Source organism: Megascapheus bottae, chromosome 20 (assembly GCF_031878675.1).
Source record: "Megascapheus bottae isolate mThoBot1 chromosome 20, mThoBot2.hap1, whole genome shotgun sequence".
Classification (NCBI taxonomy): Eukaryota; Metazoa; Chordata; class Mammalia; order Rodentia; family Geomyidae; genus Megascapheus; species Megascapheus bottae.
The window spans coordinates 20,857,055-20,988,072 of NC_143528.1; the positions used below are offsets into that span (position 1 = coordinate 20,857,055).

At 39.7% G+C, this 131,018-nt stretch overlaps 2 protein-coding genes and 1 pseudogene across 3 annotated transcripts; 2 read left to right on the top strand and 1 right to left on the bottom strand.

Moving 5' to 3' along the window:
- Nucleotides 1-62,042: 62,042 nt before the first annotated feature.
- Trappc11 (trafficking protein particle complex subunit 11) lies at nucleotides 62,043-108,326 on the bottom strand. 2 transcript variants are annotated; one of them, XM_090354146.1, is made up of 30 exons: nucleotides 108,180-108,326; nucleotides 105,662-105,887; nucleotides 103,214-103,383; nucleotides 101,596-101,666; nucleotides 99,761-99,875; nucleotides 97,929-98,028; nucleotides 96,271-96,344; nucleotides 94,485-94,581; nucleotides 92,309-92,442; nucleotides 91,698-91,845; nucleotides 89,132-89,225; nucleotides 87,909-87,988; nucleotides 87,734-87,812; nucleotides 87,598-87,652; nucleotides 86,276-86,421; nucleotides 85,802-85,863; nucleotides 85,411-85,543; nucleotides 84,432-84,562; nucleotides 80,442-80,597; nucleotides 78,985-79,172; nucleotides 78,738-78,886; nucleotides 77,749-77,870; nucleotides 77,117-77,236; nucleotides 74,818-74,883; nucleotides 74,568-74,724; nucleotides 70,564-70,675; nucleotides 68,656-68,747; nucleotides 66,429-66,562; nucleotides 64,241-64,408; nucleotides 62,043-62,263 (listed from the first exon to the last, which is right to left on the bottom strand). In XM_090354146.1, the coding sequence occupies exons 2-30, from the start codon at nucleotides 105,863-105,865 to the stop codon at nucleotides 62,219-62,221; spliced, it is 3,402 nt and encodes a 1,133-aa protein (XP_090210272.1). In that variant the 5' UTR covers nucleotides 105,866-105,887; nucleotides 108,180-108,326; the 3' UTR covers nucleotides 62,043-62,218. The 2 variants fall into 2 exon arrangements, with proteins under 2 accessions (XP_090210272.1, XP_090210273.1); XM_090354147.1 differs by lacking the exons at nucleotides 103,214-103,383; nucleotides 108,180-108,326 and having other exon boundaries at nucleotides 105,662-105,779.
- On the top strand, nucleotides 95,206-95,304 carry LOC150049277 (U6 spliceosomal RNA; annotated as a pseudogene).
- Nucleotides 108,327-108,558: 232 nt separating the features above from the next.
- On the top strand, nucleotides 108,559-120,867 carry Rwdd4 (RWD domain containing 4). Its single transcript, XM_090354148.1, has 7 exons — nucleotides 108,559-108,757; nucleotides 110,350-110,430; nucleotides 112,511-112,620; nucleotides 112,700-112,847; nucleotides 113,878-113,995; nucleotides 116,250-116,299; nucleotides 119,046-120,867. The coding sequence occupies exons 1-7, from the start codon at nucleotides 108,734-108,736 to the stop codon at nucleotides 119,076-119,078; spliced, it is 564 nt and encodes a 187-aa protein (XP_090210274.1). The 5' UTR covers nucleotides 108,559-108,733; the 3' UTR covers nucleotides 119,079-120,867.
- The last annotated feature ends 10,151 nt before the right edge of the window (nucleotides 120,868-131,018 follow it).

Consider the following 131,018-nt stretch of genomic DNA (forward strand, 5'->3'; position numbering starts at 1 on the left):
TTTCACTAGAGTTCCACAAGCTCTGTGCCTCCAAGTAGCTGCAATTACAGGCATGAGGCACCATGCCTGTTCATATATATTGCCAAGATGCAATATGCATCTTTTTTGTCAGTGTACATTATCATTAGAGAGAGATCCATTAAGGAATCAAACTTATTTCACCCTAATCTTCCCCAATGTTTAAAAAAATCACAATTTTTTAAATTACCACAAGCAACCGACTAGTACTAACTATACTAATGGATCTCCATGGATAAATCCACACAAAATAGAGACTGTACAAGAAAACTTAAGCTGAAGTTTGTACACTCCGTCTTCAAAGGAATCACAACCTAAAGAGAGGGACATGTTCTAAACGGCTTGCAGACATGAGCAAGCAGAACAGCGATGCCAGTCATGCCTCTAGTATAGTTGCCTATACTAGCGCGAATCACTTTCTAGTGTTAGGAGTTGAGAAGCCAGCATCTTAATTGAAATGCCCCGATGATCCTTCTGCATGCGAGCAAAGTGGATCCCATGTTCTCCCTCCATCCCTGGAAAATGACGCATATTCACAGTATGACAGAGGCCTGCCTTCATTCATCAGAGTTCACATGTTCAGCACTCTGAGTGCAGAGCCAGGGGTTAGAGGAACACATTTACACGCTCTCCTTAAAAGCAGAAGCATTTCTGAGTAGATCCCACTGTTCCTAAGCAGACTGGCCAGTACAGATTCACATTCTAACAAAGGCCAGCGAGGTATGTGAAGGCACTAACTCATAGCCAACTCTTCCTGAGAAATCCATTTTTATAACAATATCAATAGCAAGAAGAACAGGTCTTTTAAAATATAACACTTTATCCAGGAAATGGAAATCCAGAGATCTTTTTTCTTTATTGCTGTTTTTATTTCCTTTTATGGTGGGCACAGAAAAAAAAAAAGAATGTGATGAGAAGAAACCTTCATTCTCTTTTCTATATTTATTTTCCCTGCCTCTGGTGGTATGAGGTTTAAACTTAGGGTGTTGTACTTACCAGGCAGACACCCTACCATTTGAGCCACACCCCAGATGCCACATGGTAGAGTGTCTGACCAGGCATTGTACAACTCTTTATACCAAGAGCTGGCCTTGCAAGTCCCCCAGGCCCAGGGTGCCCTCCACAGATTCTAAGCACTACTGCCTGTTTGGTTTTGCTTGCCCAGCAGAAGTGGCATACAGTTTTAAGAGGGTCCAACTCAGACTCAGGTCAAATTGCTAGGTTGAAATAAAGATTATTTGCTCCTGCAAGGCTACCCTCTGAACCATCTCCTCTTCTACAGAGATAGCATTACCATTAACTCCTCATGGGCGTATGAAACAATGTATATAAAGTGCATAGAATAATTCCCCAGCCAAAATAAAAGATAAAAGTACCTCCTTCCTCCTTTCCCTCTTCCACCTCTCCCCTCCTGAAGTAGGGATAGCAGATATCTAAGAAAATATGGATGCATATTGACATAAAGATTGTCAACTAGAGGGTTCCTTTTCAGGACCAGAGGAAGTGTTGCAGATACAGGTAAAAATACAAGCAAGATCCAAGCGTCTCTACCACTACCTGGAAGCAGGCATGGGTTCTTCTGCAGAAGCGCTTCAGGGGCTACTATCAAAGACTTTCCTCAAACAAATTTGTTTTTTTTTCCTAAACAAATTAATAACCAACCTCCAAGAAAAAGAAATCAACCTAGACAAATTATTCTGACCACAAAGTTTCCAGTAACAACAATACACACACACACACACACACACACACACACACACACACACACAAAATTACTCAAGAACCCTAAGGTTCTGCAAGGTTCTATATTAACTGCAAAGTTGGCAGGCTTTCCAAGGCTAGAGATCATCACAGGGTGACCAAAACAGAATGAACCAGGGAAGAAATGACCCATCATGGGAGCCCGGAGGGAAAGATGTGATTATCTTGGAGGGGGGGAGATTTGAGGAGCTAGATAAATGTTGAAGATAAAGATCTAGGACACTCATTACCTGGCATGGAACTGTAACCCCTATGGACTTCACTTTTACAATATTTTTTTAATCTAGGACAGGTGTGATCATAACCCAAGGTAAAAGGAACAAGAAGATTTTTCTGGAAGTATGGCAGTCGATACTGAACTGCATCACCCTTTCATTCCTACAGCAGAGCCAGTAAGTATCTGGTTTGTTCAGAAAGCAACACAAAAGAAAAAAGCCAGTGAATGGTCCAGAATAGACATTCACACCCCCCACTTCCCACCTCCATTTCATCCCTCCTCTCCCTTCCCTCCCTCCCTCTCCCTCTCTTTTTCTCCCCCTCCCTCCCTCACTCCCCCTCTCCCCTATTTTCCCCCCTCCCCGTGTGTGTGAGCCTTTCGCTGGTTATTGTGAAAAAGAACTTTTCTGCCTGAGCTGGTCCTTAGATCACAGCCTCCTGAGTGGATAGGATTATAGGCATGAGTCGCAGGCCACTGGCCCCCAGCTGAACCCACATTTTTACTCAGCTTGGGGCTACAATACAGGGTAATAACTCTATAGAGATGGTGTGCATCGCGTTAGAAGTCACCTAGACTTGATTTCCATTCTGTGGAATGATGTAAACAGATGCTACGTGTTACACGTAAGTGTGTTACACAATGGACTTGAGCATCCATGGACTGAGCTCCACAAGCGATCTGAGAACCCATCCCACGTGGATTTCTAAATCTCCTCCTGGCCTTGGTGACATGGGGCTAAGAGAATGCAGCATTCTCAGTCCTGAGCCATGGACCCTGTCAAAAAGGATGATGGAACTTGCAAGAAAGAGACCTGACTTGGGACCAGACTCCTCAAGTCGTCCTGCAACCTCATATAGCCACAGCTCCAGGACTGACATTCTCTGCTGTTACTTCTTCTTCCTCCTCTAATACCTTAAGCTTGCATAGTTCAGCTCCCAACCCTCTACCCCCACCCTTCCCCTCACTCCTGCCTCTCTCCTCTCTAGCCCTGGGACCTTCCCTTTCCTTTTTTTCTTCCAATCCTGGGGCTTGAATTCAGGGTCCAGGCACTGTACCTGGGCTGCTCAAGGCTAGCATTTGAGGAATCGAACCCAGGGCTTCATAAATGCTAGGCAAGCACTCTACCACTAAGCCATATTCCCAATCCCAACTCCCTCTGCTTCAAAAGCATCTTGGATCTCACCTGCCCACCCACCTCCCCAAGCTCAGCCATACTCCCCTGCAGGCCTGCAGCGGAAGCAGGAAGTACTGAGGAACTGAGCAGGTCTGACTGCATAAAGCCTGATTGCCACCACTGAAGGGTGTCCAAGACCAAATGCAAACCAGGGCCAGGGGTGGAAGTGGCATGATACTCTGAGGCAGGCATTCCGGCAGCTCTGGCTGGTAGAGGGGCTTAAGAAATCTGCAGGTCTTTCCCACGAGGACAAGGCATCCTAAAGCGGTAACAGCCAAGGTCTGTATGATTGCCATTTCCAAAATGGCAGCAATGGTCATGTCTTTCCTGCAAACACAGTCCTCCCTCTTTTTTCAGCAGGAAGATGTCACAAAGCCATCTTGGATTCCTGAAGGCAACCTCCAGGGTACTTCCAAGCATGGTGGGGAGACTGGTACAGGGTGTGGGGCAAGCAGGGCTCTCTGAGTTATTTTCCTTTGAAGAGTGTGTGCTAGGGCCTTTTGTCCTGGACACAGAAACAGATCTTTTGTTTCTATAAGGAGGGACTCTCAGGGTGGGGGTTTGGCTCAAAAACCCTTTACTCAGAACCACGTGTGGTAGCTCACAGCTCTAGCCCTACCCACTGGGGAGAGGGGCTGTGATTGGGAGGATTATGATTTGAGGCTAACCTAGGCAGAAAAGCTGAGTATACCCTAAGCCACAGAGGAGGCTGAAACTGGATCTCAGTTCCAGTAAGAAAGTCTAGAAGATTCCATGCTCAGAAAGCTGGATGCAGTGGCATGTGCTTATAATCCCACCTGCCATGTGCCTGGGCAGGAAAGGAGGCCTTCTGTTAAAATAAGCAAAAAAAACCCAGGGCTAGAGACATGGTTCATGTGGGTGCTAGAGCACCACCCTAACAAGTACAAGGCCTTGAACTCAAACCAAAGTCTTGCCCCCCTTCCCCAAAAAAGTAACTAAAACCACAAAAATTGAGTGGCAAGTGCAAGGCCCCAAGTCCAAACTCCAGTACTGCAAAATTAATTAATGAATGAATTAAAAGCTCTTGACATTAAAACCTTCTTAAAAATACAGATATAGATATTACTATAAGTCATTATCCATCAATACATTCATAGTTTGTACCTTATCTAAGGGCTAAGCTCTTTCACTCAGCACAAGATACACAAACACCCTTTCCATTTTGTGCACCCATCTAAAAGAACCTAACTTTAGCCAGTAAATTCACTTCCTGATGAAATCTCTTCCTCAAATTCTAAATAACCCCACAAAGAAACAAGTACGTGCTCAAGACCATAATTAAGCTAGAAAGCAATGAAATCTATAACTCTTCTCAAAACCTCTCAGTTATTATTAGGCAAGACCTACAATCTCAGCAGTTCACTCCCAGGGCTTTATTATATTTAAACAGACACACCTTTGCTTAAAGTATCATTGAGCCAGAGTGAGGTAATTCATAAAAAATGTTTTTATGACTAGCTGGAGGTTCATAAAACCTTAAATTTATCGTTCACTTTTAGATTTAATCTCAAGATTCTGAGAGGTGAACTTTCTTCAGAATGAAGTCCATGTCTAAAAAGTTTTTGGATTTTCAGCAGGTCTCCTCCAACCCAGTGTTCTACACTCATTAGATAGTCATTCTTTCTTGATGCAGAATACAAGCATGCAAGTCCCCACTGGATCTGGCCTTGGCGGGCTTTCTTTTCTATTCTTTCAGCATACCACACTCACTTTCATCTTCTACTCTGCCATTGTTAGCTAATGCCTGGCTCATCCTTCAAATGATAGCACAGCTTAGTTTTCAAAACACCAGTCCTATCAGCTTGATGTTATAAACTAGGTAGTTGATCCTGGAGAAATAATATTTACTTTCTTAATCTGTTTCATTACTATAACAGAATACCTTAGACAGAGTAATTTACAAAGTAAAGAAGCTTGTTTGGCTCATGCTTTTGGACAGTGGGAAGTAGCACAGCTGTACAGGCATGGTGGGGAGCTGTCATAACACAGCAGAAGCTGGAAGGGTAAGTGGAAGCAAAAGCAAAGGGCTGATATTTGGCCCTCAGGCTCACTTTGTGACAACCTGCCTACAGGAAGTCAATACAGTCCTAACAGAAAGTCCCACGAAAAAGACATCATTCCCCCTTTCTTATCTAGTCACTTCTTAAACATCTCATCTCCTACAATAACAGCAGTGGCAGTCAAATTTCAGTGAGAGTTTCAGAGGGGACAAACCATCCTCAAAGCACAGACAGTACTTGTCTTCTTGGTCTTCAATGGATAAAATAATGATACTTAGATATTGTAGGTATATTAAAGATCAGCTAATAAAAGTAAAGCACTTAAAATCGTAATCAATGATTGTCAGCTATCATTTCTTCCTCTTCCCCCCTCCAACTCCTTCCCTGTCTCTCATTTTGTGCCAGTACCAGGGCTCAAACTCAGCCTTGCACTCTTGCTCATGGCTGGTAGACTACTACTTGAACCCTACCTCCAGTCTGGCTTTCTTTTGTCAGTTGTGGGGCTTGAACTCAGGGCCTGGGCACCATCACTAAGCTGTTTTTGCTCAAAGCTTATGGCTAATACCACTTTGAGTGAGAGTCCACTTCTGATTTTATGGTGGTTAGTTGGAAATAAGAGTTTCATAGACTTCCTACCTGGGCTGGCTTTGAACCACAGTCCTCAGATCTCAGCCTCCTGAGTAGCTAGGTTTTCAGGGATAAGCCGCCGAGGCCCAGCCAGTCAGGCATTTTTCTGGTTAACTGGAGATTAAAGTCTCGTGGATTTCCTGTCCAAGCTGGCTTCCAACTGAGATTCTCCAGGTCTCCTAAGAAACTAGGATTTCAGGAGTACTCTCATCCCTCTACTCGCTGTGAATTTTCTTTTCTTTTTCCGGTTCTGGGGCTAGAACTCTGGGCCTGGTCACTGTTCCTGAGCCTCTTTGTACTATCAATTGAGCTCCAATGCCATTTCCACTTCCTCCCTACTGAATTTTTATGTCCCACAGTTATCTCACTTTATTTTATTTATTTATTTTTTTAATGTGCCAGTCCTTGGGCTTGAACTCAGGGCCTGGGCACCGTCCTTGAGCTTCTTTTTGCTTAAGGCTAGCATTCTACCACTTGAGCCACAACGCCACCTCTGGCTTTTTCTGTTTATGTGGTACTGAGGAATTGAACCCAGGGCTTCATGCATGCAAGGCAACACACACTACCACTAGGCCACGCTCCCGGGCCCCTCACTTCTTTCTTTAGTTTTCCTCATGCATGTGGCCCAACTAAAATGGAACCTCCAAAATGGCTGTGTCTTCTCTCCGCTTTAGTACCTAGATAATGCCTAGAAAATGTACATGTTCTAGTTGCTAAAAGTTTTAAGGCAATCATTAAGCAATTCAAACTACTAATCTAAAAATATTTAATTTTAAGTTGAGGGAAACAAACTATACTTTTTTGTATATAAATGGTTTTGTAGTATATAATTCTGACTTGAAATTTCTCTTCTTTGAAAACCATCTTGAAAGAATGGGGGTGTGGTTCAAGTGATGGGGCACCTGTTTAGTGCATGAGTTCAAACCCCAAATCTCTCAAAAAAGAAAAAAAATTGAAGCAAATTAAAGTTTGATGCCTAAATATTATCAAAAATTTTCTGATATAAAGCACAAGTTCCATGTTACAGTCTAAAAAGCATAGTTAAGTCTAAAATAATACATTTAATCCTATTTGAATATCCAAGAACCAAAGAGAAAAGGTATAGTCATTGATGGAGAAGAACAGAGACAGTAACCCACAATTCCTAAGACATGAAGACAGCGTGTATAGGATTTGATTTTCTAGGATTTGCACATCAAATGTACTGCACAAGTTTACAACATCACTTTTTTCGTGTATACACATACGCATTCCCTCTGAAGGAGTCTTACAAACTACAAGTGTCACCATTTGTTCCGTATGGCCACCGCGAGTTATTTCTAAGAAAGAACATGAAGATCCTTGCAGACGACTTCTATGCAGTGGGCTTAAATATGCCAACTCAAAACTACTTACTTCACTTTGAGTTGTGTTGATTCCTTGTAAATGGTATAATCACCAGCTTACCTCAAGTTTATGGTGAGTTAAAGCCCTACCTTTCAGAATTAAAAGCTTCCCAAATGCTAACATTCTTCAACACAAATATTTCAAGTTACCAAATAAAATACTGACTCATGAGCTCACGTCAACTGTATCAAAAGGCAGCTAGAAGCTGTGTACAGACAGCCATGCACACTGTAATCCTAGCTACTCAGTAGGTGGAGATTTGAGGATGGCATTTTGAAGATAGCCTGGACAGCAAAGTCTATGAGACTCACATCGCCAATAAACTACCAAAAAAGCTGGAAGTGGAGCTGTGTCTCAAGTGCAGAGGGGTAACCTTGACCAAAAGAAACTCATGGACAGCACCTAGGTCCTGAGACCAGCTTAAGTCCCAAGACCAAAAAGGGGAGGGGAGGGAAAAGGAAGGAAGGAAGGAAGGAAGGAAGGAAGGAAGGAAGGAAGGAAGGAAGGAGCATATTTTTTTTTCTTTCTCTGATCTCCTAGGTAGTCCTTCTCCAGACCCAGCCAGGGGAATGGAAATCAGAGAAAGAGCCAGTCCTCTCCACAGGGAGAACCAGAGAAGAGGTTCCCCCCTCCCCCCACCTCGCTACTCTCCACAGTGGGATCTAAGACACCATCTAGAAAATGAGCCATTTCATAAATAATGGTTATATACCACAAGAATAACAAAACATGAGCCTGCACTTGACCGACAGGTTATAAAAGATGCCTGTTAATAACCTATTTCAAGTTCAGCAAGTGGGCATGGTGTATTTTGTATTGCTCATTGGTGTGGCTACTTCTCTGGCTGATTCACATCTATGAAATAATAAGCTACAATCACAGAATGACAAAATTATCTGATGATGTACTTAATGGATAAAGACTGGTGAATCCACAGAAAGAAATGTAATGTTATTGACAGTGATTGCTTCCTGCTTTCATATATAAATTAGTTAAGATTCCAGGCATTCCTATAACAATGTCAGTGACTCTCTTTTCAGAATAGGGTTTCAGCTAGGTTTCTCTTGTACAGCCCTTTGTGGATTTTTTTTTTAATTTTTGCTGAACTTGTCATCACTAACATTGTCACTCTGAACTCAGAATATGAGGCTGCAAGCCTGTCATGAATAGATCTCAAGAGCTTGGTGTTTCCAAGCCCAACAAAAAATCTGGCAGAAAAACAGGAGCAGATCCACTGAAGACACTGAAATTCTACGAGAGAATTTTTTAGTTAAAATCTTGCAAACAATTCAGCATTGTACCTGCATTAGTGAAGCAAAACTGGGATCCCAGCAGAGATTTTTCATCCCCTAAGGCAGTTCAAAAGAAAGTTATCACTTGTATATTAGCAGGAAAAGAGCAGGTTCACCCCTGGGCTTTCACCTGGTGGCTCCCTTTTATGGTTTCCTATAGTGACACTAAGCTAGGGGCTAAGCCCCTTGAGTGGGAACAGTAACCCTAGCAGGCTCCTGTCACAAGCACTCAGTTTTGAGTCAGTTCTGGCCACCAACCCAGGTCAGGGCAACAGTCAATCAACTACAGCAGCCTAGAACCTTTAAAAAGTGCTAAAATATTTCTCATAGGTCAATATGAGTGACCACTAACCCTATATGCTTATAAATTCTGCTGGAATGCAATGTGTGTGAGGGGGTGACTGTGTGGCTGTGTATATAATGCAATTGAAATACTCATGTCCGAGATTTCAGAATAGCAGAGACAGGAGATGAATTATGAAGTTATACAATGAATTCAACATACTACTTTTAAATTCTATTCTATTCTCCATGTGTGAAATTACCCAACATTAAAAGCAAAAAATTAAATTTGAAGTCAGGTTTCACGAGAACTATTAAAATACTGCAGAAAAATCTATACCGTGAATAAACATAGTTATATTTTTTTCCAACATGTGCAAGTCCTGCAGAACAAAAGCAAATCAAGTCCCAGAGGCATTTAAAAGCGGCCCCTTTACTAAAACAGCTTAATTACAGGGACTCAATCTGAGGAGGAGGAGGGAGGGAAGAGCAGGGAGAGGGAAGGGGGAAAGAGAGGGGAAGAGAGAGACTCTTCTGAGATGATACACACGTTACAAAATCAACTCCATGCAACTACTGCTATCTTTCTGTCTACTCAAGAAAAACTTGGTAAGATCTCTGCTTTGCAAAACGGACAAAACACAACCAAACTTAAAGGGGGTGGGGGAGGCCATGCACAGAACCAAGTTAGAGGGTAAAAAGCTAATCCTTCTTAGGACGCATCATAGCAACAGCCACGCAGGGTAACGAAAAAGACAAAAAAAAAAAAAAAAAGACAGCTTTACAGTCTTTCAGAGTGTGAACTTTTGACCTCCTTCCCAAAATGTCACGAAAGAATTTCTGAGCCCTGGAACTGGAAAAGAATGCATTCTTCCTGGGAACCGTCTCACAAAGCATTACTATTTACTATATTCGCTTTCAGCCACCGGGCTCAAAACCAAACAGCATATTCTAAAAAGCGATGCAAACTAGATTAAGAAGAAAAACGAAAGTTAAGTAGTTCAATTTACAAAAAAAAAAAAAGCAAGTCAAGGCAACACTGGGAACGCGGCAGCAAAAATCACCTCTCGGGCTTCCTGCCTCTTCTTTTTCTTTTTCAATACCAGAATACCAGACTCTTCCCCGCCCCCCCCTCCAGGCCCCCCGGGGGCGCCATCCTGGGAGAGGACACCCCGGGAACTCCGGGGATCCGCACCTGAGCTGTCGACTGCCGGTGCTACTACCTGCATCCGCCCTCTCCGTCTCCGCAGAGATCGAGCTCGCTCCAGAGGCCTCGGGGAGGTGCAGAAATGGTCAGACTCACACCAGGACCGGGCCCCGGATCCCCGGACCCCCTAAGCCCCCAAAGTCGCCGCTGCCGCCGCGCTCCGCCGAGCTCCCGCGCCCTCGCCGCCGCCCCACCGCGCCGCCTACCTGGCCAGCCACAGGCACCGCCCCGCTGGGGCGCGACCTCCGCTCGGAGCCTCCGCGGGCCGGCCGGGGAGGCGGGTGGGGAGAGGCGCAGCGCCCTCTTCTAGGTGCCAGGAAGCGCCCCACTCCCGCGCTCTCGTCCCGCGCGCGGCCCGGGCGCCCGCGTGGAGCCGGGTCTGCGTGCGGGTCCCGGGCCACCCGCCACGATCGCGTGCCGGGGACGGGACGGGGACCGGGACGGACGCCCAGCGCGGCAGCCGCACTCACTCACCCAGGCAGCGGATGTGGAAGCCCGAGGGGGGCCGCAGCGCCCGGCGCGTCCAGCCCTCGCGCAGCGCCTCCAGGTGCTCCTCCTTGCCCTGGATCAGCAGGACCTGCTCGTCGATCCAGCCCAGGAAGAAGGTCTCGGCCACCGCCGCCGTCACCTTCTTGTTCCAGAAATGCTGCATGTTCTCCGCTTTGAAGTCGGCGAAGATCTCGTAGCCGATGTGGTGTCGGGCGAGCTGCCGGGGCTGAGCCGGCGCCACGGGCTGGGCAGCCCGAGGTCTTTCCCGCTCCGCGCCCTCGGCGGGGCCCAGGACGATGGCCAGAGAGTGAGGCGCGATCTGCAAAAACTTCTCCATCTCTCCCGGAGCCCGCCGCTCCGACTCCGATCACGGAGCCCGGGGAACGGCCGCGGGAACGAGGCTGCTGCGGGACAAATGGGAGGGGGGGCGTCAGTGTCCCCCACCCCCGGGTGCTACAGTCCGCGCCCCTCTCCGCCCCCCCCCCTCCGCGACCCCGGCTGCTTCGACGCCCTGCGCGGTCCCCGGGTCGCAGCCCGTGGGTGGGCGCGGCGAGCGCCGAGCGGGGTCGGGACAGGGATGCGGGCACCGCCCGGGCCCCAAGTGTGGCGCGCGTTACCTGCAGCTCCGGGCCACCCTCCGGCCACCGTTCATTTTCCAGCGGCGGCACCCTCGGCTCCCCGGGCACCCGGCCGCCCCGCCGGGGGCGGAGACCCGGAGGAGGGTGCCCAAGGGGCGGGTCGTGCGCACCGAGCCCACCCGGGGAATCCCCGAGGCTGGACCCGGCCCGGGAATCCCGACAAGTCGGGGGCAGGAAGTGGTAAAGGTGGCGTGGATGGGGCCGGGCCGGTGGGTGCCGGCGGCGGGGCTCGGCGCACGGCGGGGCGGCGGGGGTGCGGTGGGGGAAGCGCGGCGACGCCCGGGAGGCTCCGAGCCCGGGCGCGAGAGTCGCTCCGCCCCCCGCTCCGCTCCGCCCCGCCCCACCTCCCGCCTTCCCCGGGAACAAGTGGATGCCCTGACTGGTAAGAGCACCTTCGCCAGTGGCTTTAAAATTAAAACAACAAAACTTAGTCAACCACGAGAAATTGTCATCAGCCCCTCCTCCCGGTCGTTTGCGGAATTCTCTTTCTTCCTGGGGGAAAAAAAAAGTGTTAATTAACACGGTCCTCGGCTTATAAAGAGGTAACAGACTTATTAACCAGGAAGGTAATGATTACACTTTTAAAAAAAAACCTTGAACACTTGTTTGTTAAACTTGTCATTTAAAATATGATGTAAAAATCAACGTGAATAAATTCTGTAATAAAAAAAATCTTTTTCCTAGAGCCGTGCCAGGCGTGCAATCCTTAGCAACTCAGAAGGCTGAGATCTGAGGATATCAGTCCAAAGCCAACCCCTGGGAAGAAAGTCTGTGAAATTCTTATGTCAAATTTACCGTGGAAAAGCTGGCAGTGGAACTGCAGTTCAAACGGCAGAGCTCTAGAGTTAAAGGGGAAAAAAAAAAAGTTCAAGGACAGCACCACCCAAGCTCTGAGTTCAAGTCCTGCCACCAATGTTAAAATAAATAAATAAATGTTTAGGCTTGTTTCTATTTAAAGTTCTGCTTTGACTTTTCTTTTTAATCTAAAAGGATTTACAGTGGTATCCAAGTAGGTGATTGTCCTAAAGAAGCTGAGTCTTGTGGACTTTCCTGCCCAGGCTGGTTTCGAATCTGAATCGAGATCCTCAGATCTCAGCCTCCTGAGTAGCTAGGATTACAGGCGTGAACCACAGGTGACCAGCTGACTTTTTTGGTTTTTAATTTCTAACAAATTCTTCGGTGCTGTCTCCGTTGGTCCTAGAACGCACTTTGAAAAATTCTAAAGTAGAAAAAAAAAATGTTGCCCTGCATTGTCTTTGTAGAGTAGAAGGAATAACTGACTGAATACTTGTGATTTTAATATCATGAGAAAGTCACTCAAGGTAGATCAGCAAGGTTAGTTTATCATCTTACTGGAGGGTGAACTTGAACCACAGCTTCTCTACCTGTAAAAAGAGTTATTCAGTCCTGCTCTGCCCCTTATCACTAGGCCTTGGGAAGAACAAAGCAAGGACATGGACATGAAGTCATCTGGGATTGTTAAATTTGCATTTATCATAAAGCCGTTATTGCCAGTCAGAGGTCTTAGAAAGGCCAGGCCTGGGCTTGACATGAGGAAAGCAGCTCCTCATTACTTCCCAGGCACCACTGTGTGGTGAGACCTGTTATTTTCTTGCCTGGTTTTTCCCACTTTGCTGGAAGTCTCAATTTGGTATTTGTTGAAATGCCACATCCTTCACCTCCTTTCTCTGTGCCTGAACTTCAAGGAAGAGAGGAAGCATTGCTGGATGAAAAGTAAAAGAAAGATGTTACACTGGTGACTTGCTAGTTTACCATGTGTAATGAACCTTTGGAGAAATGTTGGGTCTATATAAATAGCACACATTACTCCTCATGCTTTTCCCCATTAGCTGTAGTGGTCATTGATTCTAGCCTGATTTGATTATTACAATGCTCCTAAGTTCTAATATTCAAATGTCATTAACCCTCTTGTACTTGACATTCTACTATGAAGAAGAGCATTCTATGTTTACCACCTGTATCAGGAGAGAGAATGCATTTCCACTTTATTCAACTGATTGCAATCCTTAACTAGCATTTATTTTAATGTTCATATGATCCAAACACCAGCCAGTAGAACCTTCAGAGATGGCTATTTTTTCTCTCCTTTTGAATGCATTCTATCATTTGCTGAATACTTTATTACTTTCGCTTACTCTTTCTAGCACCTCAAGATGTACCAGACTTATTTTGTTCCAACTAGAGAATCAACCATTTTCCCAATAAATGGTATTTAGAAATCAACATCCGGGTACTAGGTGTGCTTACTGCAACTGAGAAGACATTCGTTTTTCATAAGTTTACTTATTTATAGGCATCATCCTACCTTCAAGATACTGAATGCCTGCCCTCTCCACATTTAAAATATAAATGTCCTCAATCGCTTTTTCTATGAATATTAGACAGTTTTAAAAAGTGGCTTCCAAGCCCGATCAATCTACTCATCAAATAGGTGAGGGGACATAGGTGACCTCTCTGAATCTCAAGTGTCTAATCTCTGAAATGGAGGATTGTTATAAGAAGCAAAACAGTAAGTGTAGAAGTGCCTAACACCTGGCAGGCATCTAATAAAATCATTTCTTCCCTCAATACATGGCACATGCGCACACACATAGACACATGTTCTGCTTCTCCTGGAGCCCAACATACAATAGAATTGCAATATTTAAGGATCCTCCCCCACTGAATAAACAACTACTGCTCTAATTAGTGGTTTTCAATTCTGCTGTTTCTGTTGCTAGTAGCAAAAATGTCCTGTTTGGTTTTTGGAAAAGCATATAATCCTAAGAATAAAGAGACATTAAAGGTCGCCTGGACAAATTATTCTCCTAATAACTGAATCCCTTCTATCAAGGTGTGTGTGTGTGTGTGTGTGTGTGTGTGTGTGTGTGTGTGTGTGTGTGTGTGTGTGTGTGTGTGTGTGTGCTGGATACTGGGGCTGTCCATTAGCCCCTCAAAGCTGAATCTCTGCAACTTGAGCCTCTATTTCTGGCTTTTTGGTAACTGAAGATTAAAATCTCACAAACTTACCTGACTGGATTTGCTTCAAACCTCAGTTCTCAGATCTCAGCCTCCCTGGGAGCTAGGATTACAGGCATGAGCTCCTGGTTCCCTGATTGGATGGCTTCTGTAATGAACTCTTATAATCCAGCCCTTTCATATCTACATGAGTACTTCTAAACTCATGCAGTAGCCACGGAAGCTATAGCCTCAGCTGTTTAGGGTCTCCTGCTCTGCTTCTCTTTGCTCATAAAGATCCTCAGCTGCTCTTTTTGTCATTGTCCAAACTTATCTCCCAATCTTCCCCAAATTTCCATGTACTAAAAGCAAAAGGTCGCCAAACATACCCTTTTCATTTCCTATCAATGTTTCCTTTCCTTTTTTTTTTTTTTTGTTATGTGGCTTGAACTCTAGGCACTGTCCTTGAGCATTTCAGCTCAAGGACACTCAGCACTACCACTTGAGCCACAACACCATTTCCAGTGAATTGGAGATAAGAGTCTCATGGACTACAGTGCCTGGGCTGGCTTTGAACCTCAGTCCTCATATTTCAGCCTCCTGAGTAGCTAGGATTACAGGCATGAGCCACCACCAGCTTATCAATGTCTCTTAAATAGAAGTAGTTAAACTACCATATGAACAAGCAACCATTTGCAAATGTGACACTTATTTTACCTAGGAAGATATTACAATATTACCTCTAACCTATACCACGTATCTGAATTACTTTCCCAAAAGAAAGAACCCTTCTCAGAATACTCAGAGGACAGTATTTTTAAATAGCTACTTCTTGAAAGGTGACTTGGAACTGTAAAAAAAAAAAATAGTTCTTCTGCATCCCCTCTACCTCAAAGGATCTTAAAGCCAAGTTTTAATCAAAACTAGGGCTGGAAGTTTCCCTCTTTTATCCCTGGCTCTGCAGAGAGTAAGCTTGTTTTCCAAACATATGGCTTAAAACCCAAAATGTCTGGACAAGTTTTACCCACATATTCTTTCCACAACCAGATCCAGGGATCACTCTGGTCCTGAGACAGCAATTCCTCCTGATAATATCAGTGGGCTGAAATTCCTTGCTCTCCTCTTAGAATAGTAGGTATTATTACTATGTCCATTCATTCATAGATTTAAAAAAATAAACTAATGCATCAGAACGAAAGTAATTTGTTTTGTATTCCCAATAGAAAAGTATAGAACTAGAGTCTCTATCTGGGCAGTTTACTGTAGTTTATCCTTTTTTTTTTGCCAGTCCTCTGGCTTGAACTGAGGGCCTGAGCACTTTCCTGGGGTGTTCTCAAGACTAGAGCTCCACCACTTGAGCCACAACACCACTTCCTGCTTTTTCTAAGTATGTGGTACTGAGAAATCAAACCCAGTCTTCGTGTATGCTAGGCAAACACTCTACCACCAGGCCAGACCCCCAGCCCTAAAGTTCATCCTTCACGTGCTGTGTTTATCTATCTAGCTAGAGTTGTCTCAAAGGGTATTTCAACTATTTTTCTTGAACAAATATATATATATATATTATCTCTTATGTTAGTATTAGTTATCTCTTACTGTGTAACAAGTTACAATAAAACTTAGCAGTAAGTTGCTATTGTTGTGTTGTTGTTGTTGTTGCTGTTGTTGTTGTGTGTGTGTGTGTGTGCTGATCCTGAGGCTTGAATTCAGGACCTAGGCACTCTTCCTGAGTGCTGAAGGCTACTACTCTATCACTTTGAGCCACGGCACCATTTCTGATAACAGCTTAAAACAACAGATACTTGTCGTCTCAGCTGTTGGTTAGGGGTCCAGTCACAGCCCACTGGATGCTGCAGATCAAGGTGTCCTAAAGCTGTAATCAAGCCACGGCTGTGATTTTACCTAAGAGATCAACTGGATCTCCCCCTAGCCATTTACATGGTTGCTGGTAGGATTTGGTTCTTAAGGATTGTTGGACTGAGGTTGTTGGTTCCTTATTGTCTGGACATCCACCCTTCCTTGAATGATGAATTTCTTCCTAAGGTAGCTGTCAACTACAAGTTAGTTTCCTTTATATCACCCTAGACAGAAATCCACTTGAATTGAAACTTGGAAATAACATTTCAACACTTCTGCTGCAACAAAAGAAAAAAAGTGCAATATTCTGATGGTTATACTAAAAGTGATCCGGGCGCAGTGGCTCACGCCTGTAATCCTAGTTACTCAGGAGGCTGAGATCTGAGGATCAAGGGCACAAAAGGACCTGAGATTCTTACCTCCAATTAACCTCTAGAAAATGGGAAGTGGTGCTTGACTCAAGGGTAGGGTGGTAGCCTTGAGCTGAAGAGTTCAGGGACAGCACCTAGGCCAAGTTCAAGCCCCACGACCCACTAAAAAATAAAATAAAATAGTAACAAGAGAACAACTTGTAAGATAAATGTTCTCTAGATACATATTGCAAGCACTTCACACTCACACACATACATACACACATACACACACACACATACACACAATTGTTCTTTCTTTCAAACATACAGGACATACAATTAGAACTCTTAATTCAGATTTAAAAATACCTCTTTAATATAGGCCACTTCCAAATTCTTGGGTATCTATCAAAGCATTCTTTTTCTTTTTCCACCATGGGGCTTGAACTCTGGGACTGAGCCACAGCCCCACAGCTATCAAAGCATTCTTAACGGTCTAGCAAATATTGCTTCTGCTATATGTTTGATAATTAAATAACCTGTTTGGATGATTTTCCCAAAACAGAAGACACTATTAGTTTGAAGAATACTTTATTGGTTCTTCATACTATCATCATCTGCATGATTACTGGCCTCATTATTGTGCTTTAATGATCATTCCTGGTGATGTAAATTTTTTGGATGTAAATTTATTTCCATGAAGTTTTATCAGAAGATAGATATAATGACAATAACATTTAGAGATAAGTAACTCTGTATGTTTTCACGTTCAGTAAGCCCCAGTTCCCAGTTGTCCTGTAGAATTCTGCATCTATGCACTCAATTATTCTTGTTCATGTCAGCTCACAAAAATTGCCCCCTGAATATAGATTCTTTTTTTCCTGTCTTCTCTTGTTTCTGCCTCCCCCAACATCTCCAGTCTGTGCTAACTCCCAATCTCCAGCTGCTAAAATAGCAGGGAGCCAGGACAGAGATAAATTGAGCATTCCTTCAAATGCTGTTATAAAGACAAAATAAACACCAGTCAGGGAAAGGGGCTTAGGGGAAGCAATAACTACAGAAACAACTTGAAGGGTAATTATAGCATGTCAAACAGGTGAAAAGGAAAAACAGGGAGGACTTAGACTACATAGAATGACAAGGGAAGGCTTCCAAGAAGATGGGGCCAGTTAGTCCAGCCCAAGGTTAAAAAAGAGCCCAACTTAATTAAGACATCCGTGTTCACACTGTTCAGCTAATGGGAAATACTGGGACTGTCCTTGTAGCTCCTTCAGAGGAGCATTTACCTATATCATCACAAAGGAATGGGAAAACATGGCTTGGAAAGGAACTATTTCCTCCTCTAGGATCAGTATCTAAGACACTTTCTTATTGACCCTACCAGTGCTGAGATTTCCTGGTTACGTTCCAATAGAAAGTATTTAACACTTCTCAAGTGCCTCATTCTTACAAAATTTATGGTCCCCATTAAAATAGTTGATTCTTTTCCTACCTCATATCAAATCCAACCCAAATTTCATGCTAGCTCATTTTTATTTGAATAAAAAATTTCTTCAGGTGAGAGTCTAAACACAATCATGGAGATATTATGTAACAACTGAAGCTATCTGATCAGAAAGAAATATATTACACTATCATCCTCAGTAGATAAACATGAATAAAAGATCTCTCTATATTCAAGGGGCACTGGAATAGGGTAATGATAGAATCCAATGTTATTTAAATTTATATTGTAGAGGATAGATAATAGTTCAATCATAATCAAATATTTATTGATTCATTATTTGTCCACTGTGTGTGAGGTATTCTTTGGGAAGTGGATTATATTTGTTACAATCATTTTTAATAATTTCTCTGCATTGGGCCATAAAATGAAAGTTTTGCTGACTGTGTTATAGTGGTAACTATTATCTTCTTTTTATGTACAGAGTTGCCTGGAAAATTCATGTTTCATCTCCAAACTCCATCATGATACTTTCACAGAATCATGATTCTCCTACTTTCTCTTTCTTACTTTATGCCTTTGTAATTACTGTTTGATCTGACAGAAATCCAGTGCAATAAATTTCAAGCAATCAAAAACTAAATAAATAAATAAAATAAATAAATAAATAAATAAAAAATTTCTTCACTCAAAAACGAATTAGTCAAGTGTTCTACTATGCTCACATCCACAGTGTTAGTGTGTGTACCTTAAGCTTTAATTCATAGTGACCAGAACTTATAAAATCTTGCTCCCATTTCTCAACAATTACCTACTAGCAACTACTATATTTTAAGCAGTGTGCTGAGTGTTATAATGGCACAAGTAAATAAACATAGCATGGCAGTTTGAGGCTAAAGTTTACAGCTCATAAGAGAAGATAGACAAAAAACATCCACGGAATGAGATGATGGCTATTGCTGTAATGATAGATGGATGTCTACACTGCAGAGGAAAAAGAGGAGGGAAGCTTGGCAGGCATTACACATCTGGAATCCAGCTACTCTAGAGGACATGAGGATTTCAAGTTTGAGTTCAAGGCAAGTCCAAAGTTAGTGAGTCCCTATCACAAACAAAAAGGCAGAATTATGTTCTAGTGAAGAACAAAACACTGTGTTCAATTTCTAATACAAAACAGGAGGAAAGGAAGAAAGGAAGAAAGGAAGGAAGGAAGGAAAGAAAGAAGAAGGGAGAAAGGAGAGATAAAAAAGGGTAGGAAGAGAAAAATGGAAATAAAAGACAGCACTAGTTCATTATATATCTGTGGTATATGTTAGGAGTGCGAGAGAACATGTCATATTGTAGGTAATATTGGGCAAACATTTTGAAGATAAGTATTTATTGTAAGGCCTTATTGATGATGTTGATGTATTAGACATAGCTTTTTCCAACTTAAGGGTCTTGATCTTCCTCTTGATGGTTACCATTAGAAAACATGTCATAAAGTCAGGCATGTAAAGCTCACACCTATAATCCTAGCTACTCAGAAAGCTGAGATATGAGGATCGTGGTTCAGAGCAAGCCCAGGCACTGAAGAATGTGAGACTCTTATCTCCAATTAATCACTAGAAAACCAGAAATGGGGTTGTGGCTCCAGGGGTAGGGTAATTGCCTGAGCTAAAGAGCTCAGGGACAGCACCCACACCCAGAGTTCAAGCCCCATGACCCAGAAAAAGAAAAAAGAAAAAAAAAGAAAACATATCATAAGAAAATGGATGTTAGCATTAGATCTTCACTTGGGCATTGATTTCTTTTTAATTGGGTAAACTTGAAGATCCTCTAGTAGGAATTTTACCCTCATTTCTTTGCATATTGATAGACTTCATTCAGTAAGAAAGGAGTGGCTGATGGTGACTTTGGCAGGATTTGTACATTTCATAGGTGGGCCTTAGTGCTGTGCCCTTCATACGGAAAAGAAGTGATCACCTACCACTGTAATAAATACATAACAGTGTCATTACTTCCTGTGTAGAAGGACATAGGTGATATCACATTGCTACTTAGGATGAGAGAACAATACTTAATATCAGTAACAGAGCCACATGGCAAAACACAATTTTTATACAGTGTCTCCTAGTCACTGTAATAGCAGCAGTTCATTATCTGTCCTTTTTTTAAAAGTGTAATTGTCCAAGTTCCATCCTTGATTGTGTCTTCTCACAAATAAGAATTGAATAGTCAGTGTCTGAGGTCCCCAACAGGGGAAATTATAACCTGCCAGGACCTCACCATCTGCCCCAAAGCACATATTCTCCAATAAACGAGAATTCCCTCCTCTGAGAGAACTACAGATGGCAGATTTCCTAAGGAAAGGGGTAGCTAAAAATAGAGTTTTAGTGTCTATGGTTAATCAGAATAACTATTATCTGAAAAATACAGATAGCAAAACATTTAAAAGGCAGAAATATAGCTATTCATAAGAGAAAGTATGATGATCTAATTCATGTTGATTTACTACAAAGCATAGCCTCAAGATCATTTATATTCAACATTGAACAATAAAAGGCACTACAATATTGTGCTTGTTTTATATTTAGTGACAATAGATATGACTAACCAAAGACTTTAGAAGACTGTATGTACAGATTTGAGTTTTCCTGGTGTTTCAAGATGAAGTCATGTCTATGCAATATATTCTAAATGGAAATGTATATGTCCTCACTTAAAAATAGACATTGACGAGGACTCAATACTTGCATACCCAATGCTATGGACATGGTATTGGAAATATAAACATAACTACATAGACATAAAAACCTATGACTCTATAGACATAATTGTTTTATTCCATAAATTAATATGTATCTATGATATACAAACCCTTAGCCTAATTTTGATTATGTTCTAAAAACTAAGTGCCAGTGATTGTATACAGAAATTCCCTTCTTGAACACTTGTTTGTTAAACATGTCATTTGAAATATGATGTAAAAACTAATGTTAATAAATTCTTTAATAAAAAATAGACATTGTTTTCTTTTGTTTTTGTGCCAGTCCTGGGGCTCAAACTCAGGGCCTGAGCATTAAGTTGCTCAAAATTAGCACACCACCACTTGAGCCAAATCACCTTTTTGGTAGTTAATTAGAGATATGAGTCACAGACTTTCTTGCATAGGCTGGGTTTGAATTGTGATCCTCAGAGCTCGGCCTACGAAGTAGCTAGGATTACAGGTGTGAGCCATGGACACCAAGCTAGATAGACTTTTACTTATGATGTATTCATAATTTGTTTATGTTATTAATTGGCATTGTCTTGCTAATCAGAAGTGGAAAAAAATGGCACGTCAATACAACTGTGTACCCATCTGTGGCTATGCTGAAAGTAAACAGTTGCCATCCTAGAATTATTACCAGTGTAAATAATAAACTAAGCGTATATTCATCCAATCAAAACCACCTGCTAACTTAGTAATTACAATCTCCATGTGATAGGCTAGAAATGATCCACCCTAAAATCACAACTACCGGTGCATATATTACATTATATGGAAAAAAAATCTTTGAAGGTGTAATTAAAGTCATTAATCAGTTGGCCTTAAGATAGATTATCCTGGATTACTTGAATGGATCCAGTGTAATCACATATTCTTACATGGACAGCCTTCTTCTAGAAGAAGTATGAAAGATTTCAAGAAAGAGAAGGGTTTGATGCACCATTGCTAGCTCCAACATGTGAAGCCTGTGTTCAAGATCAGAGAGGGGATGTTGATGGTGGTTCAGTGGACAGGCGGCAAAGAAATGGAACCTCTATCCTTCAACTGAGAGCTGTGGCATCTGAATGTGTCCATGGGACCTCTATGTGATGGAACTAAGAGTGAGAAAAGAAAGGGAACACTGGACTGAGAGTAATGGGTTGCCTTTCAGTGTTCTTGGCAAAATTTTAAGACATAAAATAATTCCAAATTGCAATATGAACTTCCAAGGTTTATAACAATACATTTATCAGAATGGAAAGATAAACTGTACAAGTCATGATGTTAATGAGCACAGAGATATACATAGAGATATGCAAGCCCAGATATGAGTGCCAAGCTCCATGGACAACTGAATTTTTTAAATGAAAATGTCATCAAAATACGGTAAGAAAAAAGTCATATTTTCAACAAATGGTGCTGGTATAATTGGTATTTGCAAGCAAAATTACTTTACAATATATACGATGATGAATTCAAAATTGATCAGAGACCCAACCAGAAGAGCTAAAATCTTTTTCAAAAAATCTTAGAAAAATTAACAGTAAATCACCACAATTTCAGTGAGGTAGCGATTTCTTAGATGCAGCCCCATCAAAGAACCTACAATCAAAGAACAACTGATCTCAAAACTGAAAATTAAAAACTTTAGCATGTCAAGACACAATAAGCCAAACATGATATATGCTTGTAATCCCAACACTTAAGAAATTTGAGTAAGTAGAATCACAAATTCAAAGCTAGCCTGGCTCATATACCAAATCATACACTACCCACATATTATCTTCATACTAAAACCCTGACTCCAAAAAAAAAAAAGGAAAGGAAAGAATAGAGACAGCATCAAGAAGTAAAAATACCGCCAACAAATTGGAAAATAATATTTTAATCATCTACCTGATAAGATACTTACATCCAACTTTTGTCCTTAGAAAAAAAAAAAACCCTCTGGCCAGGAATTTGGCCTAGTGGTAAAAGTGCTTGCCCAGCATGCATGAAGACCCAGATTCGATTCCTCGGTACCACATACATAGCAAAAAGCTGGAAGTGGTGCTGTGGCTCAAGTGGTAGAGTTCTAGCCTTGAGAAAGTCCAAGGACAGTGCTCAGGCCCAGGACTGGCAAAAAAAAAAAAACTCAAAAATCAATAGCTAAAGGACAAGTAGCTTCATTATGAAATTGGCATAGGACAAGAGCAGACATTTCACTGATATCACATATACCAATCATATACACGAAAATATGTTCCTCTCCACACTCAGAGAGATGACAACTAAAATCACAATGAGGTATCTTCACACACCGAGATACATCTATGAGAATTACCAAGATAATAATCAAATGAGAAGACAGAAAATGCTCACAAGAATGCAGGGGAACCCAATCCTATCCCAGTGCTGGTGGGGTGGTAAAATGGACAGTCACTCCAGGGAGAGTCTTCTACGGTTATGTTTTATAAAACACATTTTAGCAGTTGTATTTAAAACTAAGTATGGAATTACATAAAGAAGATAGTCTACTTTGGTATTTACTTTGGAGAAATGAAACTCTCTTCCCACATGGAAGCATGTAGAAGTTATTTGTTGCCTGTCCTGGGGCTTGAACTCCAGGCCTGAATGCTGCCCCGGGGCACTCTACCACTTGAGCCACAGCTCCCCTTCTGACTTTTTGGTGGTTAATTGGAGATAAGGGTCTCACAGATTTCCCTGCTTAGGCTGGGCTTAGAATTGTGATTCTCAGATCTCAGCTTAAGATTACCAGCGTGAGCCACCAGTACCTGACTTAGATGTTTTATTCACTCAGTCAAAACCTAGAAATAGTTCACCTATCTTTTTAATTCGCTAGCTCTTCAATGAGTGAATGGTTATGAAATAACATGTAACCCTTCTACGTCTCAATAAAGGTAACTGAACTATTGGTACCTAAAACAGCTTGGATAAATTTCAAAGTATTATGATGAGTGACAAAGTCTCCAACAGTTTCTTCTGATTCTTCTTATATACTATTCTTGAAATGATGAAGTTCTAAAACTGAAAAGCAGATTTACCAGAGGGTATAAACAGTGAGTGCAAATGGAAAGAATGGGAGAGTATAGATTTCTAGTTGTAAAAGACACCAAGAGAGATCAGTGTTTACCTACTGCTGATGGGGGGTGACTGTTGAGAGGGGAGAGGTTCTGTTTTAGGGTCAGGCTCTAAAGTTAGATTTTGATGATGATTGTGCAACTCTGTAAACCTAAGTCTTTGGATTGTATACTTAAAGGAGGTAAATATTATACTTTGTAAATATACAGCTGTGTAAAATGAAGATAAAATGGAGACTATACAGTACGTATGCTGAACAGTTGTTGGCATGGTTAAAAGCTGCTGATGATCTAGACAAGTGCCATGTGGCTCTCTGTATGCATTGTGACTAGAGAGACCTATGCACTGTATCATGCTCACAAAGGAACTGAGCATTGAGAAGCAGGTGAATGGCTTGAGGGGTAGGCCAGAGAGAGTGGAGAAAATGCATAAGGGTTTTAACAGATTTTGTGATGGGGCTTCTATGCCTTGCTACTGAGAAATGCTCAGGGTTATCTATTGCTCAGAGTTAAGCCAGTCACTACCAACTCACAGTATCAACTCACAATATAAATGATGATATATTACAATTAATTTACTTCCACATTGTTCCAATTATTATCTTGAATCCTCTTCAAAACCAGTTCTCCAAAACGTCGAAACGTAATGGCCACTGGGATGGTATTGAAGGTGGGACCTTTTAAGAGATGACTGAGATCAGAGACTCCTCCTCAATGAATGAGAGTAGATGTTCTCATGGAAGGACCTGGAGAAAATTCATCCCTTTGTCCTGCCCTTCTCAATGTTCCTTCTCTCCATCACATGCAGCATTCATGGCACCATCTTGGAAGTAGAGATTGGACCTTCATCCAACAATGAAGTAGATAGTGACTTAGCATTTCACTTCCACCCTCCAGACATGTGGCAAGTCAATTTTTGTTGCTTATGAATTACCCATGTCATATTGAATTATTTTCCTATGGTAAGACATCACAGTCTGGGACATCCAAAAAAAAAAACAGACTACTGTACTCTAATTCTAACTTACCTTCTTCAAAGGATTTGCAAACCAATGTGTTACTTTTGTCACAGCTAGAACTGATATTTTCTATGAAAATTCATTTTCTCTGTTGGTGCAGTGTTCTCCTTCCAATTCCTAGAATTCAGTCCCAGAGATTGGTAGCTCATTTTGTAAATCATTGATCCTGCAAAGTCTATCCTAATTGATCACACAGGCAAAATTCAGGAATGATACATTGAAAATTTTAAACAAAAAAAAAATAAAACCCTCAAATTTAGTTGATCATACTATTTGTATAGTTCAGCATATATGGCCAAAAAGTTCGGAATATAAGCAATTATAATCAGTGGTTTCCAAATTCCTATACTGATATTGCAACATGGTACAAGCAGAGAAAAAAAATCACAGCTGAAAAAAAAAATGATCTAAGCATGAACAGTCTAAGCATTGTATTTCCAGGAAGGAAAAATGCCACCGTGTTTTCTTCATGCATTAGTTAAGAGCTGAGTCTCCTTTCATAAAACTCTGCTCACTGGCTACAGGATCTAATTGATTACCACCTGGATTTGATGAGTCAGGCTCTAAATATTAAAATGTCCCCAACGACATACATCAGTTGCTCAGATAATCTATGTAGGAACCATTTACTCTGATTGCTAGTCTTTTTTTGAGGGACAGAAGGATGTCTCTGTCCTGAGAAGAAAGTTAGAGAAGTCTGAAAACAGCATCAAATCTGGGGAGATGTGATCAGTCCCCAAAGCTGTCTCCTCTCAGCTTCCTTTGTCCTGTTCTCCACCATGCAGAACTGACATGGACTTGGCTTGCTTGCCCTATTACTTCCTGTTGGATCTTCCTGATGGGAGAAACTGAAAAGCTGGGGGGCGGAGGGGTGACTAGAAGGCTAGAACAGATGCAGAATTTACACTCCTAGCAATTCACGGCCAGGTGCCCAGATGGGAGAAGTTGTATTCTTCTACCTAAGAGTGAGCAATAAATGAGTGGCTGCCTCTGCCTTAGGAGGCTTCACTGCCCCGCGTGAGTTTCTCTTAGCCCTGCCCACTCTTTTCTAAATATGTCCTTTTATGAAACTTCCTTCTGTGGCCTGTTTTGTGTGTGCCAACTGTTGCCTGCCAAGACCTCAGTGGAGAGCAGGGGATCATCCATGAGTAACTGAGGAGCATTGTTAAAGGGTTTAACACGTTGTTTTATCCTGCTCCATTTGCTTTTTTTTTTAATATTTGAAACTACTTGGTTATTAAATACACTCCAAACAATAAGCATTCTTTAAAAAGGATAGAGTACTTGCCTACCCAATGTAAGTTCCTGAGTTCAAGCATCAGTACTAAATAAATAAATAAATAAATAAATAAACCAAAGCAAAGAGAAAAAAACCCAGGAAACAAATAAAGCTACTCTAAATTTGAAAAGTAATCAGGTTCAGGCATGGTGAAAAGGCAGGATTTCAATCCAATTCCTTTATCTAACAATGAGTAGTTATTGTTGCTATAGTTCGCCTTAACCAAGAGCCCTCCATTAGCACTCCCTAAACAAATGTTCAGTAAGAGTCCAGCTGGTTTTTAGGTAGGTTGGAAATGGTAGTGTACAGTAGGTGAAAGGCATGTGACCCAGAGGCCTGAAATTACAAGAAAAATTAAAAGTAATAGTATATCCTGCCTTAATTGTGTGGAAGCTATGAGTTGTTTTTCCAGCACACACACATACACACACACACACACACACACACACACACACACACACACACACACACACACACATTTTTTTAAAGAAAGAGAGAAGACTGAAGGAGCCAAAGAAAGGTTCCATGATGAAAAGAGGCACTTGCTAGTGACACTCAAGCTTCAAACCCGGTCCCCGAGTGGATGGTGTGAGTGGGGGAAAGCCTTCGGGGAAAGTCATGTGGTCATGAAGAGAAAACCCTCGCAAATGGAGGCCTTGGAGAGACAGTCACCTCTGAGGCCATTTGAAGACATAACTAACAAACAGCGATCTACAAAGGAAGAAGGAGACTTCAGCAAACACAGAATCTACCAGCCAAGAACAGTGAAAAATAAAATGAGAGCGCTTACCAGCTACCCCACCCGTGGTATTTTGTTATTGCAACTCATACAAAAGGAGTCACGGAGTCCTGAGGGGCAGGGGTCACAGGATGGAAACGGAGAGGTCTCTCTCATGAACACATTACAGAACGTAGGAACATGGTTTGTAGGTAAGTAGACGAGATGAGCTCATACTGTGGGGGAACAGGCACCCCATCAAGCATCTTTATGATCTATAGAATCACCCACTTGCCTACCAGCACCTGGCAATTTACAGGTGTTAGATAATGTGCTCTGAATGAAACAGAAGCCAGGAATTACACAGGAAGGTCTATGATGGAGCCAGGTAAAAGAATGTGGAACTGATTTTAAAATCCAGAGCTAATTCTTCCAGGAAACTGAATGGTGTTCTGTGTCTCCAACACAGTTTTTAGGATACACAATTTCCACAAGACAGAGAGAAACAGGCACATGTCATTATGAAAAAGGAACTAGTGACGGGTGGGGGGTGGGGGGAGGGTAATGGGGACCAAGACATGTGAAAGGGTATCAATGTATGTGAATTAATGCACCTTCTATCTGGCAAATATCATGTAACCCTTTTATTAATTACAATAAAAATTTTAAAAAAAGAAAGAAAGAAAAAGGAACTAGCTTTCAGGAGAGGTCTACTGGATTATACACAAGCCTACTCCTGTAGCTGACCCATCCAAAACAAAAGTTATCAAAGCCTCAAGACTGTTTCTTATAGGAATGAGCAGAAACAACTTGCTATTTGGGTGCAAGAAATTACCAAGACATTCCCTTCATATGAATTTCCCTTTGCAAGAAGAGATTGGTTATTTTTATAGTTGAAAGATCTTGATTTATTACAGAAATATTCTACCTTTTTTATCAGAGCAACTGGATGCACAAATTATTGACAATAGCATGGTTATACGCTGTACTGGTCAGTTTTGCATCACCAAAATGAAATAATGAACACAGGCTATTTGTGAAGTAAAGAAAGGTTGATTGGGGGCTCATCAATCTCAAGATTCCAGACCAACATGTGGTGACTCTATTTCTTTAGGCCTCTGGCAAGGGTGACACACTGTGGTAGGTATGAGTTAGATTGAGTGTTTACACTTCATGCCAGGAAACAGAATAAGAGAAAAGACAAGATCCTATAGCTCAGACACAATTATCAAATTATCAAATTATCTAGTTGAAGGAACAAAAATTAAGTAATCTGAACATTTTAAATAATGCTATTTGTTAGAAAAAGCATTTCTCACACAGTGTAGCTGGGTGCTGTGGCTCACATCTGTAATCCTAGCTACTCAAGAGGCTGAGAGCTGAAGTTCAAGATGCAGAGTCAGCTCAGGCAGCCAAGTCTGTGAGACTCTTATCTTCAGTTAACCACTTAAAAATCTGGAAGTGGTGCTGTGGCTCAAAGTGGCAGAGCGCTAGCCTTGAGCAAAAGAATTCAGGGACGGTACCCAGGCCCTGAGTTCAAGCTCTAAGACAACCTCCCATCCGCCCCCCAAAAGAGAGAGAACTGTCACTTTGGTTTCTTTGACTTGCTTATTTTATTTTTCTAGCCACCATGACACCAGAAGTATAACCCCCGATGATCTAAGGGCATCTCACTAGATGCAACCTCCTCAAGGTCCTTGACACCTCCCAACACCACCACTCTTGGATCCACACCATTAAGGGACAATTATACAACCAGAGCAACTCACCTGTCCATGGTGTGATCACTGTAATGTCGAACATGGAATTTAAATCAAAATTCATGGTTTCTACGCCTTCCCATCTACTTTGTACGCAGTTTCCATTACAGAGCATGTGCATCTAGAAAACCTCTGTTATAACACATTTGCCACTTGATACATTTGCCAAACCACCAGGATAAGTTCTGAGTTACTCAAAGATGGAGTGAGAATCTGAAACTTGGTGGCATGCTCACTTTTCCAGATCCTACAAGTTCTCACCGGCATTTCTTTGCCCCCAGGAAATTGGAACAGGAGCCTTGAGGGTGCCCCTTCCTATTATGTTTATTGCCTGGGCACCTGTCTGACACAGGCTCCTTGTCAGTCAAAGGCCTAATTACAAGTCCCTGACATAGCAATTTTATACAGTGCTCCTTTAAAACATGAGCGAACAAGCGGCAGATCTTGTGTATTGTAAATAGTTTCCCCCTTAAGCACACAATCCTCACCCACTTAAGGATTCAAACATGGAAAATTGCTTTGTGTCTTTATGTGCTATTTAAAGCATGAAGAACATGCAATTCATAGTTTAGTCGACAGCACAAGAACAAACCAATTTTCAGACCTTGAATTTCAGCTGAAAGCTGGACTTGAATCTATTGTTCAGTCTGCCACAACCCTGTTGAATTTCAAGACTTGTTTATGAAATAACTTTCATTCTGCAGGCCTTAGACTCTTTCCCTGTGCTTAGTTGTGGACAATCTGGCTGCTCGGATGGCCCAATACAAGCAAGCCTGTTACTTCATTCTAGTTGCCCAGTTGATGGCAGTTCCACCCACAAATCCCTCCAACCTCACCACTGACTCCCCACTTTCTCCAGTTTCCACTTTTTCTTTATGTTCTACATTCTTCATTTAGTGTTTCCTTAATGAAAATACTGTCTTTCCAACATTCATGTAGGGATTATGAATGTAGCTCCAAAATTAGACTGAAGAAGGTATTACCAGATCAAATCTAGCATTAGAAATGTTGAATGAGTTTTTCCAAATCAAGTCAGTCTTTCATGTGTCACAGCTACAATCCACACACACACACACACACACACACACACACACACACACACACACACACACACCCATGCAATGTACAAAACAATGTAGAACAGATATTATCCTCATTCCAGGAGCCTATGACTTCATTAAAGAGAGCAAATAGACAATAGCCCAAACATTTAAAACAGGTCTGTGGCTTAGTAAATATTTTCTTAAACATTGGGGTATATAAGAAATGACACTTATTTTCCTTTAACTCATTTATTTTATGTTTCTAGCCACCATGACATCACCATTACCAATGTATCAGAGTGGTACAAACAAAATCCCAGTCATCTCTTACCAGAGGATGTATGGAGGGTTTTTGGTGGAGATGGGAAGATGGATAAGCCAAAGTTTGAAAAGAAACAACAAGAAAAAAAATCCCCAGGCCACCATTGCCCCCTGTTTACATAGATATCACCTAAGCATGCATTGTCCTGCCTGGCCTTGGACTTCATAAAGGTCAGCACAAAGATGAGTCTCTTTTAATTGACTTACTCTTTCAAGTTTTGAGTGTGAGCACAGTGTACCTGGGTGGGACAACAGATGGGCAGAATTTGTCACACTCATAAGCCTGAATTTGTTCCTTTGGCACAAAATAAAAATGAATATACCTGATTCGGGTATATTTATTGGGTAACCCTTGGCCAATACTAAAAGGACATTAGTGAAAACTTCTAGAAACTTGAGACTAGGTGTGGCTCAGTGGTAGAGGCTTTGTCCAACATGCAAGAGACCCTTGGATATATATATCCCCAGCATCACAGCTTTTCTAAAAATCTAAACCTCTTCTTTGATGGCCTGGAAGAAACTTGTTCAGGCTATGTGCAGAATTTCTCATCACTGCTGTTTCCTGGGTAGTGCTGTGGCTAAGCCATATTCTTCTCTGGAATCCAGTCTTTCCATTTATTTCTTATACTTGCCTTCCATGCTTACTAGGGCACAAGGCTCACTCAATTGTTTGTTTGGAAAATCCCCACAGTCTCTGTCCCCAAGACTGGGTCATTACTTCTGCAAATATCCCCTTGGGCAACCTTCCAACCTACTTAAAAGCTTTGTCTTAACTGTACTGGTCTGTTTCCTCTCTATCTCAATACTTGCCAGATTCTCCCACTTGCCTCTCACTTTTGGAAAACAAGCACGAAAATGAAAGCAGACAAACCCCGCTATGCTTTATTTCATGTGGATTTAAAACTTAGCTATATTAAGTGAAAACTCAAATCTTTTAAATGTCTGCTTTCTTAACCAATATTATTCATTGCATCTTTATGGTGGCAGGGCTTGAGCTTAAGCAGTACTTAGATTATCAAAAGCTTTCATTCATGGAGACTTCTGTGATCCTGAGGAGAAATTAATAAGCAAGCCAGAAATCAAAACCAAGAGTAGACAGGGTCATCACAGAATAATTCCTTGGATGGGAATAGAAGCAGGAGATACCCAACCCTGTTGGAAAGATGAGAAGCCTGGAGCCTAGGGAGGGGTGGGGAATAGAAAGGGACACAGGTCTGTGTTTTCTAACATTATAGCTGAGGAGAGAGAACAGGAAAGGTGGCTGCTGACCACAATATGTCACTGATTTCCAGGACACTTTCTTCCAGATGTGTCAGATTCTACATGAGAAAAACAACTTCTCATGTTTCTTCAGCTCTCTGGAAACACTCAGCCTTCCAGTGGCCCCATGGTGTCATTGTCTATCTTCCCCTGTTCTCCTCATTCCTTAAGACGAGATGGAATGACACTGTATGACTATGTCAAAGCAACTTAAACAAGTTAAAAAAATTGGATTTTTTTTTCTAATGTTGGGGAAACAACATCATGGCTAATACGATTTGCTGCCCAGTGAAAAGAACTGAGTCTAAGATCTCAGATGTCTTGAGGCACCTCTCTTTTCAGGGCATCTTTCCAAGTCTAGGCAACTTCGTGCCATTCCTTCCTCTAGTAGAGAAACTTGTTCAAAATGGATAGTTAAAAGAGAAGGGAGAATGGGTACAGAAATGGAGAGACAAAGGGTGACCGAATACAGCAGTGGTCCTCACCAGACACGATGTTGAAAATGAACTATACAACTTGCAGGTGGGGCTGGGAGAGAAAAACAGAGAAAGGGAAGGGAGGGATGACCATTGTCCACAGAGAAATGCACTCGTTACTTGACTTTGTATGTCCGGAGGCTCAGGAGGCTGAGATCTGAGGATCAAGGTTCAAAGCCAGCCAGGGCACTACAAAGCTGTGAGGCTCCAATCTCGAGTTAATCACTAGGAAATGGGCAGTGAGGCTGTGGCTCAAGGGTGGGTGATAGCCTTGAGCTGAAGAGCTCAGGGACTGTACCCAGGCCCAGAGTTCAAGCTCCATGACTCCCCTCCTGAAAAAAAAGGGTTGTGGTAGTAGCCAGAAGTGGTCAGAAAGTTGTCTGGTCATTATCTCAGGATTGGTCAAGCAAGGTCATTTATGATAAGAAAGTCATAGTTGTTTGTCTCATGCCTATAACTCTAGCTATTCAGGAAGCTGAGATCTGAGGATTCCATTCCAAGCCAGCCTAGGCAGAAAAGTCTGTAAAACTCCACCTCTAATAAACTAATTAAAATGACAGATAAACAATTCTAGGCAAAAAGAGCAATGCTGGTGGTATTACAATACCAGACTTCAAACTCTACTATAGAGCCATAATAACAAAAACAGCATGGAATTGGCACAAAAATAGACCAGAAGATCAATGGTACAGAATAGAAGATCCAGAAATAGAACCACATACGCATAGTCAACTTATTTTTGATGAAGATATACAGTTGGAACAAACACAGCCTATTCAATTATTGGTGCTGGCAAAACTGGACAGCCACATGCAGAAAACTAAAAATTGATCCCAGCCTATCACAATACACAGCATTAACTCAAAACGGATCAAAGACCTCAGTATCAGACCTGAAACCTTGAAACTGCTACATGATAGAGTAGAAGAGGCACTGGAACTCATAGGCACAGGCAAAAACTTCCTGAACAGAGTCCCAGGGTCACAACAGATTGGAGAGAGACTCAACAAGTAGGGACTACCTAAAAATAGATAGTTTCTGCACAAATAAAAGCATAGCTACTAAAGTAGAAAGACAGCCAACCAACTGGGATTATTTACCCAATAATATTATTTACTAATAATACATCAGACAAATGTTTAATATCCAGTATCTATAGGGAACTCAAGAAACTAACCCCCACCCCCAAACCCAACAAACCAATCACTAAATGGGCAAGGGAACTAAAGAGAGACTTATCCAAAGAAGAGGTTAAAATGGGGAAAAAAAATATGAGAAAATGCTCATCACCCATGGTCATAAAGGAAATGCAAATAAAAACAACCCTAAGATACCACCTTACTCCAACAAGAATGGCCAAGATTTTGAGCTCAGACAATGACAGATACTGGGGTGGTTGTGGAGAAACAAGGACCCTACTGCACTGCTGGTGGGAATGTTAACTAGTTCAGCCACTCTGGAAGAACTGAAAATAGACCTTCCCTACAATCCAGCCATACCATTCCTGGGCATCTACCCTGAGCATCATAACCCAGGATATGATAAGGACACCTGCTCGGCTATGTTCATCTCTGCACTATTCACAATAGCCAAGCAATGGAAACAATCAATCCAGATGCCCTACTGCAGATGAATGGATACAGAAAATTATATATATATATATATATATATATATATATATATATAATGGAATTCTACATAGCCAACAGACAAGATAAAACAATGGGATTTGCTGGGAAGTGGATGAAACTAGAGTGAATCATGCTGAGTGAGTAAGTCAAGACCACAGGAACAAAAGGTGCATGGTATCCTTAATATGTGGATATTAGATCCAAACAGTGCAAGAGTGATGACTCAATATTTGGGTACTCAAGGTTATGGAAATGGTTTTGGAAATATAAACATAACTACATAGACATAATCCCTTCTTGAATACTTGTTTGTTAAACATGACGTTTGAAATATGATGTAAAAAAATCAATGTTATTAAAATATTTTTAAGAAAATGACAGATAAACAAACTGGAGGCCTGTCTCAAATAGTACAGAGCCAGCCATGAACAATCCGTCAAGCCAGGTAAGAGTATAAAACCCTGAGTTCAAACTTTGGAACTTTCAGAGAAGAAGAAAGAGAAGGAAGGTAAGAAGTATGAAAGAGGGAGAGGAAGAGGAGGAGGAGAAAAAAAATGCTGTTGCAAAATATTGTCCCAGGATGTTATTGATTATCTCTGTCCAGGTAATCTATTGATCAGAACCTGAGGAGACTATAGAGAGAATGGCTCCAAGCTAAACAGATATAGAATGGAAACAGGATTACCAAGATTTCCCTTGCCTTTAATTATATTTCGGATTGTTGCAGACCTGAGTGAGGAGTCAGTGCTTTTCATCAAAAGTAGTTTTGAAGTACTTGTTATGCTCTCTTGGGTTGGGATACACCCTAAACTTACGATGAGTGTGAACGGTGATCTCAGCCTTTTCTCCCTCCTACCTCCCTCCTAGTTTCCCCCTGACCCACCCAAGCTGGACCCTATCATTTCCAAGGATGCTGCTTTCTTGGCCTTTTCTGCAGGTGAATTTAAAGCAAGTGGAATCAAAGCAGTAATGGATGCAGATATTCTAACATAAGGACCTGCCTGTTTTGTTTTTAAAGTTTCGTGCACATTTATTTATTTATTTTTCCAGTCCTGGGCTTGAGCTCAGGGCCTGAGCACTGTCCTTGGATTTTCTCAAGGCTAGAGCTCTACCACTTGAGCCTCAGCACCACTTCCGGCTTTTTTCTATGTACTTGGTACCGAGGAATCGAACCCGGGTCTTTGTGCATGCTAGGCAAGCACTTTAACCACTAGGCCAAACTCCTGGCCTGGATGCAGATATTCTGAAAACAGAAACTGTTTTTGGTTGGTTTGGTTTTTGCTTTGTGTACTTCATTTTTTGGGGGGGAGGGTTGTTTTCTTGCTTTTTTGATCCTCTTTGAAATAAAACAAATTTATTCATCTCCTCATTACATTAAGATGCATTTTATAAGCTGAACCACTTCAATGATGGTTTAAAATGTGTTTTCTAATGCTCACATTGCTTTCAAAAAAATGTTATCAGGATGGTGAGGGGAGGGGTGGAGGGAAGCTTTGTAAATGCATATTTCAGTCTAAAAATATAAATACTTTCCTTTAGGAAGTGGCCGCTCCCTTTCCTTCACATATTTGAGGAAATACTGCAGATCTACCCGTAATGATGTTAAAAAAAAAAAAAAAAAAAAGGAAATTCAACCAACACTCACAAAACAAAGCTCCTCCTAACATGCTTCTGGGAGTCCATAACAGTGAATGTCAAAGTACTGTGAGGTGGGCGGGGTCTCCACTCCAAGTCAGCCACTACCTTCCGTTTTCTTTGGGTTGAATGCTAAATAAACCTAAAGGAAAGTCAACAAAGAACCTTTTCATTCTGGAGTGCACAAAAACTCACAGGATTTAGGCCTGAGGTTTCCAGCCCCCTTCTACCTTCCATTCAGGCTGAATGAACTCCAGGAATTTGCCTAATAATCCCATGGAATGATCCTTCAAAGCAAATCTAAACTTGAACACCACCTGGCCAGCTTCAGAGATGACCCCTCTGTTTTCCAGCTCTCCCTTGCCCTGACTTGTCTGGATCATGTGATTACCAGGAGATCAGCACATAAGTGAATCCTTAGAGAGGGCTCGGGCTGGCTTTACAAAAGTAGATAAAGGCATTTTAGAAAAAAAGAACTCTCTGATGTGGTGATGCCTAGGTCCAGAGGCTGATGCTAGAATTTCTTGGCTATAGAATCAAGAGCAATACTCAACTGTCTGCCTTCCTTGCTTCATCTGTAATATTGAGAGGAGGGCTGAGGAGATGTCTCAGAGGGCTGTTATTAAAATACATATATATATAAATATATACACACAAATACACATTTATGAGCTGAGTGCCGGTTGCTCACACCTGTAATCCTAGCTAGTCAGGAGGCTGAGATCTGTGGGTTGCAGTTCAAAGCCAGTCCAGGCTCTAAAGTCTGTGAGACTCTTATCTCCCCGATTTCTGTCTTCTAGCCTCACACTTACCCAGGAGGTGGGACTATGAACCAAAGAGACAGATTATATTCATTTCTAATCACCTCAGGAGATGGAAATCCAATAGACCAGAGTGGGAGGAACACAGTGAGGAGTTAGACTAAACTTATTTCTATAAAAACGTCATGGTCTACTCAATAGTTGCATACCCAATGCTATGGACATGGTACGGGAAATATAAACACAACTACATAGACATAGAAACTTATGACTCTAGTGAAGTAAGCCAGACTCAAAGGAACTTAGGCTCAATGGTTTCCCTCATTCGTCATAATCAGTAGAAACCTTGGGCTCTACTAGCAGAGATCTGCAATAGAGCAAAATCTTGATACATAAGGCCATATAATGTGAAGCTAATTGAAAGGACCTCCAGGATATTGAAACAAAAGCCATATAACGAATGATTGTTGTCCTTAATGTACTATGTTGTCTCTCATCTCCTTTGCTGTCCCTTGGTTATTTCATATTGGTATAGTATCTCACTTTGTTATCTGATATATTGAATTTATTTGTATTTGGATATTTGAAATTTGATAGAGAAGCGGGGAAAACCAAGACGGGTGGGGGGTGTGGGGGGGGAGGGAAATGGGTACCAAGACATGTGAAAGGGTATCAATGTATGTGAATTAATGCACCTTCTATCTGGCAAATATCATGTAACCCTTTTACTAATTACAATAAAAAATATGGAAAGAAAAAAAAAAGAAACTTATGACTCTATAGACATAAAATTTTATTACATGTGTATCTATGACATACAAACCCTTAACCTAATTTTGATTATGTTCTAATATCTAAGTGCCAGTGATTGTATATAGAGATTCCCTTCTTGAATACTTGTTTGTTAAACACGTCATTTGAACTATGATGTAAAAATCAATGTTAATAAATTCTTTAATAAAATATAAAAAATAAATAAAAATGTCATGTCCACATTGCATAATATCATTGGAAACAGAAGCACATGATTGTGTTAGATCTCATGGGCAACCGATGCCTGTAATCCTAGCTATGAGGGAAGGTGAGATCTGATTGCAGCTGAAAGCCAGAATAGACCCCCCAAAACTCCATGAGACTCATCTCCAATTAACACCAAAAAAGCTGGCAGTGGAACTGTGGCTCAAGTGGCAGAGTGCTAAACCTTGAGCACAGAAGCTCAGGGACAGTGCTCAGGTCCTGAGTACAAGCCCCAGGACTGACACCAAAATCTATCCATCAATCGATAAAAATAAATAAGAATGAATGAGTGAAGAGGAATTGGTTATTTTCTTTCTTCCTTCCTTGCTTGCTTTCTTTCTTTGTTTCCTTCCTTCCTTCTTTTTTTTTTAAAGTTGGTCATTGCAATCCAAACCATTCCTTAGGATAGGATGTGGTTGGCAAAGTCACCCAGAGACAGAGGGAAAAGATGGAGAAGTATAAGCTGCCCCCCACTCAGGCCTTAAATAAATGTCTCTCTCCCACCCACTCTAGTACTTCTAGCATGCTTTCTGCTCTTTCCGGTAGAGGTTCTCTTGATGGTGCTTGTCGCCTGGTTCTCCCTCATGAAATACTAGGCAGGAAGGATAAATAACACCTAGGGATTTTCCTCACTTTCTGAATCTAATTTTTGCACCAGCCCACCTTGCGCTCCCTCACCTCTCTCCCCAACCTTCCTAGGCAACCTCAGCCCAGCTCCTCCCAGGAGCTCAGGCCTTCTCACCAAGTACACCTGGCTGCATGTTTCTTCGCTACTTAGCCACTTCTGTACTGAACACTCTTCAGAACAGCTAAGCCCCAGGGTCCTGTCTGTTGGGAACAGTCATGCTACACATAGCCTGGCTACCACAAACCATGGCTGTCTTTGCTCCAAGATTTTCCTGTTAGATAATGGAGAGAAAAGCTTTAAGACGTGGCAAACAATTTAGCCCAATGGTTCCTCCTTCCCTTTTCCCCTCTCTTCTTATATCCCTCTTTCCCCTTCCCTTACTCCACTTCCCCCCTCCTTTTTTTGTTTCCTTCCTGTTTTTGTATGTGTTTTTTTTTTTATTTTGGCCTTCCTCAGAATTCAAGGTTTTTACTTACCCAGTTTGAACCACAGAAGTGATGAGGAGGTGAGAGAGAGGCTGAGCTCCCCAGGGTCTGGAGCAGTTAGTCAGGCTGCTGGCTGCTCTGCCTTGCGTGACAGGCTGCTCTGGGTACGCCTGATCAAATCCAGGGCAGAGTCGCTCACTCTCCACTTGTAAACTATGCATTTCCAAGCTGATGTCGCTTTCAGCTAGCTTCAGCCTTCATCCCAGCTCTGGCCAGCATCAAGTGCGGGCCCCAGCCAGCCTCGCCCTCGCACTTCTGTCTCCCACAGAGAAGGGAAAGCTGCTCTCAGCCACACAACACAGACTCAGCTGGCAGAGAGAATGTTTATCACATCAAATGAGAAACATGGAAAGCACTCACCAGGATTCTCCACTAACCCTCCAGAAAAAGTTTTGCTTAGATCTGATGCTTACTAAATGCATGCAAAGGAGGCAGGTCTTGCCTAATTTGTTCCTAAACCTCAGTTTCTTAGGATGATTTGTTTTTTTTGTTGATCATGGGGCTTGAACTCTGGGTCTGGGCACTGTCCCTGAGCTCTTCAGCCCAAGGCTACTCCCCTACCCCTTGAGACACAGCACCACTTCTGGTTTTCTGGTAGTTAACTGGAGATAAAAGTCTCACAGACATTAGTGCCCAGGCTGGCTTTGAACCTTGATCCTCAGATCTCAGTCTCTTGAGTAGCTAGGATTACAGGTGTGAGCCACTGTGCCCAGCTAGGCTGCTTTATTTTTAGTGATCAATCCTGTCAAATGCCCCATGTTCCTGGGAGAGAGAGAGAGAGAAAGCGAGAGAGGGGGGGGGGGAGTGTGCCTGCTTGCCTATCTGAATTCTGTATAGAGATTTTTTTAATAGTATGTCTGGTGTGCTGTGGGTAAATCTGAGCTACAAAAGGGCTGTTCCTTTTGTGGAAGCAATGTCTATGAGCCATGTTTCTGTTAGATGTGCTCAGGACAGAGACGTGAGAAGTCTCAAGCTCCTTCACAAAGGCCCTACCATCAGATCTCATGACCAACTTAGGATAGAAACACTAGGATCATGTTCATAATTAAACTATGCAAAACATAATGGGACTAAGTGCTTGCCATATATTAAAAACTAATAAAAAGGAAGAAACAAGCCAGTGACTCATGCCTGTAATCTTGGCTACACAGGAGGTTGAGATCTGAGGATATAGTTTAAAGCCAGCATGGGCAGGAAAGTCAGTGAGACTCTTATCTCCAGTTAATCACCAAGAAGCTGGAACTGGAGATGTGACCCAAGTTGGTGGAGAGCCAGCCTTGAGCAAAGAAGCCAAACTAGACTGCAAGGCCCTAAGTTCAAGCCCCACTCTGCCACAAAGAAAGCAAGAGAGAAAGAAAGAAGGAAGAAAAAAGGAAGAAAGAAAGGGAGGGGAAAAAGAAAGAAAAAGGAAAGAATGCATAGCTCTGACTTCAAACCCCAGCATAACTCCCTCCAAAAAAAAAATAAGAAAAGAGAAAAGAAACTCCTTTAAAATGAGGTGTAAAACATGAAGACACTGAATGAATGATTCAAGAGGTAGAGATATGGGACTATATAATTATTCCAGTAATCTCTAAGCATATCTCTTTCAAAATGTTTCTTCTAGGGTACAATTTAGAGTTATATTGCAAATTGATTCATTAATTATTACATGTTAAACAATCTATAATATGTAAGATATTATCCACTGTTGTCTAAATAAAAAGTACTAAATTCATTTCTTAGAAGTGCATAGGATTCTATGGATATCTCAAAATGAAACTGTTAACTAGAAACGTTAAATGCTAAGATTTTAATGAGATTTTTGGCCTAAGAAAAAAGCAATGAACACTCACAGTGAAAATTCCTGAGAAAGATAATGGCTCACTAATTTCTCAGATTTGTTATCTTGCTGTCTTGGGTTTGGCTCATTGAACCAAAGACATAAAATTCTCTCAGGACAGGAGTTTGGCCTGATGGTGGAGTGCTTACCAAGCATGCACGAGGACCCAGGTTCAATTCCTCTGTACCACATAAGTAGAAAAAGCCAGAAGTGGTAGTGTAGCTCAAGTAATAGAGAAAACCCAAGGATAGTGCTCAGGCCTTAAGTTCAAGCGCCAGGACTGGCAAAAAAGAAAAAATTCTCTCAACTGTTTATCATTTATTAAACAGGTCTCAGGTGACAGTAAAGTTTTCATAGGGGTGACTGTGGGTGACAGATTAATGGACAGCTCTAGATGTTCATTTTGTCAATGACAAAGATAGTTCACATGTTGTAGTATACTCTGCAGGGAAGAAACATAAACTAAAGAAATCAAATTAATGAAGCTGCTGCTTTGAACAAAGTTAGGAAAGTATGAACAGTAATGATAGCCTTAAAGGAAAAAAAGACTGTGTAAAAGACAGAGATCGGGTGAAGAGGAAAAATGCCAAAGGCCCTTAGGCTCTGTGGCCCTTACTGCCATGCTGCTGTGCTATGAGCAGATCCCTAATTAAAGAGAACAAGAAATCAGTATGAACACATACACCTGTTAATATACCTGTTAAGCTGACTTATAATATTGTCACACTGAGTTCAAGTCTGCTCAACAAACCCCAAGTTAGTAACTTTTCAGAGCTCTGGCCTATTTCTGTGGGTGCTACACGCAACATTTGCACTATATATAAATCTCTCCACTCCAGGGAAACCCTTCAGTCTGTTCTAAAACCTAAAATGAATCCTAAAGTTACAGCAAACTTGGAGTTTGGTTTCTACTTTCAGAAGTTAGAAGTGAGAGAGGGTCTAACCAAACTCACAGGTTCTTATCAGCAACTGACAGGTGGTAACGAAAGGAAAAAGAAAAGAAGTCCAGAAAGAATTTAGCAGTACCAAAATCTCATACATACATATATACATATATATACATATATGTATATATGTAGTGCCAGTCCTGGGGCTTGAACTCAGGGCCTGAGCAATTGTCCTTGGGCTTTCTCAAGGCTAACAGCATTCTACCACTTGAGCCACAGAACCACTTCCGGCTTTTTCTATGTATATGGTACTGAAGAATCAAGCCTGGGTCTTCATGCATGCTAGGCAAGCACATTAGGCAAAACTCCCGGCCCTAAAATCCATATATTTTAAGCTATAAAGGGAGGTTGGAGATTGAGCTCAGACTGACAAAATGCAAGGCTCTGAGTTTGGTCTCAGCTCTGGAGGTGGCAGGGGGATGGAGGTAGAAAGTGAACAAGGAAATTGGAGACCATTATTGTTCAGAAAGAGGTAAATAAAAATAAACTGTGCCTTCTATAAATTTCCCTTTCTAGAGCAAGTAGTTAGAAATGTGAACAATTGAGATCAATAGTGGTTAAATATTCTCTCCTGCCTCAATAATAAAAGTTCTATCCATTGTGTTCAACTGTTGATGGAGCCATGAATTTGGAGGGCCCTGACCAAATGACTATCTTTATAAGAAGACCAGGCTGGAGTGCAGTCTTGCTACCACAGCCACAGAATACCAAGAATTGCCATCAACTATTAGAATCCAGGAGAGGGGAAGGAAGATCGTTCCCAATGGATCTCTCCCTAGAATCTTCCAAGGGACACCTCATCACAGACTTTCAGACACCTGAACTACAACAGAATGGATTTCTGTGTTTAAAACAACCCAGTTCTCATGTGAGAGGCACTGAGTTCAACACACAATATCATGGAGGACTGGAGAGAATGTATAAAACGACATTGACAGTCCCAGGACACTAATATGAGGTCGTATGCTGCCTGGTTCATTCAGTTAGTTCAGGCAGTTGTTCTGGGGTTAGGTTTTGTTTGTTGAGTGATTATCATTTGTTAGGCACCATTCTAAGCATTTTTTATGGGTCAATTTACTTAATCCTTACAATAACCCTCTGAGGTGGATATTATCATCAGATGGGAAAACTTCTATGCATTTTGAAGCTTTGTTGTTACAGATGAGAAATGAGGCAGAAAGAAATGAAGGAATTCACTCAAGTTCAATCAGCTAGTGAACTTGGGTGAAAGGTTAGACCAGGAAATCTGTCTCCAGAATCATGTTCTACTGCCTGAGGACCCTAACTCATCTAACATAGCCGTCTTCTTACAGCAAATGGTCCAGATTATTTCCTAAGCTTCCTTGTGGATAATATAGGTCAAAGGTTAACATAACATCTGGTGAGTTTTATGCCTCCGTGGTGATTCTCTGCCACCTATAACATGTGTTACTTGCCATTCATTCACTGCTGTTTCATACCCTCTGATATACACTGGTGCTTTGAAATAATTATTTCTATTTCTTAGAGTTTTCTTCCTGGCATTGGCACTTCTGAAATTGTATCTTGTGTTTCAAGGGACAACTCACATGCAATGCTTTGGCTAAAGGCATACATGACTAACAGCAGACTTCAAAATATAGGAAGAAAAAAACGAATAAAGCTTCGAGGAGGTTTGGCAATTTTTTTTCCAGTTCTGGGGCTTGAACTCAGGGCCTGGACACTGTCCTTGAGCTTTCTCAAGGCTAGTGTTGTACCACTTGAGCCACAGAACCACTTGAGTCATAGCACCACTTCTGGCTTTTTCTGTATATGTAGTAATCAAGAAATTGAACCCAGGGCTTCCTGCATGCTAGGCAAGCACTCTACCACTAGGCCAAACTCCTAGGCAGACTTGACAATTTTGTAATTATACTTAGGGATTTTGACATTTGGATTTTAACAGTACACCCAATGACAAAATACACATTCTTTCAATTGTTTATGAAATCTTTACAAAGCTAGATTGTGTCATGGATCATTAAAAAAGTCTTTACGGTTTCAGACAACGTACAAAATATGTTCTTGATAGAAAGCAAGCCAGGTTACGTATCTCTTACTGAAATGCCCAGAGACCAGATTGTTTCAGATTTAAAATTTTGGGGGTGTTGAAATATTTTCATAATACATAATAAATGCACAATAAGATACCTTGGGGACAGGACCCAAGTCAAAGCAAAAAATCTATTTGTTTTATTCATATTATACACATACCCTGAAAGAAGTTTGTTTTGTTTTGTGTCATGGGGCTTAGACTCAGTGTTCAAAATAGGTTTTCAAAGATGGGGTTGAAGCCCAGGGGTAGAGCAGTTGCCTAGCATGCCCTGAATCAGTCTCCAGCACATAAAGAAATAACAATAACAAGAAGGTTTGGAATTTAGAGCTTTTAGGATTTCAAGTTACAGATTCCCAATTTGTATTAGCAAGATATCTAAGAAATCCCCAGATGGTAGGAAATTAGACAATTCACTTAATCTTATAACAGCCATATGAAGTGAATACTATTATCGTCCTCATCTTATAATGAGAAGGTGAGGCAGCAAAAATGTGAGGAACTTGTCCAAGTTCAATCAGCTAATGAGTGTTAAAGTTAGAAGCCTGGCTTGAGAATCACTCTGCTGTCCCCAGAATACACTTATGTCTCATTTCAGTAGTTGCCTACTGGTAGTTTTCCCTTCCTTCCTTCCTTTTTCTTTCCTTCCTTTCTTTCTCTTTCTCTCTTTCTTTCTTTCTCTTTCTTTCTTTCTTTCTTTCTTTCTTTCTTTCTCTTTCTTCCTTTCTTTCTTTCTCTTTCTTTCTTTCTTTCTTTCTTTTTCTTTCTTTCTCTTTCTTTCTTTCTCTCTCTTTCTTTCTCTCTCTTTCTTTCTTTCTTTCTCTTTCTTTCTCTCTTTCTTTCTCTCTTTCTTTCTCTCTCTTTCTCTCTCTTTCTCTCTCTCTTTCTCTCTCTCTTTCTCTCTCTCTCTTTCTCTCTCTCTTTCTCTCTCTCTCTTTCTCTCTTTCTCTCTCTCTCTTTCTCTCTCTTTCTCTCTCTCTTTCTCTCTCTCTCTTTCTCTTTCTTTTTCTTTCTTTCTTTTTCTTTCTTTCTTTTCCTTTCTTTCTTTTTCTTTTCTTTCTTTTTCTTTCTTTCTTTTTCTTTCCTTTTTTTCCAGTCCTGGGGCTTGAACTCAGGTCATGAGCACTGTCCTTAGTCTTCTTCCTCAAGGCTAGCTCTGCCACTTGAGCCACAGCACCACTTCTAGCTTTTCTACATATGTGGTAATGAGGAATTGAACCGGGGTCTTCGTGCATGCTAGGCAAGCACTCACCACTAGGCCAAACTCCTGGCCAATGGTAGTTTTCTTTAAACTTACCCTGGTTGCAGTTTAATGAGCTGCTTCTGCCTGCAAGTTGAAATGCTTCTTTTCAAATACAGGAATTTAGGGATCATCGTTTTCTTCAAATAATTGTTCTCCCACTTCTTCTTTTGAGATTCTAATCACTTATTAGATATCATCCCATAAACATCGAGGCTCCACTCATTCAATAAATATATTTTTGCTCCATTTGTTTCAGCTTGAATGATCTCCATTCATTTATCATCAAATTCACCAATCTTTCTGCTATGAAATCTATCTAATACATTCCTAAATTTTAGATATGTATTCAATTCTACATCCACTCGATTCTTTACAAAAATTCTCCAGGCAGATACTAAACTGCAATTTCCTCAAGAACAGGGCATTTTATCAATTTTGTTGACTTTGTCCTGTTTCCTTAGATCTGGTATCATATTTGTTTATGAGTAAATGAGTAATTTCCATCTTCCTGACTGTGGCTACAGAATGAATAATAAGAAGACCAAGTAAAGTTTTGGGAATTTCTTTGTCATTCACTCCATTGTTGGATGACCTCAAAGTCTGGGAATCTTTCTCTTAAAAACCAGTACACAGGATGCTGTACATCCTATGTTTGAATGTCAATGAAGTGGTCCAGGAATCCAGAGAATGGGATTTATGAGCAAATAGTTTATATCAGAAAATATCCTCAGAAGTGTCTACAGGTAAGTTGAGAACTGAGACATAGGATCAGCCAGTCAGAGATGTGTTTTCAAGAGCATTACTAAGAAGACAGCCGAAGCCTACTTCTAGTTGGGAATTCTGGGAGGCAGCCATCCCCAAGGCAGCTTCGCTTTTTCACATCATTTCCATCAGCCATTGGCTGACAGTTGATAGGCTCTTATCTGTATAGACTAGTATTGTTGAGGCAGGCAAACTTTCGAGCCAGAGAAAGACCTCAAAAAGCCAAGTGCTGAGGGGTGGTGAATAATTCATGGTTAGGGTACTCATTAGCAGTAGTAGTCCATCAGGACCCCTGCTTCACTTGGAGAATAAGTATCTATTAGGCCCAATTCATACAATGCTAACCTGCATTGAATACTAGCCTAGAGCAGTAGATAAAGCATCGATTTTGGAGTCAGTCCAAATTGAGTTTACCTATATAATCCCTCGGTCTTGAAGCTCAAGAAAAAAAGCCCACCAGACTTCTCTGAACTTTGGTTCCTTCATTTATCTTTGAAAAAAAAGTGCATGTGTAAGACTAGTGTAAAGTATAAACAAGATAGTGCCTGGTACCTAGCACAAGAAAAATATAAATGTACTTCATCTCCCTTTTCCTGGCTTTAAACCAAAGCAATAAATTATGGAATTTCTACCATCAGTGGACTGGGAGGGATTCGTATGGAGAGCAGAGGAAAACAGAATGTTGGTATTCCTGAATCACAACATAGGAGGAATACTCCCTTAGTTCTGCTTTCTGGTTTCAAGCTGGAGTACCACATAAAGGAGACACCTGAGACAGAAGTTGTTTCACTTTAGGAATCACTAGGTAATGATCCAGTCCTAAGTAATTTAGTCTAGAAGAAGAAGGAGGAGATCTAAATACTGCTCTAGATTTTGACGACATAGCAGTGCAAATAAAAGACTTTTTGAGGAGGTAATACATTCACTGGAGTTGAGTTCAAACTCTAACACTACCATGCTTTCACTAGAAAGGCACAACAAATCATTAGGCTTTTATAGACCTTGATTTTCTCATCCACAAAATGCAATTGCCTGTTTCCTCCTACAGGGAATAAGTGAAAACTGTTTAATTATAAGCTGCTGTTATTTAAAAAATGTTATTAAAAAGACAAAAGTGTTGCTATCACTAACATTAGAAAATATTTCTGAGGAATTTCAATCCTGGTAATGGTTGCTATTACAATGGTTCCATTATAAATCTCTTCAAATTCCCATAGCAAAAGATTACAACATTGAAACTCCCCTCAGATACTATTTTCCATAAAATTAGAATAGCCCCAAAATAAACACAAGTTGGACCAAAGCATCACAATCAACAAAACTGCCCCGGGATCTTTGTAATAGGTTAAGAATCTGGGCGAATAATCTCAGGGAAAGGGAAAGGAAATTCTTCATTGTAACTCTCTCCTCAGGACTTCTGACCATTTTGAGGTCTTTGATTCCAACACTTGTTCTCCTCAAAATGCTGATGTGGGGGCTGGGAGCGTGGCAGAGTGGTGGAGTGCTTGCCTAGCATGCATGAAGCCCTGGGTTTGATTCCCTGGTACCACATACACAAGAAAAAGCTGGAAGTGGTTCTGTGTCTTAATGGTAGAGCACTAGCCTTAAGCACAGAGAAGCTCAAAGTCCGTGCCCAGGGCCCAAGTTCAAGCCTCAGGACTGGCAAGAAAGAAAAAAAAACAAACTCTGGTAAGGCACACTAGCCATAGTCTAGAGGAAGAGAATTCCATACCACAAGCTAGTGCTGGGCTGATAAACTCGCTCTCTAAAGCAGACCAGTTAAGCCAACCTTGACTCCTTTTGTTTGCTGGAGTTTGTGGCATAAATGTTATTTACAGAGGCCTATACAGTGAACTGCAGACTTGGGGAGAACTGTGTGTATCATGAAGTTTTGCGAGCCAGAGTCACGTGAGAGCCTTTAGAATCAGTCCTAGAGCTGTTGTTTAGAGGCTTGTGTCATAGATTTTGCTAATAAAATCTCACTCACAAGAAAAAGCTCAGTGATAATGATAGTGCTCAAGAAATTCCAAAATAGTCAACAAAAGAAATCTTGGAGGAGGGCTGGGAGTTTGGCCTAGTGGTAGAGTGCTTGCCTAGCATGCATGAAGACCCAGGTTCGATTCCTTGGTACCATGTACATAGAAAAAGCTGGAAGTGGTGCTGAGGCTCAAGTGGTAGAGCTCTAGCCTTGAGAAAGTCCAAGGACGGTGCTCAGCCACTGAACTCAAGCCCAGGACTGGCAAAAAAAAAAAATCTTGGAGGAGAAAAGGTCCTTTATGAATCAAATTTCCTTCCTACTACGAAAAGAAGGAGGTAGAGGATGGGGAGGAGGGAAGAAAGAAAGAAAGAAAGAAAGAAAGAAAGAAAGAAAGAAAGAAAGAAAGAAAGAAAGAAAGAAAGAGAAAGAAGGAAAGAAAGAGGGAGGGAGGGTGGGAGGGAGGGAGGAGGGAAGGAGAAAGAAAGGAAAAAAGGAAAAGAAAGAGGGAAGGAAGGAAGGAAGGAAGGAAGGAAGGAAGGAAGGAAGGAAGGAAGGAAGGAAGAAAGGAAGGAAGGGAGGAAGAAAGAAAGAGGTCTAATTAAGACTTAGAGCATCTCCTAAGATAGAGCTTCACAACTTGCCAAGCATGCTCCAGGCCCTGGGAGCTGCTCTGCATGAAAAATGTCAGCCCCCAAAGTTATGTATCGTATTGATGTAGTTATACAACAGATTTGAAATGACAAAACTGTAGACTAGGAAAGCATATCGGTTCTTGGCAGAGGTTAGAAACTCTGTAGACATTTACAGGGAGATAGATGCAGTTATAAAAGAACAATGTGAGAAAACCTCGCCAGGGCAGATCTGTTCTATCACTTGATTATGGTACTAGGTACAAAAGCTGCCTAAAATAAATAAACACAGTACTGGCAAAATCTCAGTAAGACTGATAGATCAGATATCTGTCGGTATTCTTATTAGGATCTTCCACTCTAGCTATGTTTTCATTAGGGAAAAGTTGATGAAGGTTACAAAAGAGCTCTCATTCTCTCTCTCTCTCCTTTCTCTGTACAATATTTCTTACAAATGCATTTGAATCCTTCATTATCTCAAAACAAAAAAGTAGTTTTAAAGATGGCACTTCTCTGAGCCAACCAATGCTCTTAATATTTTTTTAATGTATTTATTTATTTGTGGGTCATGGGGCTTGAACTTGGCCTACTGCCCTACCCTTGAGCCAAGCCCCACTTCCCATTTTCTAGAGGTTAATTGGAGATAAGAGTCTCAGGGCCTTTTGTGCCCGGGTTGGCTTTGAACTTTGATCTTCACATCTCAGCCTGAGTAGCTAGGATTATAGGCGTGAGCCACTGGTGTATGCTCTTAATCTTTAACCCAGGGAAAGCTTTGCTGGTGAATGCCACGATGGCGGTCATGGTAGATGGTGATAATGATGCTGATTATCTTGCTGAGCACCACTGAGGACTCAGAGGGAGTGGAGAGCCTAACAGTAGCATTGCCTACTGTACACCTAAGATTTCATATTGGTTTGATAATTAATTGGTGTTAAGCAAATGCTTAATGAATAAATAATCACATCATTTTGCAAGATGTGTGTTACTAATCTCATGTATCAGATGAGAAAACTGGAATTCTTAGAGTTTAAAACCCAAAGGTCAATCATGTCCAAATAGAAAAGCCAGGCTCGCCAATCATCAAGTCTTTGGTATTAAAAAAAATCACAGCTCCGGGCTGGGAGTTTGACCTAGTGGTTAAAGTGCTTGCCTAGCATGCATGAAGACCCAGGTTCGATTCCTGTATCACATACATAGAAAAAAAAAGCCAGCAATGGTGCTGAGTCTCAAGTGGTAGAGCTCTAGCCTTGAGAAAGTCCAAGGACAGTGCTCAGGACCTGAGCTCAAGCCCAGGACTGGCAAAAAAAAAAAAAAAAAAAAATCACAGCTCAGTCTCCCAAAATGCTAATGGAGCCTCCAATAAGCTGAGAGGAATAGTCTGTCCTTTAGAAAGGATCACTTTAGCCTTGCATCTATCTCTCAACGGAACCTCAAGACAGTTAGTTCTTATTTATAGTACTGCTTCCTCAGCTCTCCTCCCATGCCTTGTTTTTCTCAGAACGTTATTGTGAGAGATCATAATTAGTGCCACTGCTCACAATGAAAAGGAACAACAGTACTTTCTGTGTGTTCAGAAAATGTATCAACAATAAATACACAATAGAATTCTACTCTTCCTTTAGAAAGAATGATATTATACCATTCGCAGAGAAATGGAAAGACTTGGAAATTTTAGATTAGGTGAAGTAAGCCAGGCCCAAAGAGACATAGGTTGCATGTTTCCCTCATTTGTCGTATTTAGAATATGCCTATAAATCTGTAAGTAAGCACACTGGTAAAAGACAAAAAATACATTCACTGGAGCAGGGTGTGGTGACTCACACCTGCAATCCTAGCTCTTCAGGAGGCTGAGAACTGAGGATCGAGCTTCAAGGCAGCCAGGCAATACAAAGCCAGCCAAGAGACTCTTATCTCCAATTAATCACTAGAGCACGGAAGCGGTACTGCAGCTCAAGGGCAGAGCCACTTGTGCTTGGGGACAAGAGGGAAAAACTGGAAGAGGGTGAGAGAAGGGGTGATATTGTTTAAAAAAAGAAATGTACTTTTTACCTGACTTAACTATAACCCATCTGTACATCACTTTCATAAGAAAAAGAAAATGTACCAACAACCGAGGAAATTTTTTTTTTTTTGCCAGTCCTGGACTTGAGCTCAGGGCCTGAGCACTGTCCTTGGACTTTCTCAAGGCTAGAGCTCTACCACTTGAGCCTCAGCACCATTTCTGGCTTTTTTCTATGTATGTGGTACTGAGGAATCAAACCCAGGTCCTCGTGCATACCAGGCAAGCACTCAACCACTAGGCCAAACTCCTGGCCCCCCGAGGAATTTTTTAAAGCATGTTAGGCATGTTGTGAGTTTCCATGAACTTGAGAGATGTACATGTGGGAATCTTACCCTGTAACTTTGTTTTATCCCAATTTAACTGGTCACATAAAAACCTGCAACTAACTCTACAGTCAACCATGAGACAAGGTTTGACATCATAGGTTTCTGGCTGTTTGGGGAAAGGATTATTCAGGAAATAATCTTATTCTTACTGCGTAGAACAAAAGCTGGGAGATAATTCTTGAAAATGTTCAAGGTCTTTATCACTTGGTATTGGGATTACAAATTGTCTTCTTTGCCTCTTTATTATGTATCTTCCTCTTTTTATGTTCTTCCATAACATGTTATTTTGATAATATAGTAAAAAGAAGAAGAAGAAAATGAATGATGTAAGTTAAATTGGAAAAGACTGAGCAATTCTACAATAAAGTTAGCCTAACCCATATTTTCTAGAAACCAGAACCAAAGACAAAGCTTTATTCAGAACAACTACTTCATGAAGTACATGGTAAGGGAGGAACTAGGGAAATAGAGAAAATAGAAAGATACTCAGCTAGTCGCAAGCACAGCTGATTTCTAATAAAAGATTGGACACGCTTTGTAAACCACAAACCAGTCTACCTGGAGAAGGAAGCATTTTCCTGTGACTCTCAGCCGCCATGGGCTATGCTCATCTGACAGGATGGAAACTCCTCATCCACTTGCCCAGAATGGCCAATTCATCCCAAGACAGAACAGCAGCTTCCCCAGCCATGAACCTAGGTAGAAGTGGAGGAAGTTTGGGCTCCAAGAGGTTTCAGGGAGCCCCCACCTCTCCTGAGAACTGACCAGCAGGCAAAGATGACCAGTGCTGATAGCATCCAAGAACAACAGGAAAGTTCAGAGCACTCCCACCTAGCCCAGGGGTATGGAGTCCTCTGTGGCACTCTGAGCTCCACAGACTTCCCTCCAGCCAAGATGAAACCATCTCCTGGGGTCACCTGGGTTGTTCAGGAGTGATAGAGTGGCTCCAGCATTCCACGTAGGTTTTCAATACGCATCACTAGCAATGAGCCCCCTTTTCGGGCTTCAGAGAGGTGAATGGTGGGAAGTCAGAAAACCATGTCCTGTCAATGCTTCATCTCTGTGACCAGCAGATCCAATCTGTGCCTTGTTTTCAAATGGGAAAACGAAGTTCATTCCTATTGCATGTGGCAGAGAACATGGGAGAGCAAAGTCTTCCACAGGTGACTTTCATTGATAGATGCACAAATGGCATCCTGGCTAAACAGAACACACAGGGATACCACTCCCACCCACTGGTACTGAACTGTGTACAATCAGGACCTTGTCAGTGGAACCACTGAGGACACACAGTGCAAGAAGTGTGTGCTTGCCACATGTGAAGCATTCCTCAGAGCAACAGAAAAGATCGATTCTCCAAAGGCAGGAGACGTAATTGTCTTACCAACTGGTGTTCTGGAGCCACAAGTGAAAAAATGAAGAAAGAGGAGGAAGAGGAGGTGGAGGAAGAGGGGGTGAACGAGAAGGTGGAAGAGGAGGAAGAGAAGCAAGCTTCACCTGTGAAGACCACTGTCCAACTTCTAGAACAACTGTCCTGATGCTTTAGGCTTGGGCCTTTGGCTCAATTCCAAGTTTTGTGATTGAGGAAAATGTCACAGAGGTTCTTGAAGACTTTTCTAAAAAGCAGAATATCACCTATATACCCTACCTGATCTTATTTGAAAGGTTCTCCAAGTCTCTGTTTTCTATTAGCTGCACAAGAAGGGACTATTGTATTCTTCTCTGGCATGCAAGACACAGAAACACAGCTTGGTGAAAGGCAAAAGGGCGACTGGGAAGGGAAATAGGATTAGTCTGCTGGTGGGGTATGAATTGCACAACACAGGTATTGCTGCCTAAGGTATCTGATGACACTTATTCTCATTTTTTTGGCAGAAATCCTCGGCATCATTAAGTCACCATACATGTCAACTTTACCCTGAGCTGACAAGGAGGATAGTGGGTGCCCTGGGAGTCTTTTGAGCTTTCGGCTCTCAACCAATTCAACTTAACTGCAGTAAGACTTAGAAGTGTGTGTGTGTCTGTGGCTATTGTTTTCGTCCCTTCAGTTTGTCACAGCAATGGAAACAGTATGGAAGCATGGTTAAGGAGATGGTTGGAAGAGAGAAGGTGGCAGAGCTAGTGCAATCCTCCCACATCTTTAGGTGACCTGGGGATTCTGAGCAAGTTCTCTTTATGCCCATGGTCAGTTGGTACTGTTACCAAATGTAGGCACATGGCAGAAGAGCTGCTCACTCAAATCTCATAGTACCCAGGAAGGAAAGAAAGACACCAGAAGCGACATGACTAATATCCCCTCACAGGACAGCTCTGTTCGCCCAGTAACCTAACTTCCTCCCACCAGGTTCTACCAACTAAAGGTTCTACCACCTCCTCGAAGTACCACAAGATGGAGATCAAAACTTTGGAGGATCTTTGGGGGATTTTGAAAGCCTCTAGGACTTTTCCAAGAGGCTGTTCTCCACTTGCAGCCACACCTGTTTCCAAGAAGTTAGCATACCAACCTAAAGATAGACATGAGTGCCAACTTGTCCCCAGCACGGCTTTCCTAGGAAGGCTAAGGGAAGAGATTTTAAAAAAGGAGGTGAGGGTGTTGAGACTGTGGCCTAGTGATAGAGTGCTTGCCTAGTATGCAGGAAGCCCTGAGTTCAACTCCTTGGTACCACATACATAGAAAAAGCCAAATGTGGTTCTGTGCCTCAAATGGTAGAGCACTAGCCTTGAGAAATCCCAAGGACAGTGCCCAGGCCCTGAGTTCAAGCCCAGGACTGTTTTAAAAAAAAAAAAAAATATATATATATATATATATATATATTAAAGCTGTAGGGTAAAGCTATACCCTGATACCCTGCAGAGCACCTCCACACAAGACCGGAAGCCATGACTGATAACCCAGGACACACAGCCACAGAGAACTTGAACCTCAAGTTGCACAACAGGGACAGTCACTCTGGCCTGGAAGCTAGTTTCTGCAGGTCTTTTTAAGCCTAGTACAAGAAACCCTTTCCTGTTCCACAGCTAGGTCTCTATTTGAAAACATAAAAGCTTATTGTTCTGAAGTCACCCAGCTTGTCTGACCACTTCAGAAATTTCTTTGTACTCCACTGGATCTTGGAACCAGTCACATCTCTTGGGTAGTATTTACTATTGGGACATGGGGGCTTGACATTGCAACTTGTGCCAAAAGGCCACTGTAGTTAGACTTGGTCTGACTGAAAGGGGAGCACACTTGAACAGGTCCTTCCTACCCAACGCCTCAGGCAAAGTTGACTTTAAGAAAGTAAATGATCTGCCACCAGATGGAAGAGGAGGAGCAATTAGTCTGAAAAATAAAATACTGCAGGTAGTAGCACGGGCATTGTTTGTGCTGGTGAGTGGTCAGGGTTAGTTAGTGATTAACATAAAGCACTTATTAAACATAAGCTCTCTTCTACAGCAAGCTGTTGCATTGATTTCTCAAGATAATGGTTGGAAATGGCCATAAGATAATATTGACTATAGGTGCATGGTTGGTAAATATTTGTGCTTGTGGGAATTGTCTTGTTGGTTTTATCCTTACAGCTGGAGTGCTTGCAAAGTCTACTTTCCTAAAAGGGAAGACACTGTTAAAGGAGATACCAGCTACTATCGATCTATCAGAAAGTACCAGAAAGCCCTCACACTGACCAGAGGTTCCTGTCTACCAGATTTTCATGTGTATTTTTTATTAAATATTTTTATTGTTATTGTGAAATAACAATGAAAAGTGGTGGCCATTTCATTCGTCAGGTAATGAATACATTTCTTTTTGGACAATGTCACCCCTCACTCTCTCCCAGTTTTTCCCTCTCATCTCCACCCACAAGTTGAATAGTTCATTTTCAACATACTGTTATTGAGGACCGCTGTTCATATTATTAAATACAGAGAAAAGGAAGAGGACAAATAAAACAACATCTAAAGCTCTTCTTATTAGCATATATTAATTGTACAAAAGGGTTCTTTGGGCTATTTCTATAACTAGGAGATACAGGCCAGAGGCCCAAATCTTGAGGTTCCATATGTCTGGTCCTGTCCAGCCTCTCACCCAGACAGAGGAAATAAAGAGGTGAGCAGTGATTACAGGACACAGAAAGGAAGTTGTCATGTGGCCCAGGTATTCTGTGGGAAGAGACAAAGGAAGCACTTCTGCCCAGCTTCCCAGAACTACAGATTGAGCTTTAAAGAGAAAAATTGGGAAAAGAGTGGAAGTATGCATAATTATTTAGCATGGTGGCCTGGTTGATTATTATCTCAGTTGTGGTTCTGCAAAGGGTTCCAAGAAGTTGTTTAGGCTGCCACGGTTCCAGGGGAGCCATCTGAGTCCTGTGAGATGATCATTCTGGTTCTCCATGCAGCAGCAGCAGCAGCAGCAATTGTACTAATTTGGGAGGGGGTAAGTCTCATGAGGCTCTGATGACTCCTTCATTGGAAGTAACTTTGGTCTCTTGTCATAGAGGTGTTATTGATCAGTCTTGTCCTTTCGGAATAGCAGGACAAAGGTTCCAAGCTTTTTTTTTTTTTTTACTTTTGGTTCACTCATGGTTTAAAGTAAGACATCAGTCCTTTGCAAAAGCAGTTTTTAAGCACTGGTTGCATTTCTATACATGGAGATAATGTTCTTGAGTCTATTCTTCTCTATTGCTTATTCTTAGTCTCATTCTCATTTTATAAAAACAATTTTGATAGCTTTGTTTTATGTGCCTATAATGTACTTTGATCATATTCACACACACACATACACACACACACAAATACACACACAGCACCAACTTCTTATTTTTAACATTATAAACAACTATAAAAATTTATCTCTCCTACAGGAGCTATGTGTTAGGGCACACATACCCAGCTGATGAGAGCAAGAAGTTTCTTCAGACATTCCAGCCAACAAAAGAACAATATCATTTTTCACTCATGTTTTGCCTCTTCCATCTAAATGAGTTCGGATAATTGCCATTGATGGATATGAGCCAAGCCTCACAATATAGAGAGTAGGCTGCCATGTTCTAAATCTGGATCAAGCTTAACCAAAGGAAGTAGGATAACCAGAAGGCAAGAAAGAGGAAGGATGAAAGGAGAGATAATTTGAACTTAAGCAAACTTCTCCATGGAAATACAGTGACATGGAAACTAATTACATATACACTCTGAGAAAGCAATCTGCAAATAAAAAATGTGGGCTACATCACATGACCTCATTTCCTAATAATAATAGTGACATATTGAGGCAAGGACTGCATTTATTTTATGTTAAATGCAATTAAGACATGATGAAACTGGGCACCAGTCAGTGTTGCCTGTACTCCTACTCAAGAGGCTGGGATCCGAGGGGCATTTCAAAGCCACCCAGTACAGCAAAGTCTATGAAACTCTTTATTTCCAATTAACCACCAAAAAAACCAAAAGTGGAGATGTGGCTCAAGTTGTAGAGCACTAGCTTTGAGCAAAAACACTAAGGGATAGCACCCAGGCCCTGAGTTCAAGTCCTAGCACACAGCTCTGGGAAGGAAAGTCCCTCAGTGGAGGGAAGCTAGATGTGGAGTAAGCACGTGTCATCTCAGCAAGATGGGAAGCCTAAAGTAGGCAAATCCTGGTCCAGGCTTGAGACTGGGCAGGAAATGTGACCCTATCTTAAAAAAATAACCAGTGAAGGGCTGTGAGTTTGGCCTAGTGGTAGAGTGCTTTCGGAAAATGCAGGAAGACAACATACACACACAAATCCAGAAGTGGTGCTGTGGCTCAAGTGATAGAGCACTAGCCTTGAGAAGGCCCAAGGACAGTGCCCAGGCCCTAAGTTCAAGCCCCAGGAATGGCAAAATAACCAGTGAAGCTAGGTGCCAGTGGCTCATGCCTGTAATCCTAACTAAAGAGGAGGCTAAGATCTGAGGATCACAGTTTTAAGCCAGCCCAGGTAGGAAAGTTCATGAGACTCTTATCTCCAATTAATCACAGAAAAACACAGATGTGATGCTGTAGCTCAAATGGCTTGAACGAAAGGAGCTTAGGGACAGTGCCTGGGCCCTAAGTTCAAGGCCCAGGAGGACTGACCAAAAAAAAAAAAGACAAAAAAATCAAAACAAAGAATAATACCGAATGGTGATCTCAAATATCTCTGATAAAGCCATCAGCTAAAAAAAAAAATAATAAGTTTTACCAGGGGACCAGTTCCTCTTATACCGTTCTTTGTGTTCCATCTTGAATATAGGCAGCTCTTTGTGGTGTTAATTTTTGTTGAATTATCACCCAAGATCAGAAATTTTTCAAATATTCATTTCTTCAGTCTAATGAAGATAACCAAAAAGATGATAAACTTCACCCTTAGATGCCCATATTCTAGGAGTCCAGCTGTCAGAAGCAGCAGAGAAGATAGGAGCAAGCACTCTGAATTTCTGATAGTTTTCCTCTTTCCTGGCTGGCTATGTGAGGCTCCAGCATCAGAGCCAACATGAGCTTGACTCCACTGTGGGCAAGTCTTCCATGCTGAAATCATGGGCATGCCATCTCACTGGGTGGGAAGCTGCCAGGTTTTTTCAGCGCTTAAAAGCTTCCTCCTTGCTATGTTTATGAACTTTTTTAAAATATATTTTTATTGTAATTAATAAAAGGGGTTACATGATATTTGCCAGATAGAAGGTGCATTAATTCACATACTTTGATACCCTTTCACATGTCTTGGTACCCATTACCCTCCCCCCACCGCCTCACCCCCCCACCCCCTCACCCCCCCACCCCCATCTTGGTTTTCCCCCCTTCCCTATCAAATTTCAAATAACCAAATACAAATAAATTCAATATATCAGATAACAAAGTGAGATACTGTAACAATATGAGATACCCAAGGGACAGCAAAGGAGATGAGAGATAACATAGTACATTAAGGACAACAATCATTCGTTATATGGCTTTTGTTTCAATATCCTGGAGGTATTTTATGAACTTTTATATGTCCTCCAAAACTTGGCTTACATATCATTATCTTGTCACAGATGATGGAAATACATTCCCATACAAGATAAGCAAAATTTTCTTGTGAACACAAAGACAAAACAACTCCTCTAATGTCACTCTTTGAAGGAGCCCTACCTCCCCGCTGGTGACTTGCTCTTACTCTATAAGGAGAATCACCGCCTTTGGGTGTGTGTGCGTATGTGTATGCATGTGTGTGCGTGTGTGTGCACATGCGTGTTTGAGTGGTATTGAGATTTGAACTCAGGGATTCAGGCAAGTACTTCACGACTTGAGCCTGGTAAATTTTAAACACATTCAAAGGAGAGGGAATAATACAATTAGCCTCCAGATACCTGTAACTCATCTTTACATTTTCCAAGTCTTTACCCATCATCTCACCACCCCACCTTGCTTAGTTTTTGTTTTGTTGGAGTATTTTAAAGTAAATCCCAGGCCAGTCTTGCATCCATATTATACTGTAGTTTTGTGATATGGCAGTTTCTCCTACTGAACACTGATCTTTGGGAACAGATATGGTATCAGCAACCAGTGCAGAAATTGGCCTACAAGAGAGCCATGATATACACTTGGAATCACTATACAATTAAGAACATTTACTGCCATTAGTCTACAAAAATATCTTAGTTTATAGAATACCATGTATCTCAGCCAGCAAATGAATATTTAACCAAGGACTTTCTTGTTTAGCATGGGCAATGAAGCATTAGGAGTGCCGTGCAGGCAGCATTCTATTAACCTCTCTCAGCTGACTTGCTGCCTGTCACTGGACATGGCAAATCATTTTCCCCAAAGGTGTTTCCTATCTCCTTGTCCCACAATTAGGCTAAGGAGGTTTATAGCTTGTTTGCCCAACTTGAACCCAAGTGGACTTGGCATCATATAGTGACGTCATAGTATAGTTGAAGAAAGTAAAAAAAGAAAAAAAAAAACGATTGTAAATAGAGATTCCTTCCTTGAACACTTGTTTGTTAAACTTGTCATTTAAAATATGATGTAAAATCGTTAATAAATTCTTTAATTAAAAGAAAACCATCAGCTTCCTCCTTGCAGATTCTGTTCTCATTGCTGCCATGTAAACTACTCAACTACCCAGACACTGCCATGCTCTGAGGAAACTCACGACTCACCTGGAATGCTCCTAAGTTTAAATGAAGTGATGATGGCTGGTCCGAAGCTCCATCAGTCCATGAGATTCTCACAATCCTAACTCCAGTTGCCATTAAGAGCTCACTACGATGGGGCTGGGAGTTTGGCCTAGTGGTTAAAGTGCTTGCCTAGCATGCATGAAGACCCAGGTTCGATTCCTCGGTACCACATACATAGAAAAAAGCCGGAAGTGGTGCTGAGGCTCAAGTGGTAGAGCTCTAGCCTTGAGAAAGCCCAAGGACAGTGCTCAGGCCCTGAGCTCAAGCCCAGGACTGGCAAAAAAAAAAAAAAGAGCTCACTATGAGTGCACCTGCAACCAAGCCTGAACTGCCAGATGCCAGTCCTGAAACTCAGGAGAGATAACTGTTTGAAGTCACCAATCACTGGGTAACTTGTTTTGTTGCAATAAACAGACCCTAGACATGGAATTCTTGTTCCCACATATTCAAAATAGGCCTTGTTCAATAAATGATAGCAATTATCATTTGGCAAAGATGGATTTAGAAATCTCAACCAACCTAACAAAGATAATTTTAATTCCCACTTGCCATGCATGCTGGAATATTTTAAGTATGTGTTCTATAAATCAAAGAATCAAGATCAAATTTGCTGTTTTGCATTTGTTCTTGCAATGATTGATAAAAGAATTTAAAAAAAACTGCTCAGGAAATAATTTGCATGGTACATAGACCCTGAAATGCAGGTCTACATGGCAGTTTTGACTTTGCTTCTCTTCACCCCAGGGAAAACATGCTTCAGAAAGCACAAACAATAAGCCCTTGTGATTACTTTACTTTTGTTCTTGAGCATAAATAAATTGCCTAGAAAGAAAAGTTTCTCACAAATCCGATCTCTGAACGGAACTGGAATATAACTGTGGACTTGTTTTTCATGAAAACATAAGATACTGTACTCATTTAGTGAATTTTATAGAACTACTTTAGAGGGTATGTCTGAAAATGAATTCACTAAACAAACAAATACCAAAAATAGGCTGAGATGGTTATAGATCTTCCAAAGGGTAGTATGATTTTAATTTTGAGTCAGGGTCTTCAGCTTCCACCTCCCAAGTGCCGGGATTTCAGGTATACACCACCAGGCCTGGTTGATTATCACCCATTAAGACGTTAAAAAAAAAAAAAAGCGCTTAAGGGTTGAGGGTATGTGGCTCAAAGGCAAAGAAAGGGCTTGCCTAGCATGCACAAAGCCCTTCATTCAATCTTCAGCTCTCTCTCTGTCTGTCTCTGTCTGTCTCTGTCTGTCTCTCTCTCTCTCACACACACACACGATGAAAACTTTGAACAATGGGAAAATAAAATAAAGCATGAATTTGTTTTCCGGATCTTACATTAGGATGGTGGCTGTAGTGTGTGTGTGTGGGGGGGGGAGTGTTTTATTTGGCAGTTATTCACTATGCTTCAGCTGCCAAGGATTTAGACCTGAAGGTTAAATCCACATAGTTTAAGCAAAGGGAACATGATAAAATGTCCACTCTTTTTTTTTTTTTTTTTTTTCCGTTTGTTGGTGGTAGGGCTAGAACTTGGGCTGGGCGCTGTCCCTGAACTCTTCAGCTCAAGGCTACTGCCCCACCCCTTGAGCCACAAGCAGCACCACTTCCCATTTTCTAGTGGTGAAGTGGAGATAAATATCAGACTTTAGTGCCCGGGCTGACTCTGAGCCATATTCCTTAGATTTCAGCCTCCTGAGTAGCTAGGATTATGGGCATGAGCCACCATGCCTGGCTAAAGTGTCCATTTTTAAAGTTGTCATATACTTAATCATCCTTATCCACTGCTGTCACACGTTTGTTGAAAATTAGTCACAACCATACATAACACAACTCACTATGCTAAGCCAGGACTTGAGACTCTCTGAGTGCCTTTTCTGGGCTGTGAAGGTTGGGAAGGAAAGTCAGAAAGGTATCTGCTGGAATGACATGGCCCCTCCCTCTGAAATGGTAAGCTAAACTTTCCCTTTTTTGTTGGAATGCAATGTGAATGACAGCTCACAATTTTTCAACAGCTATTGGTGACTGGAAGACTTCTGACCTAGGTGGAGATACAATGATTGTCAAGGAATGATTAAATTAAAATTACCTTTCCAAGACATTTTTCTAAAATACTAAAATGTAATAGTTACATTATTCTTAGAATAAGCTTTCCTTGCTGGGAAAACTTAATTAAGGGAATCAAAGCTGTAAGCTGTAAGTATTACAAAAATATAAACCCAGCCAGGAGTTTGGCCTAGTGGTAGAGTGCTTGCCTAGTATGCACGAAGACCCAGGTTTGATTCCTGGTACCACATACATTTAAAAAGGCCAGAAATGGTGCTGTGGCTCCAGTGGTAGAGTTCTAGCCTTGAGAAAGGCCAAGGACAGTGCTCAGGCCCTGAGTTCAAGCCCTACGAATGACAAATAAACACATGCGCACGCACATGGGTGCACGCGCACACACACACACACACAAACTAAATTAGAGATTCTTTTGTACCCTTCCAAGAGGTCTTCTCCTCCTTTCGGGTAACAACTTGGATTACTCACCAGAGCTTGTAGTATGGATGAGAGAGAGGCCATTACACGAATCCTCCGATTTATAATGCATTACTTAAAACGTCACTTAGTCCTGAATGGTGACCAGAGGAGGAGAAGCAACACTGTGAAGCAGGTAGTGGAGTGCTAGACGTAGAGGTGGGTACTCTCACCAGAGACAGACACTAAGGCTGACCACACAGGGACAAAGGCAGGTTCTTCTGAACACAATCTGAGTAAGCTAACAGTACTTCCAGTGAGAATTCTGTCTTTATTTCTCTTGGTGACACTGGAGTTTGAACTCAAGGTTTTTCTTTCTAGTCACCATGTCCCCAGTCCTGTCTTGAACTTTGAACCTCAAATAGATCATAAGTTTATGTATTTTTTGTTACAAAATTAGGTTAATATATTCACAGTAGAATTTATAAGAAAATGCCTTCTTAGGGACCAAAGACTATCACTACCCTTTACTCCAAGAGACACTGAGAAAAAACACATACTTGGTAATTGGTATATTTCCAGTAGTAGACCCAGTTAAACAGATCACACCCACATTAGCATTAACTATTCTCTAAGTATGTCAGTAGGTCACTTGTCCATGTGTTTCAAGCTGGACAATGGTAGTGTTAACATCTGGACCTTCATTAAGCACACATTGCATCAAACCACCTTAGAATTCCAGAGGATCTTAACATTAAAACTCTTTGTCTAAAGTTCCTTTAAACAACAGGTTACATCCCATTAGTCTGTTAGTCATGCCAGGTTATAATGAGGTGTATTTTTTAAAACACAGTAGTATACAAGATAGGGTAGAGTTGGAAGTATTACCTCTTGAAACTGTTTATAGTTTTACATACTTATTTGCTTGTATACCTTTATATCTATACTAGCTTATGTAAAATTTGTAACAAATTCTGATAATATGGAGTTGTCTAGGAGATGCATAAAGTCCTGTTCAGCCTTCTCATGAAAAAAAAATGTCACCAGCTGAGGATAAACTTTAGGTAAGGGGCTGCCAAGGCTCTTTGGGTATTGATCTATACGATTTTCCTAACAGGCCTGTGCTGTTCTTTACCCGGCACCTTTGAGAAAACCCAGTAACAGTCACCTAAACAGAAAGGTGCCAAGTTGAGATTTGATCCCAGATAACTGGTTGTCAACCCGTCTCCCACAGCCTCTACCAGCCAGCTCTAGAACAAGATACCCAGGTCCCACCCCTCCCGCTCCACTCCACCTCAGGGACACTTAGTCAAAGTTGTTTAATGAAGCTAAAATAAAACAAGTTTAAAATAAAGGAATACAAACAAGTATAGCTGAGAGAACAAATTTATTTACATTACTGTTTTCCTTTTTACAATGGCTACACTTTTAAAATAATACAATTTTCTAAGGAATCAGGTCGTTTCAAGTTACTATTAACAAAGAAAATATTCACCCTAAATTTTTTTTATTTACATTAATTTTCAAGAATTCCAAATAGTTGTTTTGAAATTACTCAGTGTAACTAAAGAGCTGCTATTTAGAGCTGCGTCATTCTCAGGAAATTTGGGACTCATGCTTCTAATATCAGATCTTTACAGTTCAGGTTCTTTCAGAAAGAAAATCTGCTTCATAAACGATCCCCTCTCTTTGATACTTTTTAATCATCAAACAAAATATTCTGATGTCTTTTAAACTGTTTTGATTAAAACCTTCTGGAGATTTTCTATGCCCGTCATACAGCAGCATACACTGTTGTGTACGCTCTCTGACCACAAGTGGCAATTAGGATGGATTCCAGCCAACTGTGGGGACACTTCCCAGGGATTCAGCATTTTACTGGTACAGATACTATGCGCATTCTCTTGTCTGTCTAGTCATATTTAGGATACCTATCGTATCACTGATATTGCACATGCAAATCACTTGTTTTTCGAAGAATTTACTGTTCATAAAATGACTTTTCACAGTAATATCCTTTCAATATCACACTGACAAAGATTTCAAATTTTTATTAGTAAAACTATGAGAGGGTGATTTTCAGCAATAATTCCTCTGAATAGTTGATATGTTGTCCATTAAAAACTAGAAAAGATTAATTTTTTGACCACGATCACAATCAGACACCTATGTTAGCTCTGTAAGAACACATCTTCTGGTCTTGTCCATCATGCAGCAGCGATGGAGGCCTCATCCATGATTCGACCCTGTGGCTTTACAGTGGGAAAACAAAATGAGATTACAAAGGAGTAATGGTTGGAAAGCTCTGTTAATTGAAAGGGTGTGAATTCTTAGAGCCGTTTTACAAAAGTAGACTAAATGTGCATAAATATCGAATTATTCTCCCTCTTTAACTGTTTGTACCAAAACAGTACTGGCAGTTACTGCATGCTCAGGTACTGCAGACATCTCGAGCTGACCACACACTTCACCTGCTGGGTCCACTTTAGCTAAGTCTTCTAGGATGCTTGTGCCCAAGCACCTCCTGCCAATCTATCACCATCTCATGAGAAATGGAAGCTTGTTACCACTCCTGCCAAACTCATGTTTTATTCTTTTTCTCTTGCTCAAGGCTCTCCCAAATCTCAATGCACTTTAAGTTTATTTAGGAAGTGGGGCTGTGGCTCAAGTGGTAGAGAACTAGCCTTGAGTTGAAGAGCTCAAGGACAAAGTCCAGGCCCAGAGTTCTTGCAAGCCCTGCGACCGACCAAAAAAAAAAGGTAAGCACATTAATAAAATGCTTTACAGATGCAAAAGAAGTTGTACCAGTAAGTCTAAAAAGATAAAGGCCAGGAAAAGTTTGGGGTCACTGATACAGACTAATTTATAATATACCAAATCCTGAAGGAAAAGTTGTTCAAAACTTGAATGAGGCAAACACAGAAAAGCTAGTAGTGAGTAATATAACATTCCAAAGGAGGGTATGAATGTAAAAGAGAGCATCCAAAATTCATAGATGTAGTAATATAATAGACAATATAATGTAGTAATATAATAGTAATAGTCCTCATATATGCTGAGGATGGTCAAATAATCATCACAGGGACTCTTTGGTTGCAGGAACCTAGAAATTGAATTAATTCCTTAAGACTGAAACATTTAATCAGTTGTACACAGTTTCTGACAGAAAGACTCAAACATAGGTATTCAGAAGAGTTTCAGAAGAGAGTTGAATGTAGGCTTTAAAGAAGTGATAGATAGCCAGGCACTGGTGGCTCACACCTGTAATCCCAGCTACTTAGGAGGCTGAGATCTCAGGATCATGGTTCAAAGCTAGCACAGGTACAAAAGTCTGTGAGACTTTTATTTCCAACTAACCACCAGAAAACTAGAAGTGGCACTGTGGCTCAAGTGGTAGAGTGATAGCCTTGAGCTGAAGAGCTTAGGGACAGTGCCCAGGTCCAGTGTTCAAGTCCCATGACTGACAAAAATAAATAAATAAAATAAATAAAAAGAATGAAAATTAGGGATGTCAAGGAATATTTAGCCTGTTTAGGAAGTTAATATATTTGATAAAAACTAGTTACAAACTGTAACATTAAAACGTATTTAACTAAGCCACAGAAAGAGCATATTCAAAGATGCTTCAGGTATAAATCAATAATTATCTAGGGGAATAAAAATCTTGGAGTTAGATTATATAGAAATGAATGGTGTTCTTCTATCTGGCAAATATCATGTAACCCTTTTACTAATTACAATAAAAAATGCAAAAAAAAAAGAAATGAATGGTGTTTGTGAAGTAATCTGGTGAATATAATGTAACCCTTCTATTAATTACAATAAAAAATATATGGAAAAAAGAGAAATGAATGGTAAGCCAGAGCCAGTGGCTCATGCCTGTAATCCTAGCTACTTAGGAGGCTGAGATCTGAGGACTGCAGTTCAAACCCAGCCCAGGCACAAAAGTCCATGAGACTCTTATCTCCAATTAACCATCAGAAATTGTGGCTCAAAGTAGCAGAGCACTAGCCTTGAGCTGAAGAGCTTAGGGAAAGTGCCGGGCCTGGAGTTCAAGTCCCCACCCTATACCCCCAAAGAAAAAAAAGAAAGAAAAAAGAAATGAATGGTAATCTTCAAACTTGAGATAATAAAGACAAAACTATATCACAGATTCTTTGTGAGGTTTACATATTAAAATATTTGCTTTTAAGACAGTGACTTTAAAAACCAGAACATTTGAGGCATACCTTTACAAAAATACTGGTAGGTATAAAACGTTTGAGCAACTGATTTGTGAAGTTAGGAAGTCTAAGTAGGTTGATGTTGAGACACGGTAGTTGCTGGTATCCCGCCATCAGAGGATAGAAATTGTATAACATTTCCTGCTCAGTACCAGGTAGAATACGTAATCGAATCTAATCATAAAAGGTTAGAGAAAAATAATCAAACACACATACTTATAAAGTATATATACATATATGTGTATCAATTCTTTACAAAAGATAAATGAACACCTAAATATTTTCAATGAAGTATTCACTTTCTCTTCTATTCAATCCTCCAGGATTCTAAAATGTAGGCCTTAATCAGTAGGAGGCTAGGATGAGATATACAGAAATGTATTAACAGATGTCCATAGCATTATTTTTCAGCTTCTATCTGTACAAACCATTATTTCTCAGCTTTTATCATGATCTGAAAGCAACTTATACCTGTTGAAGCATAGAACAGTAGTCAGTTTATAATTTTAGCTTAGATAAGGTAGAGATTATAGTCCCAAAATGTTATAGTAAATTCCTTAAAATGACTCTTGCCAGGTGCTGGTGGCTCATGCCTATAATCCTGAGGTCATAACTGAAAGCCACCCAGAACAGCAAAATCTGTGAGACACTTATTTTGAAAAATTCCAGAAATGGAGCTGTGGCTCAAGGGGTAGAGCACAGTAGCTTTGAGCAAAAAAGTGCAAGGATACACCAAGCACTAGGACTAGAACACACACAAAAATATGACTAAAAAAAAAAAGACTCTATGACAAGATAGCACAAATCAGTTGCAATTGTTTTTTTTTGGGGGGGGATTATACCACTTGTTAATATAAACAAGTTCAGGAAAAAAGGTATTTGGAATCATAACAATACTTTAAAAAGAATACAAACATGTAGTATTGCCATAGTTCGTAACTATTTACTATTAAAATATATGAAAACATCAGGATAACTGAGAAAAGTGTATTCATTTGTAGTTCAGATATGTGTAAACACATATACGCATATGATGTATCAGGCATAATTTATGCATATACATTTAATATTTTAATGTCAGATAAATGATACATGGATATATATATATATATATAGCATATATCATATATAATGACATTTTTGCATTCAAGAACCTACAGAGCAGGGCCAGGAGTTTGGCCTAGTGGTAGAGTGCTTGCCTAGCATGCACAAAGAGCAGGGTTCGATTCCTCAGTACCACATACACAGAAAAAGCCAGAAGTGGTTCTGTGGTTCAAGTGGTGGAGTTCTAGCCTTGAGAAAGTCCAAGGACAGTGCTCAGGCCCTGAGTTCAAACCCCAGGACTGGCAAAAAGAAAAGAATCTACAGAGCAAAGCTGACTGCTTACTTAGAGCAGACACCTATATATCTGTTCTTATAATTACAATTGGGCTCTCATCACTACTGACAGTCAAGGAATATCTGTTATTCTGTTACACTTTTTTTTTTTTTGCTAGTCCGGGGGCTTGAATTCAGATCTTTCACAGCACCATTTCTGGCTTTTTCTACATAATACTGAGGAATTAAACCTGAGTCTTCTACATGCTAGGCAAGCACTCTACTACTAGGCCAAACTCTTGACCCTTTACTCAACATAATGCTCTAGATTCTCAGCAGAGTTTAATTTTGTCTGGATATTGACTCTTTAAAACCTAAAACACCCTTCCATCTAGTTTGGCTGAACAAATAAAAAGTCTGCAATAATTTTTATGACATTTAACCTAAAAATATCAAAGTAAATCCTGTGCAAGATGAAAATTTCTACACAACTTCGCTGATAGTTCAAAACAGGCTTTTAACCTTACTTAGTACACTCATGTTTCCAGGGTCAAATTAGCACCCCTTCTAACTCACACATAGCATAAATAATAGGGAAACTTTCATTACAAGGGAGAGATTTAAGTTTGCCTAGTATATTATAATATAGCCCAGTGACCCATGAACTTTTGTTGTATAAGGGGAAAGAACTTAAATGATCTAGATGATCTGAAAAGAGAAACCCATCTTTGTAGGAATTTGAAGTTTCTTTCAAAAGTGCTTAAAAAATTCAGTAACAAAACGATACAAATACTGATTAAATAATGTAAGACTTAATTAGTTCCTTTATTTAAAAAAACTCCAGCTCCATTTCTGGACCATTTATTTGTGTCTATACCTGTTTAAGACCTGAGAACATGAAGGCATCACTGGGTTCCACAGAAATTTCCACATCTTGAACTAAGTCAGTCTTATTCTGTAGGTGATACTTGACGGGTAATGATTCTCTGACACGCCCAAATGATGGAAGATCTACAGACAAAGGTGACACATTTCTCTTGATTTTTGTCCTTTTTCATGAGTTATGGGGTCCTTCTTGTAAAAGAATCTCATTTGATAGAATGTAATAATATTCAAATTATGGTTTTATTGCATTTTTCCAGGTAAGAAAAGTCTTTAACTGGATAATAGTTATGGAATTATGAAAAAACAGAGTAAGTTTCTTAAAAACAATTGACTTCAAAAGGGTCTATCAGAAACTGAATATAACTTACAAATAATTTAAAAATTCAAAAAATATCAAAACTTGATTCATTAAACTAAAACAACCCAAAGTTATGTTTTTAGTGGAACTTTAAAACGTCCATTCATCTAGATACACATATTATTTGGATCTTCTGCTGAAATTTGACTTTTTTTCTACGATACAAATTTTAGTGTATACTTGCACAGGGACATGCCAATTTTATCATGTCATTCCAACTGTAATGCTTGTGCTACTAAGGCAAGAATTATATACTATTTTTCAAAATTATTATAAACATCATATAACCACTGATAAAGGGAAGTTTCTCTGAAAGAATTCCAGGAAAAAAGGAATGAGAGACATTATATGTTTCCTATGGGGACACATGCTAGTAACTATGAGGTATTCTTGCCAAAAATTTGAAAGTGAATCTAATCAAGCCAATTAATAGGGACAGATAACTGTTCACAAAAGGCACTATACAATCAGCAAAATGCAGCCTGTGGGAAGACCTACTAGATAAGTGACTTTGCTTCTTTAAAGAAACAACAACAAAAAACACGGAGGGGAAACTAGAGAAACCAAAAATGGTAGAGGAAGGAAATAGATGGTAACAAGGTAATATGGATAGTAGTACTGGAATAGGAGTGACAGAGGTTCATTGTAGAAAGGACTTGAAAACAAAGGAGCAAGAAGTTAGCCACCAGCCTACTTACTTTTAGAGGGACAGAATGACACACCCATCAATTGCCATCATGAAAGACTTTTAGTCAACTAGGAAATTTTTAGCACTGAAATATGCTATTAAGAATTTAGCATAGGGGCCGGGAGTTTGGCCTAGTGGTTAAAGTGCTTGCCTAGCATGCATGAAGACCCGGGTTCGATTCCTCGCTACCACATACATAGAAAAAAGCCGGAAGTGGTGCTGAGGCTCAAGTGGTAGAGCTCTAGCCTTGAGAAAGTCCAAGGACAGGGCTCAGGCCCTGAGCTCAAGCCCAGGACTGGCAAAAAAACAACAATAACAACAACAAAAAAGAATTTAGCATAGGAAGTAGCACAGTGGCTCTAAGTGGTAGAGTGCTAGTCTTGAACTGAAGCGCCCATAATTCAAGCTCCATGATTGACATACATACATACATACATACATACATACATACATACATACATAAAAGATTTGGGGGGGGGCCAGGAGCGTGGCAGAGTAGTAGTCACCTAGCATGCACAAAGACCTCAGTTTGATTCTTCCATACCACATACACAGAAAAAGCTGGAAGGGGTGCTGTGGCTCAAGGGGTAGAGCTCTAGCCTTGAGAAAGTGCAAAGACAGTACCCAGGCCCTGAGCTCAAGCCCCTGGACTTGGAGGGAGGGCAGGGAAAGAATTTATCACGACTGGATACTGGTGGCTCACATCTGCAATCCTAGCTATTCAGGAGGCTGAGGGTCTGAGGATAATGGCTTAAAGTTGGGCCCAGAGAAGTCTGTGGGACCCTCATCTCCAATCAATCACAGAAAGAGCTGGAAATGGCACTGTGGTTTAAATGGTAAAGAGCTCAGGGACAGTGCCCAAACACAAAATTCAAGCCCTATGCCCAATTAAAAAAAAAAAAAAAAGAAGAATTTATCACTAATTCTAGAAGTCATCAAAATGATACATTGATTATGTTTAGAAATAGACAGACCCTCAAAGACAAATTGAATGACATGGGTTTTTATTTGCTTTGTTTTGTCTTTCAAATAATTGAGGTAGGAAGAGCATTTAGGGGTACAAATTCTATGCTAGACATTTTTAATACTAAAAAGCTAAAACCTAAAAATTTTCAAAGTTAATAAATATTACTGGATGCTTTTTTAAATCAGTAGTATCTGAGTTCCTGATACCTGCGCTCACATGGAGAGGAATATTCTCTACAATCACATGTGGCAGCGTGATGACAGTACTGATGACAGGGATGTTTTCCATGGCTGAAGTCCTGTGGCAGAAAAGGTCATATTTTAAACTAACGTTTTATGTAAAAGTTAAAAAAAAATATAAGAGCATGTATTAATTTCAAAGGGAGAAGAAATAACCATTTCCCAAAACATAACTAATGGAAAGTACTGGGAGAATAGGCTTATAAAATGCTACTTCTGTTCTGAATATTTCCACTGAATTAATAGCTGCTCTCTGCTACCAGCTGGATAGTATCCATGGCTGCTTCTGTTACTAGTGGGATGTCAGAGGTTATGCCAGACTGTCAATAATGAAGCACATCACTTCATCCAATATTCTGGTAGATGGGCTTTCTCAAGGCAAAAGTAATACAGTGATTTACACTATGACACAAATTTTTTATCTCACTGAGGATGGCTCACAAATGACTTTAAAAAGCTGGAAGTGGTGCAATGGCTCAAGTGGTAGATTGCTAGCCTTAAAAAAGCTCAAGGATAGTGCCTAGACCTTGAGGTTCTAACCCCAGGATTGGCAGACATAAAAAATGAAAACCTTCTATCATATAGTCCTAAATATCTTACAATTGTGGTTCTATGTAAATGATTATTTAAATTACTTGCGTAGTAGTTTCTGCAGAAATAAATGTATACATACATAGATATTTTATCCAGAAATCATGCTGAAACTTTTTTTTTTTTTTTTGGTCTGGAACCAGGATTCTAACTTGGTATTTGACACTGAAGTAACTGAGTCACATCTCTTAAACCAACCCCTGAAACTTTTTTTTTTTTTTTTTTGCCAGTCCTGGGCTTGGGCTCAGGGCTTGAGCACTGTCCTTGGGCTTTCTCAAGGCTAGAGCTCTACCACTTGAGCCTCAGCACCACTTCCGGCTTTTTTCTATATGTGGTACCAAGGAATCGAACCCGGGTCTTCATGCATGCTAGGCAAGCACTTTAACCACTAGGCCAAACTCCCGGCCCAAACCCTTGAAACTCTTAATTCTACCAGCAGTAGGAAGCTTTCTTCTGCCAAGGACCATAAACATATTTATATCATCATTTAGAGGTCATAAAAAATTATCAATAGAGACAGATGGCCCTGGGAAACTGACAAGCACAACAGAAGCATACATGCATCCTAGCATATACTAAATGATTGCTCGAGCTTTATATATTGTGTGGACAGGATATTTCTCATCACTGAAATAATCCTAGTGGTTGCAAATGAGGACAGTTTTATCTGATATTATCAGTAATCCTATCTTCAGATTTATTTTGGTTAATAATTCATTAGCATATAAGTTACAAATTGTGATAAACACAAATTAAAGTTGAAATTTCAATTTCTTTTTTTTTCTGGCCAGTCCCAGGGCTTGAACTCAGGGCCTGGGCACTCTCCTTGAACTCTACCATTTGAGCCACAGCACCACTTACAGCTTTTGTGTGTATTTGTGTTGCGGTACTGAGGATTTGAACTCAGAGCTTTATGCATGCTAGTCGAGCATTCTACCCTAGGCCACACTCCAGAGGCCCCCCACCCTTTTTTGTTTTGGTCAGTTGTGGGGCTTGAACTCTGGGCTGGGCACTATCCCTGAGCTCTTTAGCTCAAGGCTAGCACGCTACCACTTGAGCCACAAAGCCACTTTGTGGCTTTGAACGACGATCCTCAGATTTCAGTCTCCTGAGTAGCTAGAATTACAGGCATGAGCCACCAGCACCGGCTCGATTTTTGAATTTCCAACACACCATTACTTACTCATATGTCTTTTATTCTACCCGTTCAGAATGGCAAATTATAATAATAAAGTATGAGAACACCAAAGACCCTAAAGAAGATAGGGTTGATACAATTTTTACCTTTTCCAGGAGATAATATAATATCCAGTTGCTACTCCACTTTCAACATTTCCAACAGATGGGCATCGAAGACAAAAGCATTCACTAGCACTTTCTCCAGTCTGTAAGACAACTACAAGAAAGAATCTTTATAGTCTTATGCAATGATTCATCTAGGAGTTTCACATTATATCATATAACAAAGTATCTTAATATTTATAGGGATTCCGAAACTAAGACTAAATAATACTGAATGACTTTGTCAAGGTCACAATGGCCAGTGGCCTTGAAATATGATAATTATTTTAATAAAATATTTATAGAATAGTCATGAGAATTAATATTCCATTATAATAGAAACTAGTATAGCATCTGTATATATGGGACAGAGTTTCACTAAAATTAGTGGGTGAAGAACATGGAGACAGAATGATACCCTATGGTAATTATATTTCTTTTTCCAAACTATTTCATGTGTCCAAAGAAACAATTTTTGGGTTCAAAACAAGAAAAATCTTTAATTACTCTAAGTATTCATAATGTGATAAGAGTGCTTGCCTAGCATGAACAAAGACCCGGGTTCGATTCCTCAGTACCATATATATAGAAAAAAGCTGGAGTGGTGCTGTGGCTCAAGTAGTAGGGCTCTCTCGCCTTGACAAAGCCCAAGGACAGTGCTCAGTCCCTAAGCTCAAGCCCAGGACTGGCAAAAAAAAAAAAATTCTGGCTTCCTAGGCCAGGACTTGAGAAAGCCTAGGGACAGTGCCCAGGCCCTATATTTCTAGTGTGGCCACTGACCTTTTCACAAGGGAAGTTTTCTTTTACCAGTTTTCAAGTAAATTCCCTGATGACAATCTAAGCAATCACCTATGTCAATTCTGCCTGAGCTCTCAGCATTTTACAGTCTATGTCACTCTTTTAAATGTGAGTGAGCAATAGTGCCCACCATCTAACACCAGTATTAGCAAATCTGTGATTGCACGCTGAAGTAATAACAACATTCCTAAACACTGTTTTTATAGTTTTCTAATGAAGAATGTAACAGATAAATCAAAGTTTGCTTACAACTGATAATTATCCATGGATAAAAGGGAAAAAGCTAGGTCAATCATAATTTTAAATTCTTTTAAGTAATTTTAATAATTAAGAAATTAAGCCAGGTGCAGTGGCTCATGCCTGTAATACTAGATACTCAGGAGGCTGAGATCTGAGGATCAGGTTCAAAGCCAGCCTGGGGCACAAAAGGACCTGAGACTCTTGTCTCCAATTAACCTCTAGAAAACCTGAAGTGAGGCTTGGCTCAAGAGCAGGGTGATAGCCTTGAGCTGAAGAGCTGAGGGACAGCACCTGGGCCAAGTTCAAGCCTCATGACCAACAATTAATTAATTAAGGAATTATATTGTGGAGCCAGGAGTTTGGCCTAGTGGTAGAGTGCTTGCCTAGCATGCACGAAGACCCGGGTTCGATTCCTCGGTACCACATACATAGAAAAAAGCCGGAAGTAGTGCTGAGGCTCAAGAGGTAGAGCTCTAGCCTTGAGAAAGTCCAAGGACAGTGCTCAGGCCCTGAGCTCAAGCCCAGGACTGGCAAAAAAAAAAAAAAAAGGAATTATATTGTTATCCACAAAGTTTAAAAGTACATCAATTTACTGCCCTAGGGGTAGCTTAAAAACAAAACAAACGAAAAAAAAACTTGGGCCATTCATATTAAATTACCAAAGTCTTTCCTAAATTCTTAGCAAGATCAATTTGTGACAAAGAAATGCTACAGAATGGAGGAAGGAGCTCTGACAAGAAGGGCAAGTAGCCTCAAGATTCTCCCTTAGACATTTAAGAGGAATGCACATGTCTGTACCAACACTAGCTTTCAGGAATTCTAACTTCCAGAGCTAAAGACAATAAATTTGTGAAACTAACTAGTGGTATCTTGTCATGGCAACAATAGGACATTAATATAGTGCAGGTTCAAACAAGAGATTATTTCTAATTTAATATAAAAACTTATTAAATGGGGGAGAGGGTGGGGGGTAAATGAGGACCATGTCATGAGAAAGGGTATCAATGTTTGTGAAGTTATGCACCTTCTATCTGGTGAATATGATGTAACCCTTTTATTAATCACAATAAAAACTAATAAAAAAAACATATTAAATGATGCTAAATACAAAACTGAACACCTATAGTCTTTAACAGAATACACAACTTACAGAGCCAGATTTATAAACAAATGTAATGTAAGAGACTAAGTAGTATAACACATGTATCTGCAAAATACTGTAAGAGTAAAGGAAGAAGAGCACACAGCCCGGCTAGTGAAGATCAGGAAATCAGAGAGAGCCAGGAAGAATGCAACTGGTAGACAAGAGCAGTGTGAAGATTCTTAGCAAGCAGTAACATATTCAAAGGCCTATGAACACAATGTTCAGTAGTGTGCTAAGTTTGCTCTGGCTGAAATCTGAGAAAGAATAAAGAAAGTAACTTCTGTAGAAGATACTGAGAAGGTATACCAACACCTGACTGGATAGGACTAGTATATTATGAAAGTCTACAAAGTGCAAATGACAAATTCAGGTGTTGTTTTTTGGGTTTTTCTGTTTTTTGTTTTGTTTTGTTTTGTTTTTTTTTTGCCACTCTTGGAGCTTGAACTTGGGGCCTGAGCACTGTCCTTGGGCTTTCTTAAGGCTAGAGCTCTACCACCTGAGCCACAGCAGCACCACTTCCGGCTTTTTCTATGCATGTGGTACTGAGGAATAGAATTCTGGGTTTTGTACATGCTACGAAGAGGCAAGCATTCTACCACCAGGCCAAACCCCAGGACCTCAGGGTTGTTTTTGAGGAAATAAACAGTAGAGACCATGAGTACAAGTAATTTCAAAGTACACTGCATTAGAAATGTATTGTTGTAGATTTGAATTAACCAATGAAATTTTTAGTGATTTAGGAAATTTATCCTCTAGACTTTTCTGTAATCATAGTTCAATTAATATCTTATTTTACTTCAAATTATATACAATAACAAACATTCATTTTAAATTAAGAAGAAAAGCTTAAAAATATTCAAATATAAGCCAGCTATTGTAGGACATGCTACTTGTAAGGTAGGAGAAAAGGATTTTGGTTTGGGCCAACTGGCCAAAAAGTTACCTAGAGTCTATCATATAAACAAAGCTGTGCAGGGTGATACATTCCTGCAGTCTCATGTACTCGAGAGATGGAGGCAGGCAGATGATAGTACCAGGCATGCCTTGGGAAGCCAACCAAAATATACTAAAATCTACAGGACTGAGGGATGGTTCAGGTAGTAAAGTATTTGCCAAATAAGCAATCCCTAGAATCACCAAAGAAGAAATTTAAACATGAAAAAATTTCTATTTTACTTTCAAATCGCTTTTCTCTTTTTGTCCGTTGTGGGCTTGAATTCTAGGTCTGGGCACTGTCCCTGAGCGTCTTCAGCGCAAGGCTATTGCTCCACCATTTGAGCCACAGTACCACTTTCAGTCTTCTGGTGGTTAATTGGAGATAAAGAGTCTCACAGACTTTTGTGCCCAGGATGGCTTTGAACCTTGATCCTCAGATCTTAGCCTTCTGAGTAGCTAGGATTTACAGGCATGAGCCACCAGCGCCTGGCTCAAATCACATTTCTCTTTCTTTCTTCTTTTGTTGCCAGGCCTTAAACTCAGGGCCTGAGCACTGTCCTTGGGCTTTCACAAAGCTAGAGCTCTACCACTTGAGCCTACTTCCAGATTTTTTCTATGTATGTGGTACCTAGGAATTGAACCCGGGTCTTCATGCATGCTAGACAAGCACTCTATCACTAGGCCAAATTCCCGGCCCACATTTCTTAATGTAATGTCCTCATCATTCAAAATGAAATAGACACAAACAAATGGTAAATGACATTAACTCTAATTACACATGTATTATTTGCTTTTGTGAGTATTTCAAGGTCACTCACAGTAAAAGGCTAATAATTCTTGGACCCAGCATTCCTTCTGGACCCTAAATGGGGCTGACGCAAAGTTGTACCTCTGTCCAATTGGGACTCCAGCTGATCCACTGATGTCATAGATGAAGCAAGCTTCAACTCACTGGACACAACCGTGAGGGCCCACGGGGAGGCACTTAAGAGGTCCGTCATGAGCAGAAAGGGAATGTCAGCATAGACCCTTTCCAGGTGCTCAAACTGTCACCAATAAAGAGGAGAGATTAAGGTGTTTTATTTCCTCCTATTTCTATCATCTAAATGTTTCCAGTAGCATCACAGGCCATTACATACCTTTGTGGAAACAAACTTAACTGCAACATCAAATGGAAAGACTGTTTCTATAGTCACAGTTTCATCCTGCAAGAAAACGTAAAGGGCATATCCAAGTGGCTTTTCTAATTCTTTTTGCATAAATAAAAATGTGAAAATGTATATAGAGATTCCTTTCTTGAACACTTGTTTGCTAAACATGTCATTTGAAATATGATGTAAAAATCAGTTAATAAATTCTTTAATAAAAAATGTGAAAGTAGAAGACATACAAATTATAATTCATAATTGATCAACAAGTTGTATTGTATTATATTGAGCAAGAGTTGTGTTCTTAAGTAATATTTGTGAACATCTATATAGAAGACAGCTGCTTCTAAGTCGTCTGTGATTACATAAGAACTCACACCATAAAGTGCCTTCTTCTAACTTATTTACGTAGGGTCCAGTAAAGAAGGCAAGGTAGGATGGTTACCACTTTACAGAAACGGATGGAGCCAGATGTGAAGGATAAATAGGCTTGCATAAGGTCATAAATGGTGCTAAGCCTGAATCCAGGCCTTCCCTTCATGCAAGTTCTTTATCTCACATTGACTCAAGATAATGATAGCCATGATGTCTGTTCCATGACAGATGCTGATAGAATCACTGTTTTTTAAGATGAGGAGGTCAAACACCTAGCCCAAAAGTGGCAAAGGCAAAAACCTTACCCCAACTGATCATGCTCTACTCTTAACCAATATGCTAAGACTCTCCTAAGATTGTTCAAAAGGCAACATGGTTATTATATGTTTTTTCAAAACAAATAACCTAGCCGGGCACAGTGGCTCACAACTGTAATCCTAGTTACTCAGGAGGCTGAGATCAGAGGATCATGGTTCAAAGTCAGTCCGGGCCCAGAGTTCAAGACCCAAGACCAACAAAAACCAAACCAAACCAAACCAAAACAAAACAAAAATAATCTACACTCTAGGTGGGAAACTTAAAAGCTCAGGCTATGTACTCAGGAGACTGAGATGTGAGGATTGTAGTTTGAATCCAGCCTGGTCAGGAAATTCTATGAAACTTATTTCCAATTAATCAATAGCTAGATGTGGAGGCATGGCTCAGGTAGTAGAGCCCCAGCCATGAATGAAAAAGCCCAGCAAGAGTATAAGACCTAGGCTGGGAGTTTGGCCTAGTGGTAGAGTGCTTGCCTAGCATGCATGAAGACCCGGGTTCGATTCCTCAGTACCCCACATACATAGCAAAAAGCCAGAAGTGGTGCTGAGGCTCAAGTAGTAGAGTGCTAGCCTGGAGAAAGTCCAAGGACAGTGCTCAAGCCCTGAACTCAAGCCCAAGACTGGCAAAAAAAAAAAAAAAAAAAAAGAGGATAAGGCCTGACTTCAAGCCCTAGTACTAGGAAAAACAAAACAATGACGACAACAAAAAAGCTGGGCAACAGTGGCTGACACCTGCAATCCTAGCTACTCAGGAGAATGAGATCTGAGAATCATATTTCAAAGCCAGCCCAGGCATAAAAGTCCTGAGACTCCTTATCTTCAATTAACCACCAGAAAACTGGAAGTGGCAATGCGGCTCAAGTAGTCAGGGACAGCCACAGCCCAGAGTTCAAGCTCCATGAATGACAGGGGGGAGGGGGAGAGGGGAAGAGGAGAAAAGGGGAGGGGAGAGGGAGAGAGGGAGAGAGAGGGAGGGAAAGAGAGAGGGAGGGAGAGAGAGAGAGAGGGAGAGAGAGAGAGAGCGTGCGCGAGTGTACAAGCAATGAAAAAGAAAAGGAAGAAACACACTGAAATGTTAGATTGATGTGCATTTCAATCCCAGCTAGACACATGCTTACATGTTTACATAAGCTATGTGGCTCTGGACATAATGTACCTTTGGGATATCACACATAAAATAGGAGTTGCTCTAAGTTTCATTTTCATAATCCCCAGAGGGTTGTTAGAATTAAATGCACATCAACTCTTGAGCCTGGCAGCCTTATTTAATTCCTAATCACTGTTTGAGTTCAGTTCTGTACTAGGCTACCTGAAATCTTTAATAGTAGTTATGTGCCTTCCTCTCACAACTGAGAAATATACTTACTTTTTGGGGCAAAATTTTCTCTCCCAATAGCTTATTAAAAAAAAAAAAAAACATTGTCCAGATTTTTGTACAATAACGACACTACAAATCCCCAAATTTCTGGGCTGCTTATTTTTCTGGGATGAGAAAGCCAATTCCTAACAAGAGCTAACACAAATACTCTTGCCAAGATCAAGATGAGAAAAATTCAATAGATGATACTTCATTAAGTAGTTACAGAAAAAAAAAATACCTTATGACACTTGCAAACAATTTCTTTTTCTTCAACAGTTGTATTGATCAGGTAAGAAACATACACAAGAAACATTCTTGAGCCCACTGTTCCACAGCGAACATACAATGTTTTCTCGAGCTATGACAAAGGAAGTTTAATTATTAGTAAAGAATTCTTCCTGATACATGTTGTGAGCTACTGCTTCTAAATTGCAGATGTTTGGCTAAATTTGCTAATACTGCCATAGGATTTTTTCAGGATAATGAGTGTAGCTAAGGAAAGCCTGCACCTGTATATTTGAGCTTGCCACCCAGCATGAACAGGATTCTGACCACTCCAACTCCTTCTATTATCACCCTCAACTTCGCAACAATTTCTTCATAATAGGATTGGGAATAGAAGTAGACTGAAAGGTTATTGCATTAAATTACAGGTGACAGTTACTTTATCAGCAACTAGTTCTCCATATGAGAGTTATTTGTCCTAAAATACCTCACAAAACTCTTCTAGGCTATTTTACGTTTTTAAATATGTGAAAAGTGTTCATCAGTTAACTCAACTCTTTTAGTCCTAGAATAATGTAGATGACAGGCTCTGAAACTGTCTAAACTTTACTATATATATGAAACTAGAATGTCAATCAAGTTTACCTGTTCCCCTGGAGCTAAGTCTCCAACAGGAATGTCAGTGAGTAAAGCTGGGTGGGACTCATCGCATACTTCTGTTCCATGGAGTGTCACGTGAGTTTTCTGGGTTAAGTTGGCATCCTGTCCTGAGAGGGTTAGTTAATACAATAATGTTTAAGATACAAAGAATTCGGGCCTGGAGTTTGGCCTAGTGGTTAAAGTGCTTGCCTAGCATGCATGAAGACCCAGGTTCGATTCCTCGGTACCACATACATAGAAAAAAACCGGAAGTGGTGCTGAGGCTCAAGTGGTAGACCTCTAGCCTTGAGAAAGTCCAAGGACAGTGCTCAGGCCCTGAGCTCAAGCCCACGACTGGCAAAAAAAAAAAATGTAAGAAAAGATACAAAGAATTCAAACATCACAACAATCTATACTATATGACAAGCACCATAACATTTATTTTAGTGCCAATACTATACTTGAACCTGGGGCCTTGTGTTCTTTCCTTGGCATTTTTACTCAAGGCTGGTGTTCTACCACTTTAGCCATACCTTAATTTCTGGCTTAAAATTTTTTTTTTTGCCAATGCTGGGGCCTGAACTCAGGGCATAGGCACTGTCCCTAAGCTTCTTTTGTTCAAGGCTAGCACTCTACCACTTGAGCCACAGTGCCACCTCTGGTTTTTTCTATTTATGTGGTACTAAGTAATCAAACCCAGGGCTTCATGCATGTTGGGTAAGCACTCTACCACTAAGCCACATTCCCAGCCCCATATCTGGCTTTTTTCTGTTTGATAGAGGTAACAGTCTCTCAGAATTGTCAGCCTGGGTTGACTTAAGATATCAGTTCTCAGATCTCAGCTTTCTAAATAGCTAGGATTACAGGTATAAGCCATGGCATCCAGATATAGTATATTACTATTTTTTTAAAACAAGAATCCTATTTCTGACACAGTGGCATTTACTTTCTGTTAGACTAACACTGACTGAACTTACCAAAAAATGCATGCTTACCTGGCTTTAAACCAGCAGTGAGCTTCACATCCTTGATTTGAGTCTTTTCATGGGACTGAACAGTCACAACCAAACAGTACATTTCATTCATCAGGGCAGGAGGTTCATGTCGCAGATGTACAGAAATATTTGGGACTCTGGAAATTATCCTATGAAAAAAAAACGTAGCTTAGCAACCAATTTGAAACAAAAAATACAAGAAATAAGAGAATGCTGCTTAACAAGCAGCTTCACAGGGCAAACTTACATGGTGCTTGCCTGGATTATGATGCTGTCCCAGTGAACTTCATTGTCTGGAAGCTTAGGTCTTCTTTTGAAAGATCGGGCAGCCAGCAGGGCTTCCTGAGAGGAAGCAGCATCTCCTCCTCCACCCTGCCAGCTCAAAACCACACACCTGCCAGTATCACTGCCCAGAACCAGATCCACAGAAGTTATCTGAAAGAGGGAGGTGGGTGAAATATGCCATTTCATACCTGCTTGCCATCACTCCAACAACAAAATCACACTGAGAGCTGCAGGCACACAAAGCTCACCAGGCACCAGGGTAACAGGGCCAGAACACCTGTACAGCCTCATCTGACTAGGAACCCAACTCACTGTACTCTCAATTTCAACTTCCATAACTTTAAAACACTACTATAACCTTACTTTCTAGCTAAGAGATAAGCTAGTATAGTTATGATATAAAAAGTAGTACAGTACTTCAGATAACATGCTCCAAAAGTGGATGCTAAAATAAATATTCTACTCTGGCTCAGCTTTTTCATTTACAGCTAGTGCTCTATCACTGAATCTCATCTACAGATTGGCATTTTGTTGGTTAACAGAAGATAAAGTCTTTCAGACTTTTCTGCCTGGAGTGACTTCAAACAGATCTTAGCCTCCCGAGTAGTTAGGATTACAGGTATGAGCTACCAGTGTTTAGCTGAATGTTTCTCTCAACTAAATCCATTAACGAAAACATTCAAACTAAAACTATCAATTATAACATAATGGGTCATTTCCTTAGATACCATGTGGAAAATAAAATTATTAGGGATTTAATGAAGTCATGAAGGATTTATACAAAGTAAGTAAGCAGGGGCCGGGAGTTGGCCTAGTGGCAGAGTGCTTGTCTAGCATGTGTGAAGACCAGGGTTCGAATGGTTGGTACCACATACATAGAAAAAGCCAGAAGTGGTACTGTGGCTCATGTAGTAGAGCTCTAGCCTTGAGAAAGCCCCAGGACAGTGCTCAGGCTGAGTTTAAGCCCCAGGACTAATAAAAAAAAAGTGAATAAGCAAAAAACTCAATATTGAACTTAGTCTTATGTTTTCTTAAGTAGTCAAAAACTACTTAAGACTAATTATTCAGTCATTAAAAAATGAGAAATGAGACTGCTCTCATTTTTAATGAATATAATTTTATGGGTTTTTGTTGTTGTTTTTGTCAATCCTGCAGCTTGAACTCAGAGCCTAGGCACTGTCCTTGAGCTTTCTCAAGACCAGCACTCATCACTTGAGCCACAGCACCATGTCCAGCTTTTTTCTGTGTATGTGGTACCGAAGAATCAAACCCAGAACTTTGTGCATGCTAGGCAAGCACTCTACCACTAAGTCACACTCCCAGCCTCATGAGTTACTTAAATTTTTGACATAAATATATATATGATATATATGTTGCTTATGTAGTTTTAAATATTTCTAAACAAATTTTGTAACTAACCTCAATTTTCTTTCCAACATCTTCAGTTTTTGCCACAAATTTAAATAACAATTTTCTTGTTTTACCAGGAACTAAGCACATCTTGCCTTGGGTCAAATTTTCTAAAACTTCACTTGCTTTGGTTGCTTCTTCTATGACACAGAACTGGTTATATTCCTGAAAAAGACATGAGCAAGAGTTGTGGTTTGTAAATGTCAGCTGTTTTGTTAACACTAAATGCCAACTTCATGTGTATTTTATTTCAACTATACCAGCACTGAAATATCATGATGGGATAAAAAAAAAATTGATGCCAAATTTAGGAATTTATCTACTCATTGCTGCCACAAGAATTATAGTTTGTTAAATACAATCTGACTTCTATATTTAGATATTCCTCTGTAAAGATTTGTTCTTTGCTGCACTAGATGCTACCATCTACCACCACCTTTGCCAGAAGAGCTTTCTTTTTCTTTTTTTGACTTTTTTCATATATTTTTATTGTAATTAATAGAAGGGTTACATTATATTCACCAGATAGAAGGTACATTACTTCACCTACCTTGATACCCTTTCTCATTTCATGGTCCTCATTTCCCTCCCCCTCCCACATCCCCCAGAGCTTTCTTTTTCTATGGCCTCTGAAACATTACACTATCTCCTGATCTTCATCTTACTTAGTACTTCCTGGTTTTTCTTCAAAGCCCTTTTCCCCTTTATCTTGTCCTACAATTTTGGTCCTTGGTTTTGTTTAGTTCTACTGTTCTTTAATTTGCAAATTGACCCATTTCTTCATTTTTTACACCTTTGTGTTAAAATCTCCCATATAATTTCCTTAACTACAGGCTTATACTCATGACTGTCTAGAAAATAAGTCCACTATCACTTCAATCTCCAAATTTGAATATTTATTTACCTTCCTGGAATACACTCCTTACATATGAATCAATGGAGCGGTCTTTCACTGATGGGTCTATGGAATAAGTATACACATCTAGTCAAGAAGTTCCAGAATTCTGAACTTCCCCTAGAGGCACTTTCCAATTTGGCAGATGAGTTAACTTCACAGAAAATTCTTAGTCTGAATTTTAGACACTTTCCTCTAATTTTTATTTCTAATGATAAACTAGCATATCAACTTTTTCTTGATTATTTGAATCCTGAATTTCAAATACAATACACCCAGAAAATGACTCATTTGTTTTATATTCAACTCAAGTACTTTTATTAGTTTTAAATTATGAAAGTATCCCTCTTGTTTTGTTTTTGGGTTTTTTTGGTGCCAGTCCTGGGGCTTAAATTCAGGGCACTGCCTCTGAGCTTTTACCGCTCAAGGCTAGACTCTACCAAGTAAGCTAAAGGTCCACTTCTGATTTTTCTAAGAGGCTTACAAAATTTTCTGCCCAGGCTGGCTTTGAACCATGATCCTCAGACCTCAGTATTCTAAGTAGCTAGGATTATAAGCATGAAACGCTGGTGCCTGCTGCTTTGAATTAAAAAGAAAATGAAAGAAATCAACTAGCAAGCTGCTAAAAGTAAGAGTGCCTGTATTAATACTGCAATACAAAACTGAGACTATTTCTTGTTGGAGCTGGTTAGAAGAAAAAAAAAGACTGTCCTTGTAGAACTTAAGATTCTAATAGGAAAATTTTTATCAAAAATTGCCACATGGGCCATTAGATCCAAACAGTACAAGAGTGAGGACTCAATATTTGCGTACCCAATGCTACGGACATGGTATTGGAAATATAAACACAACTACATAGACACAAAAATCTATGACTCTATAGACATAATGTTTTATTACATAGATTAATATGTATATATGACATACAAACCCTCAGCCTAATTTTAATTATGTTCTAAAATCTAAGTGCCAGTGATTGTATATAGATTCCCTACTTGAATGTTTGTTAAATATGTCATTTGAAATATGATGTAAAAATAAATATTAATAAATTCTTTAATAAAAAAATTTCCACATGCAAGTGGTGAAACCACAGATATAATAAATATACTTTCTCTATATTTAGATAGCTATATATAGATACATAATATCTACAGGTATCATAAATATATAATATCCATATCTAGATATATAATATCTGTCTGTATATAGACAGCAAGATAGATAGATATAGTTTATATCTATCTACCTACCTACCTACCTACCTACCTACCTACCTACCTACCTACCTACCTATTTACCTATCTAGATAAACAGATTGCCCTGAGGAAGCAATGCTTGGGATAACAGACTAAGAAGAATCGATTAGTCAAGAGAGCAGAGCGAACCAACCTGAGCAGAGGAAACAGCATGACAAATTTCCTGGGCTTTATTTACATTTTCTTGAAACATTCTCTTTTCTACCACAGACTATATTACCTACAAGGGCAATTTATAAGTTGGTCCTAACCCTTTACTCTCAAATGCTTACATTTTAGTGGGGTTGATACACAACCTCTTCCAAGTTAAGAATGCTAAGAATATTGTAATTCTTAATATGTACTTATTAAGTAAAAGCTCAAAGTTTCTGGGTGGTCAGATAATATTTATAAATGAACATAGTAATGAAACAAATGGGATATAATCGAGTACTGGGTACATGGTAAACAAGTACTTGTACTTCAAAAACATAGAACCAGCCAGCTGCAATGGCTCATGCCTGTAATCCTAGCTACTCAAGAGGCTGAGATCTGAGGATCGAGGTTCAAAGCCAGCCTGGGGCACTAAAGACCATGAGACTCCTATCTCCAATTAACCACTAGAAAACCAGGCTCAAGAGGCAGGGGAGCAGCCTTGAGTTGAAGAGCTTAGGGACAGTGCCCAGGCCCAGAGTTCAAGCCCCACAACCAACCAAAAAAAACCAAAAACAAACAAATAAACAACAACAAAAAAAACCCCATAGAACCAGTGCAGTGGTTCAAGTGACATAGCACCTGCATTACAAGCATGAAGTCTTGGTTCAAACCTCAGTATCATCAAAAACAAAACAAAAGAACAACAACAAAAAAAATCATGTTAAAATTTTTTAAGAAAGCTGGAAATGTGGCTTAGTGGTAGAGTGCTTGCCTAGCATGCATGAAGCCCTAGGTTCAACAACTCAGTTTCACATAAAAAGAAAAAGCCGGAAGCAGCACTGTGGCTCAAGTAGTAGAGTGTCAGCCTTTAGCAAAAGCAGCTTAGGGACAGTGCCCAGGCCCTGAGTTCAAGCCCCAGGACTGGCAAAAGTAAAAAAATAAAAATTTTTAAATAAGTAAAAATAAAAAGACAAAATGATTTTGAAAATTAAATTCTATGCATTCTCTATCATATTAGAAATTAAGGGCCAAGATTGTGACCTAGTAGTAAGTGCTTGCCTAGCATTCACGAAAATACCAGTTTGATCCCTCGGTACCACATACACAGAAAAAGCCAGAAGTGGTGCTGTGGATCAAGTGGTAGAGTGCTAGTCTTGAGCCCAGGGACAAAGCCCAGGCCCTAAGTTCAAGCTCCAAGACTGGCAAAAGAAAAAAAAAACAGACTGAAAACCATCTATTGTTTATTTGGGAGCAGTGTCTCACGCCTGTAATCCCAGCTAAGCAGGAGGCTGAGATCTGAGGATCACAGATTCAAAGCAAGCCAGCCCACCTGTGCACAAAAGGACCTGAGACTCTAATCTCCAATTAACCTCTAGAAAACAAAAAGGAAGTGGGGCTTGGCTCAAGGGTAGGGCGGTAGTCTTGAGCTGAGGAGCTCAAGTCCCATGACCCAGGGGGGGTAAAAAAAAGGAAACAAATTACACTCCCAAAAATATAAGAACATGTAGTTCCTAGATTTCAGAAGCATAAAATAAAGATAGAGTAGCAAAAGTCAAAACTTGAATTGCCAGAAGTTTATAAATTTTTATTTTTTTAAAGTTCATGTGTTACTATGAAACCATTCATGCCTAAAATTCACCAAGTTCGCCTTATGTAGCATAAAGCAAATCACAATATATGCATACTAATAAACACAGTAAATACCATTACCTGATTATTAAAGCTGACACAGAGCTTGGAAAACCTAATAGGGTGAGGGCAGTCAGCCTTTAGATAAACATCAAATTGAACAGGAACATCAACATGGAAACTTGGAGCATGAAACTTGGCTTTACATTGTACTAGAAATCAAACAAAAAGAGCTGGGTTATATAATACCAGATATGCACGAGCCCTACACATCCTGAGAGCCACACTAACTTGTCACAAATGATACATCTTCATTCTTTCTGAAGGTATCTTTGTGGACTTAAGCACTTTTAGGCAGTTAGAGACACATTTTTTTTTTTGTTGTTGTTGTTCATTGTGGGGTTTGACCTCTGAGCCCTTCAGCTCAAGGCTATTGCCCTACCCCTGGGCCTGGGCATAGTCCCTGAGCTACCGCCCTACCCCTTAAGCCACAGTACCACTTCTGATTTTCTGGTGGTTTAATTGGAGATATGAGTCTCACAAACTTTAGTTCCTGGGCTGGCTTTGAACAGAGTTCCTCAGATCTCAACCTCCCAAGTAGCTAGGATTACAGGTGTGAGCCACCTTGCCGGGTGAAACATACATTTTTAAGATGAACAAAGATATAAGAATAATTAATAAGATATATTAAATAATATAAATAAGATACAAGGATATAAGTAGCTTAAAACCATCTTGTCTTAGCAATATAATTTCCCTAAATAATCACAAGATAACCATTTTGATTCTGAATCTTCCACCAGACATTCAAGCATAAATCTTTTAAATAACTATCTTGTCAAGTGTGCTTCAAATAACACCTGCTATAAGTTAACAGGTATGCTTTTAGACATATATCAAATATTGAATACCTGATTATTTCTGGAAGACATTAAGAAAAAAGAAATGTATAATTTATCCATAAAATGTACCAAAATTCTTTTTGACTTTTGTATTCCTCCTTTTGCATCTTCATTTTATAGAAAGGGTGCTTTCTTTAAAATAATTACTATCTACCTACCAAATGGCACAAAATCCTGTACACCTATTGTAAAAACATTGCTGCCAGCCAGAGAAACCCGGTCTGCCCACAGCTTCTGAGCAGTCTTCACAGCTAGGATATCACAGTCAGGCTCAGGATCAGGACTTTCATTCTGCAACAAGCCAAACAATTGCTCAACTAGTTGAAAAACGAAGTATAGAGAGGTGTACTGTAGATAGGTGGGTAGGTAGATGGAAAGACAGGTAATTTTTATACAGATATTCCTGTAATACTTTTGTTGCTGCTGTTGGTTTGGTTTTTGACAATACTGGATTTGAACTCATGGACATGCACTTGCATGATTTAAGCCACACACACCCCCCACCCCCAACCCTCCTATACCATATTTTATATAAAGAATACAACCTACCATTAAAACATTTATTAGGTTCTTTTCTATCCGAGATTTCTGATCATCTTTAAGAGTTGAAGCTAAGTGGAAAAGAAACAAATGACAACTATAAGACAGACAAGTCCATTACTCTATTTCTAAACATTTGAGAGTAAATACGCCTAAGTACAACAATGATTTGAACACAACAAAAGTACTGCTAAGGGCCAAGAGTGTGGCCTGGTGCTAGAGTGCTTGCCTGGCATGCACAAAGCCCTGGGTTCAAGTCCTCAGTACCACATATACAGAAAAGACCAGAAGTGGTACTGCACTAGCCTTGAGAAAGCTCAAGGACAGTGCCCAGTCCCTGAGTTTAAGCACCAGGACTAGGGAAAAAAAAAAAAAAAAAGTACTATTAAGTATGAGAGATTGATTGAGTCTTCTCACTTCAAAAAGGTTAAAGATGTTAAACAATTATGTTGAATGGAATTTTGTGGACAGAACATGAGTTACCTCGGCCAAGGAGTTCTAGGGAATAGGTAATATAGTCTTTCAGCTGGGCCATGAGGTAGGAGCACTTCAGTGCTGTTGTCAGTATAGAGGTGAGCAGAGTCCACCATCCTTCACTGCGGTAATCACACATCACATAATCTAGCAACCTGAAAGGCAACAAACATAGCACATACTGAAAGAGCTTCACAAAGGGCATATCAAGAGTTTTGTGGGGGACCAGGAGTTTGGCCTAGAGGTAAAAGTGCTTGTCTCTCAGGCATGAAGACCTGGGTTCAATTCCTCAGTATCAAATACATAGAAAAAGCCAGAAGTGGTAGAGCATTAGCCTTCATCAAAGTGTCCAAGGACAGTGCTCAGACCCTAAGTTCAAGTCCCAGGAATGGGGGGAAAAAAAAAAGCTGGGCACAGAGGATCATAACTGTCATCCTAGCTACTTAGGAGGCTAAGATCTGAGGATCATGGTTCAAAGCCAGCAGGAGCTCTAAAGAATTCAGAATCTTATCTCCAATTAACCACTAGAAAACAGGAAATGGGACTGTGGTTCAAGAGGGGGTCAATAGCCTTGAGCTGAAGAGCTCAGGGATAACACCCAGGCCCAGGGGTAGAGCTGAAGAGCCCAGAATTCAAGCCCCATGACCCACAAAAAAAAAAAACAAAAAAAACAACCAACAAAACTTTTTGGAGGGCTGTGAGTGTAGTCTAGTGGTAGGGTGCTTACCTAGCATGCTTGAAGCCCTGAGTTTGATTGCTGGGCACAACATACACAGAAAAAGCCAGAAGTGGCACTGTGGCTCAAGTGATAAGGTCCTAGCCTTGAGCAAAAAAGCATCCAAGGACAGTGCCCAGGCCTGAGTTCAAGCCTCAGGACTGGCAAAAAAAAAAAAAAAAAGTTTTGAAAACACTATCAAGCACATTTTATATAAGAAAAATATTTAAATATAGTTCACAGGATTATTTACATTAGATAACCTGAGGTTTTCTAAAACTTTGAAGAAATTTTACCAGCACTTGAAAAAATTGTCACAGAGTGGGCTGGGAATATGGCTTAGTGATAAAATGCTTGCCTAGCATGCATGAAACCCTGGGTTTCCAGAAAGGGCTGGAAGTGGTGCTGTGGCACAAGTGGTAGAGTGCTAGCCTTGAAAAAGCCCAAGGACAGTGCCCAGGCTCTGAGTTCAAGCCTCAGGACTGGCAACCCTGCTACCAGGAAAAAAAAAAATTGTCACTGAAATGGAATAGAAATAAATATGCTTTAGTATCTATTCTAATTTCACTATAAGAATTTTGATTCAATACTTATAAAAATAGTATATAGAACTTACTTCAAAGCTTTGGTATAATCCTTTGCATAATAATATTCCTCTCCCATTTGAACCACTATAAAAGAAAAAAGATTTATGTACATAATTCAAAATTATTCGAAGTTGCATGAAATTATACTATGTTAAAGGTACATACTTAGATGACTTTTCATTCTCGGACACTTATACTTTTTGAACTGTGCAACAGCATTGCTCAGAAGAGTTATTATTACCTCCTGTTAAAAAGATAAAGTGTAAAATATTTAAATTAAAATAATTTCATCTTTTTCTTGAATATTTTCAGAAATAGCTTATATGAGGGGGTAACTTACAGAATGAACAACATTTTTCTCCTTCAACTGAATGGCAAGAATTCCTGCCTTTTCTTTTTCAGGATCAGAAAGATCAAAACCTGTGTAAGATATAACACAACCCATTTCAGGTAGCTCATTTAACGTAAATCTTCACATGGACATTGTATTTGTACATTCCCAGAGTCTTCCACTTTAATATAATGTATTTTCTTAAACATTCTACAGTCTTAAAAGTTCTAAGAGACAGTTTTATTGACATGGAAACTTCTCTGTTCTGAAGAGAACATTCCTAGCCCAGTGTTCTTTTATCTACTGAAATCAACCATGTGAAGAATGCTATAGATACCATGCCCTGTAAAAGGACATTCTTTGGAAAGTCAGGTACATAATTTCTTGTGTATGCTAGGCAGCAGAGAAATACCCCTTGCCTTCTTCCCATTTAAAATTCAGATGCCATAAATGTTTCTCAAGTTGATGTATAGAGGAGAAAATGATACAACTAAGTTTGTAAGACGATACAAAAAAAATATAAAAAAAAAATCCCAGTAAGTTTAACTGAATTAAAATGCTTAATTAGTCAATAATGGCTTATGTGTCACTTAAGACAATAGAATTTTTGTTATTTTTTTGGTGAACTTGGCTTCAACCTTGCTAGGAAGGTATTCTACCACTTGTGCTACACTCTCAGCCCTGTCCAATATGATAATCACATCAATACCTGTAATTATACAGTTATTAATGGCTTATAAGATCATAAACCCTTCAAAAAACCAAACAAAAATGAATATTTTCGAAGTTTAAAAACCAAATACGTTTACTACAACATATTTTTTCCATGATTTCACCAGACCTAAGAAATTATAGACTGGGTGCAGTGGCTCAAGCCTGTAATCCTATTCAGGAGACTGAGATCAGAGGATAATGGTTCAAAGCCAGCCCAAGTACTACAAAGCTCATGAGACTCTTATCTCCAATTAATCACCAGAAAGAAAGCCAGAAGAGTGCTGTGGCTCAAGAGGTAGGGCGGTAGCCTTGAGCTGAAGAACTCAGGGTGGACGCCCAGACCCAGAATTCAAGTCCCATGACCGAAAGAAAGAAAGAAAGAAAGAAAGAAAGAAAGAAAGAAAGAAAGAAAGAAAGAAAGAAAGAAAGAAAAGAAAAGAAAAGAAAAGAAAGAAAAGAAAGAAAGAAATTACAATCACTTTTTGCCTTTTGGAGGATGAACGAAAGAAGGTACTTACTTAGTATTCCTTGTCGCCATGACCTTTGTCCATAAAAGTCAAGAATGCCTGTTTGTGTTTCTAAGGGATCAGGACTAGGATATATTACAGAAGCCTGTAAAGTAAAACAGAAACCTAAATAAGTTTATGTAACCCATCAGTAAACAACTCTTGCTCAATCCTGAATAAAGTTTTCATAAATATATCTAATACATTTAAATTTATCACAGTTGTAAATATTTTAACTTAATTATTACTTTTTTCTATCAGTGGTAGGATTTGAACTCCAGGCCTGGGTGCTGTTCCTGAGCTCTTCAGCTCAAAGCTACTGCCCTGAGCCCTTGAGCCACAGTGCCACTACTGTTTTTCTGGTGGTTGAGATAAAGAGTCTCATGAACTTTCATGAGATCTTCAGATCTCAGCCTCCAGAGTAGTTAGGATTACAGGTGTGTGCCACCTGCGCGCCTGGCTACATGTATTAAATTTTAACAAATTAAATATTTAATTTAATTTGGAAAAGGTTACAAAAACTGAAGGAGTCATCTAAATCTGAGAATCAACTTCATAACTTCTTTATATTTATCATTGCTAGAGATAGTAAAAATGTATTATAAATTATGTTTGAGGGTTGGGAGTTTGGCCTAGTGGTAAGAGTGCTTGCTTAGCATGCATGAAGACTAGGGTTCAATTCCTTGTTAGCACATACACAGAAAACGCTAAAAGTGCTAAAGTGGTAGAGCACTAGACCTTGTGAAAGCCCAAGGACAGTGCACAGGCCCTGAGTTCAAGCCTCAGGACTGATCCCCCCCCCCAAAAAAAAATTATGATTAGTATTGAATCCAGATATATAAATGTGCTCTGTAAAAACAAAAACAATGTTACTAAGACTTTTAAAAAGAAACTACTTTTCTTCATTGCTACCTCCATATTTGTGTTGGTATTAGGGCTAATTAAGTAGAAGGGGTTATTTCTGGTACTAGAAGTGGCAGATTTACATTGCTTCATTTATTTATAACTTCTTTCCTCTGGAACCAAACTACATGGATATTATTGAGAGATGTATACAATTTCCAAAAGGGAAAAAAGAAAATTTAAAGCTGAAATTATGGTTCAAGTGGTAAAATCTCTGCTGTGAGCAAGAAAGCCAAGCAAGAGCTCAAGATCTAAATTCAAGTCTCAGTACAAGGAAAACAAAAAAGAAATTTAAATGAATAACAACTATACTAGTGAGTAATAAGAAAGTATATATCCATTATTCTTACATATCATTGTGAAAAATTTAGCTGTTATTACTAATTAGAATAATTTCTCAAGGGCTCGGAGTTTGGCCTAGTGGTAGAGCACTTGCCCAGCATGCACGAAGACCAGAATTCAATTCTTTGGTATCACATACATAAAAAAGGCTGGAAGTGATGCTGTGGCCTAAGGGATAAAGCGCTAGCCTTGAGAAAGCCTAAGATCAGGGCTCAAGCCCAGAGTTCAAGCCCCAGGACTGGCCAAAAAAAAAAAAGAGAAGAATTTCTCAACTATTTTCCTAGTTAAGGATGTGTACATTTCATATCACTAAATACTGTTCTAAATATTATTTTTCATGACTGCCTGTCACTTATATTTTAATAAATTTTCTGTAGTTCATCTTATTTACATTTTGTTAAAATAAATCTATGAGGACTTCATAAATCTTAGTGCTTACCTCGTAGGAACTATTATGTACCTTAGTATTTCTGCAAATGAAACCTGAATCAAAGAATATACTTAGTTTTGCTGGGTGCTGGTGGCTCATATCTGTAATTTTAGCTACTTAAGAGGTTGAAATCTATAAAGATCACTATTCAAAGCCAGTCAGGCATGAAAAAATCCATGAAACTCAGCTCCAATTAAACACCAAAAAGCTAGAAGTAGAGCTGTGCCTCAAAGTAGTAGAGTTACTTTAAAGCAAAAAACAAACAAACAAAAACTCAGGGACAGTGCTCAGGCCTTGAGTTCAAGCTCCAGGACTGGTACAAAGAGAAAGGCTTGGTTCTAAAGCTCCTTGAATTAATTTTCTGGAAAGATTTTTCACTCTAGTCAATATTATCTGTCAATGCCTAATTTCACATATTTATATGAATCTTCTAAAACATTGTTTCCAATGACAATACTTCAAAGTTTAAATATATGTTAAAGTAGTAGTTATAAATCACATAAACAGAAAAACCAGCTCAATTCAGATAAAAATATAGTACCTTCAGCTAAAATTAAAAGTAGTCATAATTTCTAAATTAATGGAAAAAAAAAAACTATATTCAAAGACTTGAAAAAAATAATCCAGGACCCGGAGTTTGCCTAGCATGCACGAAGACCCTGGTTCAATTCCTGGGTACCACATACATAGAAAAAAGCTGGCAAGTGGTGCTGAGGCTCAAGCGGTAGAGCGCTAGCCTTGCGAAAGCCCAAGAACAGTGCTCAGGCCCTGAGCCCAAGCCCAGGACTGGCAAAAAAAAAGAAAAAGAAAAAAAAAAACAATCCATTCCAGTCAGTGTAGCTTCTCTCAAGAGAGGATTAGTACATTTCCTAAACACTAACTAGTATAGGACTTGGACCTTACCTCATGATTACAGAGGGTGTTTGCATACTGTTTCCGTTCCTGGGCATAATATGCTGCCTGCTGATAATAGAAACCAGGATTCTGAGTTTGAATAGCTGTTAACCCTAACTTAATAGCTTCATCAAATAAATCTCCAAAGGCTTGAAATCTTAAAAGGAAAAAAAAAAGAAGTAGTATACATTAACTGAAAGGTTAAATGGTTTTTAAGCCATCTCTTCTGTGTTAATGCGTCTAAATACAATCAAATTAGAATCTCAACATGTTCTTGTCATTCAGATACATCCAGATATCTGGAAACCATTTTGCTTTAGCAGTTTTTAAACATCAGTCTCAGTAGTTAGCTCCTGCCAATAATAAATTTGTTTTGCTCAATGAAGAGCAGTGAGTGGAGACTCAACAAGTATATGGTAAATAAAAAAATATGGTACTTTCAATTAACTGATTTGCATTAAGAAACTAATTAATATGATTCTTCCTGGAAATCTGTTTATGCTATATTATTTAAAAAAACCTACTTAATAGAAACATACCAGTTAGAACCAAAGTTCATGCTAATGTCTTTTAAATCCCTTATTTTTAAAAATATACAAAAAAAAAATTTAAAAACATACTGCTTAGACATCCATGCAGCATGCTCAAAAGACAACTCTGCACTTCCAATCTTTTTCTTACACAAGTCTATGTGTTTTCGAAATTGAGCAATTGCATCCAGTGGGGTGTTGTGTTGAAAACATAGCCTGCAGATCTGCAAATGAAAAACCAACAAGAAGGATAAAAGTCAGAAGCCATATTAACCTAAAAATATGCTTTAGTAACTTATAAAGTAGTTCCAACAAGTAAACAAGGAAATATTGCCTTTCAGTATATTAGAAAGACTTTCTGTAATACAATCAAATGATAAATACTTCCACATCACAAAAGAAATTTTCAAAACCTTTTTGTTTGGGATGTTACTTCAAAACAATGAAGCTTCTACATATTAGGGATAAATGGAATAACAAAAGAAAACTTGAATTTACTTCTATATGTTTAATATAATTTTCAATTTTATTTTTGGGATATGACAGAATCCCTGTTCTCCAGCCATCCTTTTTCCCTTTCCAGAGACAAACTATTTGTGGTATATACCAGATACATTCTAACAGATGAGTGTGTATGTACTTGTTTGTATTTATGCACATAAACTAGTGTACAAACAACATCAGATCAAATATATGCTGGGTTGTGCCTTACTCACCTAACTATGCCTTAGATATCAATACCTACAGAGTTATCACAACCTTACCAGTTACACAAAGTTTTCCAGCTCTTAAATTTATATAACCAATCAATTAATGTTGGCTTGTTTCCAATCTTTAATGATCATAAGAAGTATGTATAGATGTAGTTTACAAGCACTGGTTTATGTCAAACCTCCTGAAACAGAACTGCTAGATGAAAGGGAACATTCACTTTAAATCTTACAGTCATTGCAAAAATAGTCCCTCTAGAAACTATGCTATTTATACCAACAATGAATTATAGAATTCATCCACATGTCACCAACCCAGTATCATATACTTTAGAAGATGGGCATAGAAAAATCTTAACAGCTTTCATCTGCCTGCCAAGGGAAGGAGAAGAACCTATTTCTAAAGCACACTATCTGAAAACACTTAATCACTAGTTATGAAAATTTCCTCTAAGTGATTAGAGCCAGGAATAGTGACAGTCCAATCCTCAGAAGTCAGGGGCATGAAAAAAAGAGGATGATGTTTTAAGCCTGCAATTTCAAGACTAGCCTGGAGAACATAATGACACATAGTCTCAAACAAACAACAACAAAAAACAGAAGCACCTTTTTTTTTAAGTTATGAATGGAAAAGCATTCATGGTTCTTATATGTTGTATATTCAAACATTTTATTTTACTTTATTTTTTATTTTTTGCCAGTCCTGGGCTTGAGCTCAGGGCTTGAGCACTATCCTTGAGCACTTTCTCAAGGCTAGAGCTCTAACACTTGAACCTCAGGACCACTTTCGGCTTTTTTCTATGTATGTATTACCAAGGAATCGAACCCAGGTCTTCATGCATGCTAGGCAAGCACTCTACCACTAAACTAAACTCTCCTCTCATTTTTGTTTTTGTTATTTTGAGAAAAACATTTTAAATATAGACATCTTGCTCTTTCTTTTTGGTATGTCATTTTTTTAAATTTTATTTTATTGTTGGGGTGTTGCAGAGGGGCTGCAGTTACATTCATCAGACAGTGGGTACATTGCTTCTTGAACATTGTTACTCCTTCCCATGTTTTTTCTCCCACTTTCCCTTCCCCACCCATCTTGTTTTTCAAATACAAGCATCTTTCTTCACACTACTTCCTGCTCCTTTCAAAAACAAACACTGTAAGAAAAAATTTTAGCTCCCAATAAATTAGGCCATTAGCCTGCTAAAAATCTGAGCCCTGTAAAAAGATATATAAAATGTAAAAACTGGCTAGAAATGTGGCTTAATGGTAGAGTGCTTGCCCAGCATGCATGAAGTCCTGTGTTCAATTCTTCAGTACCACATAAACAGAAAAAGTTGGAACTGGTGCTGTAGCTTAAGTGGTAGAGCGTTAGCCTTAAGCAAGGAAGCTTAGGGACAGTGCCCAGGACCTGAGTTCAAGCCCAGGACTGGCAAAAATAAATTAAAAATGGAAAATGTAATTAACCAAATACAACCTTCAGAGCAAGAAATTTTGATTTTCCTATTTTAAAAATGTAACAATATTAAGACATCTTCTTTATTTGAACGCAAAACTATTACCTTGTAGTTTATAAATCCTGCCATAGTCTTAATTTCCATTATATTAGTTTCATGGGCTCTCAATTCATGTACAAGATTATAGGCAGTCCTATAATTCCTAACAAAAAACGAGGAAGTAGTTAATTATGATAAAAATGAATTTTAAGAAAAATTTCATAAGAACAAATTATAAATGAAACTATTCAATATTTCTTAGCACTCAATAGTTCAGTAAACAGCACATTCAACCACTGCCACTATCCTGAAAAATAGTTAACTACTATATAGAAGACCACCTCATACAATTGTTCTGTCATTAACATCTGTCAATAACCCATGGAAAATGAGTTTAATTTAAGGTGAATTGGACAGAATTTCATTGGAAAATGAGCATCCTTTAAAACTTTTAAAGTACTATATGAGTTTCTCAGAAATACAGTATTCAAAAAGGTGAATTGTAGAATGAAGTCGGTTTTTAATTGCTATATGTACTGTCATTCTTTAAACAACAGATAAACACAGAGATAAAACAGAGAGACTGTGTTTTATTATATTGTTATTAGTAAAAACAAAGATATAAAATGTTTAACCACTGCCAACACATTGCAAATAATCTTCAAGGCTCTCAGCAGAGCCCGCAGATGCAAAGACATTATGCACAGGCAGACATTATAAACTAATTGGGAAGAATGTACCCATCATCATAACAGGTTTAGGCTGGCCTGTATAAAATGAAGACCCTGTGCTACCTTCTGCAGCATATATACTAAAATTGAAACAATACAAAGATTAGCATGGCCCCTAGGCAGAGAAGACATTCAAATTCATGTTCCATATTTTTCCCTGAACAACAAAAAAAGACCCTATCTGAAAAACAAATTAAGCAAAAAAGGCAAAGAGGTAGAGTGCTTGTCTAACAACTCCAAGTTTAATCTGCAGGACTCTTTCACCCAAAATGCATAGTATAGCGGGGCGGAGTGGCTCATACCTCTAACCCTAGCTACTCAGGAGGTGGAGATCTGAGGACTGAGATTCAAAACCAGCAGGGACACAAAAGGACCTGCAACTCAGCTCCAACTAACCTCCAGAAAATGGGAAGTGGGGCTTGGCTCAAGGGTAGGAGGGTAGCCTCAAGCTGAAGAGCTTAGGGACAACGCCCGGGCCAAGGGGTAGGGTGGTAGCCTTGAGCTGAAGAGCTCAGGGACAGTTCCCTGGTGGAGTTCAAGTCCCATGACCCACAAACAACAACAACAATAAAATCCATAGTGTAATTTAGATAATACTCAATGTTTATTATTACACTTCAGAGGATCATCAGTCTGAACAGAAGAAGTTTACTGGAATATACAAATAACAACTAGGAAGTTTGGGAAAATAGTATCTTTCCGTACACCATAATATCTAATTAAAAAGTTTTATAGAATTTACATCTACCAATAAAATGACATTTTGTTTATTTGCTTTGGTGCTGGTTTTGAATTCAGGGTCTAGGTGTTGTCCCTGAGCTTTTTTGTTCAATACTAGAGCTCCACCACTTAAACCACAGCTCCACTTCTGGCTTTTTGGTGACTGGGCTGACTTTGAACCGTGATCTTTAGATCTCAGTCTCTGGAGTAGCTAAGATTGGAATTTTTTTCTAAATCCAAAAAGGCTGTATCCTATTCACTTTAGACAAACTAAATATTATATACGGGAATCTAATCAACATAAATATTTTAATAGTAAAGGTTATGTAAGAGTTAGAAATTGCCATTAACATGTCATTACTACATAAAGAAAAATTTAGATTGGAAACTTATGAACTTACTTGAGAGCATTTTGTGTATCTTGTTTCAACTCACTGAAGAATGCTATTTTGAACTGATGTCTAACAAATAAAAGCTGAAAAAAAGGATTGAAAAGAATCATCAGACAGAAAATATATATTATACACTATAATGCTTAAAGTATAAAGAAAAATATTCAAAATTTAAATTTAACAATTATTTCAACAAACAAGTATATAGTTAATGACTATAAAATTTTAAACTTTTTTTTTTTTTTGCCAGTCCTGGGCTTGGGCTCAGAGCTTGAGCACTGTCCCGGCCCCCAAATTTTAAGCTTTTTTTAACAAAATTTTTTCAAGGGCAAAAGGTTTTTTTAAAAAAGCAAAGACTAATGACTCTATAGACAATGTTTTATTACATAGATTAATATGTGTATAAGACATACAAACCCTCAGGCTAATTTTAATTATGTGACTATATATAGAGATTCCCGTCTTGAATACTTGTTTGTTAAATACATCATTTGAAATATGATGTAAAAATCAATGTTAAGGGGCCTGGAGTTTGGTCTAGTGGTAGAGTGCTTGGCAAGCATGCACGAAGACCCAGGTTCGATTCCTCAGTACCACATACATAGAAAAAAGCTGGAAGTGGTGCTGAGGCTCAAGTGGTAGAGCTCTAGCCTTGAGAAAGTCCAAGGATAGAGCTCAGGCCCTGAGCTCAAGCCCAGGACTGGCAAAAAAAAAAAAAAGAATTAAAAAAAAAATCAATGTTAATAAATTCTTCAAGTAAAAAAAGCAAAGACTAAGATATAGAAACAAGAGGTTTATCTTTGTGATTGTTGTTCTTAATGTACCATGTGAAGTTATTTCTTTTTTCCCCCCACTATTGTTAATCTCATGTGGTTACTGTATCTGACTTTGTTACCTGGTATACTGTATATACACTTATTTATTTGAAATAGGGAAGGGAAGGGGGAAAACATGATTAGGAGAGGGTGGGGGAGGGAAAGGGGGACAAAAACACAAAAAGAAGGGTATCAATAGGTAATGTACCCATTACCTGAAGAATTTAACTATAACCCCTCTATACATTTTTCTGATAAAATACAATTAAAAATAAAAATTAAAAAGCAAAGACTAGGGCCAGGAGTTTGGCCTAGTGGTAGAGTGCTTGCCTAGCATGAATGAAGAGCTGGGTTCGATTCCTCGGTACCACAAACATAGAAAAAAGAAAGCCTGAAGTGGTGCTGTGGCTCAAGTGGTAGAGCTCTAGCCTTGAGAAAGTCCAAGGACAGTGCTCAGGCCCTGAGCTTAAGCCCCAGGACTAGCAAAAAAAAAAAAAAAAAAGCAAAGATTATAAAAACAAGCTTGTGTGTGTGTGAGAACTCAATGCCTAAGTGCTATCTCTGAGCATTTTTGGTCAAGGCTCTACCCCTTGAGCCACAACTTCATTTCGGGCTATTTGGTGGTTAACTGGAGGTAAGAATTTCACTGATGCTTATGCCCAGGTTGGCTTCAAACTGCAATCCTCAGATTTCAGGATCCTGAGTGGCTACAATTAAAGACTCATAAAAGTGAGCCATTAGCATCAGTTTCAAGTTTTCAAAAACTTTGAAATACTGACATCATTTAAAATATCCAAGTACTAAAGGCATAATCACCTCAAACATAATCTGCTCTTATTTTAGAAAATGTACCTGGTGTGTTGTCTTATTGAGAAATTCCTTATGAGATTTCACCCTTCTGATCTCTGTGTAGTAATAAGTCTGTGCATGTTCATAAAAGGCATTCTCTAACCTGTCAAAAAATCAAATATTAAAGCTATTTAAAGCATTCTTTCCAAGAATTGTATTTGTGAGACCTGAAAGTAAAATTCTGACAGAGATAATGTCTGTTATATATCATGCTTAACATAAAAAGTAAACCAAGTATAACCTGGACTTCTAAACAAAAAGCCTAGAAATAAAGTCTCCCAAAAAGCCATTTAAAATTATTTACATGACAGAATTGATTTAAAAAATAATAATGATAATCTGTTCTGACACCAGTAGCTCATGCCTGTAATCCTACTCAGGAGGCTGAGATCTGAAGATCACAGTTCAAAGCCAAGCCACCCTGAGCACAAAAGTCTGAGACTCTTATCTCCAATTATCCACCAGAAAACCAGAAGCGTGCTGTGGCTCAAAGTGGTAGAGCACTAGCCTTGAGCTGAAAAGCTCAGGAACAGTGCCCAGGCCAGAATTCAAGCCCTAAGACCAACAACAAAAAAATTTTTTAATAGTAATAATAATCTGTTCTAACTAGGTATTCTTTATGATTATTTCTACCTCTACTATTTTATAACTTTAAAGAACATTTGAAAAAATCAGTATTTATGTAAGATTTTTACTAGATTTTGTTATTTTAATATTTAGATTTAAAAGGATAAATAATAGGACAAAGAACCAAAGATGATAACTAAAGATGAAGTGAAAATAACATTTATACTATTTAAATCAGATTCACTTTATTAACTTATATTTGAAATTTGAGTAAGTTATCAGACTTCCTAGTCTCAAAATTATCATTTGAAAACAATTAAAATTATATCCTAAATTGGAATCTTATAATATTATTAATATAACCTTGTCTTTTAAGTTTTGTTTGTCAGTGGGGCTTGGACTCTGGGCCTGGGCACTGTCTCTGAGCTCTTCAGCTCAAGGCTCCCACCCTACCACTTGAGAGACAGGACCACTTCTGGTTTTCTAGTTGTAAATTGGAGGTAAGGGTCTCATGATCTTTAGGGTCTTTAGTGTCTGGGCTGGTTTTGATCTGTGATCCTCAGATCTCAGCCTCCTGAGTGGCTAGGATTACAGGCATGAGCCACCGTGCCCATCTGCCTTTTAAGTAGAAAGTTTTGTAAGTAAGGCACTGACATATGGAATGACTGACCTGAAATAATTTCAAACTAGTTAGAACACTACTTCCATTATTTTCAGGAGCACAAATGATGATGATAGCAAATATGAAGCACACATTAAACCTCAGGGGGAAAAAAATGCACAATGATAAAAGATGTGTTCAAGCAGCCTGATTTTCAACAGGGTCTCTCTACAACTTTCCTCGAAGAGTCTTTCCTTCAAATGATAGCTTTTTCACTGAACTCTCACTGTTGTTTTGAAAGATAAAGATGTGTGGCTTGTTTGTTTTTAATTATTTCCTGGTTAGCATGACAATGACCACCAAGAAAACTTGTCAAGTGGAAAAATCCAAAAATATGGAGCACTTTTATAAAAGAAAAATGCTTAACTCATTAAGTTTAAAAGACTTCTACCTTTCCCTTCTAAGAATGTTAGCAAATCTCTCTAACCAAAGGATTTCCACACGTAAACTTAAGAAATTACTGAACATACTTGCCTCGGACAACAGGAGATTTAATGCGTTGTATATTACTCTTTATCCTATGTACCAACTGAACTTTTTTCTTATGAATGTGACTCCTTTTTATTCCTAAAGAACAATGTAAGGACATTAGACAACCTTTGCTTACCTAATAATATACCCCACAAGGTGGTCAGTGTGGGGCAATACGAACAAAGACTTTCCTGAGAGTTCACACACATTGCACAGAGCTGCTGCTCTTTCTGAAGCAATCACATCTTCTCCTGTTAAGTCCCAGAAACACAAAGAAGCAAAACATATATTGTTCCATATTAATATAGCTTAAAGGCAAAACTCCTCTAAACATTTAAAATGTAATTTATCAAATTAAAAGAAAAAATGAATTATAGGAAATAGAAACATGATTTTTGTTCTTGTAGGTGTAGCTGTTTGTTTTTTGTCTTTTTCGGGGAGCAAAAAGGGGCACAGAAATGGAAGAAGGAAGAGTGAACAAATTCAGTTACAGTATTCAATGTATGTCATGTAAAAAATGAACTATGCAACTTGTGGACAGGGATAGGAAGAGGAAACAAGGGGAGAGTAAAGGAAGGGGCAACATTACCCAAGAAGAATTGCATTCATCTGACGTATGGAATTGTAACCCTTCTGTACAATACCTTAATAACTATAAAATTGTTTTGTCCTTTTTACTGTTGTTGGTTTTTGGGGTTTTATTTTTGCCAGTCCTGGGGCATGAACTCAGGGCTTGAACACTGTTCTAGGGCTTTCCATAAGGCTAGCGCTCTACCACTTGAGCCACAAGCACCCCTTCTGGCTTTTCTATGTATGTGGTACCAAGGAATTGAACCTGGCTGGGTCTTTGTGTATGCCAGGCAAGCACTCTACCACTAGGCCAAACTCCCGACCCTAAAATTGTATTTTTAAAATAATACAATAAACAAAGCTGAAGTTCAGAAAAAAAAACCTCAACAACTTTTCAACAACTTAAAAGGAGATTTGGGCTCCTTGAGAGCTTAGAGTCAGAAAATACATAGTACATACCTATTAAAAAAGCATCACACAATATTTTGAGCCAAAATAGGCCAAGCAATGCCATATCACAAAACTTTTTACAAAAAAAAAAAAGCTGAGTGACAGTGGCTCAAGCCTGTAATCCTTGCTACTAGAAGGCTGAGAACTGAAAAATCACAATTTGAAACCAGCATGGGCAGGAAAGTCTAGCAAGCATGAGGCCCTGAGTTCAAATCCCAATACCAACCCCCATCCAAAACAAAAAACAATTAGCATGCTTCATGTCTCAATACAGGAAAAATAATAATACTTTGGCCTGCGAAAATTTGGTAAATAAGTATTTAAAATGAAAACTTTTTTTCTGGAGGAAATGACAAATCCTATATCATTTATCACTGTGTAAAGCAATAAAACTTCAGATCTCAAGTACGCAAATAAAACAAGTGAATAAATGATTTTGATAACTGATACATGCCTATATGAGGGGCTAAGTAGAACTAGGAATAGGAGTTAAGATTTGTAATCTTCACTATTTTTAAAAAATGTTATTACAAACATTTATTCACGTACAATTGGTACTTTTTTAAAACTTTTTCTTTTTTTTTTGTGCCAGTACTATGGTTTGAACTCTGTGTCTGGGTGCTGTTTCTAAGCGATTTTTGCTCAAGGCTAATGCCCGATCACTTGAAGCACAATTCCTCTTCTGCCTTTATATTTTTGGTGGTTAACTAGAGATCAGAGTCTAAGGGACATTTTCTGGTTGGTTGACTTTGAACCATGGTCTTCAAATCTCAGGCTCCTGAGTAAGCTAGGATTATAGGCATGAGCCACTAGCACCTAGTGATTGGTGCTTTTTAAAAGTTAACACAAAATTAACCTCAAATCTGACTGTGTAAAATGTTTAAACATTAAAAATGAGCTCTACCTCATAATACGAAGAGTTAGAAACTTAAAGCAATTAACTCTGGTTACCTGGTGGCAGAGGGGTCTTCTTCTGAATCAGAACCACTGCAACCTTTGTGTTCCTTCCTTGTAAACTTTGCCTGCACCAAAGACACAGTAATAGAATTAATTAAAATGTTCAAACTATGTATAGTCAAAGCTTCATGTAACAGAATTAAGTAATTAAAATGTTAAAACTAAGCATATTCAAAGAGTCATAGGATATACAAGTTGGGTAATTCAATCGAAGATAAATTCAACTAAAAAGATTACTATCACAGCAAATCTTTTTCTCAACAGAAAGAACATATAACTTCTGCTTCTGAACCCGTAAGTTCCATAATATCATTTTTCAAAGTAAAATCCTGGGGCCAGGAGCATAGCCTAGTGGTAGAGTGCTTGTCTAGCATGCACAAAGCCCTGGGTTCAATTCCCTGGTACCACATACACAGAAAAAGCCAGAAGTAGAGCTGTGACTCAGGTGGCAGAGCACCGGCCTCAAACAGAAAATGTGCAAGGACAGTGCCCAAGCCCTGAGTTCAAGCCCCAGGATGGCAAAAAAAAAAAAGAAAAAAAAAGTATAAAGTATAATGTCACATTAAGCTGCCATGCTTATAAAACTCTGCTTCAAGAGTACAAGTTTAATATATACTTTAATGTAAAAGTGAGAACTTTGAGATATTAATCATCCACAAGAATTATCTTGTGGGGCCGGGAGTTTTGCCTAGTGGTTAAAGTGCTTGCCTAGCATGCATGGAGACCCGGGTTCGATTCCTCGGTACCACATACATAGAAAAAAGCCGGAAGTGGTGCTGAGGCTCAAGTGGTAGAGCTCTAGCCTTGAGAAAATCCAAGGTCAGTGCTCAGGCCCTGAGCTCAAGCCCAGGACTGGCAAAAAAAAAAAAATAAAAAATTATCTTTCTTCTTTTTTTTGTGGTCATGGGGCTTGAACTATGGGCCTAGGCTCTTCAGCTCAAGGCTACCACACTGTTCCTTGGCCTGGGTGTTGTCCCTGAGCTGTTCAGCTCGCAGTTACCATCCTGCCCCTTGAGCCACAGCACCACTTCCCATTTTTCTAGTGGTTAACTGGAGACTGGCTTTGATCTTAATCCTAAGATCTCAGCCTTCTGAGTAGGCAAGATTATAGACATGAGCCACCATGCCCAGCTCAAATATCTTAATAAGAAGAATAGGGAATAGGGATAAAGAAAAAATGTCTTGTGACCAAATAATAAAGTACTATTTCCAAAAAAGATCAGAGATATAAAACAACCATTTGCAAAGTCAAGCCAATTTATATTGCAGATTTCCTCACTTACCATGGCATGATATTTTGTTAATACTTAATCTGTTTATTAGGAACTGAATAAGTTTCAGTGAAATTCAACAATCCCCAAAGTGACCACTGCAATTTAAACAGCCCTCAGTCTAATAAATGTTAATACAGAAAGGATACTGAGAAGGGATGGAAGTAGGGAAAAGGGGGCAAAAACATGGGAAGGGGTATCAATGTTTGAGAAGTAATACACCCACTACCTGATGTAACTGTAACCACTCTATACATTACCCTGACAATAAAATGCAATTTAAAAAAAAAGAAAGGATGCACACCTACTACCTGGGCCAACCTGAGATAAGCCTGTCCTACCTGACTATTTCCACCCTGGTTGCACATTCAGACTGCTTTTCTTTCCATTGAGGCTCATCCCAATCCAGTTCATAGAAGACAACCACCAAGGCTGGCACCAGATTCAGATGCTTATTCATCCAGCCAGTCTTTAAGATCCCTTTAGGAATGTACCACTCATATGATGTCCTCTGCAAACAGAAGGAAATCAAAGACTTATGAGACAAAAGCAGCAGAAACCACCTGCGTGCCAGGCACATTATATGCATTTATCATTCAATATGCATACTGTGGAATTCTGACCAACAGAAATTAAAGAGATGACAATTGCTGAGGTAGAACCTCCTGCTTTTAAACTGAGGAAGAATGATCAAAGACAGAATTCATAATGATGCCAAGATCTCAAACACATTGTAAAAAAAAACCTAGGCCTTTTTCCAGGTAAATTCTATTTCTATTCTTCACCAATTGAGCTTTCGTTGTTGCAAATCTGTTCAAGTAAAATACTTGAGGGAGTTTGGCCTAGTGTAGAGTGCTTACCTAGCATGCATGAAGACCCAGGTTCGTTTCCTCGGTACCACACACATAGAAAAAAGCCAGAAGTGGTGCTGAGGCTCAAGTGGTGGAGTTCTAGCCTTGAGAAAGCCCAAGGACAGTGCTCAAGCCCAGGACTGGCAAAAAAAAAAAAAAGGAAAGAAAAAAAAATACTTTCTAAGCTAGGTGCCAATGGCTTACTCCTGTTATCCCAACTGTGTGCACAAGTGAGACTGAAGGATCATAGTTCCAGGACAATCTGGGCCAAAAACTTCTCCAGCCCCATCTCCCTAGAAAAAGTTGGGCACAGAGGTACATACCTATCATCCTAGCTCTGGAAGGAAGCACAAGTATGAAGATCACATAAAGAACAGGACTGTAGTCCAGGCCTCAAAAATAATCAAGACCTTATCTCAAAATCACCAGAGTCAAAAGGACTGGTACCATGGCTCACCAACAGAGCATCTTCTTAGTGTGGTACCACCAAACAAAGGAACACCAAAGTCCAGTAAGGTTTCAGCTTCCATGATAATATCTTATCTTACCCATGAAATAAACAGTGAGACACAATTTTTAAACACAAAGAAAACAGCAGTCAGAGTGGTAGAAATAAGGGCCAGAGTGAAAGAAAATACTGCAGATGCACATGCTAGTCCTGAAGAACTCACCTGAAATTTCAAATTACTTCTATCCAGTGATTCAGACTACTTCATCTCACACTGAGCTAACATTTATTTCAAGTAAGGAAAGTCAAGGACAGTAAGGAAGTCCAAAACAAAGTAAGTTGGGGACTCAGGGAAGAATTGGAAGAAATAAGAAGCAAACTGAATGGCAGAATTAAGGAAGGAAAAAAATGGGTTAGTTGTATTTAACCCATCCTGGGTAAAAAACATATAGGACAAATGGGGCTGAGACTTCTGTTTCCAGGGATGGCTAGATAAAACGGATTCTCAAGGATATAATTCTAAAATATATAAGAAATATAATTAGCCATTGACCAAATCCTGATTTGGTCTTACCTTCCCAGAGATTAAGGCCTAAAATCTACATTTAAATAAAACTCCCCCGATGACACTGTTACATAGAAATTCTGCTCTAGCTTGGAAAAAAGTCATATTAAATGACGTAAAGCCAGACCCAGAGAAATATAGGCTCCATGGTTTCCCTTGAAGTACTGAGAGGACTCAATACTTATTCCCCAGGGTCAAGCAAGACATCAGGTGCACACAGACATGCTTGACCACATACCTGTCCATAGGCAGGCTGTTCCAATCTGGGCCGACACCATCTTCAGTCCTTAGGGGATAATAGCCTCTCAAAACAGGTGGAACACTGCACTGTAGGCCTGACTATCACCCCAAAAGACCAGAACCCATTTTTTATTTTTGCTTTCTTGTTAAGGTCTATACAAACCTACCCCAAAATCCAGTCCCAGACACAACCTCCAACCCTACAAGAAGGTCTGTGCCTTTTGCTGTTCCTCAATAAACAGAACTCGACTGTTGATGATCAAGCTTGGCCTATTTTGCATTCAAGAATCTACAGAGCAGAGCCAGGAGTTTGGCCTAGTGGTAGAGTGCTTGCCTAGCATGCACAAAGGCTGGGTTTGATTCCTTGGTACCACATACATAGAAAAAAGAAAGCCTGAAGTGGTGCAGAGACTCAAGTGGTAGAGTTCTAGCCTTGAGAAAGGCCAGGGTCAGTGCTCAGGTCCTGAGCTCAAGCCTGAGATTGGAAAAAAAAAAAAAAAAAAAAAGCTGAATATTAAGCAGACATGTATTACATAGCAAATAAAAATGCCTAAGATTTTTTTTATGAACTTCTATAACCACTATCTTGATAAATTTATGGACTTGCCAGCACAAACAATGGTAAAAAGACACACACACACACACACACAACCTTAAAGAATGCATGCAGTTGTACTGCCATTACCTTCGGTCTACATTTGGGATACTCATGGTCACCTGGGAGCACCTTGAAGGAAATTGGTACCCGATCAGCTCTCCGATTGGCACAAAAAGCATCCCAGACAGCTCGATGGACAGCATTGTATACAACATCTAGGCCCGTAAGTGTGACAAAAGCCATAGGCCGACAACATAATTCCACAGGGAAATCCCACTGTGTGGCACTCATGTTTAAGATGTCATAAAAAAATCTGAAATACAAATGTCATAATAGTCATAATACAGTCATAGTTTTCAAAATACTAACATCTATATCTAATATATGAACCTCATTTCAAAACATACTACAAAAAGGAAAAGCCTTTCAATATCTGCAAGCTGCCAAGCAAATACAAAAGAGCCAGAAGAAAAACTTTAATTGCTGATAGGACCTATTAAAATTATTAACATGAGAGGCTGGGAGTATAGCCTAGTGGTAGAGTACTTGCTTAGCATGCACAAAGCCTTGGGTTCGATTCCTCAGTACCATACACAGAAAAAGCCAGAAGTGGTGCTGAGGGTCAGGGGTAGAGCACTAGCCTTGAGAAAGCCCAAGGACAGTACCCAGGCCCTGAGTTCAAGTCCCAGGACCAATCAAAAAAAAAAAGCTGTCACAAAAAACACAAATATGGCTACATGAAATTCATTTCAGTAATGAATAAAAACGAAACCTACAGATATAAAAATTAAAACTTTCTTTAATTTCTCTGTAATTGCTAACATCTAAGTACTCAAATGCCTAGGCTACTAGTAAAATGCTTATTATCAAAATAATAAATGTCTTCTCACTTTCTGTAAATAGAAATGTACTATTTGCAGAAAAAAAAGAAAAAAGTAATGAATGAAAGTCTCTAGGAGAATGTACAGTGTTCTTTAGCTGAGCCTATAGTAAACTCAAGTATACACTGACTTTAGAAAAGCAATTATATAAATATGAGCTTCTTCTGAACAAAATTATAATTTCATAAAAAGTTCTTCATATCCAATAAAATTTGAGATTCTTTTAATGAAATGATCTTCATCAACATATAGCTCAAATATAATCTCTGAGAAAAAATGAAGTGTACTTATGCTACTTTATCTCTAAAGCACAGAATGTTTCTCACAGTAAGGTTAACTTAATAAAGATTATACAGCTCATGCTTACGTACTGAAGGAACAATAAGTATTGACAAATGATTTGAAAAGCCTACCAGAATCGTTAGTGTCTGAAATAGAAATAGATTGGTTCTAGTGAGTTCCAAATGAAAACAAAAGGTATTTGAGAGTAAATATTAAAAACAGGTCAAAATATGATACCGATATCTTTGCCTAATGCCAGTCTGCAAGTCTATTTTCCTCAGAGTCCAAGTCTGTCAAAAGAAATACCTGTGACCTTTGAAAATGAAGCTGAAGCACTGAGATCTAGAAATGACATAAAGCTTAACATCAGGACTGCCCAATAGGAATAGTGTAAGAGCCATAAAAACCATTATCGGCAGTCACACTGAAGAGTAAAACAAGAACTATGTGGAAATCACTTTTGTAATATTTTACTTAACCCAATATACCCAAGAAAATTTTAGTCCAATGTGAATATAATCACTAATAAAACCTTTTACCTTTTACTAAGGCCTTCAGAAAAAAAAACTTGGTGTTTTATACTCACAGCACACGGTACATTCAGAATAGTCTATTCCAAGCCATCACCATGTGACAACTGACTACCTTACAGTCCAAAGTATGGTCAAACTGTTCCAACCAGATTGAAAACTGTCAGAAGTTACCATGTTCTACCAGTAAGCTTGGGCACGTGAAACTTTCATGTTTATTCTGTGAGACGAGGAGTAAATGCAGATTGAATGGCTCTCAGTGATTTGCTAGAGAAGCAGGAAAAAAAAAAAAAGGCGCATTTCCGAGACGCCAATGGAGCAACATAACCAAACCAGGCCACGGAAGGAAGAAAAAGTAGACCACCTTGAGCATTCTACTCATGGAGGTCGTGTAGTGTAAGGAATTACTACCTGGCAGCCAGAGAGGATGACAAACTGACAAACATGGTGACAAAAGCTGCAAGTAAATATATATGTGTGTGCGTGTGTGTGTATAATGCTTTTAATAATTGGGGAGGTTCAGGGTGTAGGACACAGGCTAAGAGGAGGAATGGATTCAGAGAAGTCCATCTACAAAAAGATGAAAAAAAGGAAAGTGCGTGGCTGAAATAGGGAAAAATAAAATGGGATGGGACCTGGGTCTCAATATCCACATCTGTGGGCTCCAGGAAAGACAGGAGGCGCAGGAACCTAGCAGCCCTGAAGGCAGACGACATCCTGCGCCTCTGCCCCACCTCTACCTGGAAGTCCTCCGCGAGATAGCCCGGACGGTTCTAGAAGCAAGTGCATTTTTCCCGGCAGGGGAAAGAGAACCTGTTAGGAGCCCCGCGGCTGACGCCTCAGGAAAACACAGGCCCCTAAAGAGCCAGGGAGCTCACGCCAAGCCCCGTGGGGCTCCAGAACCAGACTCACCCAGGACGCACGCTCTGGGCCCGCGGCGTCTGAAGCAGGCTGCCGCCAGCCCGGAGAAGACAGAGGAGAAAGACGCGGAGACGTTACCGGGAACCCAGGAAGCCCTCCAAGCCGCCGGCCCCAGCCACCTTCAGCTGGCGAGACTTCCTTTTCCCCACCCCCGCTGGCACAGGAAGCACTTTCTACGCCTGATTGACAGTGCGCCACACCCAATCGCAATCCAGAAGCTCCACACTCTGACTCAAAACGTAAGGAAGGCGCTCCCTTTCCTACACGGGAAAGCGCTAGGGGCGGAGAGAAAATGAACCAATAAGAGAAGCGTAAGTGCAGGGGGCGGAGCCTCCGTCGTCACCGCCCTAGCACGCCCTCTCCCCACAGAGTCCCGGCGTCCCACCGGCGTTGGCCTTCGGATTCTGGATTTGCTGTCTGCTGCTCGCCGCCCTGACTTTGCCCAGGGCTGGGGGTCGCGTGGGAAACCGCGTCTACGAGTGTACCCCGCGGCACGGAGGGGGTGCCCTGGACTCGGGGCCGCTGCCCCCACTCTGCGTGCTGCCATGAGTGCCAACGAGGATCAGGAGGTGAGACCCCGGGGCGGGGCCTCACAGACCCCGAGGTGGGGCAGCCTGGGGGCCCGCACGCGTCCTCCTTTAGAAGCCCCCAGAGGCTGGCCAGGGCACCCCGCGTTGAGTGATCCCCGCGAGGCGAGCGTGGAGGGGTAAGGGTCCACGCGGCTCCCTCCCCACCCACCCCATCACGCCCCCCACACTTCTTTCATTTTTACCCCCAAGTTTTCCCATTGACAAGATGACATGTTTTTGCAGCTATACCCCGGGTACACTTGGCTGTCCTGAAAACCTGTTGTTTGTGTAGCTTAGCGTGAGTTATAATGACCTGGAATCTGATCACCTTTAAAGGTTTGACATCTGTTATCTGTCAGAAAAAAAAATTGAGTTAGTATAATTTCTGCTGGAAGAAAATAAGTGACAGTCGAGTCTCCGGCTTCTGTTTTGTGAAATCTTTTTGTCTGTACCACCAGACTTGTATGGCTGATGTCTGCTTAGTAGCATGTAAGAGAGTTGGAGGGTCATCCGCAAGGGGGAATCTTCTAACTTTGGAATTTGAATAGATGAGACAGAGTGTCTAAAAGTAGTATATTGTGCACTGTAGGGCTGTGGTAGAGGAGGTAGGTGGTAGAAGGAAGATTTAGAACAGACCACTTGAAAGCTGGCATTTTTACATATAGAAAATGTAACCGTTTCTGGATTATTATCATTAAAGCACCCAAAGTCCGGACAATTAGTTGACACTTGGTCATCTTTCTAAAATATTTTTATCAGGTGATTAAAGGCATGACATTAAGGTTCCTGAGAGGAAGTAAGGGGGAGGAAGGATTGATGACTATAATCTTACTGGTTAGTCAGTAGATACCAAGGTAGAATTAGATAGGAAGAGCAAGTTCTGATGTTCTATTACATAGTAGAGGGGACTACAGCTTGCAGTAATTTATGCATATCTCAAGGTAACTGTTCCAAATGTTTGTCCTACAAAAAGTGGTGGACTTCAGTTATTTCTTATATTTAAAAAACTGTAGGGCCGGGAGTTTGGCCTAGTGGTAGAGTGCTTGCCTAGCATACATGAAGTCCCGCGTTCAATTCCTCCATCCCACATACATAGAAAAAGCTGGAAGTGGTACTGAGGCTCAAGTGGTAGAGCTCTAGCTTTGAGAAAGTCCAAGAACAGTGCTCAGACCCTGAGCTCAAGCCCAGGACTGGCAAAAACAAAAAAAACACAAAGTGGTGGAGGTTTCTGATTGTGCTTCACATCTCTCCTCCCAAAATTCTTACCTCAGACTAGGAGAGTGACAGAGGACACATCATCTGAAGTTGCTTTAAACTGAATCATATTTTCTTTCATAGGAAGGAATTCAGAGATAGGATCTTCTTCACAGAATTGATGAAAACATCAAGAAAGATGATTGCTTAGCCATGCCAGGCACAGAATTTTAAAGTATTACTATTATGATTGTGCTGACATGTACACACTATCATAACCTCTTGAGGCCATATATATTAGACAGTTTATCATAGTTAAGTGGGCTTGACTCAGAAACTAGAGTCTACAGTTCAGATCCATTTTTACCAAACAAAACTCATTGACTCTTCTCTTTCAGATGGAGCTAGAAGCATTACGTTCTATTTATGAAGGAGATGAAAGTTTTCGGGAATTGAGTCCAGTTTCATTCCAATATAGGGTAAGATACAGCATGTATAAGTATATTGACTGCGTTGCTAGAAACAATCTAAAAATGGCTAACAATGTTTTTTTTTTTGAAGTTAGTGGTTTAAATTTCTGTCTCTATTTTCTGAAGCATTCAAATAAAAACATCACTATGGTAGCAATAATATTTAACATTTGAAAAGTTAGTTCAGAACCTTGGCGGGGAATGAGTATTTCTTTCTTTCTTTTTGCTGGGCCTGGGTGCTGTCTCTGAGCTCCTTTTGCTCCAGGCTAGCGCTCTACCACTCAAGCTATAGGCCACTTACAGACTTCCCTGCCTGAGCTGCCTTTGAACAGGTCTCAGATCTCAGAGCTGAGCCTCCCGAATAGCTAGGATTACTGGCATGAACCACCAGTGCCTAACTAGTTCAGAACCTTTATAAAAACTTAAAATAACTCGTTTTTCTGTTGTAACAATATCATAAAATTTAGAAATAGATGAAATCTTTTCCTTGAAGAAGAATGAGATGGGAGATTGAAGACAGGATATTAAAAGGCAAGGGAAGAAATTTTGCTTTTGTCTTTGCTAGACTCTTCTTTCTTTCTGTGTGTGTGTGTCTGTGTGTGTTGTGGGGGGGCAATGAACTAGCATCAAACTTGCCATCCTCCACCTCATTCTCTCCCTAGTACTGGGATTATAGGTGGGGACCCCCATACCCAGCTTTGCCTCTTGGTCAAAAGTTTACTGTGTTCCTAAATTACTTCCCCGCTTTCACTTCTTTCTTTAGTTTCCTTCTTACCTTCTACCATTAGTCCTCCATCAAACAACTCATCAGCTCTCTGAAACGCTTGTTATTCCTTTCTTTAAAACCTTTCTAGGCCAGGTTCGGTGGCTCACACCTGTAATCCTAGCTACTCAGGAAGCTGAGATCTGAGGATCCAAGTTCAAAGCCAGCCCAGGCACCAAAGACCCTAAAGACCCTGAGACTCTTTCTTATCTCCAATTAACCACTGGAAAGCCAGAAGTGATCAAGGGATAGGGTGGTAGCCTTGAGCTGAAGAGCTCAGGGACAGGACCCAAGCCCAGGGTCTAAGGCCCATGACCAACCAAAAAAAAAAAAAACAACAAAAAACGGTTTCTCTGAGTTTCCCTTGCTTACAGCATGAGGACCATTCATCTGCCACTCCTAAGTCCTGCTTGTTTCAAACTAATTCTCCAAGTTTTTTCTGCAATTAACACCCATTTGGCATAATGGATTGTGAAATCGTTTTTCCTTAAGTGTTTTTCTTTACTTTTTTTTATTATCTGTCAGGACTTAAACTCAGGGCCTCGTACTGGTTTCCATTTCTTGCTTATAGCTGATGTTCTTCCACTTGAACCACCACTGCAGCTACCTTTTTGCTAATTTTTTTTTTTTGCCAGTCCTGTGGCTTGAACTCAGGGCCTGGGCACTCTCCTTGAGCTTTCTCAATGCTAGTATTCTACCACTTGAACCACAGCACAACTTCTGGCTTTTTCAGTGTATGTGGTACCTAGGAATTGAACCCAGGTCTTGGTGCTGCTAGGCGAGCATTCTACCACTAGGCCAAACTCAGCCCTTCACTGGTTATTTTTAAGATAGGGTCTTACTTCCTGCCCATAGGAAGGGTGGTAGCCTTGAGCTGAAGAGCTCAGGGACAATGCCCAGCCCAGAGTTCAAGCCCCACAACCAACAAAATAAAAAGAAATTTTAAGAAAAAAGATAAAGTGCTTCACATTTGTGGATTATTATTTGGATTCAGGCTCCTTTTCTTCTGTAGTCTTTATCTTCAGAAAACTTAGATTTAAAACCAAAACATACAAGATGTAGCTTTGGTACTGAAAGGTTGATGGTCTAATTGAAAGATGGGCCATGGGTGTCTCTCAAGCTGGAAAGCAGACCAAGACTAAATTATTATAAGACTCAGTAGTGCCCTCACTCCTGCTTAGGCTTAGTCTGGGACTAGACCTTTTCAAAATACACATTCCTGATCTGAGCATAAGTGTTGGAAAGAAATCATTTTAAAGATCATAACTTAATATTCTGTCTTTTTAATCACTTTTCACAAATGTAGGATTTCCCTTTTTTTTTCAGATAGGTGAAAATGGCGACCCCAAAGCCTTCTTAATAGAGATTTCCTGGACAGAAACGTACCCTCAGACACCTCCAATTATATCTATGAATGCTTTTTTTAACAACACCATGTGAGTAGTTTTGTTTTCCTTACGTTTTTTGGTTACACTCTTACTTTCCTCTTGACAGTATTTTTGCTCCGCCTTACAGATCATCAGATGTAAAGCAGAGTATCTTAGCTAAGTTACAAGAAGCTGTGGAAGTGAATCTTGGAACTGCGATGACCTATACATTGTTTGAATATGCCAAGGACAATAAAGAACAGTTCATGGAGAATCACCATCCCATCAATTCTACAGTGAGTATGTGATGATTTTTTTTTGATCAGATGTTAATGAGTCTAGTTAATACTTTTGGAAAATTAAAAGACTTCGTCTCGATTTTAAAATGAGTTAACATCTGAGTTAAATAAAAACAAGGAAGCTTAATTTTCTTCTATTTAATTTAGAAAATGAATTTATATTCTCTAGACTTTCATCCTTCAGAGGAAATTAAAATACTTGTGCTCTTCAAAACTGAAATACTGAAGCCCAGCACAGTGACACACAACTGTAATCCCACATTCAGGAACCTGAAACAAGAGGATCAGGAATTTGGCTATATAGTTGTGGGCTGGGGGTGGATGAGCATATGTCTTAAAAAGATAAATAACAATATTACCAGCCTGATAACCAGAGAGCTGAGATCTGCTTCAAAGCTAGCCAGAGCTGAAAAGTTCATGAGACCCCATTTCTAAAATAATCAGCAAAAGTTGGAGTGGAAGCATAGCTCAAGTGCTGGTGCTAGGCAAGCCGATTGAGCTGAAGACACTGAGTTCAAACTTTAGTACTACCAAAAAAAAGGGGGGTTGAAAACAAGATGATTGGGAGGCGGTGGAAGGAGGGAAATGGGGACAAAAACATGAGAAGTAATGCACCTACTACCTGACGAATGTAACTGTAACCCCTCTACACATTATCCCGACAATAAAATAAAAAAATTAAAATTAAAAAAAGGAGGGATACAATTTACTTAATGCCTTTTTTTATGTAGTGCTGAACTAGGAAATTACTTCTTCTATGAAGCTGATTTTGTTGTAAAGAGTTGTCATAGTACTGTTATAGTTCAAATCAAAGATAATCTAATATTAATGCAAGTAGTAAGATCCTTTCAGGTATCTGCTTTTAACTGTTGCACTACTATTAAACTTTTAAAAGGGTACAACCAATAGTGTGCTAAAGGTACTTAATTTAGTGCACAAATTATAGTAATAGAATATTCCTATAGTTAGTGTAATGCAGTAAGTTTTAAGGTATGAACCTTAAGAATAACCATTTCCTGTTTTTTAGATATCCATAGGCAATATTATCTCAGTTGAAACACCAAATGTAGCCCCATCAATTAAGAAAAAAGATAAAAAAGAACAACTTTCAAAAGCCCAGAAACGTAAACTGGCAGATAAAACAGGTTGGTATTATTTCTTATCTTTTACAGCAGATAAATGGTTGCCCGCAAAACTACACCTTTTTTTTCCCAGCAGTCCTGCAGCCTGAACTTAGGGCCTGAGTACTGTCCTGGAGCCTTCCCAAGGCTAGCATTGTTCCACTTGAGCCATAGCACCACTTCCGACTTTTTCTGTGTATGTGATAGCGAGGAATTGAACCCAGAACATCATGCATACTAGGCAAGCAATCTACCACTAAGCCACACTCCTGGCCCCTAAAACTATACTTTTTAATTATAATGTTTTGAGAGATAAATACCTTGGAATCTAATACCATCACCTGTCGAAGCATCATTAGTATATAATCCATGAAAGAATTGCAGTGTAATCCATTGCAATGCAATGCTTTAGAATTTTGATTGCTCGCTCTATAATATTTGAGCATGTCAGTTAGCTACCTGTTGGCTTCATGTATAATGACCTATGATCATTTCTTGTCATTTACATCTCCTGACCTATAATGACTTGAAGCTTTCCTTCTAGATAAAACTTTTAATAGGACAGTTGTTAACCTAACACTGTACCCTTCATTACCAGTAAAAGATTCTTCTTAAGAACCGTAGCATCTCAGGTTTAGCTCTAGAAATATTCTTCTCTCCTATAAAAATCATGGAATTAGTTTCAATATTCACTTTGCTATAAAATTAATACAGGTTAACTATCCCTTATCTACAATTCTTGGGACTGGCAGTGTTCAGATTCCAGAGTATTTGCAGAGTTATCAGCTGAGCATCTTTCCTCTAGAATCTAAAATCCAGAATGCTCCAAAGTCTAAAACTACTGGAAAAGTTCCAGATTACTTTGGAATTAGGAGTTTTGGATTAAAGATATTCAGTCTGTGTCATGTACTTGTTCTGAATGAGAAAAATGAGACATAAATCATGAATGAAGTATAAGGACCATCAAGCCATTTGAAATTGAATTGGAACTGAAAGTAGCATTTGTTAAACTATTCTTTTTTGCCAGTACTAAGATTTGAACTCGGGACTACGTGCTTTCTCAGATTGCTTGCTTTGCTTGGGTTCTGTTAACTAGAGCCAAACCTCATGCCGTGCTTTTGCTTGCTGTTTTGGAAATGAGTCTCTAAGACTTTTCTCACCACCAGCTTTAAACCATACACAGCTCTCTGGGTCTCATCCTCCTGAGCAGCTAGGATTATAGGCATGAACCACTGATACCTGTCTGTTGTTTTTGTTGTTGCTGTTGTTTTTGTAGTCCGTGGGACTTGAATTCTGGGTCTGGGCTCTGTCCCTGAGCTCTTCAGTTCAAGGCTGCCACCCTACCCCTTCAGCCACAGTGCCACTTTCAGTTTTCTGGAGATTAATTAGAGATAAGAGTCTCACCGACTTTATAATACCCAGGCTGGCTTTGAACAGCGATCCTCAGATCTCAACCTCCTGAGTGGCTAGGATTACAGGCGTGAGCCACTGAGCCTGGCTTAATGTGTTGATTTTTTTTTTTTTTTTTTGCCAGTCCCGGGCCTTGAACTCAGGGTCTGAGTACTGTTTTTGTGCTTTCTCGAGGCTAGAGCTCTACCATTTGAGCCATAGCACCACTTCTGGCCTTTTTTGTTGTTGTTCTTTTCTATGTATGTGGTACCAAGGAATTGAACCTGGGTCTTCATGCATGCTAGGCAAGCACTTTACCACTATGCCAAACTCCCAGCCCCTATTGTTTAATTGAGTACTTTGTAAACTCTAACTTATTTTCAAACATTTGCAATACAAGAAAGCTGTTTTGAAAAGTATTAGATTAAGAAATGAATGTTTTATCAGAACTCAGTAAATTAACTAGGACTGTTCTTATCCTTGAAGCCAAACATTTGTTGATGAGGCCTTCTGTGTTAAGTCTAGCCTCCTGAAGGGAAGATGCTAACTTTTAAAACAGTGAATTAACACAGCTTCTCCTTTAAATTAACAGTGATCTTATATAAGGCAGAATTGTACAAATGCATGAAATTAATAAATTGACCTTAATCCACTAGCATCTTTTTGTTCTTGAATAGAAATAGAGTAAACACGAAAGGAGTGTTCCTCAAATACTTTGCACGTATCCCCACCAGGACAATGCTGTTAATTCACTAATATGCTAAACTTTTTCCAAATCAATGATATATTTGTTGATTCTATTTGTCATATATAATAGTATATAAAATTTTAGGATATTAGGACTAGCTGACAGATCTTCGAAATACATTTATTATATTTTATCCTCTAGATCATAAAGGGGAACTTCCTCGAGGCTGGAACTGGGTTGATGTCGTGAAGGTATGTAATATTTACATTTTAGTCATCGAATTTTATTATAATCATTGCCATCAAGTAATAAATTTGTTTTTTCTGTTTTCTTCCCTGAAATCTGTGGAATTCCCCGGATGTATGTTTACTTTTTTATGTTCAGCATGTAAGTATTTTAAAGTATTCTTCACATTATTTGCTTCCCAACACCTTAAGTTTAGATTTCTTTTTTCTTGAATAAGAGGAAATTTGTTGGTATAAGTGGTATTATTTTAACAACATGAATGTTTCTTGTATGGACATGGTTAAGTGTGACAAATTCTAGATTATGAGGAAATTAAACAAAACCAGGAATGCTTTAATTTATTTTATTTTATTGTTTATTTAGTTTGCCAGTTCTAGGGCCTGAACTCAGGACCTGGGCACTGTCCTTGTGCTTTCTCAAGGCTAGAGCTTTACCACTTGAGCCACAGCACCACTGGCTTTTGTGTATGTGGTACAGAGAAATCTAGCCCAGGGCAAGCACTCTAGGCTATGCTCCCAGCCTGCTTGTTTTTGTTTTGGGGGGAGGGTCCTGGGGCTTAAACTTGGCCTGGGCACTGTCCCTGAGCTCTTTAGCTCAAGGCTATACCACTCTACCCTTGAGCCAAGCCCTGCTTCCTTTTTCTAGAGGTTAATTGGAGATAAGAGTCTTGTTCGTTAGTGCCCAAGCTAGCTTTGATCTTTGATCCTCAGATCTCAGCCTCCTGAGTAGCTAGGATTACAGGTGCCTCGCTCACTTTAATTTTTTTTAAGTATAAATCAGTCTTAATTGTTTTCTTAAATGTTGCCCATCATTGCCAAGAAAAATTTTCTGATTTTATTGTTTAAAATTATTAAATTTTTATTTAAATTTTTCTATCAATCACTCTTAATATTTGCTTATACTCTCAGTAGTTTTAAATATGTTAAACTAATACATAATACAGGAAGTTCATTCTGTGCTACATTGCTGTTAGAAATATTTATAGCCCAACAATAAAGCTTAGAGTGTTAGTGACAACCACTGTATAAGTAATTTAGGGCCAGCATGTATTTGTGTGTACACTGATCCCAGAGCTTGAATCAGGGCCTGATTGTTGTCTGTGACCTTTTTGCTCAAGGCCAACTTGGCGCTACAGTTGAGCCACTGTCTATGTCTGGCTTTTTTGATAGTTTAGTGGAGGTAAGAGTCTCACAGACTTCCCTGCCCAGGTTGGCTTCTAACTACCATCCTCAGATCTCAGCCTCTTGAGTATCTAGGATTATAGATGTGAACCACTAGTACCTCACAAGACCCGCATATTTTTAAAACTGTTTGTCAGTACCAGGATTTGAACTCAGGCCTGTCAGCTTATTAGACAAGTACTTTGCCACTAACTGATGCCCTTAGCCCTAAAGTTTATTTTCAAATCCCTACATTTTCTATGACAACCATTCAAATAGTCTTTATAATGTGTAATATGGTATAAGAATATTACCTAAGAGTAGAGAACTTCAAAATGTAACCAGAATAAAGGAGCATGGTTTCTGCTCTTCCACTCCTGGAAAGAAGACTAACCCTACAGAAACGTCTGCATTGATGAACATTCAGTTGCAATCTCTTACTTCCCCGGGCCTCTGTGCACTGGTGTCTGCCGGATACTCCATGTTATCCTTGCTGTGTCACATGTAGCCTGTCAGCTAAATCCATCTCTCCTCAAAATGATGTCCTTCCCAGTTGACAGACTGTCTTAGCCAGAATGCTGAATTTCTAGTACAGGTCTCAGCTGAGAGCGAGTATAGAAATCCTCTGGTTGGTTCAGAGGGAATGAACATGGTCCTCTCCTAAATCCAGAAGTTATTTTTTAAAGGAATCCTTGGCAGTATACATAAAATTCCACGTTTAAATTTTTTAAAAAAAGTCAAATTTAGATTCAGCATCTTGTTTTATTCAGGAAAATATTTTTTTCCTTGTGATGGGAATCAGACTCAGAGCTCTTCAGCTCAAGGCTGCCACCCTACCCCTTGGCCACTTCCCTGCCAAGATTTTTATCCAGAAAAATTACAATAAGATTTTTTTAATATTTTTAAAATTGTACTTTTTAAATATATTTTTATTGTAATTAATAGAAGGGTTACATGATATTTGCCAGATAAATGGTGCCTTAATTCCCACACATTGATACCCTTTCACATGTCATGGTCCCCATTTCCCTTCCCTCCTCCCCCAAAATTGTACTTTTAATATTACTTTTCACTATACATTTGTTGTCTGATAAAGATGCCAAATCTTAGGTTAAGTGTTATTGACCAAATTAACATATTTTGAACTTTATATAATAATGTATTGCCTGTTGAATGGGTTAAGGAGGAGTAGCTTAGTGGTAGAATACTTGCCTAATCCATATAAAGTTGCTGGGTTAAATCCCCAGCAACACACACACACACACAATTTATTGTCTGTGATAGGAAATAAAAGTAGAATGTCATTCATTTTCTAAATAGTACTTCCTGCTTTTATAACCGTGATTATAACGTATTTCTGTCCAGTTTGTACTTTTGCCCGGGTCATATTTCAAATCTTCTTGAAGTAACTAAACTTAATGTTGAAAAGTAGTTGTACTTGATTAAAAAAAAAAAACTGTAAATGATTTTAAATTCACATTGCTTAGAATTTGTTTTCTGTATGTTTAGTTTTGATTCTGAGTGGAAACAATGACTCAGAGACCATGATCACATACTTGTTGAATGTTTGTTATGTCTTTTTCTTTTCTAGTTAAGCAAAACCGGCTCTAAAGATGATGAATAGCCTTTGGAAGTAGAGACAAGGAAAACATCCTTTAAAAAAGTAAATTGGGCTCAACACCTTTCATTACTATTTTCTGATACTGAGGTGGCTTTTTATACAATACAGGTTTTTTGTATGTTTCTTAAAAATATTTTAAGTAGAAAGTTCATGGAGAGATCTGGTTGTATTAAATTATTTTCTCAAACTTGCCTTAATAAAAGGTGAAAATGTTAGCATTTGTATACTTTATGAAGCCCTGTGAGCTTTGTAAATGGACAGGTATGGGTAATACTAACAGTGTTGATTTGTATGTTGTTGCTCCAGTGGATATGATCGTTTTTAAAGGAATAGGAAGCTGTTTTCAAGTTGTCTTCCCAATAGAGCCAAATACTGATCAAGTCGCCATTTGATCCATAGCATGACCCATATTAATAGGCTTCTCTCATCTTAAAAGTCTTCCTTCTTTTGCCTAGTTACTGAGGTATAAATTGCTGCAGAGAAATTCAGACCCCAGTGTTTGAACTTTATATGGTACTCTTTGTAGTTCTTTTTTACATTTTATTTTTCAACAGTTAACTGCCTCCCTTTAAGAAATTGATAACCTATTTATATTCTTGTGATTTGGACCAGGGTGTTTGATCATGTGATCAGAGAATATAAACACAAATCAGCCAAATACTTTAGAAAGACATTTGCCAGCTCTTATTGAAAACATTTCTCTTTGCTGCACATATCAGGATAGGAAAGAAAAAGATGCCTTAATATTTAATTTTTGTATTGTGGAAGACAGTGGTTTTAATTAATGCTTATTTATCTGTTACTGTGGTTTTGACCATTGGATAATAAGGTCTTTAAATGGGTTCAACATAAAATCACATTTCAGGTCTTGGGGTGTTCTTTTTTTGTAGTGTCTTTTTAACATCCAGATATATTTCTCAACTTCTGCATCTTCATACTACATATAGACTCTTGAAATGCCAAACTGGTATTCATGCTTGACTTTTTAACAGTCATCTGTAGAGGGAAAGGTGTAGTTTTAGTAGGGAAAGTTGTTGATGTTTGTTTTAGTAGGAAAAGTTGTTGATGTTTGCGTGTGATTTACACAGTGACTTTGTATGTGCTCCTAGCTTTAAGAACTCTTAGAACTACCACTGTGGATCTGGAAGGGTAGCTTGTTAGAACATGAAGTTGTACTTGTATAGTTGCTATCTGAGGTTTTAAAGAATACTTAACTTATAAAGAAGTTACCTTAGCATAAATAGAGCAGTTTGAGATGTGTCCATGGTTTTTACACAGTTAATCTTGGCTTCATTAAATTGTTTGAATTTAAAGTAAGTATAAATAGCAATTAAGGAATTTAATCTCATTTTCAAAAGCTGAATCACATTTTGTGTCTGGAATTAATGTTAAAATGGAGGATTACTACCATATGCCAACTTGTATTTTCAAGGTTCTACAGTTGTAATTTTTTGTTGTTAACTGAGATTTGTTTGATCATGTTTTTATGAAGAAATATTTGGTAATGGAAAAAATCATTTTGTTCTACTCTGGAAATTCTGACATTCATCAGGTATATCGTGGTTCATATGTTACAAAGAGCAATGCTAGTTAAATGCCAATGAACTATTTTTACTCTTTTTATATGAAATGTACAATTTCTGGGGTGATGGTGTCAGTGGGGCCTCTTGTTACCTATTATAAAACACTTGAATGTTTTCATCAATAGAGCCATCACTGTCCAACACTCCGGTATATTTTCTCACTTGTGTGGAATGACAAAACTAATAAGCAATAAAATGTGAATTGCAGAGACTCTTGTACGTTTCAAGTGATTTCATCAAGAGGAATTAAAATTAGAAATCTGCACAGTAGCCTGCTGAAAACTACTCAAAATGTTGGATTGGAAAATGTTTTTTTAATGAGCTCAGAAGAAAGGAATATCTATAGTCTAAAATGAATTAAGGAAAACAAGCTTTCACAACTTCAACATCCCAGAAGCCAAGGTACAGAATCAGCTCAGGGTAAGGAATCACACAGACATATTTGTACACGCACACAGGCGCGCGCACACACACACACACACATTGCATAGACTTAATAGCGGAGACCTAGTTAGTGAAGCCCTGCGGAATGGTACTGTTTTGAACTATGTGTGTGTATGTATACACCCAAGCAAATCATCTTCTAAAAATTAACATTCTTCATATAGTCTTGAATATATAGAGAGATAGATAGATACACACATGCACATATATGCATACATGCACATATATAATTTGTGCCCCCAAATTACATATGTGCATACATACACATATATAATTTGTGCCCCCAAATTGCTTGGGTTTTAGCCCACATTCTTCCGCATATGGGTGTTGTAAAAACAAGCAAATAAAAACAATTCAGGACTGGGAGTTTGGCATAGTGGTAGAGTGCTTGCCTAGCATACACAAAGACCTAGGTTCGATTCCTTGGTACCACATACATAGAAAAGGGAGGAAGTGGTACCGTGGCTCAAGTGATAGAGCTTTAGTCTTGAGAAAGCCCAAAGATAGTGCCCAGGCTCTGAGTTCAAGTTCCAGGACTGGCAAAAAAAAAAAGAAAACTGGTTGTAACTGATAAGAGTTACAGGAGAAGACTCATGCATGTTTCTTGCATTATGCTTTGACAAGTCAGCAGTGCATAAATATTCTGTGGAGAGTAATTGGTATAAAATCTGCACTTCATGTTTTCTGTTTAATCGAAGCTAGAAATCTCAGCCATTCTTCTAAAATGCTGTCTGGCCTCCACTAAGCTCTCCTGGATATTACAGATATGTCCAACACTAGATGTTTCAAAAGATTTGGCCAGTATTTGCAGAGGGCTCTCTGCTAATTTTAATAATAGTAAACTTAAAAATCATACAATATAGAGATCGTTTTGTGTTGTTTTAGTTTTCTTACCATTGGCTAGTCCACAGAATAAAATTAGTATCTGGTAATCTGTGGATCAGAATTTTAGTGTTTTCAATTATGTGCCCGACTCTCGCAAAATTTCAGTTTGTGAGGAAAGTAATTGATCATCTTTACTAGCATTTTGGAATAGAATGAAATGAAAGAGAATTGGCCAAAAGGTACCAGCATGCGCTATGAGATATAAAGGTTCTTTGATAAAATTTGTTTAGATTTGGATGGATGTATACAATAAGTTAAATAAATATTCTTTAAGAGTTTAGAAGCCAATGATCAGACAAAACACAGAACAACTATATGTGAGGTGTTAGTAATTATAAACAAGCTTTTTGGTATGCTAAAGAATTTAATCATTGACTCAGTTGACTTTGTGAAATTTATAATAAGGAAAATTTGTCCATGGTAAGTTTTACTTATACATATTTTTGCTATTGAAAATCAGAAATAAGAAAATTTAATTTTTTCCATTTCTACTTACTTAGCTTCCTGCATAAATCTAGTTTCCAAAATAAATTGTCTGAATAGGCCAATGGTGGTGACAGGAAAGGTTCCACCCCAGCCTTTTCCTTTTGTAGTCGCTGGCATCTGGGATGTTTTCCAGCAACCCTCTGAAGCTATTGTATGCCCCTTTGCAATACAAGTCTGCCACAAAGATCTGGAATGTTAGCAAATTGTCTTTGATTTTTTTATCAGTCAAGAGGCTTGAATTCAGGGCCTGGATGCTGTCCCTGAGCTTATTTTTGATCACTGCTAGCTCTCTACCCTTTGAGCCACAGCTCCATTTCTAGTTTTCTGGTACTTTACTGGAGATAAGAGTCTTATGGACTTCCCCAGCTGACTTCGAACCACAGTCCTCAGGTCTCAGCCTCCTTGAATGGTTAGGATTACAGGCATGAGATACCAGTGCCTGGCTTTCATTTTATTTTTGTGGGCTGTGGGACATGAACTTGGCCTGGGCGATGTCCCTGAGCTCTTCAGCTCAAGGCTACCACCCTACCCTTGAGCTAAGCCCCACTTTCCATTTTCTAGGGGTTAATTGGAGATAAGAGTGTCAGGTCCTTTTGTGCCTGGGCTGGCTTTGAACCTTGATCCTCAGATCTTAGCCTCCTGAGTAGCTAAGATTACAGGCATGAGCCACTGCGCCCAGCTTTAAGAGTTGCTTTTGGGGGTGGGGGGGAGTTAGGGCTTGAATTCAGGACCTGGGCAGTGTCCTTGGACACTTTTGCTCAAGGCTAGTGCTCTACCACTTGAGCCACAGCACCACTTCCAGATTTTTTTCTATGTATGTGGTACCAAGGAATCAAACTCTGGGATCATTTTATTTTTAATGGTACTGGGGCTTGAACTCAGGACCTGAGCATTGTCCCTGAACATTTTTGCTCAAGACTTGGTGTTCTACCAATTGAGTCACAGTTCTACTTTCTGGCAGGTTAATTGATGATAAGAGTCTCATGAACTTTCCTGCCCAGGCTGGCTTCAAACAGCTATCCTCAGATCTCAGGCACCTGATTAGCTGATATTATAGGCATGAGCCACTGACACCTGGCCTGTCCTTGGTATTTTAAATAGCAAACCATCTCTACGCTCAGTTCTATCTCCTTTCATTAATAAAATAATGCAACGCAGGAAAAGATACCTGGGGAGGAAGAGATCCAGATTTAAACACTTTGCTTCAAAATTAGCGGATTTCAATTTGCAGCTGGAGGCAAAGCTCCATAAGGCCTTGAGTTCAATCTCCTGCACCAAAATGATAAAAAAATAAATGTAAACAAAATTTAACCTTGTCCAGCCAAATATTGAGTTTCCTGAATTGTTGCCTGGTTTGTGTTTGAGCCATGATCTCTCATCTCTTCCTTCAAGTAGCTAGAATTATAGGTTTGACCATATTGGACTCAAGCTTAAATTTCGTTGCCATCTGGGCAACAAAATGAAGCACAAATAGGAGGATGACAGTCCAGGCTTGCTTTGGCTATACAATGAGATCCTGTCTTACAATAACTCACACAAGTGAAGCACTGGTAGCTCACACCTGTAATCCTAGCTGCTCAGGAGGCTGAGCTCTAAGGACTGCGATTTAAGTCACAGCATGTAAGTGTATGAGACTTTTATCTCCATTTAATCACAGAAAAAGCCAAAAGTAGTGCTTGGCTCAAGTGATAGATTGCTAGCCTTTATCAAAAGAAGCTCAAAGATAGTACCCAGGCTCAGAGTTCAAGCCCCAGGAACTGCAAAAAATAAAAAATAATAATAATGACCAAACACAAAAGGGACTACTATAACAATGCTTCAAATGGTAGAGTGCCTACCATGCTTGAGATTCTGAGTTCAAACTCCCAGTATGGCTTTGAAAAAAAGGAAAGATTTTAACCTTGAAAGTTTTAATATTGTATGTGTTTGTAGAGCACCAAAATAAAAGCAGCGGGGGCAGAGGGAGTGGGGAGTGCTTTCATTGAAGGTAGACATGTAATTACAAGAAGACAGTTTCAAGTACTCCAGAGGTTTATTCTCTGCTTGTTCTGCAGAGTGAAACTGAGTGCTCTGTGTTTGTTTTTACAGAGGATAGGTGGTCTGAGTGGGTTGTAATAGGCCTCAATTAAGGAGCCTGGAGGGATTCTCTCTCAGAGGCATCTTCAATAGAAGTAAGTTTAATTCCTATATTCCTTTACTTGACTGTAATTCCTATATTCCTTTACTTGACGGTTTGGTATTCCTAAAAATCAAAACCATGCCATTCCCCACTTCCTCAAAAAAAAAAACCTACCCAACAGTATGATTGGTGTTAAGATGTGAAAGTGAAGGAAATTAAAAATTGTTGCAACCTCTCCCTTTTACTTTCCTGTTACATTTTTCAGAAGATCACTAAACTTATTAGTATTCCATTTGACTTGCTAAATGCTGAATACACTTTGTATTCCTCATCTTCCAGAGGCAACTCAAAAATTAAAATTTTTAATTGATGAATGTTAATGATATCCTTTAAAATTGCCATTATGACCTGGTACTAGTGAGTGATACCTGTAATCCGAGCTACTAAGTTAACTGACTGAAGCCAAAGGATCACTATTCAAAGCCAGCCTCGGCAGAAAAGTCCATGAGACTCTTAACTCCAATTAACCACCAAGAAGCTAGACATAGAGCTGTGTCTTAAGTGGTAGAGAGTTAGTTAGCTTGAACCAAAAGAAATCAGAGAGTTTCCAGATCCTGAGTTTAAAAAAGTAAGACAGAAGGAAGGAAGGAACAAAGGAACCAAGGAACAAATGAAAGGAGGGAGGAAGAAGAGGGGAGGGAAGAAAAGGAAAAAAAAGACTGTGCATATAAGAAAAGCCTAATTCCTACTACATGTGCCTGACAAGTGCCATCTGCTCAGCTTATATGAGTTTTATTTTTCTTTCATATGTAAGCTTTCGAGTTGCCTTCATTTTCATGAAAGTCATGGGTAATTTTAGAAGTCAAGATAGGTAACTGCTTTCAGCTTTCCTCCCCACACCCCCAAACACACTGTGGCAGATGAAGCTTAGGCCTGTGATCTATGTTCTGCCACTGTGTTCTGGCCAGACCACCTTTGCTCTGGCTGTTGTTCTGCACAGAGCTCCCTCCCCCAGCCCTATCCCTGCAAGTACTTGGTCAACTCACTTACCTCCATAGCTCCACTCCACATCTGTTTTTCCTAAGAGTGCCAGGGAGAAAGCCTTGAGAGGGTTTTGCTCCTTGGTGTGAAGTGAAGAATAAACCGAAGCAAGAGGGCAGGCAGAGAGACCAGATACTGAGGAAGTGACTCAAAATGCTGATGTCTTGACAAGGATGGCAGCTGGAGGTGGGTGAGAAGTAGGCAGTTTCTGGCTATTCATCCAAGCAAGTGCGGCAGGATTTGCTGATGGGCCAGATGAAGGGTGTGGGAGAAAGAAGAGGCATCAAGATGAAGCAGTCTCAGACTGTGTGTGCACATATACATATATATACCTATATATATATATATATATATATATATATATATATAGCTTGTGTGTTTGTGTTTGTGTGTGTGCGTGTGTGCACCACACATACACTAATTGTGCCTATATGGTCCCACAAATTCATGGTTCAGTAAAATGTGAACTTGTTTTGAATTATTATTTTTGATAGATACTAGTGTTTACACTCAGGATCTGGCCTGGGGCCAGCTTCAACTTTGATTTTCCTACCTCTAGTTCCCACTTAAGTAGGATTACAGGTATATACCACCAAATCTGTCCCTTCGAAGTTCTTAGAGTAAACTATACCACAATAGCTAGGAAAAAATAAAGTGCTATCTAAGGAAGGTTACAAAGTGAGACTGTTTCTGCCAGTCACTGAAGGGTATTTCAAGCGATATGGTGCTGGCACCCAAGCGTGGTGCATGTTCCTGTTGAGTGCACCAAACTGTGATGAGCAACCTCTTCACACAAGTAAGTTACCAGGACCTCTTATCCCCTCCCATCTCACCTACAGGAAAGGAAGTGATTGTTACTTCTTGCTCTAAATGCTGAGCCCTTGGCCATAGCTGTCTTCATGGTATCTGTGAGACTTAGGATAAGCCTTCCTGAGTTGTTTGTGGTACTGAGAATAATAAGCTGCCTCACTTAAATCCACTGAGTCTCGTCTACTTCAGCAGCTGTGGCAAGTCAGTCTGCTTGCTTCCCTCGTCACCTCCTTCACTATCTCTACTTCTTGATATCCTTTGTAAAGTTGGGGTTCCTTGACAAGAATAGTGATACCCTAAGTTACAGGTCATTTTGGAGACTATAGAAGACTGCAATGATTACAGAGCAAACATTGAATACTAGTTACTATTTTTAAGACAAAATTCAGGGGCTGGGAGTATAGCTCAGAGATAAAGTACTTGTCTAGCAGTGCAAGTACATGGGTTCAATTCTTGGTTCAAAAAACCAAGGGAACTTTTGTCACTGTTGTTCTTCAACTTCGGTATCTTTGACTGTCAATGTCAGCTGTCTATAGCTTAAGAAAACCAGGTTATAACTCTACTACATAATCACCTAAAATGAGAAAAATATGTTTTCTAAACCTGTGTTTTTCAAATTGGTTCATGTGCATATAAATTCCATTTCACAGAGTTTTGAGCAGCATCTTTTTTTGACATAGACTGAACAGACCATACTGCAAAGCCACATTCTAAGAGAAAATACAGTTTAGGAAGTATTTTCAACTCATTTTGAGAATGACTATTTCTTTAAGAACTAAGTTAGGTTATAAAATCTTCTGTGAGTTCTATTAAATACAAACTGAAAGCCATTTTGGTTCTTGACTTGACTGTGGGTGAGGATGGCCATAAAAATCCCAGTAGATGATCTGGTATTTAAACCAGAACAGTGCTCAAATGCAAGCAATGCTGGCAAATCAGAATGAGTGACTTTTTTTTTTTTTTTTTTTGCCAGTCCTGGCTTGAGCTCAGGGCCTGAGCACTGTCCTTGGGCTTTCTCAAGACTAGAGTTTTACCACTTGAGCCACAGTACCACTTCTGGTTTTTCTATGTATGTGGTACTGAGAAATTGAACCTGGGTCTTTGTACATGCTAGGCAAGCACTCTACCACTAGGCTAACCTCCCAGCCCAGCATGAGTGACTTTTAACAAGTCACCAGCCAATATTCAGGCCTTTTATCTCTCAGTAATCTATTTATCATGATAAAAGTCTTAAGAAAGATCAGTTTGAGATTCAAACAAAGTATCACTTCCACTGTCATCAAATGGCTATTTATTTACTTATTTGCCAGTCTTGGAGCTTAACTCAGGGCATGGGCACTGTCCTTGAGCTTTATCAAGGCTAGCACTTTACCACTTAAGCCACAGCACTGCTTCCAGCTTTTTCTGTTCTAGGAATCAAACCCAGGGCTTTCTGCTTGCTAGGCAAGCATTCTACCACTAGGCCACACTCCCCGCCCCTTTAATTTTTTTTTTTTTCAACATGGAGCAAAAATCATTTTCTTGAAGCCTCCTGATTCATTCATAAGACTTCGAACTGGCTAGTCATGGTTCTCCACTTGACCTGTTTCTTTGAGTCACCCTAATTACATCATACTTCCTAACAAGATAATTATTTTACTACTGGGTTGAGTCATTGATTAAAAACAAAAATAGTCTTAAATTTCTGTGCCCACGTAGTGAGTCTTATTTAAGCCCAAGGAGAAACGTCATTTGGAAGCAGTTGGTAATCATTTTCTAATTTCCTCATGTTTCTTAATTGCACCCTCAAATCACTTTCTTTTCTGCAGTGATTTTTTTCCTTCATTATTCAAAGAAATAATGAGTAACAGTGTTTTGGTAGGGAAGACCTGCCACATGTCTCCACTTACACAGTGGGCCCAGACTTTACAAAATAAACACTTGAACCTATATCCAAAGCTATCTCCAGTCACTTTTGTCTGTCCGACTTAGACCCTAGCAATGGTCTTCAGTCTTCTCCCTACTGGGAGCTAGATAGAGACATAGTTTCTTCTTTTATTGTTTCAACAGACTTTGATTTCTTCAAAGACTTAACAGTTTAGGTCAGAATTAAGAAACTGGTGGGCACTTAAGTAAAAAATGACGGAGAACAGTCCTTAAGTGGACAGTTGGAACATTATCATAGACTACCTCATTAAAACTGCAAAGTTCAATTTCCCTCCTTCCTTCCCAGGGTCATGGTCCTCTGTTCCACCGACACTCTGAACTCAGGTTCTACTATAAAACAATCTTCTATTTGCTCTGAGCCCTGCTCCTCTTACTGCCTGTCAACCATATCCTAAGTCTCAGATCTCTGTTCTCCATGAATATTTGTATTAATGGCTGAAAATACCCCTAGGTTTGGAGAAAAACTTAAAGCAATTCAACTGGGCATTTCTGTCTCACACCTGCAATCCTATCTACTCAGTTTGTGAGACTCTTAACTCCAATTAACTAGCAAAAAAACAGATGTGGCAGTGTGGTTCAAGTAGCAGAATACAAGCCTTGAGTGAAAAAAAAAAAAAACCCTAAGGGATTCCTAGGCCCTGAGTTCAAATCCCAGTACCAGCACAGAAAAAAAAGGTAACATCTTTGTGTACCACCCCCCCCCCCAGCATCCTCTTATGCCTACATTCATAGCCATTCCTGAGTGTAAGGTACAAAATGCCCACCTTGAGTACTAAATCTCATTGCCTAAAGTAAATGTTCTCAAAGGCTTCTGAAGTTTCCCCTTTTATTGGTTCTCCTCAGTTTCTGTCTACTGGATCATTTCTTTCAGCAAGCATGTGTGCTGTCTTATCCCCTGTCAGATAACAGAGGCACTCCTTTCATTTCCCACCCACTTCCAGTTTAGAGTCTTCTTTCTCCTTACCTGTACCAGAAAGCTCCCCTTCATCGGTGACCTCACAGAGTGCTCACAGGGCCAGGACATTGATGTGAAATAGAAATTGAGCCATTCCCATCATTCCCATGGCCTCAGAATTGCCGGGCTAGGGTGTTCCCCACCCCCACCCCCAGCATTGCAAACTGGTGGCTTTGAGGAGCCTCAGCATTTCCATTTCACTTCATTGGGTGCTCACCCAATGTATGCAGACAAGCAAGTATCTTCCAAGTCTAAAAAGACAAAGACGTGTCAGTTTGCACGGCAGGTCCTTAAGTGGGGATGCTAGGACGCTGTCCTCCCAGATTCTGGATGGCCACTGAAGGCCAAAGCTATCAAAACACCCCAACACCAAAAAAAGACCCAAGTTGGGTCTGGCTTCTTTAGTGTAAGTCTATTGTTAGGGTTTTTTGTTTTGTTTTGGTTGCTGTTTTGGCATTACTACAACTTGTCAATTAAAATATATTGCCTTTGTTTTGGCAAATATTTACTGGCTGAAAGCTTATGGAAGGTGGGTATTACAAAAGCATCAGGCAGTAGAGGAAGGAGGACAAAGATTTAGCCAGAGAAGTCTTAAGAAATGTCAGGCAAACTGGTTCTTCCTGGCCCAGAACATGATTTTGCCCTTTGTCGTCTCACAGTCAATCTGACTTAATCATCCGCTGAGTTCCTTGTGTTTTGTCACTTTCCTTAAAATATGGCTCAAGCCAGGTTCTGGTGGCTCACACCTGTAATCATTGCTACTCAGTAGGCTATGATCTGAGGATCATGGTTCAAAGCTAGCCCTGGCAGGAAAGTCCATGACACACTTTTTTTTTTGGGGGGGGGGGCCAGTCCTAGGGCTTGAACTCAGGAACTGAGCACTGTCCTTGGATTTTCTCAAGGCTAACACTATACTACTTGAGCCACAACACCACTTCCAGCTTTTTCTATGTATGTGCTACCAAGGAATTGACCTGGGTCTTCAGGCATGCTAGGCAAGCACTTTTACCACTATGCCAAACTCCCAGCTCCCATGATACTCTTATCTCCAATTAACCACCAGAAAACGTGAAGTGGTGCTATGTTTTAAAGTGGGTGAGCACTAGCTTTATATGAAAAAGCTCCATGACAGTGCCCTGGCCCTGGATATAAGCCCCACAACAACAACAAAAATAGAGTTCAAAAGCTGTGCCAGTAGAAGTCATATTCTCCCTGGAATCTAAACACAAACTGCACATGTGTATTATCCTATTTCTCCAAGAAGCTTCCACACCAGAGATGTGAAAAAATGTACAAACAAACAGAAGGTCAGGAACGCAGCATTCATGTGGTGGTGCAAGGTTTGGCTTGGTCCTATTTTGAGCCAATCGTAGGCAAATGCAACTTGTTAGCGCTCTGACCAAGATCCTCCTACCTTTTCACTTAAAGCCAAGATGCTAAAGAGTTTGAACTGGTTCCTGTAGCTTATGGTAAGAGGTAAGTCAGACAGTGGCTGGGACTGAATGACTCAAAGCCGGCAGAGAATGGGCAGACACAAAAGTGAGTAAAAAGTAGGTTAGAATTAGAAAAGCAGCACCACAAAGATCTAAATAATGACAACCTGCCATTCAAGTGGAGGCTAAAATTCATGGCACAGCAAGTCATGGTACAAGTTTTCTTGGTCATCAAAGGCGGAATCCCTTACAAGAAGCTCA

Coding starts and splice junctions, on each gene's coding strand:
- Trappc11 (XM_090354146.1), bottom strand. CDS start 105,865: ATGAGTGCCACACAGTGGGATTTCCCTGTGGAATTATGTTGTCGGCCT. Junction 99,876..101,595: donor GAAGACCCCTCTGCCACCAG/GTAACCAGAGTT, acceptor GGGACTTAACAG/GAGAAGATGTGATTGCTTCA. Junction 87,813..87,908: donor AGAAAAATGTTGTTCATTCT/GTAAGTTACCCC, acceptor TCTTTTTAACAG/GAGGTAATAATAACTCTTCT.
- Rwdd4 (XM_090354148.1), top strand. CDS start 108,734: ATGAGTGCCAACGAGGATCAGGAG. Junction 112,848..113,877: donor ACCATCCCATCAATTCTACA/GTGAGTATGTGA, acceptor CCTGTTTTTTAG/ATATCCATAGGCAATATTAT. Junction 113,996..116,249: donor TAAACTGGCAGATAAAACAG/GTTGGTATTATT, acceptor TTTATCCTCTAG/ATCATAAAGGGGAACTTCCT.